The sequence below is a fragment of the Gymnogyps californianus genome, chromosome 5 (genome assembly GCF_018139145.2).
Source record: "Gymnogyps californianus isolate 813 chromosome 5, ASM1813914v2, whole genome shotgun sequence".
In the NCBI taxonomy this organism is placed as follows: Eukaryota; Metazoa; Chordata; class Aves; order Accipitriformes; family Cathartidae; genus Gymnogyps; species Gymnogyps californianus.
In genome coordinates, this window is record NC_059475.1 from 16,762,247 (window position 1) to 16,884,142 (window position 121,896).

General features: G+C 41.4%; 1 protein-coding gene across 4 annotated transcripts; it reads right to left on the reverse strand.

The window, feature by feature from the left end:
- Nucleotides 1-30,286: 30,286 nt before the first annotated feature.
- PTPN5 (protein tyrosine phosphatase non-receptor type 5) lies at nucleotides 30,287-115,523 on the reverse strand. Of its 4 annotated transcripts, none has more exons than XM_050898135.1 (16): nucleotides 115,481-115,523; nucleotides 111,657-111,803; nucleotides 110,508-110,668; nucleotides 90,977-91,086; nucleotides 66,596-66,762; nucleotides 65,538-65,657; nucleotides 63,616-63,699; nucleotides 58,766-59,004; nucleotides 55,615-55,804; nucleotides 52,721-52,805; nucleotides 48,113-48,192; nucleotides 47,476-47,613; nucleotides 44,024-44,134; nucleotides 39,467-39,627; nucleotides 35,917-36,030; nucleotides 30,287-32,160 (listed from the first exon to the last, which is right to left on the reverse strand). In XM_050898135.1, the coding sequence occupies exons 4-16, from the start codon at nucleotides 90,984-90,986 to the stop codon at nucleotides 32,067-32,069; spliced, it is 1,593 nt and encodes a 530-aa protein (XP_050754092.1). In that variant the 5' UTR covers nucleotides 90,987-91,086; nucleotides 110,508-110,668; nucleotides 111,657-111,803; nucleotides 115,481-115,523; the 3' UTR covers nucleotides 30,287-32,066. The 4 variants fall into 4 exon arrangements, with proteins under 4 accessions (XP_050754092.1, XP_050754091.1, XP_050754094.1 ...); XM_050898134.1 differs by lacking the exon at nucleotides 115,481-115,523 and adding an exon at nucleotides 113,285-113,332; XM_050898137.1 differs by lacking the exons at nucleotides 110,508-110,668; nucleotides 111,657-111,803; nucleotides 115,481-115,523 and having other exon boundaries at nucleotides 66,596-66,777; nucleotides 90,977-91,005.
- Between the last annotated feature and the right edge of the window lie 6,373 nt (nucleotides 115,524-121,896).

The following is a 121,896-nucleotide window of genomic DNA, read 5'->3' on the forward strand; positions in this document are numbered from 1 at the left end:
TGCCTGGCAGCATCTCTCTCTTGTTTCCTTTAAGAGAACACCAACAGGTCCTGAGGCACCAGGGCCTTTCTCTAGAAAGGGAGAACAGAGGAAACATACTTCAGTGTCATGACAGACAAAAGGATGGAGAACTCTTGCTCTCAAATGTTTAACCTTGAAAGCTCCCTAGTTAATCACAAGCAGGGTGAGCTTACCAGGGGCTGATGAAACTCACAGGACACAGCTGTTTCAAGGCACTGCTGTAAGACCACTCTGCAAGCTCTAAGTTTGGGCATGGTGACATGGGGAAACCATGTGTGGGTTGTGGGTTACTGTTAGAAAAACCTCACCCCATGCACTTGGAAGTGTTCAGTCTCACAGGACCAATTTGAGCCAGCTGGAACCCAAGCCGTGTGTTACAACCTCATTTGAAGCTTCACTGGGTGGGAGCTTCCAGCATGGAAAAAAACAGGGAAGGGAGAGGGGGATATGAAATGTCTGATTTTCTTCCTTTTTGTGTCTTGGAAATTTTTACTAGCTTTCATACAATGTTGGCAAAATCCTGCCATTTCACAAAGGAAGAGAACAGATTTACCCAGTGCAGTGTCTGTGGTACCTGCAAAAAAAGCACAAAGCTGTTGTCAGAATGCATCAGTTGACAGCTTGGAGGTGCTAAGTATGCCATGGGTGCAGGGCAAGCCTGGTTGGGGACTGAGAAATGGCCATATTTGCTTTTGAGCCATCTAGGGAATTCATGAGACCTGCCAGCCAAAATATGCCATTTTAAGGGACCCAATACTGCCTTCAAGCAACTGAAGACAAATCTTGGTGACTTCAGAGGAAGACAAAGTCAGAGTTAGGCTGGTTTTTGGATATGAAGGTAAATTCTTACAATGTGGCCCTTGCAGCTGCAGTACCTACAGACTGAGCAACCTCTTCCTCTGTGGACAAGGATGAGAGCCAAACTGGCCCAGAGAAGTGCGATCCACAGTGCCAGTCCCAGTAAGTGTGCTTGCCCTGGAAACCAGCAGGGTGTAAATTATACTGAGACATGAAATCTATGGTTACTCAACCTGGAGGTAATCACCCCCAACAAATCACAGTGGCTGCAAATCTGACTTACCACAGATGATCAGCTTGCAGCTGCAAGTTGTAGGGATCACAAGCAGACAGATGCTACTTGTCAAATTGAACCACAACTTAGATTTGGATGTGATCCTAATATTGCCCTTGTACAGGGTCACTGTTTGGTGGAGGTTGCTGATGAAAGCACAGCTCATGGCACAGTCGTTGCCATGACTCATGCTGTGGTTCTTCAGTTGTGCGATGAAACAGGAAGCACAGTCCTTCCTGGGATACTCATCTTGGAGTCAAAATACTCTGCTGAGGACAGAGTCACTACGGGCTGCTTCACATTGCACTGTCTGTTGCACACATAAACGTGCAAACACAGAGCCAGCACGATCAAGACAGAGTGTCTTCTCCTGCACAAGTACAAATCCAAAGAGCTTGGGTATGACATTTCATGACCTGGGCCTTCTTTCCCACCAGGGAAAACTCAGGGAGGAGGAAGAATGAACAATACACCGCATTACTCTCAGCATCTGACCAGCATACCTATCTCAACATGTAAACAAATACAAACTGAAAAGCAAGAGAGGAAGGAATCAGAAATCTCATTCTCCCATTAATCTGCTATGCAACTGTAAGCAAGCAATTAATTTCTTTGTTTCTTGGTCTGTAAATAAGGTGCCAGCTTTTTGCTCCATGAGGATGTATCAATGCCTTCTTGCACTAATGCCATTAAATTGTAAAGTGCTTTTGGATATTTGGCTCCCAAGGCACTTTAGGAATGCATTATTAAATTACACTCAATTATATACCAAAGCAGGTGATCTTGTAAAGGAAGGGATATTGCTCTGCTGGTGTTGCTCTGAGGCATTAATAGTCTACAGAATGCTCTGGGGGAATCAAGGGGAACTGCAGGTGCAATTTAATTTCCAGTGTCCACTGCAAATCTTCCATTTTCAGCCTGTATTTAAACACATTTCTTGAAGTCTTTATTATCTCTTTTTGCATTGGCATGGGGTCGCATCAGGTAAATCCCCTGGATCCTAAATGTAGCACTGTATGGGAAAATTCTCTTATGAGACCTTGTTCTCAGAAAACAGCTTATCTCCTCCTTACCCTTCAGAGTGTTTCTACCATCTCTCAGGTTTGTGCAAATAAACCTTGTGACTTGCCATTTATAATGAAGAATAGGAAATCAGTTCACATCTGCTTGTGTCCTGCTGTCCTGTCTGAAGACAGGCAGGCTGTTATCAAGGGAATGTTCAAGGGAATGCACTGCAAGGCACAACCAACCTCGCTTTCCTCCATTTACTACTCTTTCATACTCACCTACGTACACAGAAGTTACTGAAGTTATTTCAGACTCTGTAAAATCTAGGCCTAGACTACTTCCATACAAGAACACAACTACAACCACATAACTGGAAGTGCTCTTTCTCAGCTGCACATGTAGCCGAAGTAACATACCTATGGTCTAGTTACATCAATCAAGGAAGGCTGATTGTTAAATACAAATATACAATTTGACACCTGATTACTCATTTTAGTATACTACTTATTCTGTTATTTTAATGTATTGCCCATTACTCTTAATGGGATTAGAAGATTTGTAGCAGCATGTAGATAGGCTTCTGAAGAAATATATGCATAGTCTAGTAATATATGTTAATATATAGTTTGTTTTATATTACTATATTACAACAGGCATAGGTCAAGCAAAAAAATTTGTCTTGGATCTTACTATTTAGAGTAACTGCATTCTTCTTTGCCCCAGACTGGGCAGAAGGATCACTTACCATTTTGATTTGATGAGCTGGGGCATGTTCAGTTTTGTTTGAGAATACTGCTAATGAGACACCCTTATTACTGATTAGGCCTGAGCAGGGAGCAACTGAACAAAGGAGAAGGCATCTACCTGATGGGATGACCTCTGAGTGTTTAATTTAATGTGCTTTTAGGGTCTTCTTATAGCTTCTGGCCCAGAAAGACTGTCACACGGTCTCCTACGTCACAGGTTTTTTTGCTTTTCATTTAGGAAACAAATCCCAGTCAGACTAGAAATATGCTACAAGACAAATGACTTGTAACACCAATCTTCTCTTATGTCAAGACATGATAATATCACCCTCCCTGCACACGGATGGCCCCTACTCTCTTGAATTTTAATTTAAACAGCATCTGTATGAACTGCTATGTAATATGCTACACATACATGTAGTAAAAGGAAGCCGGGTCCTGAAGAGATTGCCAACAAATGGATGGGACGGGACAGGAGGTATTCTTGTGTCTATTCCCCAGGTGGGGACCTGAGGTGCAGAACAGGTTAGTGATATACCCAAGGCCACAGAGGGAGGATGAGCTTAGTCCACAGTCTTGTGTACAAGAGCACCCACCTTCCTCCAGTACTGTCATGGATTTTTGTGCTTACCTCTGTCTTTGGAGATGTACCACTGCTCCTATGAATCCAGAGGGTCAGTGTCCGCAGTGTCATTGCAGGCAATAACTCCGAAGAAGTATTTCCTCCCTGGGAGCAGGCCTGTGACAGTGTACTTACTGCTGTAGACCTTCTCTGCAGCTGTGAAGCACGTGGTGGTACTGACATCACATTTCAGGACACCATAATCAGCCTGCCAGTCATCTTCTACATCTGAACTATGATTTAGGGTCACAGTGTTTGGGACTTCTTCAACCAGCTGCATATTAGTGGGTGGTCAGGGGAAATCTAAGAATTAATGAGCACATTTAAGTATTGGTTTCTTCTGTTTGGGACCCTCCCTCTGTCCTTTTCTGGGGCAAAAATTTTTCACTTCAGCTCCTCCCTTCCGAAGTCCCTGTGTGTCTAGGAAAGTACTTCTTTCCTTGATTTCTTCTACCCTGAGCAACCTGAGGACCAATTTGCCCTGTGCATGTAATTCCCTTCTGATGAAAAAATAAGGCTGTTAGTTTTCAAAAGCACTCTGAAGAGATGACAAGTACAAAATACGCTGCAAAGGTCCCTAACCCCCAGCAGATCATTATAGTAACAGGAGTCTCTCTAAGGAGCAAGCCAGCCTGCCTCTACTTGGCTGTCATAGACCCACTTGCGATGGAAATGATGTCACCAGACTGCTGAGGGGACAGACAGTTGTGTTAGTGCTGTTTTGGGGATTTGTCTGATCAAATAATGGCATGAAAAACAAGGCAGCATTTGGGGATGTCTGGAACAATAACTGCTTCACCCTTTCCCTCCACATTGGACAGAGTGAGCAAAGCCCCAGCAGTACCTTCCTTATCCCTGAGCTCTGAACCATGCTGCTCCCCTGCTTGGCTCAGCTAACTGGCTCTGGCTCTGAGCTAGCGTGAAGGTGGGACTTGGGAAACACAGTGACAAGAGGTAGGAAAATCCTTTCTGACCAGGGAGTCTTTCTCCTCTTGAGTGTAAACAGAACATTTTGGATCGCTCCTGTGGCATTTTTTGGATAAGAGGTGTGTATGATTTGGATCGTTTGTTTTTTTCAAGGAAAAAACAACCTTCCCAACTCTAGTATTGATGCAGAAATTGTGTGACATTTCCATCAGCAGAGGAATACCTCCTGTCGATACCCAGAGATGACTGAGATGCTTAAGTTTGCTCTATACTGTACCTGCAACTTCCATTTGAATGTTGTAAAGGGCTTCTCTGTAACTATTCTTGAGGATGATCTGGTACAGGTCAGAAACAACTCGCTTGGTGCTGTGGATAAGGACTGAGAGTGGTTCTTGCCCTCCCTCTTGCTGATATGCCTTCTTTTTGCCACATCACTGGTGGTGGCGGGGAGCCCTGGCCAAGACAAATGTGCAGCTATAACGTTCTGCTTCCTGTCTTGGGTGGCAACAGAAACAAACCACGTCTTTGAGCACAGAAGGGATATCTGTGTCTGCAGGACCCACTTGTACATGATCAGTCTGATAGAAAAATGTTTCAAGGACAACAATCCTAGACATTTCTTCAAGCTGTAAAGGCAACGGCAGGCTTTGTCCCCAGCAAAGTGCATAGAGCTGGCTTGGCTTGGGAGATGCCACATAAACCTTATGCTATAGTTCATTAGCTTGATCATCTTGAAAGCTGAAGGAAAACAGCTGGTGTGATACAGATAAACTTGTACAATTTAGACTGAGAGATACATTCTTACACTGGGGCTGATTTCTGCAAGGTACTGTAGAGCCTCAGCTCATGCAGTAGTCTAGGCTTAAAAAAAAGGAAAGCACAGAAATTGCCTTTAGTCTCCAGAAATGCGCTGAACATCCATGTTAATAGAAATTGTACCTCAGAAAGGACAGTGTTGGGACCTCAAGCATTGTCTTTACAACCCGATCACTCCCCTAGGTCACTCAAGGTTTAATCAAGAATGATTTCACTTCAGTTAGCATGAACTGTAGTTGCATGCTCAAAAAATTCTGCTTCTTGTGATGAATCAGAGAGCTTCCCCAATGTTTTATGGTTTGCTGAACACTGTTGCTCAGGTGGATTCTGCAGCTGACAAACTTGCGTGCACAGAAGTCCCTCTACCCTTACCACCACAGGGAGGCTTATAAAAAGACTAGCCATAAAAATAGTGAGCAGTTATGCAGGACCTCATGAGCCTAAAGCACTGCATGAGTTTTCTCCAACAGTCAACTTCTTTTAAACCAAAGTGATAGCTCATGTGATAAAGGCCAAAGGACAACTACAGCCACCATAGCCCTGCAGCTATATTTCACCAGATGCCCAAGAAAACTCTAATAGCAGGATTTCTCCTCTGACAGGACACAACACAGAATCTCACAGGGAAAGATGTATGAATGCATGGTGCTGTCCCAGCACAAACCACCAAGTGGCTCTTCAGCCTCACAGTCAGATCAAACCTATGGGGGGATAAAAAAAGACAGACAGAGAGAGAGAAATTAAAAAATTAAAAGAGTGAGAGATTACACAGAAAAGTAAAGCCATTCTTCAGTCTGTTGAGTCAGTCATGCCTGGAGACTGGAAGAAGAAACCTTCAAACTGTTTCAGCAGAAGGTAGTTAGTGTAAGGGTTGCAATGCTGCCAGCTCTTCCTAACACCTGTACCACCAGAAGAGAAACATTAATGCCTCAGCAATCAAGAGCTTAGTGATGAGCAACTATTCAGCACAATTTCAGGTGAGGCAGGTGGAACAAGAACATTAAAAATAGTTCATGTAAAAAGTGAATGAGAACAAAGAAAAAGAAGAGACAGCTTTAATGCCTCATTAGATGATTTTACTGTCCACCTTCTGCCACAAGCAATTTTGTATAATGTCTGTTTCTTATAGGACTTCTCACACTCTTCAGTACAGTACTGCATGTTGCCATTCCACACCAGAGAACTTTGGAGCCTGCAGTCTCTCTGGGATTTTTTGGTGTTTCTCTATTTGGAGATGTGGTAACAAAGCTGTGCTGCACGGTGAGCAATTGCATTGCGCATCACTGTTTTTTTGGTTTGGTTTGGGTTTTGTTTGCTTGCTTGCTTGTTTTTCTCCCTTTTCATTTTTTTTTTGTTATATTCCTTTTCATTACCATTATTATTGTTATTGTTATTATATTTCATCATTATTATTTTTAGTATTATATTTTACTTAAGTTATTAAACCGTTCTTGTCTCCACCCACGAGTTTTACCTTTTTTCCCGATTCTCCTCCCCATCCCACTGGGAGCAGCGGGGAGCGAGGGAGCGGTGCATTGTGCTTAGCTGCTGGCTGGGGTTAAACCACGACAAGTACCTACCCTCCTAACCCGTACTGAGACTACAGTATCCATGACGGGAATCAGAGAATCTTCCAACAGTGACCTCTGTAATCACATGTGAGATGTGATGTAAGAGGTCAGATGGTGGAAGAAACCACTCCCATTATACCTGACATATTCAGGGGACAGCTCAGCAAGAAGGATGGCAGAATGATTTTAATTTGGCTCACGGACTGCACAGCTTGTGCTGCTCTCCATCTCCTCTCAGCACCTCTGAAAACTCAGGAAAAAGAAGCAGAGCTGTGATGCTAAATGTTCTTTTGTGCAAGATGAATTTGATAACCCTTTACAAAACACGGTATATGTTAAAAACAAAAGCAAGTAGCAGCTGATAGATAGGAGCTCCAGCTGGACGGATACTGCAGGTCTTACCTGAAGGTGGTATTGCTAGAATTCCTTCCTGTAACTCCACTGCTTCTCCCATACCAGCTTCATTCACAGCTCAGGTTCAGAAGTAGTATTTGTCTCTCCTGCAAGCCTCCCACAGTGTAAGTAGTACTTGAGATAGGGATCTTAGTGCATTTTGTCCATTTCTTGGTGTCCTCAGCTCACATCTCTAGTACATATCCTGACAGCACATCTCCCTGGTCTGGCTCCTGCCAGGCTAAGGAAATGCTGGAGTTGGAAAAATCCACCACCTTCAGCAGTCCTGGAGGCTCTGTGACAGCAGGAGAGCTGTGACACACTACTGTACCCACAGGCCTATGCTTGCATATGTGAATACAAAGCTGTTCCTATTTCAAGATGCTGAACCTGCAAGGTTTTAGGGTAAAAGGAGCCTTAATAAACACAGAACAAATTCTGTCCAACAAAACAATGCAGTTCCTAACATGGCACATACATGTAGACCCTGTTCCAAGGTTGGCCATTTAAGAAAAATGACACAACATTTGACACGAGACCATCTGAATTCAGCTTGGAAAGGGCACCTTCTATGAGCATTGACCACCACTCATTCTCCACGTGTGTTTGGGAGAGGTGTCTAGCATTAAAGGTTTGCTTCTGTCTCTTCCTAGCTGACTGGTGAGCTCTGCAGTACTATAACCTGTCTTGTATGGCTTTGAGTGCCTTGTGTCTCTTCTTGTTTAATAAATCCCTCTTAACAGTCCTGTGTAAAGTGGTCAGGTGCTATCTGGACTGCTTGGATTAGTGAATTTGCTTACTGGCTTCCAAGATCCTGTTAATGTTCTTCAAGTTTATTTGCCAAAGATTGCAGTACCCCTAATTAATAGTAATTTTTGAAAATACAGATCTTGCTTTTTGCTCTTTAGTCCACCTTGCAGCAGTCTAGTTAGATCTCCATAATACGTAAGAAGAGCAAAAGATGGAATATTAAAAAATATCTGTATGTTTTTAATCAAATGAATCGGGAGTTGTGTATCCAAATCCACGTTCTGCTCTGAAAGTCTCAGCTAAAATGCAACAACCCCTCCCGCCCCAAACCAAAAAAGTCAACCAGTGCAGCAAGCCATGACAACTTGATGCTAATGGCTTTTATACAGAACACTCATATGAACACACAGGGTCATAAGGAATATAGCGCATATGGACACTACATATTCTCCTGGGCCTAATGTGAAATAATGCAAGTCTTCAAATAGAAGAAGAATCATAGCTTCAGGCTTTAAATTGGTTTTGTGTTGTCTTCTGATGTAAGGGAACCTGAATGCTTTCCCATCTGAGTAACTATTTAAGCTCAAGGCTCTCATTTACTACATAGAATTGTCTCATTTTTTAGCTATACTGGCTTCCACACTTGGCCAGGTTTTTTTCTAAATTATGTGCGGCTACCAAGGCCCACTCCTGTATCTATTACAAGATTCCATCAATAGTTTAAGCTATTTATTGATGGCCTCTGACAGCCTTTTGTTTTTAAAATGCTTTAGTTATATGGTCATATAGAGTAAGAATTCTCTGTAACTGGCACAAAATAAAATCTGCCCATTTCAGCATTTTTAAGGCTACTGTAATCCTTTGGAGTTTGTGATTTTGATCAGATCAGATCAGAATTAGGCACAGGTTCTTTACTACTAAAAAATCCAGTATTAAAATAAAAGAATGTAAGCAACTTCCATGAATTCTGCAAGACTTTTCTTTTAAAAGGGTTGATGGGGGACTGATGAAAGGAGCACAGTAACATGTACGAGAAATGATTTTCTTAGTCATACATTAGGGCCTTTGGCAACCTATATGTGAACATTAAGTACTAAAGGTATCTACACCTCAGAGCACCTTTATCATGTTGATCTCTGCTGTTTGCATATACTCAGTTCCCCCCAGGAGGGAATCTCTTACTGTGTCCTTACCTTAATAGTTACACATTTCAAGTGAATAATATCACACTTTCAGGCACTTCTAATATAATTACATTTATAGCCAACAGTATTGAGGCCTTTCTTAATCTTTAGTTAAGCTGTAAACACAATGCAGTCCATTACATTGAGCCAGGCTGGAATTGCCACATTCCCTCAGACTTCAGTCATAAATGCATAGATCTGGTCATTGCATACATGTTTAGGAAAACTAGACACTAAACAGTGGAAGAAACATACTGATGGGATCCTTTGCAAGGAGAGGTTGAGGGCATGCTGAGAAGTCCAGGGCCTGCATGGTTCACAGCTGTCACATAGAACTCATTCTGTATCCTCCAGAAAACCATCCACTTTGAATCTGGTGCCGAGACACACACGTTGTAATTACACAAGTCTCTAATCACCCATAAAAGTGTTTCGAAGTGGTCACTAATTTTTTTTTTTTTAATTGCTTTTGGACTGAGATAAACCAAGAAGAAATTTCAGCTCACAGATTGCTGGAGAACAATATAAATTTCAGGGGTTCAGGGAGCCCCTTAACTAGGTCTAACCTTTACTTCTCCAGTGGTCTGCTCCATTTTCATATCTCTCTCCCTAAGGAGGAGATGAAATTTTGATGCATATAATAAGAGGAAAAATGCATAATTTGCTTTCCACTAGATTATGGTCTATAGCCCGGTATAATCATACATGCTGAGGAAAAAGATCTTCATGTCTTGCTCCACTGACTTCAGTGGGATTTCCCATGACGCAATGAACTCAACAGAGTTGTCAAGCCTTCCACAATCTAGCCTTCAAGCAAGGTTAAACCTCCATTCAATTTTGAAAAAAAACCTCGGGAATTGAATAATTTGCCTTAAAAAGTGTTTCCATTATTTACCATGAGTAATGTTGGTGCCTTAAAGAGGATATTTTTGGATAGTGTGATTGATTGTAACTTAATTAATATGAAAATCCAACATTTTGAATGAGACAGAGGAAAGAATCCAAGAAAGAACCAAAATATTAACAGAAAAGGAAAAGCAAAAGTCTCGTTAGTCAGATGCTGCTGCTGATAGGAACATTCCCATGTGTTATACAAGCTGTGCTAAGCATGGATCATATGGTTGCTATCTGATGGATACAACAAAATCAGTCACTTGTTTAATTCAGTTCTGGTCTAAGTCAGGGAAAAGCAGTTAAATTAGGTAGGGAGAAATTTAAAATATAGATGCTTGAAATTAGGCGCCCAAATCCATAGGTATGACTTTCAGAGGTGCTGAGTGTTCTGCCCCCTCGTTGTTGCTTGTGGGTATCAAGCCATTTCTATTTGAGGGCTGAAAATCTCACTTTGAACAGCATATGTCAAAATGTGTATCTTGCTAGATGTCACGATGAAATTTTCCTTGATTAATCAATACTCTGCTTTGCATTCAAAGCTTATCTAACTTTCCTTCTGCCTACATAAAACAGATAATAATCTTGGTCTGACCTTGGACTGGCTCCCTGGTGACTGGGACACAAAGATTGCTGGCCTTCTTCCTTTTTTCTATGACTTAACCTTGCACTGGGGAGCCTCCATCCTGGGCTGGGGAGTTCCAGTTGATGGTGACAGCTTCTTTCCTGATATCTACAACTTGAGGCTGACACACTTGTCTCAGAGGCTCTACACAGAAGCAAATCCAATTAGCACAGCACAATCAGAATTCATTGACTCCAAATTATGTGTACGTGTTATGCATGTGTGTATAAATATGTATGTATGTATGTATAGCAAGAAGTCAAGGAGGGTAACTTGTATGTTTTGGTTTATTCATGGCCACAACCTTTTTCTAAAGACTCTTTCTTTGCCATCTACTACTTCCCTTTGTCATTTCAAATGTTGAAACATTTCAATTCTTGCACTTATTCTGAAAATGAGCTCTTTCTGTAATGCATTACAGAGTGGCCCAGAAATGCCTTCCCTAATCCATAGGAAGTTTGGACAAAAATGCAAAATTTTAGATGAAAAATGATATATATTACTTCAAGTTGGTAATTTGCTTTCTGAAATGTTTCAAAAGGCCAGACTTGCTGTTTGCACTGTATCTTCTGTGATACACTCTGGTCTTGGGGAAAGGGGACTGCAAATCCCCTTTCACTGGGGATCCCATTGCATAAAGGAAAAATAGGAACAAGAGATACCTAAACTATAACTCACAGAAGACAGTTCAGCAGTGTTTTCTAACCAAGTTAGCTTTTGGCTGACATATTTTCTTTTTTGGCCACAAAACAAAATGTTTTTAAGCATTCCCTTTTAAATTATCTTCTCTCCTCCCCCACAATATTTTCCAGAGAAAGCCACTTTTCATTTCTGCCGTATCCCACTAAGCTTATGTAACTGACACTAGAACAGTGTGTTAGTCAGTCCTCTCTTGTGGCCAGTCCATGCCGAGGGGTTTCTGAGTCCCCAAACACTTGCAGTGAAAGGACCTGGGTATTTGTTTCATCCTGGTTATCAGCCTAAGCACAAAGCAGCTTCTAAGCTCTGTCCTTGGAATTTGTCCCCCTGAACAGAGTTCTTTTGGGGACTGGCAAGGAGGAAGAGGACAAAAAGATGGGAATCGGGACTGTGAAACCACATTAAAAACAGCTGGCTAATAGGTTCTCCAGCAAAAATTTCTTGTGTTTCCAGGGGCTCGACGAGGCCCTCAGAGTTGATGGCATGTATTCTGAATTAGTAGGCTTTCCCTTCCTCCACCTTCTCCATAGCAAATGTGGTGTAGTTGCACTCCACCACCCCTACTTTGATCCACAATTTTTTCTCCATCGATCCTCCTCTCGATGACGAAGTGAGTCACCTGCTTTCCTCCATTGCCTTTGGGTGCTTTCCATCTCATTTTACATTTCCTCCATGTGTTGCAGGAACTCTGCTTTCCCCTGTGGGGGTTTTGGTTTGTCTGCAGTGTGAGCAGCTGACCAAAGTGACATGGAGGGCTATTATTTAGAGGGTCATATCCTCTCATGCTGTAAATCAGTGTAGATTACAGCAAAACTAAACTGACTTGAATCACTTGATTTGATAACTCAGAGTCTGCCCCACTGCAAGATTTTTAAAAAGAAAGTCTGAATTACAGTGTCTGTAACTAAACGTATCTACCAGTGATTGTCCTGTTATAAAATGATTAATTTAGGACGTACTAACAAAGTTGAGGTAAGGACTGTCAGAAGCCGAGCCACAGTGATTTTTCAGATTTAGCATAATGGCTCCACTGTCTTCTCTCACACAGGTTTTGATTGTGAGTAATGCAGTCACTGGCTTTCTCCATCACCACTTTCTCTTCCTCTCTCACCTCAATACCATCTTTGAACCATGTGACTTTGGGCATTGGCTTTGCCTTGAAAGGCACCTTGATGCTTGCTGGATGCTTAGTCTTCACAGTAACACTGTGCAGCAAAAAGCTCGAGGACAGATTCTTCAATAACAGGAGAATCTGGAAAGAACAGAAGACATTTGAAAGCTGCAGCTGCAAATATAGCTTGACATTTTTCCTGTGTCTGTGAGTTCCCAGAAAAGGTGGTCCAAAGCTGGGCCCTTCATACACTCCTTTATAGTTTTTACTATGAGAATTCTGTATTTTGTGAAAGTCTTTGGGGACACTTTCAGCATGTTTTGATTCAGTTAATTTAGTTGTTTCTTGTGCAGGGAGCCGGCTGACCTCCTTTAGTTGTTCAGCTCAGCAGAAAAAGAGGGACCTCTGGGAAACAGCAAGCCCCAAAGCTCCTCACTTCGCCAGGGCCTGGAGATTTGATTCCAGGCAGTTTCTAAGTTTTGCAAGGCACAAGAAGCAGCCCTTTGTACTGTTCTTCCCTAAGGCCACACTGGGATATATATCTATGATCATGATAAAGATAGTAGAATCAAAGTTAGGTACTGCTTGTAAAGAAAATGCTCCCTCATTTGTCACAGAGTAATATGGGAAAATGATAAGGATGTCCTGCACACAATAAAGAAAAATAACCAGGTTCCTAAACATATTTGGTGTTTTTCCTTTTATTTTTGTCACACAATGTGTATGTTTAGAAATTACAATCTTCTGCTGAAAGTCATAAAAAGGCATTCAAAAATACTTTTGAATGCAGGAAAATCAACCCTCCCTATACCAAAACTTTGCTGTGGATGGGTTTTTACTGCAGTACAGGTATGATAAATATTGAGCGTTGCAGACACAGCATCCTTACTGCTGTGTTTGTCCCGCTGTTTGGGCAGCGGCATCTGTCCACCTTGCCTTGATTCAGCGGACAGAAAGTGGCTTATTTCCATGCTGCAGACAAGTCTGAAAGTCCATCTGGCGCCATCTGGCTGCCAAGAGCTGAGTAATACACATATTTATATATTTCTATATATAATTTCAGAAAAGGTGTTTTTCTTGTTGCTCATGACAACAATGTTTGAAGTAAAGGCTCAGGCCAAAATTCTTGCTCACTGATTTATAAACACAGAAACCTATGCTTAGTGACTTAAATTCAACCAATACGACTGTTCAATTTTCTCCCCTCGGGGAACAAAGAAGCAGGAAGAAGAGGTTTTGCTCATTCCCATAGATAAGCCTGTAAAATGGTACAGGCCCAGGTAAGGAGACCTGGTGAAGCACTGATTCTGCAAGTGTTTGTGTACGCCTGGTAAAGAGCAGTAAGGAGATGGGGTGGCTACCTCCAACGGCAACTGTCGCTCCACTCTCTGCCCCCTTGGCTCTGAACATCTATCTCCCTTCATGCTCCTCTCCCATTCTGTCAGTGATGAGTTTGTGGATGGCTCCCTGCTTCACTATCCAGATCCTTTTCATGTCTGTAATCTGACAAGAAGATTGAGGCAGGAAACAACCCACATTGCAACAAACACCATCTCCAACCCTGTCCCTGAATCCTCTGGTCAGAGTTTCCTGCTCTAAGATGACTAAACAGTCAGGATTTCTAGCTCCTACTCTGGTAAAATGCTCTGTGATCTATGGACAAAACAAATTCAGTGCTACGTGGACAGAGTGATCTGTGATTCTGCCCAGACAAGCTGCAGAGCATGTAACGAAGGGTGTGCATTAGCATGCAAAGGATACATTTACTGATTAATCTGAAAATCAGAGACTGGGAGAGAGAGAAGGGTGGGTGGTGAGAAGCCAACCTTGTGGGAAAGAATGCGAGTCTACAGACTGAGAAAATGGGTTAGCAAATGTGCAAGCATCTTTACAGGAGACTGGGAAGGAAAATTTTGAAAAAGCCAAGATCCAAAGCCAAAACTTAGTAAGACTGAGGCTGTAGTAGACTGGGAAAGATTAGATCTGTTCTTGTCTGACCTGTCCATCTGTTTGTCCTTAGTCAGAAGTCCTTTATTAACACCAGGCCAAGTCCCATGGTAGCTATTTGGAGGAAACTTCCCACTAGGATTTTGCAGCCTTTCATTATACTGACGATACCATGGACATTTTACCTATTTGCCATCCTTGAGCCATATTCCTTCCACCTTCGCATCATTCAGGACAACACAGAGCTCGGCAGGATCCCCAGTTAGAGCATGAACATCACACACATACTCTTCATGGTTGCAAATGTCTCTGGAAGAAATCCCAGTGGAAGCATGTGAACAGAAAAACCGTGCAGAATGATTGTCAGCTGAGCACTTCGAACACCAAGGAGGTATTTAACGGTAGGGACACCTCCTAACAAAATGGACAGGCCCTCAGGATGAAAGCGGTTTAGTGAACTGGACATCCTGGGAAGAAAGGGGGATGGAGAAAGGTTGTTCCTAAGTAGTTTTTGCCTTTTTTTATGGGTGTTCACTGGAGCGAATGGAGCTATAGGAACCCACAAGCTGAAGCAGAAAACAGCCTCTTGGCACTGCTCCAGACCCTTAGCTGGTCCAGAGGAGCTGTCAAACCAGCCGAACACTTCCTCTACTGCCTACATAATATTTGTATTTGAACCTGAACTCTGCATGGGGAAAGATGAATCTATAACTAAGGCACCAGACTGCAATTCCAGTGTGAACAGGAGTCAGAGGCAGCTCAGCCATGGCTTTCCGGGTTACCTGTGCCACAGAAGTGGTTGTTTGTCCCAGAGGAGTGGTCAGAGAAGGCCCCTGCCCCACACTGTCCCTTCAGGCCACCCTGGCCATGGCCACAGAGGGCACTCACTACCAGGGCTTCCTTGCCCACTGCCAGCCACCCTCAACACTGGCCACAGAATCCTTGCCAGGCTGCACACCTGGAAAGCCCAGGGCTAGGGATGCCATTGGGAAACCGCTCCCTCCTGGCCTGTTTTGGGAAAACAAAATGAGAAATACATGGTCAAAATGCAACTAATGGAGTGACCTCCACCCAAGTCTGTACACCAGGACAGGGTTTGCTGGGCATCGTCTGACACAGAAAACACAGGACTATTAGGAAGAGACCAGCCTCACAGAGACATCTGTCAGCGGTGGGCACTAGGGCAGATCAATCTTCCATGTGAGAAAATCTGCCTGACCTCACAGCTGAGCTTCTTTTGGCCCCTGAAATTTCCTTCATACCATCCTACCAACTGAACATTCAGTTGTTCCGGAACCTGGGAAGGATACACTAGTATCATTTTATCCTCCTTCCATGCAGTTCATTTTAAAATGGTCTTAAAACGCTACACTTTTCATGGAAGGCACCTGGGCACAGTTAAAAGCTGGTCCACATCTAACAGAAGTCATCTCAAATACTACCAGCCACTAAAATCCACAACCTAACTTTGAAATTCTTCTCCAGCCTATGCTGAGAGCATGAAGCTAAGCTTTCCAACTTTTCTTCCTGCTCTTAACAGCCTTGTGTCTTTCTCTAAAGATCATAGACTTAAGTTTACAGCATCAATAATGGTACTGCAAAATTAATTCACGAAACAAATGTGATATTATTTACCAGCCTCATGTTGTGCTGCTGGTCCTCAGCAGACTGCAGTCAAACATCCCATGGGTCGCTTTAAAGAATCAGGATAAGAATTCATTAGGACAACCCTGATTAAGATACAAAACACGGTACGCTTTACTAGGCTGGTTTAGGTGACACATGCAAGGACTTAAATGGAAGATTTACTGCTTTATGCTTCTACTGCTTTATACAGCAAAGGGAAGTCCTTAATTATTACCTTCATGCTACCAAGAAGGGGCACAGGCTAACGGCTTATTCCATGTTAAACAATAAATAGACTGCAGAGCAGTGTTATTTCACATCAGTTTCCCAGCTGTTACAGCAAAGCAGCACTGCTCCTCTGCAGAGTTCACTGAAGAACAGTGTAAAGACTAATATTCCTCCTCCTCTTCCTCTCTTGAGCCATTCACACTTACCTTCCACAGTTACACTGGCACTGCTGTACTGCTCATTAGGGTCACTGTCCTGCGTAGCTTACGATTGCTGTGCAATCTCCTGAGTCACTCTGCTCAGCAGCATTAATGATAAGCTCTGCTCTCTTCCTTTCATGCTTCATGGTGTACTTAGGAGACCTCTCAATCACTTGACCATTCTTCATCCCCTTCAGGGTGACATCTTCAGAAGTCAGCACACACTCCAGGCAGGCTTTTCCCTTCTTTTTCACTTGGGTGTTCTTGAGATTGCTGACAAACTGAATTGGAGCCCCTGGGAAAGGGGAAGGGGTTGGCAAGAAAAAATACCACATACCAGCAAGCACCTTATAAATCAAAACAAGCGGCTTTGCCTTTGCAGGATATAACATGGGCTCCTGTGCAGGAGAGATTCCAGGCTTGGGACTTTACTTCCACTGTGAAAAGGAGGTCTTGAAGCTCCTCTGCTTGCCTGTCCACAGACTAGCTTTATGAGACTGCGGCTTTCAGTTTTCTCAGCCCAAGCTCTGGGGTTTTGTGTTTTAGCTGTATGGATTTTGCAGTTCAAACCCTGCTATCTTGCGTTTGATCCACCCACTGCCCAAAGGTGCTTACTTTGCATTACTTACGATCAACGAAGAGCAGAGTGTTCTGCACTAGATGTCCACTCTCAACACTGAGGTCTTGAAAGCCACTGGACTGAACACCCTCAGTTTTCACAGTGTGGGCCAATCCATCATCAGATGTGATAATTTCATACTTACCATTCCACTTCAACTCTTTCCCATTGAAGTTCTTGGTGAAGTTTTGCACTTTCTTTAGCAGGCAGATTTCAAACCCTGCCGTCTGTCTTTCAGTCACTTTCAGTGGTTTCAGTTCTGTCAGGAGCTAGGGGCCCACCTGTTAAAATACCACAAAGACAAACATTCATTCTATTGTTTTTAGTTCCTGATCTCCGATTTCCTACACTAAATAGCAAGATGTCAGTGAAGTCATTTTGATTTCTTTCTTGAGTGGTAGCAGAGAGATCAGTTCATTCCTTCAACTTCAGTGGAAATAAAGCTAACTACAGTTCATAATGTTCAGTAAAAGTTGCACGTAATCCTACAAAGCTGACTACCAACAGACACACTGCTTTTCTGTTCAGTTCTTCTGTCTTAGCTCTGCTTTTTTTCCTCTCCTTTACTGTCATTGTAAAGTAAATGGTTTCAGGCAACTGCAGATGACATCTACAAGCATACCTGGAACCATTTGGCAACCTGAAGGAGGACTGACATCTTCCTGCGTTATCCATCAAGAGTGCTGCAGTGCCTGGCACAGGATCACTATTTGGCTTAAGTAAGGTAATCTACCACACTACCAGATAGCCTGTGCCCAAGCCCTGCTAAGGGCTTTATCCAAAAGATAAGTATTATACTTTAAAAATGGTACTTATGGCAAAGCTTATCTTTAAGAGATGGTCCTGCTGCAATAAAAGGTAAGGCAGGTGGGCAGCATCACTTTTACTTAGCATTGAATTAAAGCAAGTTTGCTGTATATAATGTGGTTGGTTTTCTTTCAAACAGCAGGCACACATTTGGCTGGTTGTAGGAAGCATATGCAGATGAAAAAAGATCGTTCTCATTATGCCCAGGCCCATCCACACACTCCCAAGTCCTGTAGTATTGTTTGAGCAAAGTTCACTTCCACTAAAAGGACAGTGCCAAGGTGCGTTTTATCATTCCCATCTTTTCCACTAAAACTGGTCCACATTCAGTAGTGACTCACACCTCTGCCACACTGATGTCAGTGGAGAATTTGGCTTATTATGTGTAATAACTAGGCTTCAAACTGAAATCTGCAATCTCATGAAAGGTGTTTTCACATGGGCGCTCTGGTAACTGTGGGTTGGTTTATGACTTGTAAAATGTTAGCTTTCTGTTTGAGCCTAAAAAGACCAGTGAATCATGAATGTTGCAAAGACATACAAGAAAAGAAAGTAGGTCACAGTTTGGCCCACCAATTTTGACCCTCTAATGTTTGTCTGCAGATGTTGACATTGTACACAGAACCTCCTGTATCTGAGAACAAAGATTACCTATCACACTCAGCATAACAGAGTTTCTTGTCAGCCACAAGAGGACTGTAGGTGCCTAGGTCTTTCCCATTCACATGGGTGATGCACAGCATATATTTCATACCCATATGCTTCATATCATTTTTTCTCAGGGCATACAAGGAACACAAAGGCTCTTCCCCATAATAAGCACAATGCTTGCACCTTTGGAAACGCGTTCTTTTTGTGCAGTGGACACAGAGGGCAAGACACACAGTGCTCAGTTTAAAGTCAGCAGGGGGTAGATTCTTTCATCCTGCTTCACCCCATTTTACTTGCAGCAAATCTGCCCTGCAAAGACTCTCCGTTTTGTCTAACTTCAAAATTCTTCCAAGCTTAGTTGTTAGTAACTGGTCTAGTCACTAGTCAAGCCAGAACTCTAGAGCTTACCTTTAGTCATAGAATCATAGAATCGTTTAAGGTTGGAAAAGGCCTTTAAGATCATTGATCAAGGATACCGTGCAGATGGCATCATTGTGGGTATCAGACACTACACACTTGTAGTTATCTGTATCATCTCAGGAGAAGCATTCAGATTGGGAAGAAAAAAAACATAGAGAAAGCAATAAGCAAAAGCTCCACATAGGTTGGGGCAGTGGGGAGTGGATATGGCAAATGTCTTAGTGAATTCCTCTTTTTACTTGTGTTTAAATCAGTATTTTTTTGATCACTAACAGAATTAACCTGTTGAAAATCCAGAATCTCTGAAGGCAGAAATTTTGAGGCCAAATCCAATGCTCCTTCCTCCCTAAAGATCCCTCACAGCCTTCCCAAAGCCCCAGAAACAGACAGAAGTCTTCCCACTGACAGTGGTGTATTTTGGATCAGGTCCATTCTTGGCCTAAGGCAGCAAAATGAAGCCACATTTCTTCTAAGAGACATCCTTCTATTCTGGTGCTCTGCACTGGAAGTGAGTATCACCCCTGAACTTCATAAGCAATACAGAGACCAGAGGAGGGTGAACGGAAGCTGTTGGACTTAAGACTCTGGAGTACTGTAGGAAAAGAAAAAGAGAGTTTGACCTGCCCTGGCTGGCAGACTGGTAAACAAAGGACTGCCTGAGAGAAGAGGTGAATTAGAGTGGACTAAGAATTAAGGAAAGAGGAGAGAAAGGGACAGAGCAAGGGAAGCAAGGAAAAGAACAGAAGGGCGGAACTTTTGCAGCCTTGGGACATCACAAATTAAATAGGACTGAACTAGCACATGTGTCCTGAATAATATTATGAATTATTAAGATTTAGCATTGGTTTTGCCTGAATGACACACAAGAGGCATTAGGGCCTCACTATGCCAAACACAAAACTAAGTAACAAAAATAATGGTTCCTGCTCTGATGCTCTTTTTTTGTTGATCAGAAACACTGCCCTATAAACACACAGCAGTATTTGAAAGTAGCACTATTGCAGTAGGCTGACTGCAAACAGGGGCATTTTTATTGCTGCCGAGGAATACTATAGTGCTTAAATTTTTCTTTTTTACAGTTTTTATTGTGGGAATAAACAAAAATGAGCTAATGGCAAGAAAAAAAAGTGTGTTACCTTAGCACATACTTCTTAAAAATACTGTAAAAAACATTCTGGATCCTTCTTCTATTCGTACCCACTCTCTCTTTTCCATGTTACATTAGGCTTTGGTTTACTTTTAACTTTAGCTCAGAATATTGCTTTGACTCCTAAAATTCAAGAAGAAACATTGGAATTAATGAATGAATGAGTGAAATGGAACAGGGGCCTGTTACCTACTTTCTCTGTTTGGGTTTATTTTAAACGCATGGTTTCTTTTCCTGTCTGCTTTATGGAGGAGATTAGATTAACCTTGCTTTACTTTACTTACTGTACTTAATATAACTTTACATCCATCACAAATACCACTCTGGGAATGAAATTTGTTCATTAGCAGTGCTCTGCACGCTGACAGGAATGATTTGTGATTTTTTGTGATATATAATAAAGACTCATATGATCTTTCTGTCACTTTAGACAGTCACAGATCTGACATATAGGAGAGATTATACATGATGGAAAGGCTTATTTACTTATGCATTAAAGGTCACATTCTTCCAGCCCCAGCCAAATCATTCGATCATGAGTTTTGCATAAGCAAGAACTGCTGTATTCAAATCAATGAGGACAAGTTTCCAGCAGATAAAAGGAACAGCAGATTTCCCACTGATTTTGACTGATTCATGACAAATCTCTAAAAAGAGTGAGGATGGGTATAGGTAACTGCAGTTTGCACCTGTTTTTGTTTACCAGTCTTCCAGTTCTAGAAGATGACGGACCATATTTCCTTGCATGAGGTGGGTGGATATACCTAAGAGCACCTGAAAATGCAATCAGTTGTTGGCATGTACTAGGTAAAGAACTGTCTTTCACCAGAAATTGTTGTTACTCACCCTTGGGTGTTGTCAGTGGACAAGGTTTTTCCACAAATTCAGGAATGCTGTCTCCAGCAAGGATCTCAAAGGAGCATGTCACCATACTAAAAGACTTCAATAAGGCAGAAGACTTCCTAGAAACAACTTCTTTGGTTGGGGAAAAAATATGTTAATCAAGCAGAACAGAGAGGTACGGTTTGAAGGATTTATTTACTGGGAGTGGGAAAGCATGGATACAACAAGAAGCCCTGAAACATAGTTACACAGAGAATTGCCCCAGTCAAACTCTTGGGAGAGAAAGGTTTGTGCAGCAGGGAGAGTGCTAGCTGTCTGTGGGAGACTGCTGATCAATTCCTTGCTTCTTTCCAGTCTTTCTGCAGGATTTTGGGCAAGTCTCTGTACCTGTCTTGTCATCTACACAATGAGAAAATTGGGCTGCCTTGCTGCACAGATGTCCTGGTTTCAGCTGGGATAGAGTTAATTTTCTTCTTAGTAGCTGGTACAGTGCTGTGTTTTGGATTTAGTGTGAGAATGATGTTGATAACACTCCGATGTTTTAGTTGTTGCTCAGTAGCGCTTATCCTAAGTTAAGGACTTTTCAGTTTCCCATGCTCTGCCAGCAAGCAGGTGTGCAAGAAGCTGGGAGGGAGCATAGCCAGGGCAGCTGACCTGAACTAGCCAAAGGGATATTCCATACCATAGAACATCATGCTCAGTATATAAACAGGGGGAAGTTGGCCAGGAGGGGTGGATCGCTGCTCAGGCATCAGTCAGTGGGTGGTGAGCAATTCCATTGTGCATCACTGTTCTGGTTTTTTTTTCTTTTTTTTTCCTCTTCTTTTTTTTGTTATATTCCTTTTCGTTACTATTATTATTATATTTCATTATTATTATTATATTTCATTATTATTATTGCTAGTATTATATTTTACTTTAGTTATTAAACTGTTCTTATCTCAACCCACACGTTTTACCTTTTTTCCCCGATTCTCCTCCCCATCCACTAGGAGCGGGGGGGAGTGAGGGAGCGGCTGCGTGGTGCTTAGCTGCTGGCTGGGGTTAAACCACGACAACAGGGGTGCTGCAAGGTGCTTTGATGTTAGATGTCATTAAAGAAAGGTATCAAAACTGGACGTATCAAAAGGCCCATTAGGACTTACTCTGTTCTGCACAAGCCGTACTAAGCTCCTGAGTGGTGTTCATGCCCTATGTCTAGACAAATGCCCATAGTTTAAGACAAATCCTCCTCCTTTAAACTGTTCATTTCAGGAGGCTCCAAAGCTGCATTTTTCTATCAGAATGAAGCCATTTAGTTTGTTTTTATAAGAACTAGTTCTTCAGTTCAGGTAAAACTGTATTTTTCTTCCAGCCAGACTGACCAGTAGGGAGCTGGCCCTGAATACTCATTTCTAACAGCTCTATGCAAACGCCTCACTGGAACTGACATATTTTTCTGTGGTTATTAGCAAAAGGTCTCCCTTTTACACCAGGAAAACCAACAGAAACTCTACTACCAGCTTGGATTATTCCAGCTTATTCATTTAGACTATTTCATTGCACTTTTCCTTAATCACGGACCTCCCCAGCTCTCCTAAGTGTGTCACATACAGTGGGATATGTGAATGCTAGAAGGGCCTGTGCACACCCTGCTCTCAGTGGATGTGGCTGGGAACTATGTCATTGTCCTCACTGCAGCGCTGAGACAGTAAGGATGTTGCTTTAAGCCAAGATAATCAAAGCAAGACAAAATGTTTCTAATTAAAGGCAACAGCTGATGCAGGGGCAATACCTGTAGTCTTGTAATAACAGGTAGACCATGTGCTGTCCTTTGAGAAGAACAAAAATACTCACTTCCCCCTCAGCAGAAGGCAAACCCCATTGCACAGATGCAGCCCCCTTTTGTCAGCTTGGTGTGCATCAGCTAGGGAAGCCACGTGACCATACTATAGGAAAAAATTCTGTCACCATATAGCCTGTTTCCAGTGGGGACTCTGCTGCCTACAGTTATGCCAAGACTGGTCCCGGTATGGAAGGCAGTTTAGAGAAAAGGGACTATTCAATTCTAGTCCTTGAGGGATGAGTACTAGTCATCTAGAAATTGTAGCTCCCTAGTTTTAAGAAGTGTTCCTTGGCAAGACAGATAAAATAACGAATGGTAGTCTCTTGACACAGTGGTGTGATGCTGAAGGATCTTGGGGCCGAAGGAAATCAACCCAAAACACAAGCCTTTCAAAGATTTAGGGACACAAATGATAAAGCTATAATTATGCACTGCAACCTAGAAAATACAGTCCGCAGGGAAGACAATGTTAAGACCATATGACCTTGAGACTTTGCTTTGTTGCCAGCAGAAATTATAGCTATGCCAAAAGTGCTCTGTTTTGGGCATCCTCCCAAGGAGATCCTTTTTCTTATCAGAATATATATACCCTGGTCTCCTCGCTGAGCTAGCCTTTGTCTCCAGCCTGCCTGCATGAGAGATAAATGTTCTCTGACTCCTTATGCACAGAAGACAAGTGAAGAGTCTCTATCCTAGACTATATATCTTCATATACCCTCTAAAATTATACAGGAATATCATGCATCTCTAGACCCTGTTATGTCTTTCCTCTTCCGCTCAGAAATTTTCTCACAGAGACACAATTTTTAACATCTTTCCTACAAACCAAGAAGCCAAGAGAAAGAGATCACTCTTGCTTTTGCCTGGTCTGCCCAAAGGTGTTCCCCGCCCTTACCACCCTCTCTCACTGTTCTGTTTTCACCCTTTCACTCTTGCATACCAATGGTCATTGGTGTTGGTGACAGCAATGATTGGGGCTGGTTAGGAAGAGATGAGATGTTACTCTATAATCCCAAATGCCCTAGAAAAGAGTGTATTTTGCCCTCAGTCATTATGGGGCAAATCCACACCAGTAGCACCAAGTGCTAAAATGAGAAGTCATATAGCATGCTGCTGCTTTACTCATCTGCTCCACTGCACAACTCTCTGCATACCTTCGGATTTATTTGGATTTTCAAATCCTACAAAGCTCACAGTGACACGGTTTAAAAGCCAACCCACCATTTTAACAGTTCCTCCTTTCACCTTAAAAATGGAATTCCCTTTACTTATACTTCTTTTGCCTGATCGAAATTTTCATCCTTGGCTGCAGATTTTCTGAACATGAAAATGTTACAGGTTAAGATCCAGTAGCTTCTGCCAGCTAAGGAGCAGAAATGGCTGGTAAGAAACAGATTTTTTCTAAACTGCTGGGCTATTACCTTTTGTTATCTTTCAGTCAGGAGAGCAAGCACTCTGTTAGAAAACTTGCCCTTAATAGTAAGCAATGAGCTTTTGGAAGCCTTGTCAGCTTACAAGATTTCCTGCTTCTTGATGAGACTGGAACGGACTTCCAGAGCCCAAAAGGTTGCACTTGAAGGATGTGACATTGTCTGTTACTGCCCATCACCACAACTCAACTTGCCCATACCTTGACTGCGGGCAAGAAAGAAAACAAAATGATAAGCAGACAGTCTTCTGTGCTTAGGAACACAGATACACCATGAATCAACCCATAGGCACTCTGCAGAAAGATTAACTTCACTCATCACATAGTGTGGCTATCACACTGTATTTACTATGGCTGCTACTAACAGCATCAGCGCACATTTACAAGGCAAACAAGATCTCAAGAAAAGACTTGTCAGTACCACTGAAGTATACACAACAAAAACTTGGTGCAAGCGAATGGTAATTTTAGTTTCAGTTACAGAAGACAGAGCTGGACAAGTTTGACTAATTCTTTTGTAGGTAACTGAGTCTTCCCTACACCGTACTTTTTGCAGCTCTTTTACTTCTGGTTTTAAGTGTCTCAAGGAGTTATACTTCAGAGTGGTACTTCACAAGGTTTGTTTCTTGGAAAGGGAAGGAAAGGAAAAGCAAAGCAGATAGGAGACTAAAGCTTCTGATCTCACACAGCCACAAAATACAAAGTACCAGGACATTCTTGAGAACATATGTTTATGTATATTTTACCTTTTTTTTCCAGCCGCTAAGGTCCTGATCAATCCTACTAAGAGACAGGAGCTTTCAAGACCATTACTGACCCTTCTGTGTCCCTCAGCTCACATGAAGTCCTGTAGATTGTTGCATTCCTAGGAAGATGCCTGGGTCCCTTTACACTGGACAAACATAGCTTTGAGTAGTTCAAAATTTAAATACATACTGGCCTCTTGTGGGCTATGTTGTTACATCCTTTGCACTGGCTTCAGAAGTTTGTCATTCTTGGAATAACAGGACGATAAAACTTCAAGTATGAGGCTAAAAGGAGTAAACCTTCTGTAGGCCAAAAGGATACCTTTTTATTTAAAAATAAACATTACCTCCCCAATCCCAGGGTTTCTTATGATTGATTATTACACCATTTCAAAACTTTGATCAAAGGCAGACTATTAAACAATTTACCAGTCTTGTTTTTCATGTTAAAAACAAAATATGTGGGTCCAGGTTTCAAACAGTTAAACATTCCACAAATCTTGCTTTGGTGTTTAAGTCAGTCCCCAGTGCTCCTTTCACATCTCAGTGAAATGCCCAGGCTTTGCCTTTTTTTATTTTTAAGTTACACAGGCAGCACTTTCCACCACTTCCAAGTCCAGCCAGTTCATTCAGTTACTCAAACAGGGACTAGACTCTTCAGAAAATCAGTTCACAACTTTAGATTACAGAGGTCATTCTTTAATCAGTTCTCTTCTACTCCTTAATAAGTCTGAGATTCTGTCACCCTTCTTCATATGGAGAAGGACTTCATTCCCAACAAGTAAGGTACTTCTCAAGAAGAGAATGAATTACAGATCTCAGCCTGTGTATTCAGCTCTCTTTTACTTTACTAGTGTTAACAGCAGCAGTGCTGAAATACTGCAGGTACAAGAGGCCATTTTACGTGTATATGGGTCTATCCATTCTGAAGGACACAACCTACCTATCTTGCTTGCAATGAAGGCTGAACTAGTGGCAACAAACTGCTTCTCTTAACTGACCGCATGTGATTTCTGTTTGGAACAGACCGCTGTTATCTGTTCTGTATTTATGTTAAATTCAAATAAAAAGGGAGTCTAGTACAAGAGGCACCTGGGATATGCTTTGCAAAACACAGGAACTTAGAAAACTGAAGAACATCAAAATCTAGCCAACTTCCAGAGGCTGACAGGAATAATTCTAGGGGTAAACTCTGGAAAAAGCAATGGCAAAATCCCCTGGGAATACACCACCTTTCCTGATGATTTTAAGATGATTTCTGCTAGTCTAGGAAAGAAAGAGGAAGGTAAAAAATTTAACAAAAATCAAGAAAAAAATGTGCAGAGGTTGAAACATTGTCAACTTTTCCAGTGAGCAAAAAATACCATATACAGACAGCCAAAATAAACACATGCTGTAGTTCACAGGCTAAAGAAGGATTCCAGCAAGACAGAGGCTCTGTGCTCGCTTCTCTGGAAGTCAGTGTTCTTATTAACACAGATGCATTTATCAAATCAGAAGTGCATGGAAATGGGATTGGTCATGCTGTAAAGTGGATAAGGTATTATTTATTGCTTGTCTAATAAATCTATCAAGGAACCAACCTTCACTTACCTCTTCAATATTCTAATTCAGGAACAAGAGCCCAACTTAGATACAGAGAAGCCTGGTATCTGGGCTGGAAGTCACATTTTCCCAACAAAAACAAAACCCTGCCAACCCAATCCAATTCCTCCCACCTATCCAAACTGACTCAAAAACCAGGCAGTCCCTTTCCATGTTCATTTCACAGTGCTCGTGAATCCTCCCTCATGCTTCTGTTCTTACACCAGCTACTGTGGTATGTTGAGTAGGCATGTGCGTACACACACACATGCATACACACTGCTGTGGGGGAAAACCAATGTATATGAATGAGAAGATCTTTCAGTTTGGATGGTTAAGTCTGGCTACACTGCCAGACATAGGCCTCAAACAGTGGAAGAGTGACTCTGATCTTTTCATTACCCTGACCTTTGTGATGTTTGAGTGTTTGCTCTCCATATTCCTCACAACAGCCTGAAGACCAAGAAGATGACAGTGGATGTAGTGAAACCAATCACATCTGGTTTTCCTTTTTTGAGACAAAAGGAGTCAAAGCTCATTTACAAGAGGAAGTTTCTGTTGTTCTGTTGTGCCTTATTAGTTTTGACTTAATTCCTGACAGCCTTCCTTGTGTCCACTTCAGAGGCAAACAAGCTAAGCATGCAAAGGAAAAAGACCAAAAGGATCTATGCAAGATTTTTTCCCTCTGATCCCTCGAGAGAAGTGTTGCCTTTGCCTTTTCAGAGGAAAGCAGACACCTTACAGCTGCTACTGGGACTAGGGGAGTTAACGTCAGACATAAGAAAATGTTGACTCAGGCAAACACTACTGTTTCCCAAAGGAGAAATGCCTTTAGTAAGATGCACAGTACTGCAGACTTCTCTGTCCCCAAAAATCTGAGATGTATTGAGATGAAAAGGTAGGCAGAAGAGGCTGAGCCCTCTAAAAAGTGTCTAGCAAGACAGGCTCTCTCCAAGGGAAGAGATGATCCCTGGAAAACACTGGCCATCAACATATTGGATTAAAACTAGTGCAATAAAGTGACTTATTTAACTCTATTTTAAGCCTAAGAAGCAACAGGCAGATAAGAGATAAAGAGGCAATAGGGAACACAGAAGTTGAGTAGCATAGTCCAGTGGAGAGAAAGGGCCAGGAATTGCAATACCTGAGTCCTTTGCCAGACTGTTTAAGCTTTATTTTCTTAAATGCTCTGAGCCATATTGCCAGCTCTGGTGTCAACATGGCTTTTAATTCCGAGTAAATAATTTAGTCTTTCTCTGCATTCAGCTTTGCTATCAACTGAATAAACTTGACACTGCTGCCCTGCTGGGGATTACATGGCGCACAAGCTTGGGCAGGTCTTCTGCACCGAAGTTAATCGTACCTCCTTCTGTGACTTTCACACCATGCCATGAGAACGTGGCATCTGTTGTATTTGGGTGCTGGAGCCTGATCTGTATCAGTACTCAGAGGAGAGTGGACTCTTCTCTTTCCTTGCGTTTAATAGAAGGAATTCACCTCTTTGTGAATACGTGAAATTTGCTTTGAGACACTAGAAATCAACGCTTGTGTTGTCTAGAGCGTGCAGTTCTTTCACTGCCTGTCCCTTGCACACAAAGCTGCAAATGCTTTCATTCACATATTTCTTCTGTGCTTTTGAACGGAGCAATTTTTTTTTCTTACAAGACTCCTGAGCTGCCCGACATTATCCTAAGTTGAGTCACTCTCGCAGACGTCAGCAAATATACATCTACAGACTTGGCAGAAGAAACAAGGTTATCCCCAGTGTATCTCAGAAAAAGTGTTTTGTTTTTTCTCCCTAGCAAATGTATAAAGCATGTTTCATGTCAAAAATAGACACACACACAGTTATGATTAACAAATTGTAAATTTACCATTTCTCTTTGTTTAAAATGGTTTCCAGAGAAAGAACACATCAAAAATAATAGTGCAGGTCCACTTCTAAAACCTGCCAACTCACCAATCAACAGACATACACTTTCTAAGACCACCAGTGTGCAAGCTGCATGGTTCCTCCACTGCAGAGACAGCAGGGAAGTGACAGGAACCAAGGTCCTGTTTAGTGATCTCTTCAGTCTCAAGCCCTTTTGCAACTGCAAATTCACAGGTTAAGGATAAGATTTTTCCAAAGTAGACTAATTGTAGAGGAAATGTCCAGAATTGTTAGCTACTTTTGAAAGTCTCGCAAGTAAATCTGACACTCTACCATACATGACTGCCAGGTAGTTGACGTTTCAGAATAATTTGACCAAGTCATCTTTATCTTGATCCTTCAGAGAGTCAGACATGCTTTACCTGGGGACAGCTCTTAAGTGCCATCTTAGTTTTTGTTTTTACATAACCCTGTGTATCTGCTGATCTCAGAGTACCTACAAAAGGACAGAGTGTGTCATGAGTCTGCTACCACGACCGAAACATAAACAGGATAACACTGCTTAAGTGTGACGGCCAACGACCAAATGACCAGCGAACAAGTGAGGCATTGAGGTAGGCTCTGCCCTGTTCACAAAGTGGGGAAAAGCTTATGAAACAGAAGACAACACAGTTCGTTCTAAATAAAATAATCTCAAGTTTGTTATATGCTAACCCACCTGGAGAGAGGAATTCAGTCCTCTGGGAAACAACTGTGTTGTAGGTATTAATGCTGTAGTCTCTGGTACAAAGAGGCCTGGGCAGTGAGCTGGAAAGAGTGGATGAAGTGTGCTAGGAATTTTCTTCTAATAGAGAAAGAGTGCCCAGTAAAAAGAGAAGTCTAGTAAGACACATAGCTTAGCTTAGTTCCTATTTTCAGCTCAGTTTCAAACCTACTGATTACAGAAGCAGCAGCCCCACTCATCTCAAGTGCTGCTGCATGGCCCGAGCTCCCTTCTGCTAATCCTAAGCATTTCTTAAGACTACCTCTGCTGTCAGAAGAGATCAGAACAGCTGATATAAGGTCCTTCAGACCTCAAATTCTATTAAAAAAACCCAACAAACAATGGTGGCGGGGGGGGGAGAGACAGAGAGAAGTATGTTAATTACGGTAAGGCCAAAGAGTAAATAGGAGGATTAGCTCCAAATCTGTTAGACTAAATAAGGCTTCAAGAGGCATTTGAATATTTTGATCCTGACCAAGTGGCATGCTCTTGCCTGGTGTGAGACGGCAGCAGTGCAGCCCTCATAACCAGACTGTGCAACTAGGCTGACATTTGCTTTGTACTAGTGAATTGATGCAAAGCAGCCTGATTTTATCAATGACCACTCTCTCAGGACATTCCACATATGTAGAATGGGTGTGGACAGCAGGCTAGATTTCCTTCATCAGTATAAATTGTTCACTTCTACTCAAGTCAGAGAAGCACTGCCAACTAATACCTGCTGAGGATCTGCGCAAGGACCTCAAAGTCAGTACCTCAGGGCCCTTTATACCTTGTTTGCCATAAAGCAATTCTCCTCTAGAAAGTCTCCTTGTACAGGAGGCAACTTACACATTGAACTTCGCTCCTATATGCACACTCCTATCAATCATCAACAAATATTCTTTAGCAGATGCACAGGAAGCTGGTGACAGAACAAGTAATTTTATTCACTGAGCCAGTTTTGACACTGAAGGGCGCTGAACAGCTGAAAACATTTATAGGGAGTTCCACTTAATGTCATTCAGAACATCAGTGGTGCTTTTGTTATTTCTAAGGAGTACTTAGATGGAATAGTGTTACCCCTTCGAAAGAATGGGTAACAGTGGGGAGAATATAGCTAGCAAGATTTACATAAAACTAACAGTCATGTTATGCTCAAAAGCTTAAGTTTATTGCTCTATTTAATGACTACCACCAGTATTTTTAAAAAGAATGCCAGTTCTTCCTGCTAGCTTCTCACTGAAGGAAATATTTTAAATACAGCAATAAAATCAAGTGGTTTAAAGATAACACATTTTGCCACACATTCATGCAAACCCTGCTGACAGGATTTTTACAGGTTCATGGATACAGAATAAACACAAAGGATGCGTACTGAAATATTGGGAAACTTTCCCCACAGTGATGAAGTTGTAGGCATAACATTTCAGGCCCTACCCTGCACCTACTGACGTCAATGGCAAAACCTCAGTGGGAGCAGGATCAGCCCTTATTGTTCTGAGAGCTGCTTTACCTTCTCCTGATTAGGAAGTGCATTAAATTCTCAGAATGCCCTGCACTAATAAAAGCAGTGGGTTTTGGTTATTGTTACAAATAAAGAGAAGCAAAAGTATTTTTAGTAGATCATTACAGCTTCTATTCACAAAACACTCATCTTTCATGTTAAGGGTCCTGTGTACCTCCATTTTTCTCTGCTCAATAAAGCACTTAAACATGTGCTTACCTCTAAGCATTAAACACAAACTACAGTTTTCACAGCCTGATTGAGGTCTAAAAAGAAAATCATGGGCAGCAGTCTGTATTATTGAAAAGTAAACACTGCTGCCTGGACTAGTGATTAGAATGGGCTAATGATTGTCTAAATTTGGTTTGAGGGCAAATTTATCAAAAAGCAGCCAAACATTCAGACTGATTTTTTTCTTTAAAGCTGCCTATAGGATTTGCGTTCATTTCAATGCACACTGGGCACCCAGTCACCCTCAAAGCTTTGAAACAAGTTTAAATTCATAGAATACAAGTGATTTTATTATTACATTTTTAATAAAAATGCATTCAACTCACAAAATTCCTCACCTGATTTCAAACCTCAAATTTCAGGTGAAATTCTATTTGGATTGTGGTCTGACTACGTAAAAAGAGAAACTATTCGCAAAAATCAAATCTGGTTGCAGACTGAGATACCAAAATATTGACAAAGAAAAGGTAAAGCATGAAGAATTTATGTTCAGATTAAATTCTACTATTCACCTCAGATTCACCCAGCTGTCATGATGCTGGGGTACACTGCTGGTAAGAATTGGAGGTAAGAATTTGACTCACATCATTGAAATATTTTTTTCCCCTTAGTTCTGATAACACTGGTGGTGGACTGCTTTAGGAAAAATAAACAAGCAAACATGATGTGTGAAACATCATTTCAATGTGAATCTACTTGAATCTTTCAACGCAGACGCTCCGAAGGTTTACGATATACACAGTATTCGGTAATTTTATATGTAAAAACAATCAGAAAGAGGCAAAAAGTTACTTTCAAGCTTAGTCAACATACGGCACATTTCAGCATGACAATTCAAAAAGTTTCACACTGTATTTGGATATATTAGCAATGATCTTTCAAAAATAGCAAACTGAAGACAGTGGATTTTTTTTCTGATTTTTTTCTTGCTTTTGTAACAAATGAAGCTACTATTCTTATTTACAGTATAAATAAGCCTTTTTTGGTGAAGATTATGTCCTGTCACATATGTTTAAGACAAGGCGTACCTCAGCTCTTAAATGTCAATGCAAACAAGAGCATAAAAGCAATATCAAAGTAAAATAATATATCTTTCTTTCCAGCTAAGACAGCCAGGTTACCATGTGTCTCTTATTAGATCTGAAATATATCTGAATGCAGTCAAAAGTTCTCTTGGTTTTAGCCTTTAGGAATATCATGAACACTTATTCTTCTGCTGCTCTAGAAAGCTGTTTTCCGTACAAGCTCATGACATGATGGACAAATTGATACTGTTCACAAGTCTGGATCATTCCTCCCCTGAAAAGGAAAGAAAAAAAGGGGAAGGAAACAGCAGCCTTATTACATGCAAACATATGAGGAAATGGCACAGCTAACACGAAGCTCGTGTTACACACAAAAGGTCTGTTCCAAAGCTTCCTGAAATGAGTGAAAAGCACCCACTGATTGCAACCAGCTCGCAGTCTGACCTCGAGCTCCATTTTGAAAGTCTCCGCTAACCAAGGAACAGAAGGTAGTCAGAACAGGAGTGGGCTTTGCCTTCATTTTTCTTGGCAGAGGCCCTCATCCATCATCATTTACATTCATATTACCAGAGCACCTATACTCCAGGCACCATTTTAAACACCATGAAAAGCAATCCCCACCCTCAAGCTCTAGACGGATAGGTGGGAGCAGGGGGAATAAAGAGGGGAAGTAGCTTATCCAAGACTTCACAGCTGCACTAAGGACTGAATTCAGGACTATAGAGGGCCAGGCCAGGCCAGGCCAGAAAACTGATGTAGCACACAACTTTCCCATTCTGGAATGAGGGTTCTTTCCTCCATGCCATCCCACGTTGTGCTTTTGGCAAGTTCACCAGGGAACTAGGGGATGGCCAGCAGGATTTTGGAACAGACGATGGAACTTTAACAAAAGACAACTCAGATTTGTAACTGAATTGACTGCCATGCACACCTTGATCAGTAAAAGACTCCCAGCACAGAAATCTGTTTTGGTTCAGCTTTTATGTCAGCTTTTGCTGTTCTCTTTAAAACTGCAGACCTGAAAGGAAATGCAAGCAGGAACAGCAACAGTTTGCTTTTCCATGTGTCATTAGCCTGTGTATTTCTGCAAGTAGCATATTAATCAACACATGAGTACTACAGTGGGAGACAGAAATGAACAAAAAGAACAAGGATAAAGTTGTCCATTTTAAGCAGATTTTACTAACATTTAAAATTCTGCTAAGAGTACCTCATCAACAGCGATATGATCTCTTGATAATCCATTATGAAAATAATTAAATCCTATGGCTCAAATTCACAGACAGTGTATGCAGAATTGTGCCAGCATTGGTGCTGGTGCACAGATCCTAGGAACGCAGTGCCAAAAGGAGGCTGAAATGACAAGTGGGGCTGAGGAACATGGGAACCCATGGGGGGGCCAAAGCCAACCAGACTGTCAGTCTGAGGAAGAGCATGTGTGGTGCATTCCCTCAGAAACTTTCACCAGAGGAAATTAATGAAAAGTTACTTCCCCTGAGCCACATGGATAGCAGACTGCTAGCACCCTCCTTGGGGACTGCCCTCTTCTATGGGGTCCAGCTTAACAATTGTGGGTCACACAGTAACCATACCAGTAAGAGGTAGATGAGTGGGCAAGACAACCTCCTCCTTCAGCCTCTTGCAGTTATTTTGTTAAGCGGTTGCTTGAAATAACAATGAGCAGGGAAGGACAGGGACCCATGCTCCAACCTCTCGTCAAAGATGGGAAACACATACAGTGTTTCTAAAGAAACTATTTCCTAGCTGAGCATCTCCTCCCCATCTGCTCTACTTAATACAAGCTCACATCTGATCTGTTTCTGAGTCCTTCTGTGCTGCACACAGCATTGAAATATATTTATGTCAGTCCATGACACACAAGGAATGTTAGTCATATCTGGCAATTACTCCCCATGCAATTCCATTAACAGCGAGGTTGCACCCTGAAGTTGTAGCAACAGAAGCACTAGGGTGGCCATCGAGTTTCAGACCACAGGAAATGATTTTCCTTTTTATCTGGTTCCCTGCTATGTGGTGGCTTCCTCCCCTTCCCACACACATGGACACCATGACATGTGCTTGCTGTCCAGGCTCTGGCACAGAATAGAGAAATTATGTTTTCACCCCTATTTGCCACAGAAACCTTTCAAATCCGAGTTGCATTGTGGGAGAGGACAGCAAATGTCTCAGCACTGTGGGAAGGATGCAGGAATGATCCCTTCCCCTCCTTAGTCATACTAGGTTATTTTGGGACCAACCATTGGCCAGTGGTGCAAAGCCCAGTGCACAGGATTTCTCCAAGGGATCTGTGAGGCTATGAAGGGAAAGAAACATTTGTTCCCTTCACCCCCATAGCAACCTCAAAGGTGGTTCTCAGGGCTAATGTCAACCCCTCTACTGCTGCGAAGCAGTGAGGTGCATTCCTTCATGTGTCTGCTCTGGCCTGCATCCAACCCTCTTTCTCCAAGTCCCTGGTGACTCCTTCCCACCTACCCTATTTTCTCTAGCCAGTAACCACCAGACAGGAGGAGGAGACAGAGAGGGTCTTCCTTCCTATAGCTGCTGGGACACTGTCTCATCCTCTTATGCTGCTTTTGAAGTCACCTGGAGCTTTTGTGAGGGTTTAGTGAAAATGACAGTGGATGGCAGCACGACTTCCAAGAGACTACAAGCCCCATTTTTCAGTCCTTGAAGAAACCATGCTCTTCTGTAGCAAGGATGGTGATTTGACTGCTTTCCATCTTGAGTATTTTCTCCCATGACATTTAAATGGCTTTTTCCTATCCCGTCCCACTCCTAAGACATACATGGCAGCTACAGAGGTCCCTGCAGTCTTCCTTTCCCTCCATGGCATCCCTTAAGCGTGATCTCCCTTCTTCAGCCTCTGCAAATGACTGCCAGTTCCCCTCTCCCTGCAAAGCTGGTATTTTTAACTGGCTTTCTATATCACGCACGTTTGCAAGCAGGTGTCTTCAACCTTCATTTGTATGGCTATTTTCCTGTGTAACATCAGTCACAGAGACAAAATATTTCAGATCCAGCCAGATATTTCACTAGGCCATGGATAATCAGCACCCACTATTCATATTCTGGTTTTCTTTTCCTCAAGAATCCTTTCTTTGTCTGGCCTGAAATCCATTGAAATAGCCAAACCTCCAAGCCCCTGCAGGTGCCTGTCTATCAGAGCCTCAGCAGGGCAGCAAGCATTTCATTTTCTGCCTCCCACTGAGCATAATTTCTCCTCTGAAATAAAGTTCAGCGTGGGGTTGAGGTTCTTTTTTTTTTTCCTCAGAAAAATCTTTGGTATGTTTTTCGTGACATCTCTTCCCCCGACTACATTTATCATTATCATTAGAGAGAGCACTGAGACATGTTTTGATGGCACTTGAAACCAGTGGGAGAGGAGAAATAACATCTCTGGTGCAAAATTCAAGTCTGTTTACTTCATAATCAAACTCAAGGTGGTGTGTTAAGAAATACTTAACTGGAAACCATTGAATTTCTGCAGATTTTCACAGCTCCTTTCACATGTCTGCAGACACTCCAGACTGTGCATACTCTCCCTCTCCCCGCAATGTCCCAAGCAGCCATGCCCTCCCAACAGTGCTCACAGCTCCAAGTATGCAAGGCCAGTTTTCTTTACTCCTCCCGGGAGCAAAGTGCTGATCTGTGGCTCTAACTTAAGTACAGCAGACCTTTGAGCCTTTGCTTCTGTATGAACATGGGGCCAACTCCTCAGCTGGTGAAAGGTCATCCCTTGCTGCACTGAGCTGTGCAGCTATGCAGATTTTGATGCCAGCTGTGAATCTAGCTCAGTTCTAGGGCTGTTCATTAAGTTGTACTGCTCATAAAATAGGCAAAGATTACAAGTTAGAACTGCTTAGAACATGACAACTTCCTTTGAGGAATGTTCTCTCTTGGCCTCCATTTGCCTTTGTTCCTCCCCTCTTCCCATTTGTTTCTCCTTAAATAAAGGGAAAGATTATCATTTTTCTTTTTATTTTTCTGGAAAGGAAACAGGCTTTCTTACCTGTCTAACCGTAACTGGCAGGCTGTTCGCAATATGTCAACTATGCCCTCGTTCTTCAGCTGTTTACAGCAGACACTAGTTGCAATAAAGCAGCCAGTCCTCCCGATGCCTGCACTATGGGAGGGAAAAGCAGAGAGGCAGTGGAGATGTTAGAATGGCTTTGGAACTTTCTTGTTAAATAAGCGCCATTAAACCAGCAATCAAACTCCATTATCCCTTTCCTCCCTCCAACCTTTGCCAGGTGGGTACTTGCAAATATGAAGCCATAACTAGGAAAAGATGCTGACTTTAATGGGACAACACAATTAAGTGTGAGCCACTCACAGCAAAAGGGTGAACATTGCACATACAGTGCTAAAAATGGACTATTAGGTACTGTTTGACCCAATGCGTCATTGAACCATTGAAAATAAGCACTTAAACAGTAATTCTTAGTTAGACTTGGTTTGAGGGCGACCTTTGTTTTGAAGGCAATCTTTGCTTTGATATCCTTAATCCCAATAGCTTCTCTGAAAGTTATTTTCATTCACAGGTATAGTAAAAAAAACCCCTTGCTTAAACAATTGGAGCTAACAGCAGAATGGTAAGTGTGATGCCATTTGCTGTTCAGATCTACAATCTAGTAATTCTCTGAATTAGTGCAGGATACAACAAATTCACTATTAAAGAAATTTCTTTGTCTTTCCTGAACACCTTTGTATCTGATTCAGTCCTTGCTTAATGACCGGAATTGATTTTATTCTCAAAGGCACAGTGCTATTGAAGCTATGAATTCTTCTTATCACCTAATAAAAAACTAGCAGCAAAAGCTGACAGCCCTTCTTATGCAATAAATAATTAAGTGAGCATACTCAGGAATAATTACTTGACACAACTGCAGGAAATCCTGCTTCCATTTAAATTGTGCTAAAGTCGTAATACAAAAACACTGGCAACAAATGTACAAGCAACAATGGAGTTTGCAGCTAGCTGCTGCTCGCAAAGTCCTAATACTGTTTCTTTGACTGTATAGACAGGTTTTTTTACTCTGAGTTTATGCTTGTTGGGGAAACAGCTACATTGGAATCGTTTTAACTTCTATTACAGAATGATCAAGGCAATTCAATGGAAGCTTGGGGGATGGTCTTACTCACTAAGAACTCATCTCAGTCTTCAAATAATTGTGATGGAAGTATCTACCCAACTTAAAATTTTTGTCCCTGAAGCTCTCTGTACCTCATGTCCTGACTTCTCTTTTCTTTACCTTATCTAGTTTGTTCATCAAGACTTCAAATATTTCAGGGTTTCAGAGGACTCTTTGCTGCATATGGATGTACACCAATGGTTTAAAAAAAAAAAAAAAAAAAAAAGAAAAAAGGCCCTTTGTCTTCCAGTTGATGCCATAACCAAATAGGCCACAGTACACAGCTCTTGTATAGTGTTTCCTATCCATAGACCTCAGAGTGGTTCGCAAAGGGAGGGAACAATACCCATTTTTAGATAAAGCAAATAGCACTGAGACAGCACTTGTGCCAGGACAAGCTGCAGGTCTCTCAGTGGCTGAGACAAAGTCATAATCCCTCTAAGACTGCGCAAGAGTGGCGCATTACCCACAGGACCTTAACAGGATTGCTAGCCTGCCTTTAACGTGAAGCTGCTTTTAAGAATAGCTTCATGATTAGGTTTGTATCTATTTTTTCTTAAAGGTGCATTATTTTACATCACTGAAGGCCAAACCCACAGTGATTATGTTCTACTGAGGATCGCCCACAAAAGTCAAAGGAGCTACAGTACTCAGCATAACACAGGCCTTGGCTAACGGCTTGCCGCATATACCACCCTCAAACAGAGGCAATGTATTAAATTCCGTCTTCAGATAAAGCGACTGCAACTGAGAATAATCTGAAAGGGCTCTAGTCCACAGTTATCACATAAAATACTTTATAATCCTATCACCATGTCTCTTAGTAGTTATTTCAAATAAAAATACCCCATTTCCCCCCAAATTATTACTGTGTCATGGGGATGACACCATACAAGAGGACAAAACAAGTATGCAAAGCAAGAGTGACATGGTGACCAGAATCTTTACCTGCAGCAAATACCATAATACTTCAAGGAGCTCTTAGAGAGTCACAGATTTCCAAGGACAAAAGGGACCTTCTTACAAACCATTTCTTATTTTTCTCTGAACTCTCCCCAATTTGTCAAAATCTGTTTTAAAACACAGGCAGAAAAACTGGACATGTGGCATCATACGAACATTTTACTAGCGATTACTCCATATTAGCTTATAGGTGGATCTTTGATGACACTGGGCTACCAACCATTCATGCCAAGAGTCTCTTGAAAAACATTCCCATTGTATAATAATACCCCATTTACTGCAGCTTTTAGATAGCAACCATCTGCCATTTCCTAGAAAGTGTTATGCAAAACCAAGTCAAATTCCTTACAAAAATCCCAAAGATCAATTCGGCAAAATGTATTTTATTGAAATTATGGAAGATTACTCTGGCAAGATTACTGCATTGCTTATCAGGCTTTCCGCTATTTACCTGGAATAATTGTTTTGAGAATTGACTTGTAGTTTTCAAGTAATCACATTTAACCTTTCTAAACACTGGCAAAACAGGACTTGCTTTTAGACCTCTGGAACTTCTCCAATTTTCCAAGAACTAGAATTCAGCTATACTGACCTTCAATAGTTTAGAGCCTGTGGACCAATTTTTTTAAACACTTTTGGCTGAAAATCATCCAGTATAGCTGATTCAATAATGGTTAGTAGTTGTTGCTTAACATGCTCCCTAGTTAGCAGTGCAAAAGAATGTCCTTCATGTCTACAAGTGATAAGTACATCATCCCACTTCTTTCTGAAGACAGATGAGAATTATCTATCTTCATCTATTTTTTCTGCTCTGTGCTTGACAATTACAATTTTCTCATCAGGCTTCAAACCACTGTAAAGATTTTGCTTCTTCCATATACGAAGTTTTCATTTTCGCCAGGGGCTTTTCACAGATACTTCAGTTTTACTATCAATTGCATACATTTCCTGTCTATTGATTAGTACTTGCTGCAATCAGCTTTGCCACTGCTTCATTTGTTTTATGTATTATACTTAAATTATTGTCTTTGGCCTCATGAGGATTTTTGTTTTAAATCAAAGAAGGAATCTACAAAACAGGGAGTTTTGAGTCTTAAAGTTGAATGTTCTCATTTTTCTGCTTGCATGTGTCTTCCTACTCAATTTCACTCACAGTATGTTAATCTTTGGTAACTTGGCCCTTTAAGATCATTAAAGGCATATATTACCGCTAAGGCAAATGAAATGAGAATGTTCTTACAAGTAACTGAGCCACCGCCAGTTTCTGTTTTCAGCTCAGTCTGTATCCGAATGCAACACTTGGTAATAGAAAATTATTGTCATTAAATTTTAGAAGTTCCAAGCATATTTCAGAAGCAGTTGGGCAAAATCTCCCACATCTGACTGATGGCCATTATGACAGTATCTGCACTATGCCACTGTATGCAAAGAAGCCCTCAGAAGTCAGATACAACATTTTTTTACCTGCAGTGAACAATCACTGGGGCATTCTTCTCTTCTGCACTCTGCATGGCCTCTTCCACTTCCAGTACTAGCTGTAACAGAGGTGGGGCTTGATCTGGTGTCTTCTGGTCTGGCCAAGACGTGTACCAGTAATGTTTCAGGTTTCTGACTTCTTCTCCTTTCTGCAATCCAGTTAAGACAAACACCACAAAGTTTTAAAAGAACTTCTGGTTGTAAATTGGTATTGAAACCTGGCCTTCCCTTTAAGAATGAGATGAGTAAATCAATGCTAAATGGAACAGGAGATCCAAATGGCAAGCCACACAACACAGAAATCTGGATTTCAAATAGCACATCTGCACTTCAGTAAACTGCCTTAAAAAAAAAATTCCTCTCCCTCTGTCCTGGTTTCAGCTGGGATAGAGTTAATTTTCTTCTTAGTAGCTGGTATAGCGCTGTGTTTTGGATTTAGTGTGAGAATACTGTTGATAACACTCTGATGTTTCAGTTGTTGCTAAGTAGCGCTTATCCTAAGTTAAGGACTTTTCAGTTTCCCATGCTCTGCCAGCAAGCAGGTGTGCAAGAAGCTGGGAAGGAGCATAGCCAGGACAGCTGACCCGAACTAGCCAAAGGGATATTCCATACCATAGAATGTCATGCTCAGTATATAAACTTGGGGCAGTTGGCCAGGAGGGGCAGATCGCTACTCGGGCATCAGTCAGCAGGTGGTGAGCAATTGCATTGTGCATCACTTGTCTTTTCTTGGGTTTTATTTCTCTCTGTTTTTGTTATATTCCTTTTAATTACAATTATTATTATATTTTTATTATTATTAGTTAGTATTATATTTTAGTTTAGTTTAGTTATTAAACTGTTCTTATCTCAACCCACAAGTTTTACTTTTTTCCCCCCAATCCTCCTCCCCCTCCAACTGGGAGGGGGGAGCAGCTGCATGGTGCTTAGTTGCTGGCTGGGGTTAAACCACGACAACCCCCCCCCCCCAAATTATTCTGCTCTTTTAGTGCCAAGAGCTGTGTGCAAAACACCCCAGGCAGCCTGTTCCCTCTTGACAGATTCATTCAGCAAAGCTAGAGCTGTGCTTGTGACATAATTGCTTTCATAATGTATTTGACAGACAGAGAGCCAGGAGCCATATCTCTGTCTCTGATAGCTAGATAGATAGATGAGGGAGAGAGATGGGAGCTTATTTTTCTATCTCTTCTGACAGACAGACTCCTATCAGTTTCCTGTCAATTCTACTCTTCTCTTAGACATGGTGAGAAATTCAGAGACACTATGGAAGGTAGGAATTGTATCTACCTGCAGTCCAGGGCTTTTTGAGAGACACAAATTGCAATTCTCTCTCTGTCTCAGCATGGCTATGAATATAGCAAATGTGCAGTTACCTCTTCTGAGTGCCAAGTAGCACTGTGTGCTTCTGATTTTGTGTGTTCAGAGTGACATCCTTCTGCCTGATTTCTAAAGGTGCCATATAGTAACATGGAGCTCAGGGAACAGGCCTTACCCTTTCAGCCATTACATAAGCCAGCTGGCATAGGTCTAAGCAAATGTCTTCAAAAGGTACAGGAACAGAAGTGTTAGCTTCCACAACCTTCCCTTAAACACATGGCTGGCCGAGTTTAAGAGGGGAGGAAAAAAAGAACAAATTTTTCTCTTTCTAAAGAACCAGGCACAAAAATCTGGAAATAGTTTCTGTCATCTATACTCCTAAGTCCCTATGACTGTCAGTCACTGGATGTTAAAAATGCTCTGTGATTGTGCCACTTTCCATCCTTCTCTTTGGTTGACAAAGCTTTTGCATAGCTTCACAGTGAACTAGATTGGGGAAGTGATCTAGTTAAATCTTTTTTCTTTCTCATGCTGGATTAATTTTCAGATGGATCGATCAGTTTCCCCCTTTGGCTTACCACACAGTCACATAAACACTTGTGTGGGCACATGGGAGATGGCACAAGGGTAGGAACAAGAGAGCTGGACAAAGGGAGGCTGCGCTTCATTGAGTTGCTGTTCCAGCTTATGCTGGGTTTAAAGTGCTCATTGAAGCACAGCCATAGGAACCTTAAGGGTACATCTAGCTCAGTTTAGGAAAAGAGAGTCTTACTATCATAGCACAGAGCCTGGCCTTAGGTTATTTACCCCAGTGAGAAGATGTTCTGGTTAAGAGAGCATAACTAGTTGTCATGAATAGTACTTGAGCTCACTATAGTAAGTCTGATCAACACCGCTCTGAAACATGAACATACACAGTTGCTTTTGAATGTGTGACTATGTGTGAGCCACAGAAGTTATGAACACTGGATTCTTACGTGGGTTGTGAAAAATTATAATAAAAATGTTGTCAATAATACTGAGAGAAAAGTAAAAGATAAAAGTCATCTGAAGAAAAACATGAATCACTACATAAAGTCACTCATTTGACAGAAACAGAAAACAGCCAAAGTTCTAATGATGAACTCTGGATGTCTTTGTCTATGCTGTTACCAGTTTTACGCTTCTGCTTAGAGAACCCTGACTTCTGTGGTTCTGTACACTTCCGTGGTTCTGACTTTAACAAAATATTCTCTGTTGGTGCTTCCTTGAGACTGAGAAGACTTGGGCACACCTAGAAGGAAGCAAGATTTAACTGATGGTTTGAAGTCTACCATCATGTACACTGTAGCTGAGGCTGAGATCATGAAATCAGTGGCTAGACACTGGCAGGTTCCTTTGAGAAAGGAAAACAAGCCTTGCCCTATTGCCTGAGCATTTTCTAAATTCCTAAAGCTTGCCAAATCCTGTCCTCTATTCTGAGTCCACCCTGTAACACATGCAGTAATCATATATTGCTGGTGGTGGTATCATATATTTCTGATCACTCCTGTTTAAGGGAAAACAGGAGTCAATTCATGGCTTCTCTAGTTTTCACTACCAAGTCATTTAACATACGTATGGTCCAGAGCTGCTACTCCACTATTGCTATTAAATGACAAATGTACAGCTCTAGGCAATGGTAACTTAACAAATGGAATCTTTATTTCAGCTCTAGAACTCAGCAGTTCACCTCCTGACATTTGGGGGTGGGGGGAAAGAGACACTGCACCACTAGTACTGAAAACAAAAACATTGTTTAACTGAAAAACAAACTAGGATGAGCTGCAAGTCTGCAACACACTTGTAAATATTCTTTACTTTCCACATGTCAGGGACTGTGATTTTCTCCTTGCTGCCTTTGCCAAAAGCATGAGTGACAGACTTTCCACAGTCTCAATCCAGACATGGGATTTCATATGCTGGCTTTCTGCCTATCAGCATATGGCTGAAGAGATTCGAAATTGGTTGGATAAAAGGAGAGTTTTTCAGCTTGGAAAGAAATTGTGGTGTTATACTGAGGTCGGGGTAGATCTGGTAGATGAAAGATGTATGAAGTTTATGTAAACAGACTGTTCTTATTAAAACATGTAGCTTGAGATTCCAGAACCTAGCAATGAAAACAGTTGTAAAATAGGACTCTGGTACTTTAGACTAAGTAGCATCTAAGTACTTAAAAAATTAAACCTGTGTTTAAGCTGTCTATCCACAAGATGATAGAATGGTATGTAAAACTACACATACAGTTAGTTGGACAAATACTAATGTTTAGAAATGTAAGCATGGAGAATGCTGTGGTGAAAGTGTTTTTAAAGGTCATCAACAGTTTTAGTGTCTTGGAGTGGAATGATCCCTTAAAGCATCTTCAAAGTCAAGTCAGCCAAATCGCTCAAAGAATAAATTAGCACGGCATCTATTGAAAGTGGTTCAGCCATGGTGAACAGAAGTGGTGCTACCACACCACTGACAAGTGCCAAGCAGACCAGTAGTCCCACTGCTGAGAGAAACTGAAAACAGGTAAGCAAAATTAAAACACCTTTTGCTCAGTTCTCAACTCCTGCACTTCTTGTTAGTAGCACAAGTCGTCTTAGGTATATACAGCTGGTGGGTATTCAGCAGTCTGACAGCATCCTAATAACGATCATAAAAAGACAAGAAGCACAATCGAAATATTTCCTAGGGATGTCCCCATACTACGAAATATGTAAGACACCATGAAGGCAAAAGTTCCCTGTTAGTAATCAGTAACCCTTTGCCTAAGCCCATTGCTCAAAGAATAAACAAGCCTTTGAATTCTACAGAACATCATCACAGAGTTTAGTGGGTTATTCCACAAGTACTGTCTGTAGCGTGACTTGCAAAGGCTGTTAAGAAGCTATCTGTGAGCTAACATGTCACTCTAAATGACCAGTGAACACATAGGACACAGGCACAGAATGAGTCACTGGTTTCTTCCACTGAGTGAACTCTGTACTACAATTGACCTGGTAGCTTTCAGATTGTACATATGCAGTCTAAATCTCTGACTGCTTATTTTACTGTAGTCTTTGTATGTTGGAGAACTGAGCAAAGCTATAATGACTTCGGTAATGAAAAGTGGTATTTGTACAGCAGTATGCTGTGCAGAACATTTCTACACAACTCTCCATGAACATCTCCATTTAAGGTTTTGGACAGCTAAGCTACTGTAAGTACCTTGGAATGATTTACCTTTAGGGTGATGAGCCTTAAACGGTAATCGTCTGCTTGTATGACTCGGTTAACTGTGATCTCTATTCCTTCGTAGGTGACCTGTTCCTCTGGCCAATATTCTGTGCATTTCTGTGTGCAATATAAAATAAATCTAGTTAAGCAGATATCAAGGGAGGTTCATTTTTACTCCTCTGAAATTGGATATAGCACATGCATAGATGAATATGAATAAACTTTGTTTCTATAATAAGTACAAGTTTTCACTTTCTAAACAGAGACCACATTTCAGGTGATTTTTGCTGCATTCATAATAGCCTGACTGTGTGATTAAAAATGCACAAATCAAGTAATGACTAACCAATGCTTTTAAATACACACATCCTTACTTATCTTTATGCAGCTGATGTGCATTTTGAAGGTTTATTAGAAAGGCCAGTGGCAATGTGCTTGTGTTTTTAGATTAACCCTTTTCTTAAGATAATAATGATTAGTATAATACACACTAGTTACCAATATTTCTGTGGTGTGTATACACCGATATGGAAACATAAAATACATCATCTTTATTTTTTATACAGGGTCAATGCTCTCTGAATATAAGAGGATCATTTGCATAGGTTTTTGTACAAAAGAACATGACTGGGGACATTTTGGGAATTAGATTATGTACCAAAATCCACTTTAAATGGACACTGAGAATCTTTCAAAGCTAAGGAACTAAAAGGAAGCAATAGCTGTGAGAGCTATTAGACTACTACATTTGATTTTGCCAAAAAACAGAGATGCAGCCAGCACAACCTGACAATTAGAGAAGCAGAAACTATAGTCCATTTGCAAATCTACATTGTGGTACTGATACACTAGAGATGAGTAGCTGAGAATTTGTAAGCACTCCTATCCTGGAAGGAGGACTGAAAAAGACTGTAGTTTTTTGTATGTGGTTTCTCTTTAAATTAATCAATATCCAAAGGAAGAGACAGGCACTTCAAAACAGTGCATGAACTAGTTCATGGACAAGGAATGACATGAACAAGGCAGGGTCTGAGAAAAAGGCTCCCTTGTGATAATGGAAGAAGCAATCTCGTTATCACAGGAGAGTAAGAATCTGCTATTGGACAAATCCAGTTAAAGATGATGCTTGTAAGCTTCCTCTTTTACACAGCTGTACACAATCTTGAAGGAAGCAAGTTAAATCATTTTGCTCTCCCCCACCAAAAATAATTCCACTTCAGGAGAAAGACTAACAACAGAAAAGTATCTTGCAAAGTTACTGAGTCAAAATTTTTGTGTGGGAGAATCAGTGTTGTTCCATCTGCATAGTGCATCAGTTAATAATCCACTGGGAGTGTGGCCCACTGTGTGTCTGTAAAATTATTTACGCAGATTGCATCTTTTCTTCCTCTACTCTTAAACTGCAGAATCCATTGTAAAAATTCTCCGGAGTGCTAGCAGCTATCAATAGCACAGACGTTGCTCTGCTTAAAGCAGTGGAGTAAGATTGCCCACTCATTTCTGTGGGCTGTCTGTCAGTTCAGATCAGATGTGACAGAGGGCTGAGATACAGAGCTTTTAATACTCACGTTAGCAAAGTCATTGCACTGACGAGGAACACAAAGCCTCTGTTACTAGCATCATTGCCGAACAAAGGTTTTGCTTTTGAATCTATGTATTTCTGAGTCCTGTTATTCATATATTAATATATGTATTATGGAAGAAAGGGAGTGAATATAGAAGACATTTACATGAAAGGACTTACCCTATATTTATGGCTGAGATTCCTGACACCATTTAATTTTTGACACAAAAGGTATCAGAAAAGACTCAGCAGCTCTGTTAATGATATATAGGCTGTAGCAAGCTCCAGTTATATAGTGCATCAGCACTGCAGCACACTGCTTCCCAAGACTGATATGATGGGTGAAATACTTGGTTAGTGTGGATAAGAGGAAATTCAGATATAAAGGTTATTTTACATTCCTGTTATACAATCTTGCTATGAAAACTATAGCGGAAAAACTTATCACCAGATATGTTATTCAGGACTCATATTTCCTTTGCATCTTCTTCTTTAAACCTCAAAGTCCTTAAATGATTCTGGTACACTATGTCATGACACTTTAACATCTTATTTGCCATAAACTGGCAACTCTGATCAACTAGCAAGTTCTTGCTTCAGTGCTGCCTCTCAGAGGCAGATGTGAGTTTAAAACATTAGTGCAAACAAAACATTTAGATCAGCAACATACTGTATTTTGCATCAGCAATGCCTTGATGGTATGTGTCCAATCAGCTGGCTGTAATAACTGACTATTTTTAACTTGCAAGGCATGATAATTCTGTGTCTGTCTTGTTCATGTCTTTTTTCACTAAAGTTCAAGGTTAAATTTATTTACTTCACAACTGGGGAAAGCTACAGGTTTCTGCACATGCATAATTATGGGCACTAAGCTTCCAGCTAGCAGTTAAGCCATTATAACTCTGTGTATGATGGAGGTATGCCCATATTCTTGAGCTTCTAAGTGTCTAAAGCCTCTTCTCCAAAGGAAACTCTTTCACCTAAATTACTAATGGGTTCTCAGGGACAAGCTTTGACAAATACTGCTGCTGCAGCTTAAGAAACACCATTTGGATCTCTCCACTACACCTTGCTGCCAGTGGTGAGGGGGGATGCAGAGCCCAACCCATGCCCAGACCACTTTCTCACATCTTACACTGCCAGTAAGGGCAGATGTAAGCTCAGCTATCTGTCTGTAAACTGAAGCCCAGGCACATGGTTCTTGCAACTCTGCTATGGGGCACATATTTCAGCAGGTAAGTAATGAACAGCTGGAGGGCAGCAGTATTTTAAACTGCAAACAAAAATCACTTTAGGTGGATTAGCAGAAACACCATGACAGTTTAATTTCTGGAAGTAGGTGGTGAATAGAAAATTTCAGCATCTTAATTTCAATATTTTAAATGCATTTCCTAGACATATTCAGGAAAAGGTCCTCCATATCCAAGTCAGCTCTAGTTGTTGATTATTGTAACTAGCATCTTTCACAAGTCAGGGACAGCCTCAATGAAATGTGGATATAGATAATGAATCACAATAAATGCAAGATAAAGCAGCACCAACTCTGTTGATTAAAGATATTCAACCTTAGTAGTTATGCAGTACTATTGTTTTTGATTTCTTTAGAAAGAACTTGAAAGACTGTCTGCAAATAGAGCTGGGTTTGGAGAGTTTTCAGGTCAGCTGGGAGAGGAAAAATGGCGAAACCAGCAGTAGGCTAAGTCAGACAGCAAAACAAGACTTACAGTAACCCGAACTGAAAGAGAAGCCCACATCTCCTCTGAGCCTGAAGAATTTAATGCTGGCTCTGATTGCTCAGGCCACTGAACTAACTTCTGTTCGCTGGCTTAGCATCTATGCTGAAAATATCTACTAGAGTATAGATAAAAATACAGACTATATGTAACACCATTACCTCATTCATCTCTTCTATATTGGTAATCATGACAATGATGGGAGAACGCTCCTGCCACACCATTCTCCAGAAATCACTGACAGTATTAACTATCGGTCCCTGAGTAGCAATATATACCTTTTCCTCTCCTCCATAGCCCTGCCAACAAAACAACAAGAGATCAATTTTAACAGGGATGTCCACTACAACCTTGAAGGTTCAGTCTTTAAAACAGAGAGCTACCACTGGTTGAAATGGTGACTCCACAGCATCAGTTCTTCCCCCCTCTCTCTCTCTCCTGCACATGTGTACATGGAACAAAGGCACAATGTGGACTCACGTAGTTCCAGTAATGAGTGTCCAACAGCCTTGAGGCAACTCTGGCTAGGTCAAGAGCCTTATTCAGGGTTATTATCCAGTGCCTTGGTCAGGCCAGCTGACAAGCAATTTGCATCAAGAAGTGCAGAAGTGTCTTTTTGTCTGGTCTGACCCTGTACAGTTGCACTTTGAGATTTAGCTTTCAGTTAATGCAAGCAGGAGAGAAGAGCAATCAGTTCAGCAAGAATGCCTTTAAAAAGCCAGTGGATGTTGCAATTCTGTTTACATTAACGGTGGCTGATAGAGGCTAGGCAGACACATCGGACTATTGAGTTCTTACCCTGATGTAGTTAGCATTAATGTAAGAGCTGAGGGGGTCGTCCTGATCAGCTGAGGTAAGGCACACTCTGCTGTGAGGATCTGAAAGGTGTAAAGAGATAAGTAATAGTTTATCAGGTGCTCAGAGGAGAGAAAGAGAGACACAAGATTATTTTGTACAGCGAGATATTTACATGCATTCATGGCCATCATAACAGATGTGAGTGGCCTTGGAGAGCTCCCATGTTAAAATGTTACCATAAAAAAAAAGGGAAAGGATGGTTGGGGTAATTTGGCTTCTTCTGATAGTTTTACCCACTCTGAAGCCTGCTTAATTGTTCCTGTTGCAGAGTCAGTGTCCCAGTGTGACTCTGGAAAAGCAGTTTTCTGCTCCAGGAAATTATTTCTCAATTTGTTAGGTCAACAGACTCATTCTGGCTTATAAGACATTAGAATATTGTTTTTGAAATGACAGCAAACAGCTTTTCTCCCAAACCATAAACAAACATTTCTTGCACGCAGGCAAGCCAGATGACAATAACTCTTTCCCTGTTTTGTCTTGCAGTGAACTAAACTCCAACATGTGCTATTAACAAATATAATGGTTAAAGAGGAATTAAAGAATATTAATAGTCTCTCTCTCATTGGGCTGTTTATGAAGCATTATTCTTGTTTTAGTAAGACGACAAATGAAAACATTATTCCACCTGAGAAGTTCAGTCCAATTCCCACTGAAGTCAATGGGAGCTGTTCCACTGATTTTAATGCGAGCTGACACAGGCCCACGTTCATCCACTTTCACCAGTACTACATAGTTTGTTATCATTGACAAGAAACATCCTCCTGACAGAGGCCTCAGCAAACAGCAACAGCGTATATCACCAGGAGAATATTAAAAACAAACCACAGATGACTTCTTCATAAAAAAATCCAGCCTGCTTAGAAACCAGAACAAAATAAAAAATATGCAAAAATACTGTGATATTGGGTAAAGCACAAAGGACTAAGCACACAGTAATTTCTACAGTACTACAAACACAGACTCAACATGAAATGCTGTCCTCAGACAGAACAGATTCATGTTACCTATTATGTGATAATATAATCACAATCCGCAAAGCAAAGATTTTAACAAAGATACTGTTTTATAGCACAGAAGTACTGAAACCAGCAAGTTCCTCTCTAATATAGTTCCCTCCCACTCAACTTTGCTCATGTCTCTAGTGCTGGGGAGATGGTGAGAAAAAAGATAAAATCTGCTTTTTAATCAGTAATTCTGATAGCCTGCAACATGTCACACCATTAAAAAGGTGACATTGGTTGCCAGATGTTTATTCAAATGTCACTGGAGTGGGTAGTTAGACCCCTTGCATGAAGTCCCTTTGCCTAGGTTTTATGCAGTCATTCATGGAGTCTGCTGAAGTCTGAGTAACAATTACATGATTTTGCCCTACTAATAATAGCAATAATCCTATGTTGTCCATCTCATGGTGGGTCTTCAGGGAGAAATAAAACGGATCTGAAGAACTCTATCAACAGGTGCCACAGACTTAAAGACAGTCTTCTTTTAGCATTCCTCAACTGCAGTAGAATTTGAGTTACTTTTCACTGTGGACTTTTTTTATTGCTGTATCCACAAATATTAAAACATTATTCAGAATATGCTTTTACTTTAAATTATAATACTTGGCTTGTGCTTTTTCTGTTAACGTAGTATTTACATTTGTTAAGGTAGTAGGTTAGTGAACAGTTTCAACCTTATTTCATATAAGAGAGGCCTATTAATGCATTGTTGATACAAGAACATGCACTGTTTTGCAGAAAGTGTAGCCAAAGCTGAATCACATCTCTTAGAGATATATAAACAGGAATAACTCCTCCTTCAAAAAAAAAAAAAAAATCATAACAAGACTTCAATATAACAGTTTGCAGTATGAATTTCAAATTTTCAATAGAGAGGTATTTAAGCAAAACCAAATCCTACTCTTAATGAAAAAATTTCTCCCAGGACAAAACCAGTGCACAGGCCAGGTTCAAGAAGACACCACGCCTTTAAAAAAGCAGTAGTAGTCTGTATCTCTAAGAAACCAAATGATATGTCAGCTATTTTTTCCACAGTCTCTTTGATGGCCATTTTGTGTTGATACTATGTCTGATGTTTTAGAGGAACTCGCTAAACTTAACTGAAATGTTTTGCATAACTTAAAATGGTGCAAAAGCAATAGAGGTATGTAGAAATTTAAAAAGTCTGTCTAGACATTACTCTTGAGAAAAGGATTCAATGAGATTGATATACAACATGCTCCAATAAGTTCTTGCCACCTCTGGAATTCTGTAATAAGAACATCCTTTTCTATATATTCAAAAAGTGCCTCCAAGCATCTTAGAGAAAAGTTATCATTTTCCAAGAAATGCCATAGGACTCATCCCCAGAAGAGGACTGTCTGCAAACAAATTCATAGTTATGAAATATCTGAATCAACTTCCTTAGCTTGTCATTTTCCCAAAAACACCCTTCTGCCATCAAAAAGTCACCTTTTAAGCCATTTTACTACGAACAGCAAAATTGGAGAATCTGCAAAAAGAATTTACTATAGAAGAAATATAAATGAGATGAATTACAGACTACTACCATGTCTCTCACTACAATCAACTCTAGGGTTGCAAGTAACTGATCATTATGTTAAGTGACTGCTTACCTTTTAATAACTGCCTAGATTGCATCTGGCGATACAGCTGGTAGGGGAATTTTAGTTACTTTTTAAATTCAGATTTTGGGTTTGACTCTAGTTTGGTAATCAAGCATTTGCTGTTCCCTATGATAATCAATTGTCTGAGTCTGCTGTACTGCAGCTTGTTCAGCAGTTCCTGCCATTACTGCTTTCTGCAGCTAGAACTTGGAGGAATGCTAGGTAGACACTCAAGGCAGCATAGACTACATTTGGTCAGCTCAGAAACAAAAGTGCGTGGACGGTCAAAGCCTGAAAAGTACTGGACTCTCCCTCATTTTGCCTCTGGTTCCCTCCCCTACTTTCTGCATGGATAATTTACTGGGATCCTTGGCTTTGAAGCATAAAGGGGATGTTTAGCTTTCCTTGCTAGCCTCTTTACTGCCAGCACCAAGCCCTTCGAAGTGGAGGCAGTTGGATAGAAGTGAATGGTCAGCCCTCTTCTTTCCTCAGCAATATCAAGCCATCCTTTGGTCACAGCCAGGGACAAAGTTGCACAGAGGTTACTAGTTTTGGAATTCATTCAAAAAAAAAATCCAGATCATAATGAGCTTGGAATAAGCTTGTTAACCCTTGGAGGCATGGTAGGGTAGAAACTACTTATCTGGAGAGGTCAAAGTCACAACAATGGCTGTAAGCAGATATCCATATAGCTGAGATGAAGTTTGCAGCAAATAATTAACCCACTGAGTGATCATTCTTAAAAATACATGGTAGTGGGCCAATTGGCATCAGTTTACAACTCTGGAACAGGGTGTTCAAAATGGCAGCAATTCTGATGTTTCAGTTTAAACATCCAATATGAGATATTTAAAACGGATCCCGTTCTCAAAGTACACATTAGACACCAAATTCAGAATATATAGATCACTTTAAAATCTAGCAGCTTGGGCATCTGAAATCACTAGTCACTTTTGCAATCTTCCCTTTCCAGCAAAAACAGTGAATTAAGACTTGAATGATTCACCTCAATCATTAGCACATCAATAGTGAAACATGGCTGAATGTTTTTACACTTCTGGTCTAAGGTGGGGTACAAAGTCATCAGAAGGGTTGCGCACGTTGGATCATTGGCTGCAGCTGCCGGAGTTGTAAGTTTAGACAAAAAAATCTCTTCTGGAACCGTTTCGAAGCCAGATTCATTGACTAAAATGATAGGTATAGCTGAAGACATTTTTGACTTCTCTGCACTTATCTTTGCTAACCTGACACTGAACTTTTTGGGCTTTGCAAATAGAGCTACTGTGGCTAGTAGTGGCATCTTCCAACAATGGCTTAGAGCAAAAAGAGATGCATGACATCTAATTGTATCACTTTTCAAAGTAACTTTAAGTATGACAGAGGGGAAGATGATGACACTTGTAAAAATTTGTACCAAAATGTTTCTCAAAATTCCTACTCCTGGCTACAAATAAAAATAGTGTAATAGAAAAGAAAAAGATCTTGATTTTCTGGATCATCTTAATGCCATCAGGCCAGTTCCCAATATTCTCAGTTTGCATTTGAGGCACGATTCTGAGAAAAACATTGGTCAGGAAAAATAACATTGCTAGAATTTAGTCCTTCTAAAGGAGTTTAATCAAAGAAACAACTAAGTAACATCTGTATAAACACACCAAGTTCTTGGGTAGAATTTTTAAGCAGCACCAAATGATGCAATTCTAATGACTTAAAAACCTACGTGCTGCTGATGTTCAGTGACTCTTAGGTTCTTCACGGTCTGTACCTCTTTTGAAATTTGATTTATGCTTTGAAGCCATGTTGCTGCTTCATAAATATGGCCTTGGGACAATACATTGTAGTGACAGCACACTTCATACATTCTGGAAAGGAAAGTGCAAAGCCCTTCAGCATGTGGAATAAACCACCCTGCCTCAGTGACTTAAAAAGCAGAAACTTACTTGGGAGAATTGTTTTGTAGCGATTCTTACGCACTAAGCCTGGAATATCATATTCCTTTGGATCAACAAAGTTCATTGGAATTTCCTGTTAAAAAAACAAAAACAAAACCCACAAAACACAGTAGGTAGTATTATTAGATTCACAAGAGGAATAAAAAACCCAAGCCCATTACATCCTGCCTGTGAGGGAGGCAAAGTGATGAAGTCAACTGAGACATATGGTACAGTACTTCTAGCAATTTACCACCAAAATATGATTGATGTTTCCTTTTACTGTCACTGGCTTTCTTTTCTGAAATCCTTAATATAAAAAAGCTCATAGTGACTAATTCATTGAGTAATACGTGCGACAGCGTTATGTTAGCTCCTAATATTATTAGAACTGAATTGCAAGTGTAGGCACAGAACTAAGCAAAAGGTGGTACGCAAGATACTCTGCTCCAAAAGCGATGGACCTCAGACACTATCCTTTCTGACTCACACTCTTTCTTCCTCTCTGAAGGTGGATGGAAATAATCTCCTAGTGACTCTCACCAGCAACAAATTATGACACACGTTATGACAGGCTGGTGTACTGACCTGACTCTGTGGAGCTGGGGGAACGTCACTCTTTTTGCTCACCACACTTTAAAGCTCCATGGGCAAGGACAGAAAACAGTTGTTCAGGGACTACCTGCTCTCTACACTGCTAACGCAAAGAACACAAAGATGGAGAGGCTTCTTATTCTCCACTACTCATCTCCTGCAAGTAAGTGGCCAGCACTGGGCAGGAACAAACAGGAACCTTCCACCAAGTGGAGTCAGTAGGCATGTGATGAGATAGGATGTGTTAACCAGGCTCAGCAGAGAAAGGGCTCATGGGAGCTTGGGAGCAGAGCTGGTCATCCCAGCTGCTGCACACTGGATTTGAGAGGCCAGTACTGGACATACAGGTAACAGGAGTCAGGGTTGAGTGAGACAAGCCTCACTCTGGGAAGAAATTAAGATGAGCAGAGCTATGTACTATGTTAAATTCTGGAGCTTTAGAAGACTGCCTGACTAAAAATTCTAAATCTTGTAAGAATTTCAGGACTTAGCCCTGCAAGTGATGTCCCCTCTGACTTTTCTTCCAAAATGAAACAGAGCTGCTTGCTTCATCATGGATCTGGACTTTGAAACCCAAGTAAGTTAGACTGAAAATACATGATGCAGAGCTAGCTGGTGATAACTGTTTCATAAAAAAATAACTAGTTTACAATTTTTAATTACAGAAATGACATTTTGATTACACAGCATTTTTATCTATGCTTTTTCAGTTTTCATTAAAGAATGAAAATGGCTTGGGATAGTTTGGCTGTTGAATGATTTTCTGAACACCAGGAAAACTAATTCAAAATCTCTCAGAGAAATGAAGCATATTTTTTCCTACTTCTAACATTATTTTCTTTGCTTGAAAGCTACAATGCACCTCAGAGTCTGATGAAACTGTATGTGGACTTGTTCAGCAGTCAGTTCAGACACTCACTAAGCGAACATTTCCTCCCTGTAACAGCAATAGATGCTTTATTTTAAAAGAATCAGGGCTTGCCTACACAAAAGATGCTTTTCTTCAACTTGTACAGTGCTAAGTGAATTAAGGACCACAGATATCTGGCGGTCTGTTTTAAAACAGAAGTCCAGACTATCTCATCTCCCTCTGTGCTTGTAAAGTGAAAAAAACCCTGAAATTGCACAAGGAGGGAGGACAGCAAAGTGATAATCAAAGTGTTACTCCTGCTCTTTCAGCCCCTTACAGGTCATAAAGAGGACAGGCTGAAAGCGCTGTTATGTTGCAAAACATCATCTTCCTCCTGCTCTGCTGAGATTCCATGCTTAAGAGAGTATTTGACTTGGCAGCATCAACTTCAGTAGCTCTTGATCATGTGCTCTGAAATACTCCAGCATGCAAAGACTGTGCCCTGGGTACCTCCCATCTTGTGCAGGAATTTATAACCCTGCCTAGTAGACATAATACTCATAGCCACTGCAGCATTTTGCGTATTTTTTTTGCCAGGTATAACAAACATGACAACGCCTTTTTTGCCAGGTATAATAAACATGACAATGCCTATCACATGGATACTCAAGCAATTAGGGAAGAGACTCACAGAATGCAAAGATCTAAAAAGCCAGTGTACTCACTACACCGCAAAATGTATCTGGCCTTTATCCTAAATTACTTAGAAATCAAATTTTCAACTGCTTGCTTCATCTGTGTACGTATATTTTTTTCCCAAAATGAGGCGAAGAATTCTTTCTCCCAAAGCAACAGTGGATACAGTGAGCCATGGAAACATACTTCAGAATCCTAAAAGCAACTGACAGAGCGGCTTACAACTAGTAAATAATTTTTGTGCAGAAAAAAACTCAGTAAGACATACTTTCTATGGCTCCCGCTGAGTGACATAGCCATCCTGTGCTTCGGTTAACTGGTGAACATTCAGGCTTGGAAAGTAGCTCCATGCCAAGCATTCAACAGCAAAGAGCATGCACTTGGACTAATTTCATCCCTAGGGCAATTCCAGAAGTTATGCCTATAGCAAACTTGGATTTTCTTCTGTACTCTAGTGAAAAAGTTTCATTTTTTTGTGAAAAAGTAGCACGCCGACAGAAAAAAAAAAAGACTTGTGAAAACAAAGCTTTTTTTTGTTGCCAGAACCAATTCTCTAGTTTTAAGGGACAATATCACTGAAAGCTTTCAGACATTGTCATTTCAAGGGATGACAAATTTGGGAATTGCATTAAATGCTTCACTGATGGAACTGGAGTTTGTATGTACTAATTTTAGACTTTCAGAAAACAATAGCAAGGTTCATAGAAAAGAGACAACATCCCATTTTTCTGATGCTCCTAGAAGAGAGAGGTCAGATACTCACAAAGAACTCTGCCTGGAGTATGAAAGGATCCAGTGCTTTCTTGTGCAGCTCCTCTTCAGTAAGGATGTTTGATGCCGTCTGGAGGTATTCTCGGGCTGACTGTTCCCGTGGTGACATGACATAGCCAAAACCTTGCTCAGAACAGCCTGGGGTACACATATCCAGTGTGAGTGAAACATTTGAACCTCTCCTACAAAACAGAGCGATCAAAGTTTGCTTACAACAGAAAAGACTGACCCATCATTGTCAACAACGGACACAGTCTCAAGGACAGATAAACAGCAACTTTAGAAAAACAACCAGCTGGTTCTGCTGTGTACGTTTTGGTCACTAACTGTGAAAAATGGGTGATGCTTCTTGTGTAGACAAGACCAGAAGATGATTTTGTACACCGGAATATGAAGGCCAACAGTTTCAAAGTGTTGTCTGTAGTGAGGTAACTGTATACTTTGTCACCTAAATAGAAGCAACTTGCTTGTCAATGGTGCTGAGCAGGCAACTGCAGGAAAGTTTTCATACTTGTATAAATCACACCATATTTTCAGATGCCCAAATATGGACCGACATTTTAAACACCATAGGTGAAAATCTTGGTCTTAGTTTTCATCAGGCCAGATCCTATTGAATAACCATTTATTAGTAGCACAGACAACATCAGTGGGGTAAGATCTTGGGATAAACATTACCAGTTCAACATTAATAAAGACCTGAGAAGCCAACCATCACAGTGAATAATTCTTCTGTCTGAAAAACTTTCTTTCCACAACAGTACATCATGGGAAGGGTAAAATGAAGGTCCTAACATTTTAACAGTTACATTAAAAACAGAGGTGCTGTTGAGTGTAAAATTTTTAGTGGCTTTACTGTGAGTTAGCCACACAGCAAAACAAAAAAGTCAAAATGCCTGCATTGCTTATTGAATGCAGTTTTAAAGCATTTCTGAGCTTCTGTCAGTCTCGCATATCACAGACAAAAGTAAGATTCAAATGCCATCAGCGAATCTATACTTAAATATCTTTAACACAATAAAATCACACAATATGATGATTACTAGGTGCAATGTTCTATGCATCCATACAGTAAGCCTATTTTTGATGACTCTCAACTGGCAAAATCTAGTTAGGAGGTGTTTGCAGGAGCTGTTGAAAACCCATGTAAACATGCAGGCATGACCAGCTCACAGAGAAGACAGTAGAAGTTGTTACTTGGATCACAGCCCTTTTCTGGATTCAGGAGTTTTTCCAAAAGAATGTGCAGCCAGCCTCCTGCTATGATTCACAGTCACGGGGAAATGATTTTGGATGAAACATGACCACTAGTGGTAGACACTGAATCTTTAGTGACACCTTTCAAAAGATTTTGACCCTACCCTCCTGCGTGCTGTTAAATAGCTACTCCATTCCTCCCCAGAAACAGCTGCATTTGATAATGAATGTTTTTGGTTCTTTTAAGGTGGAAGAGGCTAAATACATAGAGATATTAATAGTTCTTCAGTGTGAGGAAATGAGATTGTTTCTTCTTAAGAGTAACATTCAGTGCTGTTTGAATTTAGCTAGTGACTACCCTTCCAATGGTGTAGGTGGTTAAAGAATGAGAGGGAAGTAAGATGGAGAAGCAGAATGGATGCAAAAGAGGGATAGGTAGATAATTCAACACAATACCAAACAAAGGAAGAGTGACCAATGCTTGACGTAAATGAAATCTGTCAGAGCATAGCTCAAACCTGAAATGATGTCTGGCTTCCCAAGCACACATGTATGTTGAAAACAAGTTTATTTTACATCTGAAGTGTACACATTCTACCTAGTGTGAGAACTTCAAGCAATTGCTTTCTTTTTCCCATCTCTAGTTCTTCGACAGTTTTTTAATTGTAATTCGCTACTTGAACCAACTGATATTCCCCAATTCTCTTGAAACAGTGAGTATCTTTTCCGCAGGCTAGTGGTCACCTGAGAAGAAATGTCAGCATCTTTAAAATGAGAGAGATGGGATGAAATCATGGATAGTGAAAAGCACAAATGATTGATTCATTTCAAGCACAATCTTGCCCATAATGAAAAACAACAGCAAAACTCACTGATAGCAGCAGGTTCAGGGACAAGCCCCAGAGGTTACTGCAATCTCATATTTAAAGCAGAATATAACAATAAAAGGGAGAACATTTTAGGACAAATGTAACCAAGAATAAAGTGAGAAAAAACATTCTAAGCTCACAGAGTGCAAACTAAAAGCCTCTTCTGTAACATTTCCTTTTACTGTGTCATGTGGAGCTTTGTTAACAGCATCGTACGTTTTAAGATCTAAGTTCTGCCTTTTGTTTTAAGTTTTAGATATGAAGATTAACTATGGTTAGCACTCCAATGAAGCTTGAAAACCTAGAAATAAAGAAAGGTGATACTTTGCTATGCTGGTCCCTTCAGCAACCTCATTCTTATTCATAACATCATCACCTTTGCACAATTTCTTCACAGGATTTCTATCATCAAGATCTTTGTTCTATTTCACTAAGACAACTGAAAGAACACAAACCAGAAAAAAATCTTCCTTTTATCTTACAACTGCCTTTTCCCAGCTGTGAATCTCTCTGAGAAGCTCCATTGCCCTGATGGTTCAAGCAGTGAACACCAGCTCACCCCAAAGTTTCATTACTGGGTTAATTTCAAAAGGAATTCATTTGCTTGTGGACTAACCCATTTATATGAGAATTATTGCAGATTATCACTTGTCCTATGGTTTGCTTTTGGAGAAAGGACTAATCCTCCAGTATGAGTGACAGAAAAAAATTAACAAGATCCACCTCTTTCAGAGGTAAGAGCTTTCACCGCCCTATAGTGGATTTCATGCTATGCAGTTGCCATCTTGGGGAATGGCAAGAGACTGATCAAACACAAATGGATATTTCAAAGGAAAGAAATGATGCTTTTGAGTACGACTTGTTGACAGCTGTCTAGAAACTGTATGTTTTTTGGCTAATATATTTATATTTATGACTGGACTGAAAATAAGACAGGAAATAAAGCAGGGGCTTGGCTTTAAAACCACATTTTAAAGTGACATTCATGAAGGCAATAAAGCTTCCTACCAGGCACAGAACTCCTAAATCCACAAAATCTGGGTCCAGACTGTCCCCTATTAGTCACATCTACCCTACCTTTCTTGCAAGCCCACGGATTTAACCGTTAGAGTAGTTGGATCTGTCTCCGCTTTAATGTCCATTACGCAGTCAAAGACCGGAGTCTCCGGTACGGGATCCAAATCTAGGAAGTCATCCTCATTTTTATCCTCTGTCCACTCTGAGTACGTGAATGAAGGCTGCCGGCTCACAGATTGGCGTCTGTCCTCTTGTAGCGGAAAGGGGGGGTCTGGACGGGCTCTGAGTAGATGCCAAAACTGGAGGAAACAAACATTTAAAAAAGCTTTCTGCTTGTTGCCAGCCCTTCCATACAGCCTAGAGGATGGGTCTTTAGGGCAGCCCTTCCATACAGCCTAGAGGATGGGTCTTTAGGGCAGCATCCCAGCTCACTATAATCTATTAGAATTGGAGAGTACTGTAGAAGACAGGAATGTTCCATGCAGGAGTAGCTTTGTGGTGCATGTTACAAGGATTCACATCTACCCATTCAAACCTGCTTTCAGCCACAGAGGTTTCCACAAAGCTGGCCAGGCTTAACTCGGGGATACAGTGGAAGCAGAATGTGCTTGTGACCATTATATGCAAGCCAACGTGATATCACTGTCCTTTTGTTCAGTTTCTTACCATTCCTAGGCTTGTTTATAAAATAAAAATCTACTATACTGTTCTACATATCTCTCCTGACTTAATGGTTTTCCATCTAAAATTTAGATATAGCTGGGTTAAGAAAAGTAAATATAATTTTCCTGAACTGCACATCTTTGATAATCTGGCACTGTACCCCGAATTCATGTATAAACCAATCATTTTTTAAAGAGGCCTTGATTTTGATGTACCTGGGTTTGAGGCTTAGAATGCTCATATCAGTTTTTTGTCAGTGGCAAAGACTGTTTTGTAATCTAATTATCTGATTTAAACATGGTACAGACATTAAATAATAAATCTTGTGACGTTCTAGGACATAGATGTAATATTAAAGTTTATCATATAAATTAATGAAAGGTTTGAAATTGCAGGAATCTAAAAAATTACTGTATCATATTGGTTTGCACAGATGCTGTGGCAGACTAGATGATTTGGAGACTGTATCAGCAGACTGTTTAATCTTCCACACAGGCCTCAGTAAAAAATTTCAAGCCCACCTCTGAATTCCAGGATCTGGAACTTTAGGCCAACTTCATCCCTCTAGCATTGAACTAGGAGCAGTATCACTCAGGCTAAATGTTATACAAACTGTATTGTACTGTCACGCATTCTTTCGAGACTAAGAAGAACAGGTCTTATTTTCCAAAGTAAAGTCTCTTCCGTCCTTTTCTTATATGGTTTTAAATAGGCAGTTGAATTTAGAAAATGTGCCATTAAAAAAGGTCAAACTTCTCTTCCTAGGCTACTAAAGCACATTAGCTTGTATAGGATTTTAAACAACAATTTCCTTGTGCCTGTGTCTTCATGTACCCTCATTTCTCTGAGCCTAAAGAATGAAAGGAAGTGAAGTGAGTTTTAATTTCTGTCCATAGTCAGCTTTAATGAATGTTAGACTCTCACAAAGCAGCAGTATTCATTTGACAGTTACTTCAAACAAATTTTTTTGTTTCAGTTATTCAGAGTACACAGTAATTACAAAAGCAAACATAGGAACATGATTACTAGACTTTCATTTTACACAAATTTGGGGCCAAGTCTGAACCGAGTCTGTCCTACATGCTTGGCCTGTTGGATGACAAGCAAGAAGCCTGAAGATCTGATTCTATTTTCATTCCCCAAGATGACTTCTAGAGCTTGGCAGTCCCACAGTACTAGCCATGGTTCTTTCACATACTGCAATACTGTAACAGCTGAGCAGTTCACAGTGTAAAGTATCCGCTCAACAACTTCGTACTGCTGGAGATTGCTGTTGTTACTAAAATCAACACTTGTGCTGAGGGCCAAGTGTAAGGTCTAGGTACCAATTATATGTTACAGATTCTAGAACTGGTATGGTGACACAGGACTGATTTTACTGGTGATTTAACACACTGTAAATCCAAAGGAACAAAAAGTTCACCCAAGAAACAAAGCATATTTTCTTTAGGTTGAAAGAAGTCTGTGGTAAATAAGGAGCTGCTCAAATCACTGGAAGAAATTAAGTTATACTTAAAAGTGATGGGGTTAAACTAAATAATGGAAAAATAGTCAGCTCTGAAAACCTGTTCAGGAGGACTAGACAGCTCAATGCTGGTTCTCTGCAGCTGCCTGGGTCTTAACACACCATTATATGAGACAGAAAACAGACAGCATCACTAATACAAGCCTCAAGCACTCTATCCAGCCTTTTATTTTCACTGTGATTGCTAACCTCCCAACGCGTTCTAGTACCTGGGTATTCTCAGAAAAGTGCTTCAAATGCTAGCTGAGGTCTGCTCTCCTGAAAAATTCACTCTACATTTATTAGAGTCACAAATTCCGTGATACAGGAATGAGCTGGACTTTAGCACGTGCACAGACAGGGCCTCCGTTCTCTTGGTATCACTTCTGAGAATCCGCTTGACCACCATTTCTCAGTTGTTGCCCAACAGTTGTTGCTTTACATTAAACCAGCAAAGTACCCGTACAAACAGGCACATTTTCTCCCTTCCCCAGGGAACTACTAAAGCATTACTGTAAGTTACCACAGTTGCTGAATAAAAAAATATGCACAAGCTGCTTTTCACTGGTATGCCATCTAGTATAGACATCAGTGTGGGACTGATGTATCAGGTCCATCCATAAAGAGAGAAAGGTACATTTGGGAAAGAAAGATTTCATCATAAAGGCACTCCTCAATGTAAAAGACCCCTTCAAGGTCCCTTCTAGGCAGCGCATCGCTTAAAACCGAGGAGGGGGGAGGGGGATCACTCAGCTGAGACAGAGGGAAAATAAAGAAAACTGTCTTCATGCAACTATCTGTTGTCCACCAGGCTGGGATTCTAGAAACCCTGCTTATCTCCATCACTACATTATTTTCAATGTTCTGCTAATGATTATTTTATACCTTATTCCCTAAATAGTGGTAGAAGCAGACGTTTTCAAATTGCAAAGCAGCATGACCTGAGATGTCAGAGAGTAAGGTAACAGGTAGGTAGGAAGGGACAAGGGTCATACGCTCTCTCTGAACAGCCTCTCCTTCCTAATGCCACTGTTAGAGAGAACATACTAGGCAAGATGAACCATTGGCCTGAATTCACAGGACTTTTCTTATATTCTCATGCTCTGCGACTGTTCCAGAGAACAGGCTGTCACACAGTGACATTTGTGCCTCCACACTAGCTAGAAGACCGTTAGCACAGACCACAGGAATACAAAACAGAGCAAGCTTGACTACATGAAAACTGTTATAAAACTGTTTTCTGTACAAAAGTTTTAACCAACATTTAAAAATGGGCCAAGTCTGCTCTTACCTACACTGGTATAAGCATTCACTTGCAAGGAGTTACTACATACGCAAAGCAGTTCAAACTGAGATCAGAATTTTTGGGCACAGAGAGCTTTCATTTACTCCCACCAGGGAGTGCGGCCAGCAAATCAAAGGAGGTATTCCCCTCTCCTTGGCACTGATGCAGCTGCACCTTGAATACTGTGTCCAATTTTAGACCCTCCAGTTTAAGACAGGTATGGACAAACTGGAGTGGGCCCAGTGGAGGGCTACAAAGGAGGTCTGGGTCTGGAGCACATGACCTTTGAAAAAGGTGGAGGGAATTGGGCTTGTTCAGCCTGGCAGAGAGGAGGCTGGGTTGATCTAACAGCAGCCTGCAACTACTTGAAGGGCAGCTCCAGAGATGATGCAGCAAGGCTCTTCTTGGTAGTGGCAGCTGATACCACAAGGGACAACGGCCACAAGCTGCAGAAATTCAGCTCGGACACTCAGCTTTGGGAAATTCACATCAGACATTAGGAAAAAACTCTTCCCCAAGAGCACCACGCAGTTGTGGCACAGGTACCCAGAGAGATGATACATCTCGTTCCCTGGAGGTTTTCAAAACCTGTGTAGAAAAATGCATGGTTGACCTTATCCAGTGTTGGCAACAGCCCTGCTTCAAGCAGGCTAGCAATCTCCAGAGGTCCGTTCCCACCAACAGTCCTGTGATTCTATGATGTACTTCATTATACTGTGCATCACTCAAACAGCATGTACATAGCACAGCTTCAGCTTCCTGAGCTACCTGAAGGTACACTGCTGAAGGAGGTGATGTTCCACCTGCATGTTCAGTAACTGCATTCCCACTCTAACAGAACAGTATACAGGGGTATGAAAAGCCATGTTCAATTAGAGCTCCCTAAAAAGAAAGAGTTCTCCATAGCTTTCCCATTTACCACACAACTTCGTGCCAGTTACACAATCAATGGAGAAACACAATACACTCCTCCTGCTCCCAAACAGCTGACAGCTAACTAGATTAATTGTAGTCATGCCACTAATCTTGTTCTGCAGCTGGGGCCTTGGCCTACATGTACAAGGGCATTACATTCACAAGTACACTGTGCTCTGGAACAGCTCTTTCTGCCACTTAAGTCAATGGATGCTCTGCAGGCAATTCATAAGGCAGCAATATTAGATGGTCCCGTTACTGGACCACATGCCTTCCATTTAAGTGAAAATAGTTTACCCATCTGTGGATGGCAAGAACAAAAGCCACCAGTGTAATCCCCAATTCATCAAGAAACTGAGTAAGTGCAAGTGTAGTCAAGATTCCTCTAGGTAAAGCAAGCATATTATTATATAGAAATAACCCCAGAGACGTTGCTTTACAATAAACTTGGGCATAACTTCAACAACTTCTGGTAAATTAGACATCTTATAAAAACTCACTGAAAAAGGGCATGAATATAGTTTGCAGAGTATCGTAACTTACCAGAGATCCTACAAATAACAGTCCTAGAGAAGCTAAAGACAGCAGGATGTATGATACCACAATGCTCCCGATTCTAGACAGGTCCTGTGAAACAACAGAATTGACAATGATTCATAAAGTATTTAGGGGCACAGTATAGCGTCTGCATGCATGTTCTTGGCAAACTGTGTGTTCATTCTCGGATTTCCCATGCAGATTTAGTCATACCATACTCTTGTCTGTGGAAAAGCCACCACCACCAACAGAAAAAATCCCAGGCTTTGGAGGAGATTGAAATTGAAACCATCTCTAAGCCTCAGCATCTCAGAAGGTCTAAAAACCAGATTTCACTGTGAAGGCAAACAGGAAATCTGCTTCCTACCCTCATGCATTGCCAAAACTGAGGTCTCGATCCATGATTCAATTTTGCAGCCTGGACCAATGTTTCATTGCCACAGTCACTGTAATTTTATACTGTGGCAAAGGGCTTTGAAGGAAGTTTAGTACTGTTCCCGTGTTTGTGGGTCCTTACATAAAACCCAGCCACAGAGGACTTTTCTATGTTTTCTATGCATTCTGTGAAATACCATCAGGTTCATTCACAGCACTGGCAGTGAAATTCACTCCGATGTCTTAGTCATATTTAAGTAGTTTAGAGTTCAGCCTATTCTCAGTAGTAGGTGTAAAATTCAATTCTAATGGGCTTCAGTGGGCAAGGAATTTTACTCTGTTTCTGACCCACTAGTACAGCTAAAGAGAAATTCAGAGTTAAGAGCTTTCATTTGCTTATTTTAATGTCAGAAAATTTGTCTTTACTGTTTTCAAGTCTAAATTTCCACGGTAAATAGTGCTATAATAAATAGTCCTCAAAGATATGCATGAACATCTGCACAGAGTCATACTTGGGGTGTTCTTGTGGTGCATTCTAGGAATCCGTTTCTTCCACACTGATCACTTATTTTAAGTCAAAATCCTATAAATCAGGGATTTTCTGTAAGGAACAATTTGTTAATGATTGACCCACTGCAAATAAGATACAGGCAATACTCTATGAAGAGCTCTGTGCATAATAAATCCAACTGAGAAAGGGCAAAGAAAAAGTGCTTCTTTGAAATAAACAGAAGAGCAGGTGACATGCAGCTCATAAACATTGCTAAGAGAACACAGAAAACAGGCTCCACTGTACTTCAGCCACAAGAGGCACCGAGTCAGATTTCCTATTTGTACTGCATAGCCTCTGCTACAAAGATTATGTACAACGAATCTAAGCATTCTGATAGCAAATACATTTCACCTGATTTTTGAAAGTAGCTGCTCACCAGTTAATTAAGGTTCTGTCCACACTAGAGAAATCTGCACTGGGTATAATTACGCCAGTAATTTATCAGATGAATCATACTGGTATACGTGTCATTATGTCATGGTGAGAAGCTAAGCAATTTTACTGGGGTAGCTTTGTAGATATAATTGAATCTGTACACCTAGTACAGCTGAAGTACTTTTACTGCACACAGATATGCTCTAAACACTCAACAAAAATAGAATTTTGTGACTGAGTATCTTGTGACTTGCACCCTTTATGTGGGTTGATCCATTCTTCCAGAATTTAAGCTTCTATCCATCCTAATAAATTAAGTTCCATCTCTCCCTTTACTGTGGACTAAACCTTAGTGGGCTGATTTCTTATTGCTTTGTTTCATTTGCAATCATTTGCACATTGATCTAACATCATAGCCAAAAATTCAGCCCTGTATCTTGAAGATAAAGTATGGATCTATTTTCAGAAAAATCTTTTCACCGTTTCAAGACACACACACAATGCAACAGTCACTATATTATATGAAGCACATGTGCATTATACTTTTAATCAGAAGAGATATTAGAAGCGCCACCCAAGGCTACTGACATTAACTATATAATCAGAGAGGAGTACAGGAACTTACCTCCCCTTGATCTGACAAAAACTGTTTAAATGGGGTAAACAAGTAAGACAGCAGGTCAAAGGCATTCTGAGCTGCTGGGATGGTCCCATAAGTGCTGTACCACAGCATCATGCAGAGAAGCTGTGCAATCAATCAGAAAATACATAATGAGCATTTCTCATTATATAAACATTCATTTTCATTTCAAGACTGCATAATTAACTAATTTAGTTCTCATTGATTTCATGTTGATCATCATTTTTGCTTTAAGAAGTCAGGTATTTTCTAGGTTGTAGCTTAACAAGAATAAAAATACTGAAGGCTAACTGCCCAGCTACCATTAACTAGATGTGTATCACTGAGTTAAGCAAGCTTACTCTGATCTACACAAGCAAAAAGGACTGCCCACGGTAGCCTGTACATCGAAAGAGCAACAGATTCCTCTGACTTCTGAAGTTTCAGCATTATTACTTTTAGATCAAAACTGGTAATTCAATGAACTTTGTATGTTATTAAAAGACTACTAAGGCCTATCTCATACTATGCAAAGCCCTCACAAATAGCCATGTTCACATAGGCATCCCTATAAACAGATACACACACACAAACATACACATGTTAAACATTTCATTTGAACCACTTAAGGTTGCTGCACACACCACAGTTAACATAAAACTATGAAAGCAATGATGCTATATTTAACACCCTCCCAGAGAGGTATACCGATATCCCCGACCATGAGGGGCACACTGCAACTTTAAAGGATACACCCTCCCAATCCACTTTTTAACAAGACAGTTATTTACCCCCATACGTATCAGCTACAGAAAACGGATTTGTTGGGACATGGCTCATTTGGCAAAGGAGGCATTTGCAGAGGGGCAGGGAATGGGATGGGAGTCTGGGACATCAAAAGGCAGGGGCTGTTTGCAAAGCAAGGCTGTGAGAGGTGGCTGCAGAAATGAGGACGGCAGCTATGTCCATTGCTACATCTACAATGAACGAGGAGGAAACCTCCCAAGCCAACAAAGCATAACAGAAGGGTCCCAGCATTTCAAAGCAATGACAAGCTGCCTTACCAGTATCTGTGAGAGGACAAACAGATACATGCTGTTTCCAGGCATTAATCCATTCCACCAGGCAGCCCAACCAAGCAGTGCTGTTTTCTGGGAGGTTTTCAGCGACTGCTCCTTCCTGTTCAGCTGTCCTTGTTGTCCTTCAGCTTCATCCATTGACTTCATAACAGCTGGATTGGAAAGACCTTCACGTGAAAATGACATGTGCAGGGAATGAATAGTATGTAACCCCGCAGCCACCGCGGAGGCTGCAAGGGCTATTGTTTTGCTAGAGACGATGGTTACCTCTCAGTTCTGCATCAGTAAGCGTGGCTCAGGATTGTGAGCATCACACTCTATTAGTGCTGCATTCACCTGCCTTTGTCAGAAAAAAGTGAGTGTGGGTGGATAAATTATTTTCTCTTTCTTTCCGGAGGTGCAGATCCTGGGCTTTGTTGTTAATAAATTCTCATTTACATTGCTGCATCTTTTCGCTTTTACTTTTTAAAAGGAACCATCTGTGCTATTTCCTAGCTCCATTCTTCCCAGCTACAGGATGGCAGAGAACACATTTTGTCCCTCCCTGCCTCAATTTCTCTATTTCCCCTTATTTGTCTGCTTTGTCTAATTTGATTATAAATTTCTGAGGTAGAGACCGTTTCATGTTATGTGTCTGAATAGTGCTCAAGGGCTCTGGGTTTTGGCTGAGTGTCCTAAGGCACTAATAAAATAGACTTTATTCTAATAACCTACTTCTTGGATGAATTCACACTCAGGAGCTATTTAATAATTTTGTAATGCTATTCCATTCAGTGGAAATATGCACTGGAGTGGCTAGTCTCTCAGTAACAGTATTTGAACACAGTCTGTGTAGATATAAATTAATTTACAAGCTAAAAGGAGTGGAAGATCAGACCCATTTGATGTAAGTACTACTGATTTACATCTTTCTACATGAGGAAAGCCCCAAAGCTGCCCTACGCACAACACTGTAGCCTTAAGCCTAAGCCAGCCACCTGTGCCCCAGGGAAAGGACACATTGTTGGCCCTTCCATGGTTTGCTGAGGTCAGGTTTCTACAAAATGTTCCTCTCATCAGACATTTCTCTAAATGTCTCACAATAGTAACTCTAAGTCAGATAAGCATCCATAAACTAGCAACAGCTCTAATTAGGCAAATGAAAAATAGGATCCGTGTATCAGCTGAGGGTCTGGCCATTGGTACAGTAAGGATTCATGAAAGTATCCCATTCTGATTTCTAAAATACAAAAATGTGAGAGTGGACAGGAACATGAGATGTTTATTCCCACTCTGTGATTGTTCTCCCTCCCCTCACTGAAACAGACCTTAGGACATCCATCCCTGCGCAAGAGAACAAGGTGTTTGGGAAACACTGATGGCTTCCTCTACAAGGTTCTCCATTCCCATAGCTGCCCAGCAAAAAGAGCGTCGTCATTGTGTAATGACTGGGGAGACCCAGAGACACAAGAAGGAGCACCTGCAGGTACTACCAGGTACTGCCCTAGGAGCTCAGGTTACCGGTTTCTCATTTTCAAAATATCTCCAGTCAGTTTATGATGCGTAGGGGCCTCAGCAGGGTATGCTGGGTATAACTGGTTATATGTAGCTATTTTCATTCTCTTTACACAGGTATTTCTCAGGAAGCATAGAGCATGTGCATCTAGATAGACATACACCCCTGTATGTCATACCATAGGTATATGCTGAAATTAACTGACTATTTGCCAGGACGGACTCAGTACAGTAATTTGCATAAACACTATCAAAATTTCATATTAAATATAGGTCAATAAAACACGGAAAAAGATGGAAGTAAAGAGGTAAAATCAGAAGGGCCAACAATCCCAGCCTGTATTTCTCACAGTGGTAAAACTTCCTTCACTTTCATCTATATGTCTTTAATGCTAGAAGACAGCCGCTTGAAAATAGCACTTTTCAAAGAAAAGCAGACAGTTTCTGGAATATAGCTCAAGAGATCATGGGAGCTCTACCTCTCTGTCTTTCAGGCTCCAGCCAGTAATTTACAGTCCATGACAAACACCCCCAAGAAACACAGAGAGCCCAGATGCAGTCCTTGGTGTCCAGGGACGCTGACCATACACTTAACACCTGACTTCTGATAACATGCTACATAGAGCTGGACTCAAAGTTCTCCAGGAGGACAACACAGCGGCCACATTAAGCAGCCACAGTTAAGGCTGCCTAAATACTTTCAATGCTGACCTTTGTTGTCATTTGCTATAACGTGCTAAAACTTAACAGTTAAAGTTGAAAATTTTCAAGCTTACAAACTGCTTCATTTCTTACTGGATTTGGACAAGAATTGAGGGGAAAACCCTTGTTAATGATCGCCATTTTTTTCCTGCTGTTTTTGTGGGATGTTTATGCTCTGTTTTGGAACAGGGATTTGAAATTTAGCAGGGACAGAATCTTGATGTCAGAAATTATTTTTGCCATCCATGCAAAGACATGCACCTGCGGCTGAGATATAAACCTTCAAAAATGCCTATTTACATATAGTTTATTATGGCTTGCTCCTAAAGTCCCTGACCTTCCGTTTTCACTAAGCATGTTTTAAGTTCTACTTTTCCTTTATCTGCATTAAATAAGGCACCTCTGTCCCTAAGAATGGTTAATGAACCTATTTACGGTTTTTCCAAATCCTAATGACTTCCTTTCCTGGATACTCCTCCCCAAAGCTCAAGATAAAATACACACAGAGCAGAACTAAAACATCTTTGGGAAGACAACCAGAACAAGGAGCCAGAGAATGTAGATTTCAAGCTCAGCTTTCAACTATTTTTTATAAGTCATAATATTTCGTATTTCAGAAGACCTTTTTTTTAGCTGACCAAAAGCTCAGTCACCTGCCTTATGCAGCAGGTAAAAAGAATTTCTTTGTTTCATATCTGTAACAGCCTGAGATTTTACAAGGTCACTTCCGTCTAGGTTGGAAACAGAACCCTGACTCCAATGTGACGACATGAAGGCCACTTGACCACACGCCTTCTGGAACAAAGACGTCCAAGTTAGGGGACCACTCTGTGTCTGTAACCATGGGGATCTATGCCTCTCCACAGCCCAGAAGCCCAGTTCCCAGTATTCCAGTGTTGTCTAGCAACAGCAGTACAATTGTAGGAGTCGCATTCTCCTTCTTATGACTGCCCTATATGAAGGACAATAGACTACTAATACTTTCAATTATTTTCACTGCATAAGGTAGAGATCTGGTCTATGGACCTAGGAGGCCAGGATTCCAGCTCTGCTGAATTGATACCATTATCAACAGGTATTTTCACCAATACAGTAAAAGACAACGGGTGCAAGAACTAAAATAATGGAGAACTGTCTCAATTCATACGTATAAATGTATAGATTAAGATTCACGCCTTGGGTATACAAAGAAAGTGCCTTGGATTAAAGTCCACACAAAAATTTGCTACTCCAAATCACAAAAGATTAGATTTTAACAAATACAATGATGCCCACCTAGGAATCTGTATTGATTTAACTATGTCAGCTTTAAACAATACTTCAACTACCATTCACATGTCATCTTGCAATCCTATATTCTTGGATTATTTGCCCTAATGGGCTGTGGATTCTTTCAGTGCACAGATTAGGTAATAAATGAGATATCAGTAAAGTTTTCTTGTGTCAACGTCAGCGTGAAGGTCTTGAGACAGCTGACAAGGCTGACTACATCCAGGAGGAGTGAATTAAGCCTCTCCTCTGCTATTGATCTGACTGACAGTGAAATCTAACATCCATGTGACATCCTCCTGAATTCCTGCATCATGGAGACTGGGATTCAAGTTCCATGAGTACTTCTGCTTTGACACAGGACTTCGCTTACTAGAAAAAACCCTTTGGCAGAAGAATTAAAAGGTCTCTGACATCTGTAGCAGCCATATGGCTTGTTAAAGCAACTTGAAATTTCAAAACAGCACCATAAACTTAACCTCATCCTTGCTGTTCAGGGAAAGGAACTTTCTGGATCAAGCCCGTGATTCATTCATCCTGTATTCTTTCCTTAAACGTAGCCACCAGTACAAGCTGCCAAAAATAAATGGCACAACACTTTGCCATGGAATAATCTATACAGGGAAACATCTTTGTCCACTCACAAGGTAACAGCTGGCTTCCGTAACTCAGACAACGCCCATTTAAAAACCCCTGTGCCTCCATCTCTTTCTTTTTCTGACTTCATATATGGGTACATAAAAGGCAGAAGAATGAAACAATACCTATATACACTCTCAGAAAAACATGTGCTTAGAGTACTAGACTTCTAAAAGGCACTGTAGTAATGATAACTAAGTCAACAATGCCTTGCAGTAACAAACATGCCATGATCCAATTGAATGCTGCTGCAGGGGAGGCATTAGCAGCTCTGTAACTCAACTGATTCATACTTAGAGCCTTCAAACAAAAACAAAACAAAACAAAAAACAACCCCCCAGGACCACGTATCCTGGCTGTATTTCCCAATGAAGTTAGAGCTTTAAAAGGAACTTGTGTCCTCTCTTGTGCATGGGTGCTAATGCTCAAGGAATTGACACAGCTCTGTTGGCAGACTTGATTTAACAATTTTAATTTTTGAGATGAAAAAAGACTTGCTCCTTACCAAAAGGATTTTCATAATATAAATAAAATGTACTCCAGCAATGAAAATATAGCGCTCATACAATTATTACACTTTTACTTACATCCATCACACTGTGCCTGTGGGAAATATGCTTCTGGGGCATTGGGTGGTAGTGCCTTTTCACTAGGAAATACAAATTTTGTTAATGGTGGCTTCTTCTTCATTCATGGTGGAATCCCTGAGCTCTGTGGAACTACCTGCCAGACCCACAAGACAGGAGGGAAAAACAGGCCTCACCTGTTCTGCCAACTCTCAAGCCGCAGCAGTCAACACACCACAGCAGCTCAGCCGCATTGTCTCATTTGTTTTATGTGTGTGGAGATCCATATCCCTCTGAACGCATCTATATCTTCATGACGGCTGTGCATGGCAAGAATTTACTCTATAGGAAGGGACCACAGTGCGGAAGCATTGCCAAGTATGAACATGCCAGCAATACTTCATATCCACCAAGATTACCAACACTTCACACCAGAGTCCCAAATCCACTTATAGCCTCTACATCTTCAGATATCAAAATGCAACTGCCTACTGAAATCACTGTCTCCAATTTCCATCTAACTGCTAGGGAGACCTGCTATTGATTAGAGAACAGTAGATGAACGTATACTACCGATATGGGTATGGGTCTGCAAATCAATTGCTTATTTTCACATGCACCTAAATTGCATATGCAGGACGTAGCCCTGGCATTGTACTTCACGTATCTGGTCAAGATCCTGTTAAATCTGCAGGTCGTAAGGCACACTGATTGCAGGCAAGTCCAGATGCTGGCAAGACATATCAAAGCTGAATGAGCAGCCTCAGAGTGCACATGAATGAGAGGTAGCTTGAGCTGTCTTTTTACCCTCCAGCACATCTAATCAAAGAATGGAGCTTTAGCAGAAAGGTATTGGCTGAGAAGACACTCTCTTTTTTGCTTGCCACTGCAGTATGAGAAGGATAGAAACAGAGTAATTAGCTTTTGGACCAAAAGTCAATCTTTCTTTTGCACTGCAGTGGTATGGGAGGAAGTGGGTAAGAGGAAGGGCACCTTTCATACTTGCATTGCAAACACAACTTGTGTACTTACATTCCTCTCTCTGCAGGAAACCAACTGATGGGTCACCATTCTACACCTCAGAAACTTTTACTGACTTCTTTATAACCAACCAGCCAATCTCAGATATTAAGGAGCTAAACATAATGACAGAAGCTGCATCATTACTGTTTATAGATGGATACAACTCACCACCTAGGAAAGCCTGTTTTTTCTTGATGCTCCCTGCACTCCTAACTCATCTGACAAGTTATGTTAAAAATTACACTCAAGATCGAATGGACTGTGTTGAAAGCTGGGAATGCTATTTCCAGCACTTGCTGTAATCCTAAGAATGCATCTCTTTCTCTCTGGCTCCTCCATTATGAACTTTTTTTTGACCTTCCCAGTCATGATATGGTACTGACTACTTCTACTCTATTTGATCCCTGACCTGCTCTGTTTACAAGAGTTCAATACATTTACCTTTTACAAATGGCTGAACAAAACACTGACTGGGAGGAGAGCATCTAGTCCCTAGAAGTATCCAGATTAAGACCTGCAAAGAAAAACATTCCCAAATGCACCCTACAGCTACCTACTACTGCCTGACTGGACATAGAAGGGATTTACAACAATGTAATCGCCTCAATACTTCCAATTCCACTCTGGAAAAAGTCCAAGTTCTAGCTGCCAAGGACTTGTGGCCGGTAGATCTTGCATTTGTAATGCAAAACCACATAGAGAGCTACTTCAGAAGATACCAGACAGCTTAATTCAAAGCAACAACCCAGACATCCACATATCCCACTAAGTTTACCACTAAACACTGCAAGGCACCAAAGCAATTCTAAAATCACTTTGGTACCTTACTGGAAGCCAGTTAGATTCATCCAGTGGTCCTTTGTAGGACTGCAAACTGTAACTACAGACTTCATTCTCCTCTGTGTAACAGAGCTTAAAAAAGACATAAGCCTGACATACCATTAATCCAAGTAAGAGGTCCAAGCAACTGTTACTACCATCTCTGACACATTACAGAGGAATGGAAAACTCTTCACCAAGACTCAGTCTACATACCAGCAACCTGGTTGCCAGTCTCCTGTGTTACTTATTCTGAGATGAAATTCAGCTTACAATTTCTAATGCTTTCAGTTTGCACTAAGTGTATCTACCCTGGACCATAAGAATTAGCTGGGCCAAGCTACAGGTATTCATAGCCGTGTGGGGAACAACTGAAATGTATAACATTCAGGGATTCTATTTGGGAAAGCTGGATGGTTTTGCTAAAATGATCACACTGGAAGTAGCCAAGAATATTGGTATTTAATTCACTCTGATTCCTGGGTTGATAGGCCATCAAGAAGAACTCAGCTGCTCAAGAGCGCCCAAGCGACACTTTCAGGCTCTCTGAAGATTCAAGAGAACACCCCCCCATGCTTTTTTTGGGGGGGTGGGGTGTTGGGGGCAGGAGGGGTGTTGGGTTTGTTTGCATGTTATCTACATCAGCTGAAAGGGAAAAAGTTCATATGAAAGATCAAACTCTGGAACACAAGTCTGGAAAATTCGGTGACAACGATGCACACTACAGCTTTAAAAGTGAGCTTTTAATAAGTACCACCACTGATATAAAATGTCTCCTTGCTGTTGCTTAGTCTATAGAGAAAAATCTGCTTCAGTCCTCCCTTCTGAAAGAAAACCACAGAAACTGATAATAAAATACCACAACTTTTTGCATCATTATAAAACTGCTTAGAAAGACACTGCAATGGCTCCTCCCTAATAGTTAGTGAGAAAAAGGTTAGTTTACCCTTGTTTGACAGAGGACAACCCACAAATATCATCAATTTTCCTTTGCACTTGCTTGTCTGTGAGTGGCAGCTAGCATGCTTAAAGCCAGCAGCCTCATTCTGAGAAAGGCAAACGTTCTCTGTGGAGTTCTCAAAACAACAGTGCAGAGAGGGAAATGGGTGTCATCTACTAGACAGGAAAAGCACTGGAGACTTGCACATTTCAAGCTCAGCTGGTAGAGTCTGGATGCTGCTTAAGCCAAACTCTGATTACCAAAATGGAAAGACGCATCAAGAGAAAAAGAAAGCGAGGAGGAAAGTCACACAGAAAACCTGTGAGCAAGCCAGGCAGCGAACTGAGGCCTATATAGTCCAATGCTTCTCCCCTTTCACTGGCAACTTTTTTAACAAACTTGGAGAAGAAACTTTCCTCTCTACTTGAAATAAGTTCTGCTGAAAAGAATATGCAGCCCCTTCTCCCTGATGGTGGGCTGAACAGCTCCATCCATAAGTGGCCTATTCTCATCTCTGAGGGAACAGGAACCTGATGCCAGAGCATGTAAGGAGAACAGTTGCCTTTCCACTCAGCAGCTCCCTGCTGAACTGCTGAGTCACACATTTTCTCTGCATTCATTTTCACACGGCTCCCACTCAGTCCACCTGCCACTTCATCTGGGATGGGTGGGAGGAGAGAAAAAGAGGTGAAGTCGGAAAAAATGTTCATGTTCACCCAGGACCGTTATTATGATACTGCAGGGTCACATATAAAAGCAAGCCTGCAAGCTGCTAGAGAGGGATGGAGAAGAGAAATATCAGATTGCAAGACAAACTGCCTCCCCCTCTTCTTCAAGAAGAGGAGACTGGCCAGCAAACAAGGTGCAAACCTCATCTGATTCCAAATCAATCACTGATGTTATGTGCTTGCTGCTATGTTCCACAAATTTCAGGCTTCAGACCAGGCCTTGAGGTTTTCCCTCTTTTCTGTGATTTAGAAGAGCTTTCAAGCTGCTCTGATTTTTTCAACAGTCCAACAGGTACTGTGTAGTAATTGACTGGCTGCCACAGGGAAGTGCCACAATGGTAAGTGCCAATACCATCTGGATAGATTCCAGTTCCTAAGGGCATCTTCAGCTGAGTTGCTGCAGTGGAAATGTCCACCAGCCCCAACTTTCATCATTCAAGATGATGAAGAGAAAGTCTTAGCCATTTTCTTGCAGCTTCCATAAAACACAAGCATAACAGGAGCCAACATCATCTACTACCTATTAAATTCTTCTGTAGAAAAAGGACTCTGCTATCAGTGGTGCGAGACATGTTTATCATGGTTATAGAAGGTCCAGATTGCTCTTAGGTTGGGCTGTACATATAGAAAAATACATTTAATTAAATTATCAAGGTAGTAATTTTTTCTGTATTAGATTTCTGGACAGTACAGTTTATAGGTCATGAAAAAAAGAAAATGCCCAGAAGCTTCCTAGTTTATTAAATCAGTGATCTGAAAAAGTGCTTCTGAAACTGACTTTGAGACTAAACCAGGACAACTGTGATTAATTTTCAGACTAATTCTTAACTTACTGCTACTGTTAGTACTCAGTAGAAAAACTGAGGACTTGTTAGGAACTAAATAAGGTTTTTGTTTTATTAAGCAGAATTAGCAATTCAAAAAGTAAGCCTGTTTTTCCCTGTGAGAAAGAGTCTGTTCTTAGGTAATGTTCAGCCTTGCTTCTCAGTAATTCTTCTGGTGCAAGTGCTCTACAGGCCTGAAGTGCAAAGACAAAACCCAGTCTCAAAAGAGTTTAATGACATTGCATTAACATGCCTTTCTATATCAACTTCCACCCCCCACCCCCTAGAGTGGCTCATCGTCGTGTTGCTCAAGAAATAGTTAATGAAAAAATATGGTAAATGCAGGGGAAAAGAAATATGAGAAAGAGAAAAGCAAAACTCAAAACCTTCTCAAATTTCCCTGCCTCCATACAGGTTTTTTTGTTCCAAATAATCAAAAGAATTTGTGAAACACAATTTTACAAGACAGGACTCTGGCCTATGAAGTCATCCCTGAAGAGGGAAGGATGCAGCCTGCCACCAGAGGCTTTGTTTCACTGAAGGGTGAGACTGGGAGACTTCATTTGAGCTGCCATCAAACTCTTCCTTCCGGGAAGAAACCAGATGCTCAAGATAGCACTCCTCCCAGACCTGGAGTCCTACACAATGCTACTGGCTGCTTAATATACCTAGCCCATCTAGTAAGAGGGAAAGTAACTTATTTGATCATCTCACCAAATCTCTAGTCATAATAATTCATATGAAACAGAGTTGCAAGGGCAAAGCAGCTCACAATATACTTGGCTGACATCACTCTAAGTCAGATGTCAGCCTCACTTACATGGGAGCAAGAAGAAAACAAAATCATCAGGCTCTCTGCTCTGCAAAGACAGGCCTCCCAGTTCAGTACAGATGAACTGCTAGGAGCCATCAGAAGCAGTAAGGGACTGTCAGATAAAGGAACCATATGGGAACTATATGAGAGCTACTGCACCATGGGCTGGGGTCCGATTCTCCTCCAATACTCGTTATAAACTGCTATGTCTCTACTAATAATGGGGGAGTTGCTCTTAATTTCCAATGCAAGATTAGTTATGCCCTTTGTCCACATATAAATCATACTCCCACTACTAAATCAAATACACAAGAGGTTTATTCTTAATGGCTCTACTAATGCTTACAGGTCTTAAACACAAGATGTGTTGTTAAGGCACTGTCCTTTTTCCTTTTCTCCTGCGAAACATGTCAAGTTAAAGGATATGCTATTTCTGATGGCAGCTAGGGCCCCTAGCGCAGTGTTTGCTTCGAAACAATTAAAATATTAAATATGGTGTCAAATTACAGCTCTTAAGTGAATGTAGACCCTCGGCGGGCAGTGACAGTGAATATTAACTTCTATCACACCCACACATAATTAGCATTTGCCATCTTTCAATCAGGGCTCTATTCAAAGCTTCTTTTGTTTTTTGCATAAGGCTCTTTCCTCCTTCCCTATTAAACCCCTTACAGAAGGTCCATCTCATTACTGTTTAACAATTAGATGCAATTTTTTTTTTTTAATAAACTATACATTTCTTTGTTATGCTGTTTTCTTCAGTGAAAGTTTTCAAGTGCCTGGTGATAATTTTGGAGGTGCCTCGAGCTTTTGTAAACAGACTGCAAGTTGACTTTCAGTGGAGTTGTTGTCTCAAATTATTCCCAGCCTGCAAACTCCCTTTAACACTGAAAATGGAAACCCACAAAGCAGCTCTGTAATTCCACAGTTAAAGAGCTATGGCTTTGACTGCTCATGAATCAGCCTTGCACAGACAACATAGCCAGGGAGAACTATCAACAGCACAACAATGATGCAGACTGAGATGTACAGGGTTGAATTCTCTTTCTGAAACAGGATAACCAACTCTCCCCTCCCAAACCCAAATTGTAATTTTTGTGCCCTTAGCCTTTAACTACAGGATATACTTAAATGTGCCTGAATGCATAATCAAAAAATAGCAGCAATAATTTAAAACCAGTCAAATGGCCTCTGCAATACAAGAGTGAATCTGACAATTAAAAGAAACAAAGCACATTCTGGCTTCATGCACTTTTGAAAGTATTTACTATTCATATTACTATCATCTGAATTGGTGTTAACACACTTGTATTGCTTGAAAAAAAAGCATATTTCTTCTCATAAATTAATAACTTCTACAGTTGTAATGCTAATACCATTGGTAATGCTAATACCATTGTGTGTTTCTAATTTCTCTTCAGTGACTTACTAGTCTGGTGTCCTGTAGGTATTAAATCTGCTTTCTGCTCTGGTGATTGAGAGGGTTTGCACCTTGAAGCAGACGGGTGATATGCTGGCTTCCTGCCAGGATCAAATGTGAACATTTTGATGTCATTCATTTGGGGATAGCCTGCTTTACTAAATGACCAAAATCTTATGCCCTGGAGCCTTCAGCAAAAATATTTAGGAAAGCCACTATCACATTCAACATTTATTTCAAAGACATTCTCTTTCCTGAGCAAAGTAAATTATATAAAGACCAGTCTCAACAATCATCTTCAGCCACAAACCTGATATATGCCTCAAGGGTACTATCCCAAGTATAAGCATTTCACTTTCATGCATTTAAAAAGGCTATGCTTGCACTGCTTGTCTTCCTCAGAAAGCAATGGTATCACTCAGATACTATAACTTAGGCTCCAGAATAAGCACTTGTATAGATAAGGGTGTGGACATCTAGAAACAGGATGTCCACACTCAATTTTACCTCTGTACTGGAGTGCTATTTCTACCCAGGGCTACTCCATTATGGGCCCAAATACAAAGCCTGCACAATTAAATACCACTGCTTCCAGTTCAGTGCTCTGCTACCTCTGTAACTGCAGTCCCTTCACGTTAGGGGCATGCTTAGATTATTAAAATGTGATAAGTGTAACAGTCTCATTAATCTCTCCTTTTCCCTAGCTAACCACATACCAGCACAAAAAGTGAACAGTGCACGTAGAAGAAGGTAACAGTCCACGTAGAAGAAGGTAACAGTCCACTTTGTTTACTTGTGTCTAGTCTGTATGGGTTCCTATACTGTGCTCATCAACATGGATACACAGCCTTAAGGAGTGAACTAAAAAAATACAACAGCTTGCCTTCTCATCCTCTTCCCAGTGATGGAACATGCACATAGCAATATTTTGTCTAGATAGATAAGCAGACAGGCACAAGTTGTTACGGATCTATGTCAGAGAAGGTGAGACGAAAAAAGCACACGCTGATGATGAGCTTTGCAATTATTCTGGGAGGATTTTGCACTACTTGCCTGCAGTCACGAGCTTCACTCTACAAAACAATCCAAAGAAACAAATCTCTCATGGACACATGCATCCCAAAGCTCCACTTGATCTTACGTGACTGTACCTCATGCCACACAGCCTCATGCCAAGTTACCTTAGCAAGAGCTGACATTAATCAGCAGGTCTGCAAGGTGGTAAGCAAAGGTCTGTGGAGACACCATTTTGGATCCTGCATCAGCATAGCATTTCTACTTCTAGCTCCAGGGCCAGCTTGGTATCAGCTAGCCTAGGGATTTCCGTTCTGTACTCCAGCAAACAGTGTAGAAATGCTCTTTGATACCTTAGACCGAGATCATTCTGGAGAGGACCTGAATAGGATCTGATGTTACATGGAAGCAGATGGCAGGTATGCTGCATTTGTGACAGGCATAGCTGCCAAGGAGGTACACTTAAAACCTCCCATTGCTACAGGTATAAAAGGTCTCACAGTATCTCCTATTCTGATGATGAAAATTTCACCACCTCATCTATGCAACACAAATTGGGGCTATTCAAAAACATTGTTTTCTTAGGCCTTGATTAAAGTATTTCTTCTTTTTCAGGAGCTCCTGATTTCATAACATTTATAATTCAGGTCACCACAAAGGCACCAAACATATCCTTATGGACTGGACTCCTAGTTGCCCTACTGTTCTCTCTCCATGTTGAAACACTGCTGTGTATTATAATATATTTTGAGATATGGGTAGTCAAGTGCCTTCCATAGCGTATTCTGTATGAAGTGTTGGTGACAGTATGTGTCAATGGGAAGCAAGATTTCATCCACACAGCTATATTCCTGCTATGCTATCCAAAACACTTCATCTGCATTAACAGGAGATGCCAAACACCTCATACCAAGTCTCTTCCCACGCTGAGGTATACACTTGACTTCAACATGAAGAAGTTAAACCTGTACTGAGTAATCTTGTAAATCTCATTCTCAGCTTCTAAGGACCAATGCAGCACTTTCAAACCCACCCCACCTCTGTCTTCCTCCAGAGAGGTCAGGTTCTACTAGAAGATTTTTTTCCTTGCACCCCCCAACTCCCAGTGACAACTATGTGCAACACACTCTCTTGATCCTTTTTCCTGAAGGTAGCATTAATTATGCTGGGAAGATTACAAGGAGAATGGACAAGAAAGATCTATGTTTTATGCACGGCCCAGGTAGAAGCACTGTGATCTATTTCAGATATGCTGAGTGGAGACAGAAAAGATGAATCAAGAAAATATCAAGTCCTACTTTTGGGAGATAATTATAACATTATAGTCCATTCTTTCATCTCTACAGATCTTGAAATGGTCTTACCAACTGAAAAGACATAGCATCACCAAATCCATATGTGTATCCAATAGGAATAGCACTTTAGTAGCATGCAGAAAAACCTCAAGAACAAAAGAAGCTTCACCTAAGAGCTGTTCGACAAGTGTCTTCCACTATGGAAAATAGCACAGGCTCTTCAATGTCCTGGCAAAGGACATTCAGAACCTGCTAGTACCAGTGAGCACATAGGGTGCTAAAAGGCGCCATTTTGAGAGCCTCTGCACAAACATGACAGAAAAAAAAATGACCTATTCTGAAAAAGCTTTCTGTATTTATCTTTGTCTCCCACAGAAGGCATACAAAATGGAAGGCATTTCGTGTCCTTCAGGAGTGCCATCCCTCTTCCTGAAAGCCTGCAAAATTGGTCAGATGAAACTTTTACCTATTTCAGCAGGAATGTTGCCTGTGCAAGGAAGCTGGGACCAAGCCTTGCAGCCTAACCATCTCCTCTCCTATTCCTGGGCTCAGAAGTAAGAGACCTTTTTAACATACATATAGGGAAGACAAAGGCATTCAAACTGCTAAAGACTTCCAAAGCAGCAACTTTGGACTGACATTTGAAGGTCAGTCTCCAACACACAGTACTTATCTGCCTATTGTCAAACAACGGCTGGAGCAGAAAGGAGCTTTAATAGAATATGTTAGTTAATTAAATCTGGAACGTTAATGGGTTTTTCATAACACTGTGGCATTGTATCTATGAAAAGCAATGAAAAAATGGTTCTATTTAAAAGTGGTAATAGCTGTAGTCTTTGAACATATGCTTAATGAACAAATCTGTTAGGAAAAAAGGCCTGTGTGTATTGGAGGGGGGTAGTATGTTTGTTCTCACTTAAAGTGTGCCATGATGGCAATCATCAACAGCAAATGGCCTCTATTGTTGCGACTAAATAAAATTCCATTTGGCCATTTACTTTCAGGTGAAATTGCTTTTTTCTTTTAAATAACACATTCTTTTAGCTAAACAGCTGAGTTGAAAATAAAGCAATGCCAGATTCATGTTATTAAGGACATGTGATAAGCGTTCATGCTCTTTGGTAGGTGCAAAGAACCACAATATAGTAATATCCAGGCAGCTTGCTACCACAGCATGGGGTGCAGCACACAAGCAGCCAAATAGACCACAGCGAAGAGGCATTCAGATCCCATGGTGAGAACAGTCTAACAACCCAGTGTTAGCACATATCGTAGTGGTGGGCGCAGCTTCAGGGAAGAAATTACATAGAATACAGTGCAACACAAAACCTGAACAGAATAGACTATGTGAAGCTTAGGTGACAACCAGAAAGCTATGATGGCAAAGCACAGAAGAACAAATTCAGTCTACTGGGTTTCCATTTCCATGAGCAGGTGGATGAATCTAATAAGCTGGCAGATTTGCTTTTGAAATTAAAATGCCAATTCCTTACGCTGGGAAGTAAGTATGGAAAATATCCACAGTTAAGCCATAGCTGGCTGGGTATTTTTAAAGGAAGCTTGACAGATGTTGCTAAAATGCACCCCAAAAAAGTCAAACACGTCAATATTTACTCAACTCCTCTTCTGTCGTCCCAAAAGCTCTTCTCACGGAGTGCCTGAATCTCTCCTTTCTCCACTAAATCTGAGAGCTTATGCTTCTCAGTTCCACTCTGAATGCTCCTAAAGAAGGTTCACCAAGACAGACTCCTCTTCCTGTTCTTTCCTTCAATAACATGCTTGAATACGGCTCTTTTTTGGAACATAGCCAAATCTCAATTTGAAGGCACATTTTGTGGCAAAAGGGCCATGGGGAACTCCCAGGTTGCATTCAACCAGATTTCCTAGTGCAACACACTGCAGCTGGAAATCTAACAACCAGGTGAGACCATGCCATGATCACCTCTGCTTTGACAACTCTTCTTAGGCAGCAGGGTTGGGAGACTGCTCCTCACTGCTTTTGGACAGTTGAGCATGACTCAACACCTGCTCTCCATCAGCTTTGCTAAATTCACAGTCCTTGCAGTCCCTCTTCTTTCCTTTAAGAACTTCTCCCTGTGAACATGCAGAGCAGACCCAGATTAACAAAGATCAGAGATCATGAGTAGGTGGAAAGAGATAAGAAGATGCACAAAGATAAAGCAAGTCTCAGGTTCCCAAGACTTCTTTTCTGAGACAGAACTGTGATACAATGAAGAAAACCATCATTAAAACCTCTAATTCTTGGGGATGGTATTCCCCTCCCACTCTCTTCCTAACGCTATCTTTATTGAAATACTTTTCTTTTTGAGGTTTCTTGCATTTTCCCATGGTGACAGAGATGTCACCAGCAGGCATAAGGAAAGCATGAAACCTCAATCTGCAAACTGCTAAGGCAGCAGTCTAGAAAGCATGATTTCCAAAAGCAGTAGAGGTTTGAGATACTGTGATAACAGATATTAGCCTTCCAAAAGGTGGCTCGCTTCAGCTAAAATAATAGTTTATAAGACTGTTACAGACACACATATGTCAACAAGGTTCTGTTCTCAAAAATGACTAGCATTTTTACCAGGCTGATTTTCAGCTTATTTCAGCATGTAGTTATGTGATTAGTTTGTCCATTAATCAATCAGTTAGTCCACCAACCCAAACAGTGACCATGAGGCATGCATAAAATTTGGCATGTAACAATGTGCCCAATTCAAAACACTGCACCGTTTTGGATCCCACATCCCTGAAACAGGCCCTTTGGTATTTTTGACCTCTAAAATGTCAGTTCTATAACATTAAACCAGGTCTTAGCAAACCACTCTCATCAGGTAACATGAAAGATGAAAGTTAAGCTAGACAACGGACTAGCAGCAACAAGCAGAGAAAGGAGAAGATAAAGATGACAAAAGAAGGTGTGAGTATGTTTGAGAATAATGGAAATGAGAATATCTGATGAGAGAAGAGATGAAAGAAGGAAAATAAATATAAGGCCATAGGAGAGAAGCCCACAGGAGGAGGAGGAGGAGTGTGAAAGCCTGGCAGAAGGACTGAGTGAAGAGTAAAAACAGCATCTGGCAGCAGCTCAAATCAAACAAGGCAGCATATGCAAGAAGTGCAGTACACTGAAAACTTCCTTCCTCTTGGGGATTAAGTAATCTCAGAGTTAGGGTAGAGAGTCTTCCCTCCCTCTCCTCTGGAATACTTTGCTCTAAACTCTGAAGCAGCAAAAAATCTAGTTAAACTTTTCTGTGATTGTCATTTCCCAGTTGCCACTGTGAGCTCTTCATGGAAATTTTCAAAGGCAAAGCTGCAGAAATCAGACATTGATTTTGATTCATTTTTCTAGGGGGAAACATGATGGTGGGTATCTCCTCCCTAAATGATTTAGGGCGTCAAGAAGCCAGATTTTCAAAAAGTCTAGGGACATTTTCAAAATCCCCAATCCAGCCAGATAGGACCCTAGCTCTGCTGAAACAACTTTGATAGTTTCTCAAAAGATGGGCCTAAGTTTCATTTTCAAAAGCAGCTTAAAAATACGGAGTCCATTTCACACTGAAAGACAATGAGACAATATGGCACAGTTGCTTTTGAAACTGAGACTGGCATGCTTTTCAAACTGCTGCCTACCATATGCTTTTGCTTACTTCAATTGTGTGTCTGCAAATACAGCACGCAAACGCTTCTATTTGTCACTCACTATTAAGAAAACACAGGTGCAGTTGTGAGAACATCAAATACTACAAACTGGGCAGTCTGAGGACAGCCCAGCATTCCAGGTCTTAAACTGCAGCAATGTTTATGATATCTGCACCTGCACAAAACCTGAGAAAGTCCCATGTGGGGAAGTACTACAGCACTAACTGGGGCCTAATACAACCTCAGTTCTGTCAACTCTCACAGGGGTGGAACATGGCCTTACAGGTAGACATGCGAAGCCAAGCAATGCCATTTCAGGCAATATCCCACCATGTTCCTCCTGGTTTTTGTCATAGTGTGTGTGCATAGGCTACTACATCTAACTGCATAGCTACATCTAACTGCACAGCACAAACAAACTACAACCCTGATTGTTCCACCCTACAACCATCCAGAGCAGCACTGTAACTGGAGTTTGCTGTTGCTCTCCTCAGGTCCATATGCCCACATTTCCTTCATGAGAAACCAGGAAAAAAGATAGAAAAATGATGCCACCCAGATCTCACTCTAACACAGATAAAGCATATGGTCAGATTTATCTTCTGTGACAGTCCCCATTGTTGAGAGGCAAGAGCACATGAGGGGAAGAATTTCCTAATATGAATGGTGAAAGAAGGACTGACAGAACAGTCCTGAATAACCCTCAGAGGAGAGCGATAGCCCAGAGATACTATTTTGCTGCCTGTGTAGTAGTGGAGACACAGAGAATGTACTTTTACCTTGGACTTAGGATCCCAATCTTCCTAGGACTGCCAGAAACGGTTTTAAAAAATAAACTCTGTGATTCACCTTTGAAATACAGCTGCCTACTTCTGCTAGCACTCCTGGGTCATACCATATTAAGTATGCCTCAATGTCCTGTCAAGATATGCTCATGATTCTTGATGAATCTTTAAACTTTTCAAGTGACATTCTTGTATTAAGGTCCAAAGACTGAAACCAAAACAAAAAAATCGGTGTGGTCAAATGAATATGAATATGTGAGCCCGAACTCAGGTGCATTCCACTTCATTTGGTTATTTTTTCACTGCAAGCACAGTACAGCATTATCAAGCAAACAAGAGGCAGCTTCATCTTATCAATTTGGAAAAAAACCCAAACCATTCTGTTACTGCAACTGGAAATGCAGTGTTTATCTGGGAAAGGAAGAGGCAGGGTGGAATGCACTTGGAGGAAAACAGATGTACATCCTTGTGGAAACCAAGGAAAAACTCACAGCTGCGGGGGAAGGAGCAGCTTAGTGGTTGGAATACCTTGCTGTGGAAACCCAAATCACAAGCTGGAGCTTTGCACCAAAACACTGTGCTAGATCAGCCTGTGTATCTCTTTTATTTGGGCTGCTAGGTCAAAGACAACCACACACACACCACTTCACAACACTATAAACTGCTGTCTGCAGAGAAACCTGTATGCTCTAAGCCAGTTGATGTGGCCTGCTAGGCCTTTTGAAGTTCAAGATAAACCTTTATAGCAGCTCATAATTTGAAAATGCATACTCCACCAATACCAAACTGTCAGCATTGCCAGAGACTAGCCAACTTCACAGTTTTCCAGTTACAGTGACATGACAAATGGCAATCTCTCCATGGTGACCTAGAAAGTCACAGAAACCCAGGGACGTATCAGCAAATGGATTCTGTTGTGTTTTCATGCAGGATGTCTGAAAGGTGACCAAAGGATTCCAACTTCCACTGGAACTTCAGCAGAAAACAAATAATCAGTTTCCTTAAATGCCTCATAAAATCCCAGTCTGAATAACAGAGTATTATCTTTGGTATTAAACAAAAAGATATCCTTGATATTGTGACTGCTATGCTGGGCTAATGGAGCTGGCAGAGGAATAAGCATACATTGGGGGACAGCGTCGACAGGTTCAAGCCCCTGTAAGTTACAAATGCCAGTTTACCAGAGTTATACCCCTTACTTGGCATGTGGCAAGAAAAATCATTTAATGCACAGGATAGAAGGAGAAGGAACAACATCAAGTCAACTCACTTGCCACCTGTCCAGCTTGAGAAAGGATCAAGTACAAGAAGAATTAAAAAAAAAAAAAATACCTAAGAACTTGTCCAGCCCTTCATAAAGGTATGCCACACAAAAAATGTCTTCCAAACATTACCTTCCAAGTCATTGCTTATCCTTTAAGATACTGACAAAGACAAAATTCTGCTGTGAGTATGTCCTGGTTGCAGCTGGGATAGAGTTAATTTTCTTCATAGTAGCTTGTACAGCGTGTTTTGGATTTAGTATGAGAATAAATTGATAACACACTGATGTTTTAGTTGTTGCTAAGTAGCGCTTATCCTAAGTTAAGGATTTTTCAGTTTCCCATGCTCTGCCTGCAAGCAAGTATACAAAAAGTTGGGAGGGGACACAGTTGGGACAGCTGACCCCAACCGGCCAAAGGGATATTCCAGACCATAGGATGACATGCTCAGCATATAAAGCTGGAGGAAGAAGAAGGAAGAGGGGGACGTTCGGAGTGATGGCGTTTGTCTTCCCAAGTAACCATTACGCCTGATGGAGCCCTGCTTTCCCAGAGATGGCTGAACACCTGCCTGCTGAGGGAAAGTAGTGAATGAATTCCTTGTTTTGCTTTGCTTCCATGTGTGGCTCTTGCTTTGCCTATTAAACTGTCTTTATTTCAACCCACGAGTTTTCTCATTTTTACTCTTCCGATTCTCTCCCCCATCCCACCAGGGGGGAGTGAGCGAGCGGCTGTGTGGTGCTTAGTTGCCGGCTGGGGTTAAACCACAACAGACTATTTACCCATGTTACCCATATAGATATAACGTATGGTAAATACACGTTACCCACATATTTAATCCATTGGTAAATGCTAAACTTTCCAACCATGGTTACATTTCTTTTGATTCTCCTCATTGTTGCAAATGACATTTTCACCACTTTTACCTAGTGTGCTGTGAATGCCACTTCTTCATGATTTGTAATGGAACTGGAAGAAAAACAACCTTACAAGAAAATGGGTGGGATTTTTCATGCCAAAGTCAGAGCGGCTTTTTTCATGGTTCTATTTGCATTCCACATGCAAGCATATGGTTAGCCGAACTCTGCTCATGTTACTATACAAACATTCCATAAGCAAAAATCTCTTTCTGAATCAAGCATTCGCTAGAAATGCTGACTACTGTTTATAGATACTACAGTGAAATCATGGGATGTCCATGTAATGAAAGCTCAATGTTAAATGAACGGTCTCTCAACTTGTATTTGTCAAACCATTAAGTAAACAATCTCCTCTTCCTTCCACTACGTTCCTGGAGAAGCTTTCTTTCCACTGAGAGTACATTGCTATATTTTATTTCTCAAACTGAAGCAGTATAAACAACACAGAGCCAGACTAAGGCTTCCTTATTCACTTCTTTGCTCTTCTTTTTGTAAGAAATCTCCCTGAAGTCATCAGGATTATTTGTGCAACACCATCAAATGAAACAGGGATTACAATCTGGGCCGCAAGAAACAATTACTCTCTCATGTATTGCATATAGCCAATACCTTTTTTAAAGTAAAGTTCCTTGAAGGCAAACTGTATTATATAATCCTGAAAGAAACTGTACTGAAGCAATAAGGACCGCAGAACTAAAACTGGCACATGATAATTTACCAAACAGATACTTGTCAAAAAGAATAGACTGATTTTTAATTTAACTCTTTGTTGAAATCAGGGTCCCTGTGGATGCAAACCTGTAGATGCAGTGCACGTTGGCACTGCAAACTGCCTCATTTTCATCATCTCTCTAATTCTTAGATGCTGTTCAGAGATGGACTGAGATTTTAATCAGTTTAATTTTCTGCAGTGTTTTGTGTACACACTGCAGAAGAAACTTGCTTTAACAACGATTTAGCTGAAAGACTTCAAACTGTCAACCCAAGTGCATGCTCCTTCAAAAACAGCACGTTAATTTTGCTCATCCCCAGACTCATGTGACCTCTTTTATCTGTATCCTATTTTCCACCCGTACCACAGCAGCTTATGGCTATGTCACACAGCTACAGCAAAACTTTTCAAGCCTCCAGGAACACCATCCAGTTTTATTTCACTCTGAACACTTTTTGCTTCATGTGCTATGTTGGATGCAAGCACATGCAAAATCTAACACGAGGCAGTTCTCTGAAATAAATAGCCTTCAGGTTATTTAAAATGACCATTTTTCAACCTAGTCCATCATTTTATGGTTTCACCACCCCTTTTCATTGGCTGGCACAAACACATCCTAACAGTTTCCCAAGGCATTTTTCAGAATTTGAAAGTGAACACTGGTTTAACATTTGCCCTCTAACCTACCCTAACCAAGTAATGCATTAGAAGTTTCTCATTAGCTCACACGCCCTGCAATGAAAACGACAATATTTTCTTTGTATGTGTTTCATTGATTGCTCCACTTAGGCACTAAAACACTAGAAACCTTCGGCCACATTCTACACAGCATTTTCTGCAATACTGAAGTTTATTAGTGTGTTTATGACAGCTGAACAGAATGATATCCTTTTCTCAGCCAAATTTGAAACAAGGGCCAGTCTAAAGTCCTATGACAATGCCTGAACAATGACTTTTACTTCAAACATTTATTGGAGCATCTTCCGTCAACTTTAAAGACATGGATTTGCATTTCATACACCATTTCCTGACCCTTCACTCAAATTAGTATCATTGATACTTTCTAATTGTCTTTGCCTCTTATGCCAAGACCAGTCTGTTTGGCCACCTCAGACTGAGGCCTTTTCAGGGTACCTTTTCAGCAAGCATGCTTGCCAGAGGCAGCCTATACAAACAGGCTTTCTTCCGCAGTACTTTACCAATGCTTCCATGCTGACACTATTACGTTAACATGAAGGCAAGTGCATGACCTTCATCTCACATTCAGCTGGAAAGCTTTACCACAAGTTTTTTTTGTTGGAATTATTCCACTTTGATGTCACATGATAAATGATTGTCGATCTTTTCTTTCTCCCCTCCCACATCAGGTTTTCCCAGGCTAAGCTTTTCTGCAAGGCAGAACTACCCACACCTTATTCTGCAATAAAAACAAGACCTTTTGAAAAACTTCCCTTTGTATTGCCCACATATAAAAAGTAAGCCAGTATCACTGCTGAATTAAAGATCTTTTTGACGAACAACCTGCAGGCTATATGCATGAACACATTATATTTTGGCCAAGCAGAATTCAACGGAGATGAAGAGAAGTGAATAAAGAGGGGAATGCTTCTCTTAGGGCAATGTCAAAGCCTAAGTGAAAACACAAGGGGAAGAAGTGAAGTCCCATATAAACTGGGAGAGGGGGGCAGGGGGAAGCATTACTCTACCAGAACCATTCACATTTCCCCCCAAAGCAGCCATATTTGTGGACAGGAAATAGGAAGTGAAATATGAAAGACCTCTGAATATACTCAGTATCGGTAAGAATCATATACTGGATTTATAGCACATAGATTTTTTTTATTTTTTTTAACTGCCCAGTTAAAAATAGGATGTATATGTGGTTTCTATGTTGGTGGATGGATCAAATTCACTTATGGTTTAATTCCATACTTTTAGTTACATTTTACTACAAATTTCAGTGCAGGGATAAATTTGATAAACTCTGCAAAGTGATTTCTGAATTCATTATTTTGTATAAATGCAATTCTGCTGGTTATATCTTGCTTTGAAATTAACATAGTCTATGACTATAAAGATCAGGTAACATACAATATCATGTTTTTACTTATGCTAAACTATCAAGAGTAAGTGCTTTGAGGCAAAAAGAGCATGTTCGCCATTTACTGCATGTTTGTGCATGTCCTAACATAATGAGGCTTCCAATTATTTGGCACACCTACACACCACCTCAATATAAAAGTAAATAATACTGATGTTTTCTGGCCTAGGTTTAACACTGGCCTCAAAGGATCTGGACAAGACTGTATAACGCAAAGGCTGTAAAGAACACTAGCATGACTCTATGAGCTTATAGAAAGGAAAGTGCATCCTTTTTGCCATCAAATGAGTGGCAAGCATTGACTATCAGCTGGCCAAAGCTGACCACTTATATCTAATCTGTAAAGAGAATGTGGACACCCAGCAGAAATATCTGTAGGTTACCTGAAGTTTCTCAGGATTCTTATATAAGTAATAAAAGGTCATAGCTCATAAAGGGCTTTTCAGAAGTGAAGCATACAGCATATGGAATGAACCCATTCACCTTACAGCTTGTTCGCATACAGAACATGTTTTTGTCCTCCAAACGCTCCCTAATAAAGGCTTGCAGCATCCTCTTTCCATAAGCTGGGCCTCGTTCACAGTGTGGAGTTGATTCCAAAGGCACACTCTCATCAGCTGAACTGGCTTCTGTACCGCAAAAACAACCACAGACTGCAATAGTCTGCAAGACATCTATACCTGCAAGATGGTATGAAAGGCTGGTCCAGTGCAGCATTAAGGCACATTTAGGCTGTAACCAGAAGGTAAATATATCAGCTAACCAATAAAAAGAAACAAGGTTTATCTACACCAGATGCATGATTGAAAGTCCAAAGTCCAGTAGCTCTAGGAGCCCTCATTGCACACATACGAAACACTTTCTGGTAAGAGACAGAATATGCTTAGAACCAAGTCCAGAATGACTTGAAAATGTGAACACCCACTTCCTTGATGATTAAACAAAACTAATTTACTTACTGCTTACCACAAATAAATAAAAAACATGTTTGAGACAGGTATGAACTGGATTTAAAAGGACTTTCTAAGGAGCTTTTAGGAGACAAAGGCTCAATCCTTTAGGCTTCCTTAGAAATCCTAGTTAAAACGAACTTCATAGACATCAAGTAGGTAATGGAGGTAAAATGGACTCTGCATGATGTGAGAACCACGGCTAGATTAAAAGATACACTCCACTACAAAAAGATCTAGCAAAAAGTACCTTCCAAGCTAACTGGGCTTTGCAAAACAACATTTATAACCTGCAATGTATTTTCCTTTTTTTTTTTTTTTTGGTTCCTTGTTGCTTCCATTCTCCAAGAAGATTAGGACAAGTTCTGAAAGAGTGTATGACAGTATTTTTTATCTGTACTGAAGTGACAGTATGATATATCTGATCTTCCTTGTCTTACTTACCATCTGACATGCACCCAGTCCTTTCAGTCACATAGTAGCTCAGTTCCAATGCCTGCTCCAGGACAGATGGTCCTCTGGATTATCATTTACGTCCTTTATGCACTTGAATCCTAAAAAATAAGTGAAAAATCTAAGCTTTAACAGTATCAGATGTCCAAGAATAATTCAGGGCTTTTACACATAATTTTTCTTGAAAAGAAATTCTAAAAGACCATGACGTGATGTTCATCCATAAAGGAAGTATCAAGTCACTGATCTGTGGGGTGAAGCATGGAAAGGAGATGAAGCATATTCCTGTGCTGTTATTGCTTTTGCTTATTGCCTGCATACAGGAACTGGGATCTACCTGAAGCCTTCCAGGTATCCAAAGGGTATGTACCATAAAGTCTTTTAGTATTTAAGGAAAAGGGAGCAATCCAATAAGCTAAGCTCCCTTAGGAGCCATCCGCTCCATATGGAAAAAGCCTTCAGCTGAAATCATAATGGCCAATTTCATTAAAATCTCAGAGAGTGCTTAAAGGTCTGTGAGCACAAGACAGAAACCCTTACTGCTCATTTGTGAAGGACTGTTGAATGTGTCATACCTACCACACAGCAGGGCTAACTGAATACATAATTTGGAAACAGACAGTCCATCATAGCCTCAGAGACTATGTCCAACATGCCACTCAAAACATAGCAAAAACATGGGTAAAGAGGGTCATGCAGGCACGTAGAAAGAAATTCACCTCTAACAAACTGCAAGGACTTTTTTCTTCTTTACAAATTCTGCTAAGGGAGAGGCCAGAGATGTATTCTTTATCCAGATTATAAAGTGCTCTGCGTCCAACGCTTATATGATTTGTCATCCATTTCTAACGCACCTCGCACTGTGAACATCAGGCCAGTTCATTCAGTCTCATGCAAAGCCCACAGAAACCAATACAACTCTTTCTATTGATGCCAACACACTCTGCATCACAAACCCAATCAAGAAGTCTCCTGAAGAACAAGAGTATAAAGGGCTAAATCCTGAAAGTGCCCTCTCCTACAGAGGTCCTGTTGAAATCACAGAGAGTTCATTTCATTAGAAACTGATCTTTCCCGTTTTGAACACGCTAATAAATCAAAGACCACCTAGATATCCAGACTTCACCTCTGACACTGGCACATGAGGTGACTACTGCACATAGATAAGCACATCTGCATGTTAAAGAAAAACATATTTAAAAGTAAGTCACATTCTTAGAAGACACCAGGATACAACAAGACAGCATCCAGGTAAAAGGAAGTCAGTAGAGTTATGTGTGAGGCACTCCTCAAAAAATCACCTCAACCAATATAGCACATCTGAGCATTAAGCAATCCTCTGCTACCCAGGACAAGGGACTACTAAGTCAAGGGAGCAAACCTGCTGTGAAGGCCTGGATACATGCTGTGTCTTTCACTTGTAATACAAACATAGTATGGAGGAACTATGTAGGTCCAAGAATAAGAACTACTGTCTGTGTACACAGTGTGCGTCAAAATGTAATCCAAAAGTTATTCTTAAAACCAGAAAAATCAGGCATAAAGCATACAGATGGTATTTATACTTTTATAGCCACCTCTCCCTCCCTCGTAGGAAAAGATGACAACCAATTATTTTCAGCTAGATGTTTTTATTGTTTGTTTCCTGATGTGTTTGCTTAAGTCAAAGCTCAAACACAGAAAAGATGTCTTGCAGGCACATCCCAAGGGGAGTCAACCTTCTTTTACAGAGCAGGTGCCATTCAAAACAACTAACAACCACCATAAAGAGACTGTGTGGATAGTTCTGAGTCCACCATCAGCACTCCCATTGCTCCTCTGAAACTTCTGTCAATGACATAATCGCCAGCTCTGTGCAACAGCTCCCGAGAAACAGGCTTTGCAATGCACTCATTCCACTCCAGCAGCATGTCCATGAGGTGCAGAACCAAGAAGTAACTGCATTTCATAAGTGATTGTCACTGGAAAAAAGGAACTGGTGCCTCTTGACTCACTACTAAGGCCAAATTATATCCCCAAACTACATCAAGTGGTCTAATAAAAGATGCTATGCCTCTCTATACAGCTCTCCTTATGCTACCTTGTCTTGACACGAAGGGCTCAGGTATCTGAACAGGTTGCCCCAGTATATAAAGTTATTACTTCTGTTAAGTGGCAGTGCATTGACTCTGCATGCTCAGTCCAATACAAACAGAAGACAAGACTGCTAAAATTCAAGAAAGAAGTGCTTAGTGCTTTTACAAAAACAGACTAAGAAAGTGTACACACAGTTACTGTGGTTCAGCTGACACAAGGTAACTTGATCACACATCTTAGTTTTTAACATAAAGCTGTTTGCACTGACAGTAGCCCCACAAATGCTGTTCTTTGACCTTCCTTTGTGCCTCCAGTCCACCACAACATTCAAATGCTGGTATAAAAGTGTTTTCTTTACACACATTGCTGTGCAAGGAACTTGGTATCATGACATTTCCAGAGAGGCCAAATGAGTAAGAATTAATGCTGAAGCTGTAGGCACAAGGCCTGTATCTCTAGGTCCTTGTAGCTTCCAGAAAGAGTGAGTTACCTCTTCTTAAGCTATATGCAACTGTTGCAGTCTGCCTTCATTACAGGTGCCTTGCCAGACTCCACACTTAATCCCTTTCTCTACACTGCCTCTAAATTCAAGCATTCCTCCTCTGCTTCCTCTTTCCCCCACCATGTAACTTGGGGACAAGTGTAGTTTTAAAATGTTGAAGGAAATAAGCCCATCTATTGCCTAACATGCCCCATCTTTCTGTCTCTCCAACAGCATGTGAATGATCAGAAGAAAATACCACTAAAGCAAGGACAGTTAGGAATCGCTCTTGTCTCTGAAAATTCATACAGCCTTATTCTCAATTACCTTACATCTTGCAGTTATCACCAATGCAAAACTGATGTGAAAAAAATATTCAGATTTGGTAGCATTTTACACCTACTTTACACTGACATAGAAGAAATATGCTGCCGTGTGCCCATGACTATGAGGAAAACCTTTAAGGCAGACTAGTTTTACAGAAAGCCAGTCACCTTAAACAATAAAGGCAATACAACTGCACGACCTTGCTTTTAAAACTCTTGTGTGTCCTTCGTTATACTGACATGAGCAGCTAAAACTAGTCCCAGGAGCACTTACTCATGTGCATAAGTGCCAGCAAAATCAGGCTCCAAGTTAAGAGAAGATTTCAGCACTTCATTTTGCTCTGTGTGAAACCTCTAGAGGATGTGTCACAGACGACTGATAACCAATTGCAAAACTTCTGGTAGCAAGTACTCAGCAGCACATTCAGACTAATTCATGGAAGCAAGAGTGACTTTATCTTGTCCTCTGTATGAGCAAAACACCATGTTTTTAAGCTACCAGGTTAATTTTTGCTGAAAACGCTGGCATAGTCTGCTCAGATGCAAGCAAAAATTGTGCACAAAATTATCTGGATATATACCCTGGCACTGACAGAGCTGCAAAGCAGGTTAACGTGCAGGAGCATCATCACAGAACAGTAACACAAATCCAGACGGTGGAACACAAAACAATAAAATGGTTTATTGCTACTGTTCACTTTTTCCCTGTTCTGGGAAGGATGTAGAATCTACTCCAAAGAACACATCATTCAGGCAATCTGTAGCGATGTTGTGTTGTAAGATGTTCCCTCGCTCCATCTACAACCCCAAATCAGACAAGAGTATTTGCCTGAAAAGGGACTACACAGAGCCACACACTCTCCTTTTGTCCTTATATTCCCTTTTCTCCATCTTAAGAACAGACAAACCTGAAGACAGGGCCAAGTCTCCTGGGGCAGAGGAACAGAAACATGTTATTAAAATGAAGCGTGCACATAAGTGGTTTCCGTCCTGGGATCTGAAAACCAAGTTTAATTAACCAGCTGAGTGGAAAGCACAGTTTATGTAATGCAGACTATCTGTGGACTCTCACCCCAGTCATTCCACACAACCCCTTGTAACTGCTAGTTCACATAACAGCAATTTTTTGCTGGTAAAAATGAAGTAACTGGGATGAGGGATCATCCCAGAGATTGAGAGAAGAAACAGGTGTTTGAAATAGAGGAAATAGAGACCAATCCATATTACACAGGTTACTAAACAGTTCTGTAATGGAAATATGGCTTTGTTGCTTCTTGAACTCCTAGAAATTAGTTTGTCATCAGATAGAAAGTTATTCAGTGCTAAAAGGATATTGACAGATTCTGCCACTGTCAAGGAAAGAGTCCTGGAAAGAGTCTGAAGACTTCTGCCTTTCTCTACCTGTACTCTGGAAGTCTGCTTTCTGAAATACTGTATGCTTATGAAATAAGCCAGTGAAAAGCATGATAAACTCGTAAAAATTTTAGCTCTGGGAACAACCGAGGTCTGTCCATTGAATATTTGATCATCTGGTTGTCAGGCCACAGAACTGCAACTTGGCAGTCTGAGATCCTGTCTTTGGTCTCCAGTGTCTCCATTTTTTAAGATTCAGCTCAAGAGACTGTCTCCCATTCTGTGTTTGCAGTGTTCTTAGCTCAGTAGGTCCTTAACATTTCTTCGGGAATTTAAATGAGACTACTATCCAAACAACCAATACTTAAGGTTAGCTTCACGTTGCATTTAAGATGACCTAACCTTACACTGCTGTAGAAAGAGAGGGATTTGTTTCATCCTCTATTGCACAATATCCATCTATCTTATCTATCTATGCAGCAACAAGGCTGCTGGTTCAGTTTGCAGAACTGATGGAAAACTAATTAATTTGGGGGGTGGATTAGTCATCCTTGGAGGAGTGAAAAGAGGACCATCTTCAGTGGAAGCTCACTGCTAGATTAAATGCAAAGTTGAACTGCACTCTGCTTACAGGGATTTACAGAACTTCCCTGGGTGTTCAGCTCAGTAGTATCTGCATGTATATTTTAAAACTATGACTAAGCAAGTATCAAATGGAATTCAACTCCTTTGTTACAGCATACCAATTTTTGTGAAAACCTCACACCAATTTTATCAAAGAAAGAGAGATCAAACCTCAATCAGGGCAGTTAAATACAAAACTTTCCAACAACATTCCCACTGGAAAAAACAAAAGGGTTTTTTCAGCCATTAAAAAAAAAGGTAAACTCAGATAATTACATATGATATGCACGGCTATCCTAGTGAACATTTATAGTAATTACTTGAAATTCTGATGTCACTTGCAATAGATATATCAGCTGGTAGTTTTGAAAACTCAATTGTATATTAAAAACTATGACCAATATTGTTTTCTGTGCATAGAGATAAACATCCTGCTCAAGGATCTGAACTCCTATTTAAAAACAAAACCAAACATTAAGAATAAAAAAGCACTCAGTATGGTTCTGAGACATATGTGGCTGCATTACATATTCCCTGCCTACACTGACAGTGTGGGAGCTCTGTTAGTCATCTAATGCGCATATTTGCTTGGCACAATGCCTTTACTTTCTTATGCAGACAAGAAAGATGATCACTGGTTTACTGTATTCTTACATCTTCACTGCATGTTCATCAGTCAGTATGACCAGGCCTTCCCAATTCAAACTACAATCTGTTAGGAGACAGACCAGTTCAAAGTGAAGCCCAAGGACTGGAAGGTTGTTAAGCACATCTGTAAAGACAAGGGTGACTTTTGGATTCATGCTGCTTAGACACATTTTTTGGTGGGACCTAACAAAATGTTTATTTTAAGAATAAGGACCTTTTATTGAATAGAAGCCTAATTTAATTTTGCTTTCAACCCTGACACAGATCCTTTTACTATCTCCAAGGGCATCAAAGGTTCTCAGTTGGCTTGCTTTAACTGTCCTGCTCTGCCTCCATTCTGGAGGAAGCTGGAGCAGAACCTGAATTTAGTTTTCAAGTAAGGCTGTCATAAGACCTCCTTGCCCAGACTACAGCAGGATCCCATTCTTCTGGCATCCCAATTTCACTTAAACCATACAAAACTGTCCTGGTTTCGGCTGGGATAGAGTTAATTTTCTTCTTAGTAGCTGGTATAATGCTGTGTTTTGGATTTAGTAGGAAAATAATGTTGATAGCAACAACTAAAAACATCAGTGTGTTAAGTAGCATTTACGTCAAGTCAAGGATTTTTCAGCTTCTTGTGCCCTGCTAGCAAGAAGGCTGGAGGGGCACAAGAAGCTGGGAGGGGACACAGCCAGGACAGCTGACCCAAACTGGCCAAAGGAATATTCCATACCATATGATGTCATGCCCAGTATATAAACTGGGGGAAGTTGGCGGGGAGGGGTGGATCACTGCTTGGGAACTAACTGGGCATTGGTCAGCGAGTGGCAAGCAATTGCATTGTGCATCGCTTGTTATCTATATTCTAATTCTTTTAGTATTATTATTGTCATTTTATTATTATTATAATCATCATTATTTTCCTTCATTTCTGTCCTATTAAACTGTCTTTATCTCAGCCCACAAGGTGGGGTTTTTTTTCCGACTCTCTCCCCCATCCCACTGGGTGGGGGGAGTGAGCAAATGTCTGTGTGGTGCTTAGTTGCCAGCTGGGGTTAAACCACAACAAAAAAACATATAAGAAAGGTGTGCCTTTTTAGTGCAATGTTGACAATGAAATCTGAAGAGGAAGGGAGGGAGGCAGAATTTCCAGGTGCCTCAATGTTCTCAGACCTTGAAGGAGTAACTCTGGCCATTTCCCCTCCCAATGGCCCTGGATGCTGCAAACTAGTATTTTACCATGAGATATTTCATGTTACAACCTGCTTTGTAGAGAATTAACAAAGCACCAATTCAACTGCTTTCTGACACACAAGGGAAGACGTGCTTGGAGGGGAGGTAGCTCACGCTGTTTCTTAGATATCTTGGTGGTGAACCCACTTAACACTGACTACTGTATTTATGTCAAGAAGTCTCACACTGCCCTGCTACACTGTGGAAACTGGCAAGGCCAGCCTTCAAGGGCAGTCTGGGACTGCCTTGCAGGACCTCTTCTAACCCCTTCCTTATTTTAAGTGCCTTCGGCAATACAGGCTGCCATGTCTCTGCTGTTTTTGCCCCAGATGTGCACAAGTCTGGATTCCTGAGGACTGCAGTGCTTTGGTGTAATGTCTGCTGACTCCGCTCAGTGTGTTAGTATCTAGCTGAAAGGAACAGCTTTTGACAAGCAGGAGTTCACAATAGGTAAGATCTGGTCTGATCTAGTGGAGCTCTGTCTTTAAATTCTATGACAGTAAGACAGAAGAAATATGTGGGAAGCATCCACAATAATCAACCATCTCAAGTTAATTAGCAATTAATTTAGTGAGCTACTAAAGTCTAGCAAAGATGAATCCTGAGAGATTCTGGTCACAGTTACCCTGATGTAAATCTAGATTAACTCCTAGAGAGAACATCAATCTCCATGACAGTTACTTCAGATTTACACCCAGCTACTCTGAATTTGTGCACTTGTTTTCACAGCTGTGTGGGAGATCTGTCTCAACACAAATCAGCTCTGCTCTCCTGCAGATTCTGCAAGGTACACAGAGTTACATTTCTGTAAAAATCCAGCCTCAGTGAAATGGGGAAATTAAATTCTCCGCTCTGGTGAAACCTAAGCCTCCTACATAACAGACAAAAAACCTTGCTACAGAGCTAGCCACTACAAGTGGTCACAATATCCTCCTCAGCTCTCAGTCTTTGGGCAGTAAGGATAATTCCCTCTCACTGGATTTCATGAAGCACAACAACAAGCATCAAAATTACTACATTCTGCTGCCTAGGACTCTTATGAGTATTAAGAATACCAGATCCACAGAGTGCACCGTTTTGAGTCCAGTCTCACAACCCTACCAAAATCCACGTAAGTCTTTCAAGGTCATCTTTCTAAGAGGGTAAAGAGGGGATAAACACCTTCTGGCTATTAGCACTGCCCCATGTGATATACACTGCAGCTGCGTCAAAGAAATTTGATATGAAAAAGGAGTTATTGTACTGCCACACAGCCCTTCGCCCTTCTACCAACTCTACTCAGCTCTGCATCCCCATCTGTGCAGAGCCATCAATTTCCCCTTCCTTTACCCCTTAAGCTAACCGCTGGCTTAAAATGATATAATGCCCCTTCCCACCCAAAGGAATCTTAATCCAAGTAGCGCAGCACTGCTCATGAAATTCTAAGTTGATTCAGATAAGGAAATGTTTGTATGCTTCTGGGTGAGCCAGAGTGCAGGTCATAAGTAAAAAAGAGCAGAAACAGATCACAGGCAACATACAAGTGCAAGTGCTGTAATTCTGAATTCAACGTATGTCCAGAGAGCTTGCCAAATGGTTTGTGGAAACATTATGGAGAGATACTTAGAGCCACTTTTGCTAGATGGCTTAAGTTCACATTAAGAACTTGCATCAAACTCATTCACATGGGGATTATTTTACGCAAACTATAAACTTCCCCATACCAGCCTAACTTTGAAAGAATTGGACACATTCCTACCCCCATTCCGCTGACTATTACGTTTGCGCTGCAGATCCTAACTGCCTCACCTAGTTTTATCCCTTGCAGGAACTGGCTATCTGAAGGAGCCCAGAATCTGCTTGCTATTCCTTTGTTTCATGCCATAAGTGGAGTTGATAGGGTTACTCAAGATGATCCAGCAAGCTCAGAGCACAGTCTTCATGCATTCATAAGGATGTTTCAGAGCTGTATTTCATTTTGGAATATTTTTTCCTGCTCTCGTGCAATATCGCTCTGAAGATTGTTTTACCATTAAATATTACTGTGGATTCATGATCTCTCAGCATTGACTCTCCATCAAAACAGCCTGATCAGCTTATGAGCAAGCATCATACTAGCAAAGCATATGGCATAAGTAAAGGTAGCCAAAATTTTCATGGTTCCCAGCATTTGTAGAGTTCAAACAGCGTAAGTCAAGTACATCCACAGGTCAGTCAACCCACAGTAGAATACACAGAAGAATATATGTCATCACTAAATAAGCTTTTGTCTTCAGTAGTATTCTAAAATTTCAAAAAATTAAGCTATTTTCATGGTTAATGCTAGACTGGGGGGGCGAACTTTGAATCTACAAAATTGCTTGAAAAGAGACAGTCGTTTTAGAGTGAAGCATTTTAAAGGACCCACTAATTAATTTACTCACTCTCTTTCCAAAAAAAAAAAAAAAAAAAAAAGAAAAAAAAAGAAAGTATAAACAGCCAGGTTTTTACAAGAAAGATTAGTTCTCACTTAAGTATTTAGATGAAGTGGCTGGAAAGTACTTGGCAACCAACAACTTGAAAACAAAATGGTAATTTTTAGGGTGGTACACTTTGAAAGGTAGTATATAATAGCTAAATAAATGCTGATCTTTATAAAAGATTACATTTTAGCTAAGCAATTCTACACAAAAGAATTTCTTCTACATAGGCCAGTTTGGTTCTTATAATTAGACCTCCCCAAAACTGTTAAACTTTTATGAACTTGTCCATAGATGCAAGTTATGTCACAGTATAGAAGGATGAGTATTTTAAGAATAGCTATTCCAGAATTAATATGTGCATACATTAAGTTGTTTAGAAAGTTATTGCACAGTGATGTTATATGGATAACCTGTAAGTAGTATAGAATATTGTAGCATCCCACAAATAAAAAAAAAATTAACGTTTTTCTGAGATGAAGCAAAATAATCTAGCCTCCAGTTGTACACAGAATTAAGTAAATCCCACAGCACCCTATAATGCTTATCTCGACCTCCATAAAATTACTGGGCAGAAATAAAGCTGGAATTACACATAAATCTCAGATGCCTTTTCTGAACTTAACTGAGCAACAGGTGAGATAGGAATTCAACTGCTTACTGAGGGCTGGGCATGAATATCCTGCTTAATTTCTAGAAGACTAAGTGGACGCAAAGCAATCTGTCTTTGTACCGTTTCTCCAGGATCTCCCCAGCTGACTCATCCTCCTGCCTAGAGTACAGCATGAAAGTTAAAACAAAGTAAAACAGAATCTCTCACATTATCAGAATCAAAATTCCTTTGTATAGTAGCAAGAGATAGACTAAAAACAAAGTGGATGCCAATTTGCAAACTGCCATTAAATTTCCAGGAAGCTAATCCACCAAGGAGCATACTGCACCCTAGAGAGTCCATAATGAATAGTGTCACATTTGCAATAGGCTAGTTGAGGTTGTGTCAGCATTTACATTATAAATCCCTAATTATATGTTAGCAAAACAATCCTGAAACTCACAGAAACATGATATACAGGGTTCCAGTCCAGGAAGACAGACTCTGGGAGGGAGGTGGGGAGAAAGTGTTAGTATCAGGGTAGATTGGATTTCATGTTTTAATTCGAAAATACAAAATAAAACAAAACAAAAAGCTTGGAACCATTTCAACTTCCAAAAGCAGAGAACGTTTTGGCAGGCATTTAAGGCCGAATCCTGGAGGTGGTAAATGCCCTTGACTCTAATCTCAGTGGGACATATGGGTGGTTAGCTTCCCCCAAAGAATGAGGGATTACCAGTGTCTAAGTACTCGTTTATATCAATGGGTGTTAAAGCACGTAGCTGTTTCTGGCATCTGGATCACAGTCCATCTGTACTTGCTCTGTTATTCTTGGCTTAGAGAGCTTGATCCTGCTTCCATCACAGGGCTGATGATGTCTACAGTCCAGGGTCAGGAAGATAAGCACTATAAACTTCCAAACATGACAAAATATACAAGGTATATACAAGAGCTTTATGCACAGAATATACTTTGCATTAGATGGAGCATTACTCTCCCCTTGATGTTTATATGTGGTGTATTTCACAGTATCTTGGCATTGTTTCTTTAATTAGAAAATATATAGTATCAAATTTGGAGCTCCTACAGCTTCCAATCCCATCAGCTGGAGCAGAGTGCATGCCTCTGACTTCTAATTCTTGGAAATGGATTGCAGTAGTGGGGAGGGGAAGCAGCATTAGACAGTGTTACGAGAGTGGACAGAGTAGACAGAGGCACTTCATGACCATCCAAGTCTGCAGTAAGTGGTCTCAGTACTAAAGTAAGGCCAGTAAGGTTAAAAGTAAGGACGGTAAGGTCAAAGTAAAGCCAGTAAGTGGTTTCAGTACCAAATGGAGGCCCATCTGCTGACTGCTTCCATCCTTCATTGTCCTGAGGTCCAGGCACTGGTGCCCCTAAATCTCCTATGATACCCCACTCCGTATCCTTCAATATTTCTGTTACCTTCACAGAGGTGCACCTGTGCCCAAAAACAGCCTTCAGAGTGCCTCAGGCCTTGGCTGCAGCCAGGTCTGTCCCACTTGTGAACCCCAGCCAACTGGCAGTGGGGCATGGGAGGATCCCCCTTTTATCCTGCCCCACATGTTGTGGCTCTGTGTCCAGGTGACAGCAAAATGGTATCAGGGCCCCAGGGCCATGCCACAGCTTCCTCTGCTTGGGCTTTACTGGCTCAGCACTGATTACTACCCCGTAGAAGAACCTATCCATGGAAAAAACAGTATGTTTCTTCAAGAGTCCAGGGCTGTAGCTCAAAAGGCAGTGGCAGTCTGTTATGACTTTTCTTAGAGAGGAAGCTGGGTATAACAACTCAGGTCCTAGGTCAGGACTCAGGAGCTCCCCACCCTGTCTGATATAAGACTTCCCACATTAAGACAGTATTGTCTTAATTTTACTTAATTGTATTAAGTACTTGGACACTACAAGCTACAAAAGGGCCATATATACATGTACATGAAATATGACCACCCTTAATGTACCCACGTCTGAAAAGCTTATCCATCCACAACATTAAGACCCTGTAAGTCAACAATCAAGACACTCATCGTGACTAGCAATTACTAATTAGAAATCACACTGTAACTCAGAACTTTGCCTTTCACACACTGTTGTCTCCCCAGCATAAACCATGGTGAGCCTGACCTTCTTGCATAATTCCTCCCTTTCTACAAACAGGCTGAGTTTACTAGCACGGTAAATCGATCTTAAGAAGGATTCAATTAGAGAGCAGACAATGCTTTAGAAAGAGAACAGTCTTCTTGTTTCCACCATTGTACCAAATGGCATCTTCCTGTTTGCTAAATAGCCACCTTCTCAGGTGGCTATTGATCTTCGGGTGCCACACATCACTGAAGGGAGCAGAACTGGTTATCTCAAAAGGATGAATGCAACACCTCAAACCATCAGTGTATCACTATTGTGTCCATTTAGCCGATTGCTGCCACAGCCTTAAAAACTAATGAGTTCTCTAGGTAGTACACAGACACAATGCTCAAAGCAAAAGAAGCTGCAGCCAATACTGTTTTCCTCTCCCTAGGCACCACTTCAAGTCAAAACAGAATAGCAGCTTTTGCCCCCCAGCAGAGTATCAGGAATCTTTCAGACAGAAAAAATACCTATGCTTGTGTTGACAGGCCTTGAAATTTCACAGCCTGCAAACCATCACCACATAGTCTGATCTTGTTCCCTCTGCCATCTGGGGGATTTCTGCCATCAAGTTCAACACAAGGAGAAATTAAGCTTCATTTTGGGATAACTTCTGAAGTTACCTTGGTCCAAGTTTTGTGAAGATGCTAAACCTTGCTTAGAAATAATGACCTGCATACAACTAAAGGGAGTGCTTAGTTTCTCCAGCTCTAGCACTGACTCGATTTCTCGGTTTTCCTTTTCTGTGCAGCTGTTAACACCACACCCACAGATATGATATGGCATATACACAGAAACACAGGTCAAAGTCATTTATGTAAGGCCCCTTCTTTAAGGAACTATCTCATGCAAAGGGGAACATTAGCAGATGGGGCTCTGCTTCTGCATCATATTCTTCAAATGTGAATACCTGGTGGGTGCAGAGGGGGATAGGAACAATCATTCCCTCACCCTTCCAGCCCTTGCTTTTCATGGCATCACTGCACACAAAAGACGCAAAAGAGAAACAGCTTCTTTTGCCTTCTAATCGCTTTGCTTCCCGAAAACCACTCCCCACGTCAACTAGTGTCACTGAGAAATAGTCTGCCAGAAAAGGTTTAGAAATCCTCAGACAAAACGGGTTAAGCATTCAGAATTATCATCAATTAACAGCTCCAAAATGACGCAATAAGAGATTAGCACAGCAGAGGAGCTTTAAAATTTACACTGATCCAAGGTCTGAGACCAGTTTATGAACAACAGGAAAAAAAAATGCTTCTCTAGGACAAAGGACCAATATCATGTAAATCACTATGACTAGCAAGCAAGGCTTTATCTGGCCTGACACGTTAGCAGGATCTCAGATTTCTGCTCATCTCTAGCTCTGGTAACTTATGAAGCATCAGCTCCTAAAATCATGTAGCAACCAAAGAAGAACGTTGGCAATGGCAAGCAGGCAGACGCAATGCTTAAGTTCAATATTTCAGGAAATGGCTAGAAATGGCTGGATGGGTTAACGTGGCATTTTCCAGGACCATTACTGGTTTCAAGATGATATTTCCAAATACCTGCTGTTTTCTCAGAATCAGAGAGCATGATGTCCATAGAAATCAGTTGCAAAAGAGGAACAAAAACCAGAAGCAAATGATTCTTTTCTGTATCCTGTAGTGGTGGCCATCAGCTCATTTCAGTCCATGATAAAGTCCCTTACAAGGGATTCTATAGCTTCTGGGGAAAAGCTGCTTCTTTCATACTCGAACAACATCAAATAGAAGCTGCTAATCTGAGAGGATGTACTGGACAAAGAGGGCAGTTTGCACTTCCTTGGTTTGAAGCCTTTGTGGCAGAAGGTTACTCAGCTCTTCGTGAGAGAAGAAGAGAGAAATACATAGCTAGAGGAGATGACACTTGGGCTGGAGAGGTGAGACACAGATGGAAAGGATGAGAGCCATGCACAGAGCAGCAGAGATTGGTATCAGCTGAAAAAAGGAAGGAAGAAAAGCTTGTAGATACAGATAGGAAACTCTATACTCCAAACTGGAATAAACATCCAGTTTCAAGGACAGTAAATCAGCTTAGAGATCTGTTCTCAATTTCTACTTCTGTTCAGTAGCAACAACCAGGGGAGTAAGTGGGATGCCTTAATTAAGCAAATTCCCAAATGACAGCAGACACTATTCCAGCTAGCTTTGGACTGCCCTCTCTTCCTAGTGTAATCAGCAATCTCATAGGCACAGCTTTACAAATCCCAGGCCACCAGATGCCAGTACGATGTGACAGAACACAGTAAAGCCAGAGACAGCGTTAGCGGAACCTGACTTTTAAGCAAGCTTGCCAAGCAGAAGAGAGCCTTTTTCTAAATCCTGGGTACACAGGTAATGGTCTCCTCTGTCCAAACACAGGAACCAGCACCATGCCTGAATCAGTATCTTACCACTGGCACAATTTTTTGGGTTAAAAAACCTTTATGTAACATTAAAGTCATGCCCAGGACTAACACAAAGCAACAGTTCTCAATTTAATCTAATGCAAGCTAATACAATGTAATCTAATCCACTCAAGGATAACAGACTGAAAACTGATGTTCTGAGCTGCACAGAATACACCGCAGATAAAACATATTGTCACTTAATTGCTGGTTCTCTCATTATCTAGCATCACTACAAAACTTTAGAGCACTGAATCTCCATTTGTGATCTGCTCCCCACTGGCAACATGCAGAACTGCGGCAAATGGCCAAAACTATATTCAGTAGCAAGATCTAGTGTTTCCAATCAGGAGTTTGAGGGGTTAGGGCACCAGAGTGCGCATACGAAATTCAAAGGGACAAAGACAATGTTTCTTCCTAAAAAATTCAGGACATACACTGTTGTACATGATGCTTAAAGCTCAAAAGAGATAAAAGTTAAGAACAAATAGCAGTGCCTACTTCAGGGAAAAAAATACATAATTAAGAAACTAGAGATGTTATAAAACATACGTATTACACATGCTTGCAGTAATTTACCACAAAGAACAGAGCACTTAAGGGTCTGAAAACATGGTTTAAGACAACAAATAACAGGTTAAAATACACACAGCATTTGGGCACTCAGCTCCTTATGTATGTTAGTGCAAGTTAGGCATCATGTAAATATGTGAGAAGTCCCCCTCTAATTTAAAAGAAAATTGTAACTATTTTAATTACGTTGCCATTCTGAATGGGCTCTGAAGCGCAGAAACAATCACCAGCAGAATAAAATAGCCATTACATGCTTTTTAGTCACAGGATTTGTTACAATAATTCACGAAGCTCTCAGCAGTTTCATAACAAAGTAGTCACATTTGCAGTTTCACAGAAATGATCATGTCTGTGCCAGTGTTTCATCTTACGGATGTTTGCAGGCTCTAATTTCCATGTTTAGAAGAGGACTGAAACAAGCCAACCACTTAAATTATTCCACCTCTCTGGCTTGCTATTCTCAAACTTAAGGAGCAAATGCTTCGGTCAGTGTAATGGAATGGTGGCACTGATCCGTACTGGCAAGGGAGGCTCTGCTCCTGAAGGAGACAGCTACAGCCAAGCCCCAGGCTGGTAATATGCAGAGACAGAAAATGAGGGAACATATGCTGTTGGAGTACCAAATGGAAGACGTTCTGGAGAAGAAAATAAACAAATCTAGCCATATTCAACAAGTCAAGGGACAGGAAGGAAGCAGCAAGTCTCTGTTCCTAAAAGTAAAAAGGGCTCTGCAAACCATCAGAAAAAAATGTACTGCCTGATGAATAAAATGGATTCCCTTTCCCAGAATCTCTGGATGATGCTAGAAAAAATATTAAGCATATTTTATTTACCTGTATTAAAAATAAAAAACAAACACCCCCCCCCACGTCACCCCCCAAAAAAACCCCAAACAGGCAACCATAACTCAGTGAACTGACAGTAAATTCAAAAGTGGTATCATATATCCAAGCGAATGCTTCAAATAACGTCTCTGGCAAAACAAGTACTCCCTTAGAGAGGCTGAATCAAGATGCCTAGCTTGCTTCTGTGTCCTGACCTAAACAGTATGACCTAAATCTTGCAAAAGTGGAGAAAAATTAAACCTCAAGCCCATAAGGATTCTCACTGCCATTAGCAGGTCTGCAATAGTCTGCCCTCATTATTTTATGGGAGTATATGCCTGTATTTTAAATAGCCCAAATTTTGGTCAAGTCCAAGACGCCACTATGTGATGCAAAATTTCATTACTGATTGAGAAACACATGGAATGCATCCAGGGAGATCCAGCTGCCTGCCTTTTCAGTAGGTACCTACTCAATAGGGGAATTGTAAGAATAGGTCTCCAGATTGGCTGTGTGGAAAAGCTTGTGGTGTTTGTGTGTTGTCATCACAGCTGCACGTGACAACTGTCAACCTACCACCCATGGACTGCTTGTGAGAACCCAATTTTCAAAGACCAGCTGGGATCAGTGAGCAGGTTCAATGGACTGTTCTGCTCCTCCATACTTTTCTCAACCAAAGAAGAAACTTCTCAACTCCTCCTCTCCCCGTCCCCTTATCGTTCACTTACAACTGTCATTCTACACATGTGAAGTAAAGCTGTGGTCCTGGCAAGCTGGTGGGAGGCAGGAATGGGGCTACAAGAAACAACCCTTCTTTAAGACTGAAATTAGGTAAGTATCTGCCTGCCAAAAAAAAAAAAAAAAAAAGCTAGTTAGTGTTGGTGTAGCCCACCTCAGCTTTTTGAATCCTGCCTTCCAAAAGGATCCAAAGCTTTTTATACACCAGTGGAGCCTTCCCCTTATCTTACATCCATAAAGTATTCACCCCCACCTAAAAAAGTCTGCAATGCTGTTGGTTGCTAAAAATCTCCTGCCACTAAAGCAGCAGGAAGAAAAAGAAGGTAGTAACTGGAATGAGCTGCTTTTACAGACTGCAAGTCATCTATTATGAAAATAGTTATTATTTATAGCACCTGAGAGATACAGGTCAGAACAAATACCCTCACTGTACAAAATTCTGAGCTTTTTTCAGTAGCTTTGGTTATTCAATGATATCTGAAAAAGCTCTCTGCATCTTTACAAAATGCCAGCATTTGTATTTCCTAACAAACTGAGATAGCATTAGAGGCTCATGATATTGCTGGTGTTACAAACAGAGTATGTTCTCCCACTGAAGGGGAGAAGCAACTATCTGCAGGGAAAACGGGAATGTTTGTGTCTCAGGGGAGAAATCACAAGGATTGCTACTTTCTGGGGTGTGGAATTAGGGAAAAAATGTGATACAACCTCATTTTGAAAGTGAGATATACATTTGTCCAAGTGAATTAATCATCTAAATTCATCTAAGCCGACCCTGCTAAGAGGTGAAATCAGCAGAGAATTGAATGGCAACATAAGTAGTATGCTGTAGTTTCAATAATGAAAGAAGGTATGCACAAACTTAACATTAGTAAATACAAATAGTCTTGTAAGCTTTGATTGAGTCTTTAAGGATGTGAAAGTTTCAAGTTTCTGCTTCTAAGAATGTCAGAAATAAAATAGGCAGGTTATGGAAAAAAAAAGACCCAAAAGGAAGTACAGATGAAATAACTGAAGGTAATCAAAACATTCAAAATTTTATCTCCTCAATAAAAATATTCTTTTCTAGAAGATTTTCAATTTAAATTGAAGTTCAATCACAATTTTAGAATATGTTAACTCACAGGCCAACACTGAATTTGTTGTAATACTTTTGACTCTCATTTGCAATGATTTCATAGGCTAATGTGGTCCCACAGTGCAAATACTCCACTGTCAAATACTTAGGAGCTTGACATGAAAAACATAACTTACAACTCGTGTATTACAAAGAGAATCTAAAATACTTACTGATTTTTACCAAAATTCCTACAAATACTTTACTCCTTTTTTTTTTTTTGAAAGGACAATTTCTTTCAAGCATCTTGTTTGTTGCTTTCCATGCATCAACAGCCCGCACTGTCCCATGTCTGCTCCTTTGCCATTTATTTCAAACAATTTTATACTTCACTGACTTTACAGACTAGTGCTATTCTTACACCAATTTTCAACACCTAATTCTTAATGACAGATAATGCAAGTTATCTTTACCTGTACCCCTTGCATTTGAGTAAAGAGTATACATCTCCAGACACACAGAACTCACAGGATCTAGGGATACTGTGATTTCTAGGTATAATTCTGATTTCAGTAAACATGCATTTCAAGCAGTAACAAATGTCAGAGTCACTGTTGCACTAGTAATACAAGATGCATCATTACCTGAATAAACAGCTACAACTGTAAATATAAAGTGTTCTTCTAAATAGAAAGTATTCTGTTCACTATACAGATACAGAACAAACAAAGAATATCTAAGAGAACATTTAACCTTAACTTCTCATATTGGGTTTACAGATGAAAATACGTATCTTTACTGAAGCACATGTACTTTGAAGGTCTTTGTGCTTTTGTTACAATTCAACTTGCATTGTTATTGGGCTCCTTTTGTTATTTTATTCTCCTTTAGGTTTAGATGTGATTTCACCAACTTCTGCGATAGTAATTTGGATCTAAGAGTCTGTCTACATAGGGCTACCTACTAGAATAGCCATTCTGAATATTTAGGCATATACATTTCCATGTTCACAGTCTGCTTCTGTAAGAGGTGTGCACATGTGACAAATAAGCTTGGTACACTAATGTTAGTAAATTTCTGTATGTAAATTAGCCCTCCATTTCCCAATGAAATGCATCCATCTCCTGCATCTCTCAGGGTCACATAGGAATGAAAGACAGGATTTGATCACTGCCTACTTACAAATAGAAACACACTTTGCAAGATTGCTTTCTGCATTTAGTGTTTCTTACAAGATCTGTGTAATGAAGGTGAAAGGAAATGGAAGCTGGAGGTAAGAGTCTTCCACTTTTTGAAATGGAAAAATCTAAGTCCACTGGACTTGTCCACTAAAATATCCACTAATATTGACTTTTTTTCCCCAGGAGCAGTTATCAATCTTATATCTGCCAAGTAAAGTGTTATTTTTGTATTTAATACTGGAGTTACAACTGTGTAATGTATTTTAAGGCATGATATGCAGTGTTAGTGTCCTAGCCTCCTGTCTTGTAGCCTGTTCCCTACTGACAGGACCCTATACTGCAAAAAGCCTCAGTGATAAAAAAGACTTTGCAAGGGTACGGACATCATTCACGTGAAATACTTTGCATATTTCATGACATCAATGATTTAATGACCTTTGTCAACTGCAGGTTTCAAACAGCCTTCTGCAAATGAACTAACATCTTTGGAAACACAGCTTTCAAAATGGAGAGTCCTTTGGAACCAGTAGTTTCAGTTGTGCTGTAAAGCTTACACCATCCATTTCCTAGATTTCCTCGCAGTTCTAGAAACGAAGTAGTTCAGAAATGATAGGTGCAAATCTCAGGTTCACCAGGGTAAATAAAATTACTTACTCTAAAGTAGAGGGATTCAATTCACACTCACATGTAGAGAAAACCTGGTTGCTCCATAGTCATATTAGTGTAACTGAACAGAAACAAACGCGTCTACACAGGTCCTGAAAGCAGACTCTAGCCCACTATTAAGTTTCTTCAGTGTAACAACTTCTTGTAAAGTCAAGGACATCTAGTCCTCCTTAAGACTTACAATTTCAGACTAGACTATGGTACCATCTTATGCTGTCAGTGTCTGCCAGGAACTCTGGAGCTCTATCCTCCATCACCTTCTTCAAGTAACATTCTTATCTTGCACAAAACTGCTGTCTTCAGAGTCCTGGGTGCTCATCAGCACTTCTAATGAAACATGATCTGTGGACAAACGAGCAGTAGAACAATTCTAGTGATATATGAATTACAACATTTGAATGATTTAAAAAAGCAGTGTAATTAAGACTAGCTGTGTCATAGCTTATGCAGTTTGATGAAGTGGTGTATGCACACAGACATTAGTTTGGATAGTGACATATTAGCCGTGTGTATGACAGTGGGCAAAATTAGCGAGCAGGCTCTGCACACTGCAGCTATTAGTAACTTTTCACTGAAGCTTTCAAAATCTGTCTGAACCTCTGGCACATCTGGAAGTACCAAGTTTGCATGCATAGGATTATGACGATAGGTATCATCCTAAACAAATTCATGCACATAAAAGATATTACATGCAGTTGTCACTCTTTCTAGCACTCACTGCTATTTGAACCCAGCATCACATATTCAATTCTTTTAGAAAAGATGGTCTAAATGGCTTTATTATACCTCAGTGATTGACAAGGCTAGTCTGAAGGTGCTTATCTGATGATAGATAAGGGAGATCACAATCTCCCTGTAACTTAAGGGAGTTGCTTATACCTGAAGGGTGAGTTTGTGTCAAAACCAAGAGTTCCCGTTAACACATGCAGTTGTGTCCACAGGTCAGCATTGCTATAAAAATGCAGAAGGTTGCACTATCTAGCTGTTAGACCCAGTAGCACAGTAGTAAAACACAGAATGAAACTAGTTATGATATGGAATCACAAAGAAAACGAGAAACAATTTTTTTTTATGCTAGAGGTCCGCCTCTTAAAAATACTAAATATTTTGGGCAGCTACCCTTGACCTTAAACCAGGGTCAGGCTGTTACTTTCTATTACACCAGTCTCTTAGAGCTGCAAACAGGGATTTGAGCCCCACTGAAACAAGTTATGAAAGGCTGCTCCTGCCCCAAACAGGTTAGGAGTAAGGTTACATGCAGCAGATCACTAAGCAAGGAAGGGCTAAGAGGAAAAAAAGACACAAACCAAGAACATACAGAACCACTTACTGTAATTCTAGCTGGTCACAAATCAGGAGTCTTACAACGCAGGAGCTCGAATCTGACTTCTAACATGCAAATTATTACCATACTAGCTCTTTAAAATGTTGCTCAAAATCACAGGTCAAGTTGGTTCCGTACCATTAAGGGAGGAGTCTGAAAAGAGCCAAAAAAGAATTACTGTGCCTGAGCTCCACAGTGAGATAAAAAATCCTGTTACCTTCCAGAGACATTCAAGACCCTTGCCTTTCTTGAATATCATGGCTTGCTCACTATGCGGTAGCACACATACACATATCATACACATACTCTGCATCTCTTCCAGCCTTATTCTGCTAAAGATGCTTTAGTACAAATCAGCTCTTCAGTTCCTAACTTTCACTTGCATGTTTTGTTTGCAGGGAGTCTCAAATATCCTCTAAAGTAGAAACACTTTACAGCTGAAAACTAAAAATAAACTCTTTAAAGCGTCAGCTTAAACCAAGAACCCATGCCCTATCATAGGTTGAATCTTGGGTCCCATCAGTCACACTTTGCTGCGGTCTACACAGGATAAGAAGCAAACCAAAAGAGAACTGTGATAGCAAAGGTCGCAGTGATTTTAGTGAAGATGGGATTCTGTCACGCACCTTTTAAAAAGCTACAATTCAGAAAGCCTCTTCTACAAAAGCCTACAGGGCTCTAGTCTCCACTGCCTCTCCTGCCTTTTGACTCAACATCCCACAGGACAGTGTGATCTGCTTAAGCAACTAACAACCAACGTAACCTAGGAAAACTCCCTGACTTTTGGCAAGGGTTTGTTTGTGGACAATTGCGAGGTAAAGCCAAGCAAGTGAAATTCTTTAACATAGTCTGTTAGGCAAATTTACTCATTGTATTCTGGAAACAGAAATTTCCTAATTTGTACATGAACTTCACTCTCTTTGTTGAGCAAACTTAACTTCCCTATCTCATCTCTTCTGTTGACAAGCCCAAAGCAGAGCTAAATCGCTGATCTTTTTAGGCAGAGGCAGAAAGTCAGAATAGAATTTTTTTTTTCCTCCTGTACTACAAATCAGTGTAATTGCTCCTGCTGCAGCAACATCTGCCTTTCCAGACACTGGAAAGCATCCTGCTACATAATGGTATTTTGAGATCCAGAAAACAAAATAAATGCTCATAAGTAACTTTTCTGCCCTCCCCAGCCCCTCCTTTTTTAAAGCATAAACTGCATAACAGAAAACAGCTCTTCCATTTCACACCAGTTTAGGTACTTAAAAACTGAATGTATTTGCTTTTCTGCTTTGTACTTTATCAATATTAATATCAAAAAAATGCATGCTATGATCATTCAGAATAATCATTCAGATTTGCATTCTTGTTGTGTATTCTACCATTTATCACACTAAATCTTTACTAAATTGATAGTCTTGCTATTTAAAGGCTCTTGTTCTAGTTTTACATGCATAACATCCAGTTGGCAACTCTCTCTGCAGTGGAGTGACAAACATTTTAAAGCTTAGCCCTTAAACCACAACAATAATGCTAGATGAGAAGAAAAAAAAAGGCAACAAAATACTACAAAGAATAATGCCTATTCAATTATAACAAAATGAATTAAACAAGTGAACTTGATGTGTTTACCTTCCTGCACATACCTACAGAAAACGTTGGGACTCATTACATGCGAATGTAAAATAACACTTCTGGTGTCCATTTTATTCATATTCAAGTCAACTGGCTAAATTTTCTGTCTCTCCATGGGCACATACTGAGCCCCTGAACAATCCTTGGCGTCAGATATACAACCCTAATTCAAATATATCAATGAAAACATTGGCAAAAGCACTACACTTTGCTACTCTAAAGGAACAAACTGGAAAACAAGTGTAGGGCAAGCAGAGAGAAAATTTACTTCAGATATTCCACACAGTAAAATTCAGCACTCTGTCATGTACCACACAACTTCTGCTGAAATCCTGAGCTCTGGGTCTATCCAAGATTTGAACTTGATCCATTAACTGTATAATTTATACAACAAAGAAGTTATCTCAAACTGCCTAACAAAACACTGTGATCAAACCAAAAAATTGCTTCCTCAGTATATACAACACTCATGAAATAAAAAGAAATGCAACCACATTGCTTTTGAACCAGTAATTTATGGCTCTAGCACAAGCACAGACTCTGATCCTCAGCTGTAAATCTTTGCCAATCAGGTGGCAACCAGCAGAGCTGGATCCAAACCTCAGAACTTTGTAAATAATGCTGTAATACAAAGGCTTAACCTACTAGATTTGTTTTTCCTTTCCAAATATAACGTAAGAATCACAGTCTCACTAAAACGTAATTGCATAACAAGATAACAACATGTAAAGTTTGAAAAAAAACCTCTTAATTGCAAATAAGCTCACAGGGCACATGTGAAGCCTCTTCTGTTCCACCCATAACTCCATCAAAATCCAGCTGCACCTTAGTCTCCAGCTTCCCAACACTTTATTACCTACAACGCCAACTATCCTCCTCTCAGCACTGCCATCTAGTAGGAAGTGGCAGCGTACCACGGGCTGCCTGTCACATCAGCTCAAAGGCAGCAATATTCCCGGAAAGCATCGCAAAGCTGTTGCTGCTGCTAAAATTTTAACTGCAACCAGTAGTTAACGACCGACTAGACCGGTTTGAAAGCAGCCTCCCCCAAATCCCCTGGTCCTTCCCAAGCGAGATCCGCTAAGCACGTAGACCAGCGTCTGCTTCGCGTATCTTGGCGCGTTCTCTGGCGGGGGAAAGCAGGGGAAATTCATATTGCGAGCACCCAACCTTGTGCACGCCGCCACCACGCCCCGGGCCCTGCGACCGGCTGGCGGAGGGCAGGGAGGGGAACGGGCGCCTCGGGGGTGTAAGCGGCGCCGGAGGAGACGGGGCTGCCGGCCGCCCTCAGCACTCCTCGCAGGTTCACGGGCAGCTGCGTGGAGACCGCGGGAGCGGGGACGCACCGCCGGCTGCTCCCCCCTTCCCCAGCCCCTCGCCCGGCAGGCCCTACGCGCATCGGCCGGGCTGATGCGGCTTGCCCACCTCCGAGCACCGTCCTTCCCCAGGGGACCGGGCTGCTGCTGTTGCATCTCTCTCTGTGCAGCAGGACGAGATGGGAAGCGGCTGCAGGAAAAGCCAAGCAAGGGACCTGCCCTGCCCGCCGCCCCCGCCGCCGGCCGAAGGCGCAGCCCCCGGCATGCAGCCGCCCCCCACAGCCCCGGGAGCGGCCACCGCGGCACGGCACAGCCTTACCTCCCCTCCCTGGCTCCCGGGATCCGCCGCCGCTGCCTACCGTGCCCGCCCCCACCTGCGCCGTCCCTCCCAGCCTCGCACTCAAGTGCGGAGGGAGCACAAAGGCAGAGCCGCCCGCCACGGCGCGGCGGGGGGGCAGCGGGCCCTCACACGCCGCGCCTCTCCCCCGCCGAGCCCCCAGCCCTGCTGCGCACTGCACCGGCGCTCCCGCCGCCGGCGGCCGCCCGCAACGCTCCCCTCCCCGCTACCGAGCGCCCTGCCCGCCTCAGGGCGCGCGCGCCGGCCGGCCCGCCCCCGCCCGAAACCGTTACGACCGTTAAAATCATTAACAACTTGCCCCGCGCCTCTCCTCAACCCCCCCCCCCCCCCCAGTGGTGCGGTTGGTGCCGCGATTACGAAGAGCCCCTCAGCCTCAGGAAGTTCCCCAGCCCCGGGAAGAGCTGAGGGGGACACGCCGCCCCACGTACCCCCCCGCCACTGACACACACCGGGCTCGCCCACCGGCGAGCGGCGGGGGCAGGCGGTCCCCCTCCGCCGCCGCGCCGCCCCCGCAGCCCCCGGCAGACACGTACACACAGACCGCCACAGCGCCCTGCCTCCCCTCCGCCAGAGGCACGGAGCCCTCCGCTCGGCGCTCTCGCCAGACAGAGCGGCCGCCGGGCCCCCCCGTCGCCGCTGAGTGGGTGTGTGTGGAGGGGGGACAGGTGATGAGCGGGCAGGAGAGGAGCCGCCCCCCCCCCCCCCCGCTTCCTTCCGAGGCGGGAAGGTCTGTGGTACAAAACCGCTCCCGCCTTTCCCCCACCCCGTCTCTGCAGATGCCCCCAGGAAGGGCTGCCAGGCTGGCAGCGACAACAGCCACCCCCTCCCTCGGGAAAGCTGTTCTCCATCCTTCTCCCTCGCTCGCCTGCTTTTCAGCTCGGCCGCTTGACTGACAGGGAGCCTTCCAGCGGCCGCCCACGCGCGCTCCCGTTTCCCCTCAGTCGGAGAGGGAGATGGCGAAGGAGAAAGCATGAATGAAACAGCCAGGCAGCGAGCGGGAGCGCCCGGCGGCGGCCGAAGAGAAGCCGGCCCCCGCCCCCGGGAGAGCCGGAGCCGCCGCTGCCGCAGTGAGGCCCCAGGGGGTGGCGGGGCTCAGGCAGCAGGCCGAGGTGGGTAGGACGGCGTGCCGTGGGCAGCTCTGCGGCGGGGCGCCCGTGCCCCCGGCTTCTTCTGTGGGCTGCTTGTTCCTGAGTCGGGGGGGAAGTCGTTAGCCGCAGACTGCCGACGGCCTCCCCTAGTCTCTCTTCTCAGAGGGGGCCGAGAGGCCATTTTAAGATGCAGCTGCTGCTCCTCAGGGGTTTGTTCTTGTCGTTTAGCCCCCAAATTCCCGGGGCTGCGTCTGAACGGTGGCTAGAGCACGTGGGTCCCTATGGCTTAGTGCAAATGCTTTCACTAGTGTGGTTGACTTTGTGCTGAAGTGGATGAAGAGCCTGCCTCTCGTCAGCTCAAGTTTGGGTGAAAAAACTTGGGGCAGAAGGTGGAAGGTTGATGCTGTCTCAAACCAGAGCCATGACCATGGCTTTATATGTAGGCAACGTGGCTGATTCCTAATCTCCTATAAACCTACTTTGCTCCACCAAAGGCAACGCATTTTACACTGATAAAAACCCAGCACCTAATACCTGAACTAGGACACTTGTCCAGAAGTAATAGGAGGGAGGAAAGGGTCTCAAAGATTGCTTTAAGCCCACTTGGTTTTTCCAGTGATTACTTAGTACTGTGGGGTAGCCTTATAATCCTTTTTTTCCTCAGATCAGTTAGTCCCTAAAAAGGTTGTAACTTGTTAAACACATACTTCACAACCTCTGGCTGTAGACCAGAGGTTTTCCCAGTGCTTTGGCATGAGTATTGGTGAGTTTGATTTGTGACATTAGTTTTACTAGCCTAACTTACCATGGAGTCAAAGGATTAAATGTTCAGGTAATGAGGGCCTACTAAGTCAGTGAAATTACCTCAGTATCCATTCACTGAAGGTCAGTAATTCCTCTAAGTTACTTAATATTTTATATATTTTCTTAATTTAATTTATTAGAATCCTTGATTGGAAAACCCAATAGTATTTATCTATCTAAATCTCTCCTGCAATTTAAATTGAACAGGGCATTTTCCACTTCTGAATATGCATGGAATGTTTTGTTATATGCTGTTAGATACATTGCATGCTGCACTTGAGACATATCTGCATTTGCAGTTACATAATCAATAAACATGGGGTTTTGTGCCATGAATCTAGAATCATATTCTGAGCTGTTTTAAATCAGTATGCCTCCACAAATTTAATGCCTGCCATAAAATTTATATCAGCTAAAATTTTAGCTTCTGAATTTAAAAAGCTGTTTGGGATTCATATGATGAGAAGCGTCTTAGTAACTTTATTTTTTAAATTTTGCATTCACTGAGTGCACAACAAAACATCAAGTCCTTTGCTATAGAATAATAAATGTAAGATTATAATTTAGATGGGTCAGTGCAATTCTTTATGTATTTGTTTTATAAGGTTCTTATGTTTGTGCTAATAGTTCAACATGACTCACCTACAGTACATATCACTGCCACAGCTGTTGTAAACCTTCTTCTGAGTCAGAGAATGACTTTATGACCCAGAATTCTGGCAATGAGTACTATCCTAGTGATTTTCCCAATTAAGAGAGAATTGCGAGTTGGTATGAGTGCAGGGTGAGTCAGAGTTTGATGTAAGAGGCAAAACTGGACTCATCAGTTACTACTGGACTAGCTCAGTATCCTCTTCCCTTCCAAAAGTCAGTGGCATGAAAACCTGGAATGAGCCTGTGATGGGAACTCCTCTTGGAGTTCAGAAAGACTGCAGTGGGCCAGGGAATTAGCTCTGCTCGGTCCCAAATGCTCCTAGCTACTGTACCAGCCATCTGCCACTCATTGCTGTGGGGTGCAGAGTAGCTTTGCAGGGGGATGGGGCCAGCAGCAGTAAATAGTTGAGAGGCAGCAGGGCTTCTCTGCTTTACTCTGAGAAACCATTTTGCTTCTTGGACTTACCAAAATGCAGGAGGTATGACATTAAAACCACACGTGCTGCTGCGTGTGGTTCTCTGCATTTTTTTGCTGAAAAACAGCCCAAATCTGCCCCAGCTGATTTTGAATAGCAAAATTTGGGTACCCTGTACTCTGCCAACTGCTCGCTGCAGAGAACATGTTGGAATCAGTCAACCAGCTACTCTCTGTTAAAATTATGTCAGAAGAAAAGGGGCCAACATTTAGGGTTGGATATATGGCTGAGCCACAAGGGCATGGCGAGCTTGAATTTAGGCTGGTTGCAAGCTGGCGTTAGGGTTTGTTCTGGTGTTTGTCACCCTGCCAGTCAGGGTCTAGCAGGGTTAGGGCCTGGCTTGAGTTTGTGGAGGGCAGTGAGAGGGAATCATTGCTGGGGAAGGCCGAAATCACTAGCCTGTCACAATTAGGAAGGGTTTAAGTGTGAGACTGGGGTGAGGTTAACATCAGACATGAGGCTGAGGGTGAAGGTTAGAGGTTCAGTGACCACTCAGCTGGATTTATTGCCAGCTATGCTAGGAACTTCAGTGTTGACTCTGGCAGCAGCATTCTGCTAGGCAAGCAGAAGTTGCTGACTTAGGGTTACAGCTGGGATCAGGGTTAAACTTTGGGTGAAGCACAGCTGATGAGCCAGATTTGAAGTAGTGTTCAGAAGGTGCTACCTAAATAATTTTGGGGCATCCACTGATGTGGTTGTGGAGCAGAGGCTATAGCTGAAATTTGGGTTAAAGTTTGATCTTGATGAGAGTGAAGCACTTAAACTAAGCTGTGTCTGAGGCAGCTGTTGGAGCAGGTAAAGGATCCTGGGTAAGGGTTAAGGTGGGAATAGCTGGGAATTTGTAACATTTGAAGTTGTTACGCTGCCATATTTGTGTCCTTTTTAGTGCTATATGTCTGTTTGATTTTGTGGCTCAGGAAGTCATTAAAAAATTTAGTCCAGCTGGTTTCTAATGACTTTGTTTTTTGTTTCCCTTTTGACCTTCCAACTGCTTGCAGCAAAGAGCAGTCAGGCCCTCACAACATGCTTCTTTCGGTGAAATTCCTGTTAGTGGATGAGGGATGTGGGTTGATACTGCTCTCTGGGACTGTCTTTGATACAGAGATAGAAGTATAATTTTAAACTTCAGGTTCATAAATGCAAATCAGGCTTCTGGAGGTAAAAAGTCAGTGAAGGTTTTAGTTTTATGACAAGATAGACACACTGAGGTCAAAATGTTACCTGGGGTGCGCTGATGAGGTTGCTTCCTTTCCCTGCATTTCATCTGCAGCAAAACAGCTGACCTGCACTAGTAACCATGACTTAACACCAGCCCAGTTCTCCTTACATGTAAGAGCAAGCCTTGTGGAATCACAAGCACAATTGCGAGTAATCTTTGTGGGCTTTTTGAGGATCTGTGGCTGAGAGAGTGGAGCAGCTTTCTGCAGCGAAAGCCCCCCAAACACCAATGTGACACCCTCAGAAGAGCGATGAGCTGTTCACCTGTAGCTCTCACACTTCTTGTTGCCCCTCAGTTGTTCTTTTTAAAAAGAGGAGGGTCCCGTTGAAAACATAGCAGATAAAACAACACAGTCCCTAGTGGACTTGCCTTGTCTTGGGGGAAAGTAGTGAAATAGCAGTTAATAAATAATACAACAGCTCTGGGCCTCGCTCCTGTATGGCTCAGTTCTTTCAAATTAGCCAAACTTGCTGCATTTATCTGGCCATGTTGATACATATAGGCTGCATCCTTCTACCCCCCCCCCCCCCCCCACTTTGCAGTGTAAGGAAAGGATTAATCCTGCTTTCAGTGGGAAGAGTCCAGTGGAACCTGGCAGGCTTTTATATTTCTTTTCCCTCTCTTGGTTACTTCAGCCTATGTCTTCTTTTAAACAGGACAGATCTCATGCAGAAATGGTGGAACAGAAGAGCCAGAAGGCTAACCAGAGGTGGCAGAGAGAGCTGATGAAGTCCATTGTACACTGGTGGGAGAAATGTTTCCAGCCCAGCTCGGTAGTTCTGCATCAGGTCTGTGAAGTCATACAAAATGAACATACCCACATTTCCGTAAGGCTTCTCCAAATCATATTAGTGCCAGCTTACATTTGGTCTCAAAGTCAGGTCATATCTCCCCATCTCTCTCCTGTCCTGGGGTACGGCAAGGAGGAAGTGATGGAGATAGACTTACTCTGTCCAAGTATTGTCAAACTACCAAGAGCAGGTCCTTCAGTAATGGAGGGTTAGTTGGGTTTTTTTTCTACAAAAGGTTATTCCAAAAATCCTGAACTATTGCATATATAGTTATATTTATTTTGACTTTGAGCTATGCCCTACTGTGTCTGTTGTATTTTTTTACAAGTTTACCTTTCATGTAAAAAATATCTATAAATAAATGTCCATGGGACAAGACAAGATGCATCTCAGGGTGCTAAGGGAGTGGTTTATATCAGTACAAAGCTGCTTTCTCCTGTCTTTGAAAGATTGTGGCAACTGGGGGAGGTCCCTGGTGACTGGAGAAAGGCAAATGCGATGCCCATCTTCAAAAAGGGCAAGGAGGAAGATTTGTGTTACTGCAGGCTGGTCGGTCCCACTTCAGTCCCTGGGGAGGTTATGAAGGAATTTCTAGGCACATGAGGGAGAAGATGGTGATTAGGAACATCAAGAATGGGCTTACCAAAGGCAAACCGTACCTGACCAGTCTGATTGTCTTGTATGATGAAAAGTTTAGCTCAGGGAACAAGAGGAAAGCAGTAGATGTTGTTTACCTTGATATTAGCAAGGCTTTTGACTTAGTCTCCTATAGCATCCTTGTAGACAATTGGGGAGGTATGGAATGACAGGTGAGCTGCAAGGTGGGTGAAAAATTGGCTGAGCCCGAGGGCTTGAAGGGTAGTGGTCGACAATTCAAAATTTATCTGGTGACTGGTTATTAGTGATGTTCCTCTGGGGCTGTTGCTGTTTAACATCATTATCAATGACCTATATGAGGGGACAGACTATACCCTTGTTTCACAAATGAAACCAAATTGGGGCTGCTGTTCAGAGGGATGTCAGGAAGCTGAGGAATGGGCCAACAGAAACTTCATGATGTTCTGAAGCAGATGAAAAGTTTTGTGCTTTTGTGCAAAGTCTTGTATTTTTGTGCTGTATTTTTTGTATTGATCGAGTAATCCCATGTGACAGTACAAGCTGTGGACCATCTGGCCAGAGAGCAGCTTTGCAGGAAAGGATGTGGGAGTCCCTGTGTATGACAAGTTGAACCTGAATCAGCCGTGTACCCTTGCAGCAATGAAGGCCAACTGCATACCAGGTTATATTAGCAAAAGCATAGGCAGCAGTTGAGGGAGTAATTTCTCCCCTCTGTGAAGTACTTGTGAGGCTGCACCTGGAGTTCTGAGTCTCCCTATACAAGAGAGAGATTAACAAACTGGAGAGAGTCTAGTGGAGGGGTCCCTAAGATGGTTAGGAGCTGGAGCGCGCTGCTGCAAAGAGGGGTTGAGAGTGCTGAGGTTTGGGGGTTTTTTTTAACCTGGATAAGAGAAGGCAAAGGGAGGATCATAGTGCTGTCTTCACTTACCAAACAGTGAATAATAAAGACAGAATCAGACTCTGCATAGCAAAAGAACAGGAGGCAAGCACTCTTAAGTTGTAGCAAGTGCTACATTATGACCAGATACAAGGAAATCGTGACTACTTTCACAGTGAACATGATTAAAAACTGGCACAGGCTGCCAAGAGAGATTGTGGTATCTCCATACTTGGCGGTACTCAGAACTCAGCTGGACAATGCCCTGAGCAACCTCATTTAACTTCCAAATTGGTCCTGCCTTTAGTAGGAATTGGACCAGAAGACCTCCATAGGTCCCTTCTAACCTGAATTATTCTATGGTTTTAGAGGGAATCTTTGCAGTTAGCCTTTGACAATGATTCTGTATCCTGATTTTTCCA

Excerpts from the sequence above, each read along its gene's own strand:
- PTPN5 (XM_050898137.1), bottom strand. Across the intron at positions 48,193-52,720 it reads CTACAAAACAATTCTCCCAA|ATCCTCACAGCAGAGTGTGC; the intron begins GTAAGTTTCTGC and ends TACACCTTTCAG. Across the intron at positions 44,135-47,475 it reads ATATAGAAGAGATGAATGAG|AAATGCACAGAATATTGGCC; the intron begins GTAATGGTGTTA and ends TATTGCACACAG.